This window comes from Ascidiella aspersa, chromosome 3 (genome assembly GCF_963924565.1).
Source record: "Ascidiella aspersa chromosome 3, kaAscAspe10.2, whole genome shotgun sequence".
NCBI classification, from domain to species: domain Eukaryota; kingdom Metazoa; phylum Chordata; class Ascidiacea; order Phlebobranchia; family Ascidiidae; genus Ascidiella; species Ascidiella aspersa.
The window spans coordinates 25,903,980-26,025,942 of record NC_139449.1 but is presented as its reverse complement, the minus strand read 5'-3'; the positions used below and the strand labels follow the sequence as shown (position 1 = coordinate 26,025,942).

The following is a 121,963-nucleotide window of genomic DNA, read 5'->3' as shown; positions in this document are numbered from 1 at the left end:
TTGATATAGGTTTTCTATATATTTTTTTTTGTTTAAACAACAATATTTAAAACAAAATACCTTGGGTGCTAGCCCCTATTGTATTCCAATCCTCTTTTGCCAATAAAATTTGGCCCTGAAAGCTGACTCAAAGGCAGCCAATGGCACCACTTGGCGTAGCCAATATTTATAGAAATTTCTAAGACTTTAGGCGTAGTGGCCCACGAACATTTCGTACAACGGCTTTGTGGCGTATATACCGCAGACGGCAGAACTTACGTTAGATTTCTAGTGGAATTTTTTTTGGCAGTCAAAACGTGTAGAATGGAAATGACTTTCAGGACCAGGCGTGTGTGAAAAAATCCTTTCACATTTGGGACTTTTTATTGTTTTGATTCGCTTCAGTAATTAAGAACTATTTTACTTTCAACATGAACTTACTGTAACAATGATACTATAAATATAATATTATAGGATCATTGCTGTAAATGAATGAAACACATAAAATATTTGAAGGTAACAAAAAAATAAGATTTTCAAGCATAAATGCATAAATACATTTATAAAAAGTGGAAATGTTACTACGAACACTAAACAGTTATTTGCAAAACAGAAGACACGTTGAAAACACTCTGTTAATGACTATTCTAGAATTACGGCAACTTCTACCTTGAGCACTGCCCTACGAAGTTTAAATCGCAGATACACTACAAAATTTTGTGCGTTGTGGTGAATAACATTAGCTTTATGCTAAATAATTGGCGCTGGTCCAGCATCCTACCACTTTTTTAGAGTAACGAAACTAGTAGTCAAAATTGAAATTGCAAGTAAGAAATAAATATTGGAGAATGAATATAGTAATAATACTTAACCCACCGGAACACAAACGCTTACTCGCAACCTAACCCAAATAATGTTAGCTTTAACCCCCGAGTGAAAGTGCTGTAGGATTCCAGACCAGCGCTAAATGTTCTTTGATTTTTTACTTTTTTAAATTGTGGCTATTAACTCGATGAATTAAAATATTTGATTTCTTGTACATGTCATATATATTGTAAAATTGCAGTAGAAATAAAAAGTTAAGAATTAAATTTAAAAGCAATTGACAAATATTTTTTATAAAATGAAAAAAAAAATTTTTATAAAAAAATAATTTAGTTTTAAATTTTTAAATTGATCATGCCATAATTGCAGGAATTTTAGTACTACACAAGGTTTAATGAAATAACAATTATGGTTGATGAACCTTTTGTTTTTATCATCACTACATAACAGAAATGGGAGCACTCAGTTCTACATATCAAAAAGAGCAACAGTGTTTGGAGAACTTACCTGTTCATTGGAAAACATACTCTGTATACAATAAACTACCAGATCAAAAGCCAGTAGTGTACCATGGAAGCAATCATTTTAAAACAATGTTTACCAAACTTAATGACATGAGAAAATCAGGTATTTAATATTTGTTTCTATCTAGATATATCACAAGGTATTTTTAAATCTATTTTATACTTACTGTAAACAGCTGTATAATTACATAAATGTGCAAAATTACAAAACCAAGTATAAATATTTAATCTGGCTTAGCAATAAATAAAATTTTGGCGCTCTTTCACTATTGTACGTGAAAAGTTATGCAAAAAAAAATAATAATAATACTGCATACCACAACGCATATTGTTTGGGTTAGGGTGCGGGTTAGCGTTTAGGTGAGGGTGGGTCAAGTAATATTATGTTTATTATTAATAATAACTTGACCCACCCTCAACCAAACGCTAACCCGCACCCTAACCCAAACAATATGTGTTGTGGTATGCGGAATTTGAAAAAAAAAATTTTTTATTAATTTTTACGTACAATCGTGAAAGAGCGCCTAAATTTTATAGGGCTTTTAATTTATGTATGAAAATATTGTCATAATTTAATTAAGTTTATATTTCAACCATAGGAGTGGACAACCTTCTTAAGAAAAGCGCCAAGTTTGCATTTAAAATATTTTTACTGGCCATAATTTAGCAACATACAATGATGGATGCAGCATTTTTGTTTTAGGGTCTATTAACATTTTAAGGGATGTCTTTATAAAGTTGTGGCAAAATGTAAAATCATTAAACAATTAATCTTAACACACCTGTTCTTAAGCAAAGTTGTGTGAAAATATGCAGAAAGCACGAAAAATAAATTTACTGTAATTAGTTTAAATTGGTAAAACTTACATTTCGAAAGATAAGTGATGCATAAAGCAAGATTTCCACCAGTTCAAAATACAACAATGATTTGGGGAATCCCCTTACCTGCAAGTTGAAAAACACAACTGATCTGACAGCATTACCTTCTTTATTATTTTCAAGAACCCCAAACCATTTTTTAAATATTCTTTTTAATTTCTGTTTAAAAAATGGATTATGGCCCTCAAATAATGAGGCAAATCTCAAAGATACAATTGAAGTATTAAAATAAAGTATTGTTAACTCCTATATAAAGAAAACAACATACTTAAGCAATACACAGTAAATAAAAACCCTCACTTAAACCCTGTGCCAAGTAATACAAATTACTATTTCTGATTGCCTAATACTTATAAATACACTTTTCTAGTTAAATGCTACTTATGGCAAAGTGTAAAAATATACTTGTTGTGTAAAATTATATTTATAAAGCTGAAAACTGCTACTCAATGTATCCTCAGACGCAATGACCATTATCTATCCTTTATGTTTGTTGTTGTCGGTATGGAAAGCCCTAACAATGTGCTTAGAACGCCATTGTGAATCAGCCTTAAAGCGCATAAAAGTGATTACATATTGCTTTTTGAAATTAAAAAAAATGTGTATACATTTTAATCGTTAGCAAAATATTAGTTTGGGGATTGTCATATTCCGGTGCCCAAACCCCTATTGTTTTGTTCATCAGATGTTACATTTTCCATATTGATGAATTTTACGAGTTTCTTGATAAATCCCACAGTTAAGCATAACCAATTAATTTCCAGCTTCTCTTGACTCATTTTGTGAAAAAAATATTTGAGTTGCATATATATAAATACAATGATGTGTGATCTGTTGTTTTGCCTGGAAAGTTTGCCTAAAAACTAATTTTAGAAACCGGATAGGTGTTGAAATAGCTCTAATTATATACTACTTTTGGTGGTGCCTTTTTAATGTATTTGTCATCGAAGGTGAATAAATACAATTTCCCATATAAAGCTCTTATTAATTGAAATCCTAACTCGTAGATGCATTATTTTTTTATTTTATTGCCATACTAAAGTAGTATCCACAATAGAACTTATTGAGTTGCTAAAAAGATTCTTGTTGGAAATCTAGTTAAAAATATCTAATGTCAAACAAGTCTCATTTCAGGCTTCAATTTTTTTTATATATTGATGTGCAAGTAGTTAAATAGTAATGTTTAAAATTATGCTCCTGCAACTCAAAAGCTACTTTGTTGAACATTAAAAGGAAATAAATTAGAGCAACTAAATTTAAAAGGCCATATTGGTGACAACTGCTTAAAAAATAATTTGTTTCAACATCTGTATTGTGTGATTAAATCAGAATAACAAGCATTTCAAGCATAAGGAAATAGTAAAACAAAACGCATAACAAGAAAAAAATTTGCTGTAGTCCTAACAATTTAGTATACAAATGGAACAAGTTTAGTAAAGTGGGCCACACTCCTGATGTAAACTATCAAATTGAGTTTCATAAAAGTATAACTAATTGAGTTTGAAATCAAATTAAGTTCTTTGTGCTTTCTGTAGTTGTTTTATATATATGATTGATACTCATTTGCAGGTACACTTACAGATGTTATAATCCGCTGCTCCAAACAAGATTTTCATTGTCATTCAATCGTTTTAGCTGTGAGATCTACATTTTTTCAAAATTACTTTGCATCACAGTCAAAAGGTTCAAAATGTGTAGTCTGGAACCATTAGTAATAAAATTATTTAAATTTAGATAGTATACCCTTTTCATTAACCGATGGACCAAGAATAAGTTTGTTATGCTATTATGCTAAGCTCTTTAAAAATAAGAAAGTCTTGAAGGTTTAAGCTGATTACTTTGATGTGTTTTGTTTGTTAGATCATGAATCTGCATTTACAACATTCCATGAAAATGAAATGAAATTGGATGTCCTGGAAAAATTATTGGAATATATTTATGTTGGATCAATCTCTATACCAAAACATCGAATAGAAGAGTAATAATCAGTTTTTTGTAGTCTACTAGATTCTTATTATTATTGAAAAAGTAAAGCTTAATAAAATACATTGTATAGAATTTGAGGTTTTGCAACTTTAGCAGATGGTAGAACTAATTCTTTTAAAGGTATTTAGATGGTGCAAAGAGATGGAATTTATATTGCATTTGTACCTCACCAACGATTGTTTTGAATCGTTATTCCAATCATAATGCACTAGTTGATACTCAAGCTTTTACAGATGAAGATTTTTATTCGCATTGCTTCAATAATAAACAGCCTGACTTTGAGAGCTCAATTGAATCAAAGTAAACACCCTTGAATGTCAATTTAAGTTGAGTTTTTCAATTTAAAATGTAACTTTTTAGGTTAAAAAAATATTTCTATTTTTGGTCGGATGGCATGGATGGTTGCAGCCCGGTTTGGAATATAACTCTCACCACTTCAGATAATAAAAAAATTATGTGCCACAGGTTAGTTTTCATTTTTGACAGTTTTTATTATTTTGTAAATAAACTTTTATAACCATGCCTAAATTATTAAAAATTAACTTTTGCCAATGAAGTTTTGTAGTTACATAATTTTTTGTTTTTGATCGGAGATGCGGCACTATTTTTCCTTTATTTATTTTATATTTCATTTAAACTGTTTAAAGTTCAAAGTCTTCCATAAAATATAATGTGTATATAATTATATATATGCATATTCCCTTCTGTCCAGAATCTGATATTTGAGTTTGTGATTAATTATTATTTTGGAGAAATCCAAATAGTTCAAGTTTGTTGTAAGATATTTACTTGGTTTTGTACCTCACAATAAAGTTACATTTAAAAAGTCTAATAGATTGTAGCCTGTGCAATTACTTAAAAAATGTTTTTTCCCCTTAGAAAGGCAATTGATTCTATGAAAAAAAAGTAGTTCAACACTATATTTTAAAATGGTTTAACACTGTTTTAACAGGTTATCAATATTTTGTAATACATTTATTTTACCTCGGCCGGTAGTGGAGCCTAAAATAAATATATATATTTTTATTAGTTAAGTACTTTTACTGTTTTTTTTATCTCAAGGGAACTGCTTGCAAGTTTTAGTGAATATTTTTATGCTATGTTTTGCTCTTCATCATTTTCTGAATCATTTCAACAAGATGTTTTTCTACAAGATGTTGATCAAACCACTTTAAGGTAGGACAACTCTTTTATATATTTATTCGTCATGTGTGCAATATCAAGACACTAGTTCGAAAATTATCTTTAAAGATAAATAGTTTGATCCTCTTGCTATTTATTTAATTTACTGCCAAAATTTTTTTCTGCAGTTGCATTCTCGAATATGTTTACGCTTCACAAATCACATTTGATTACAATAACTTGATTGCCATAACTGTTGCTACCAGATGGTTAATGGTAGAAGAAGAACTGCTCAATGCTGCTCAAAATAGACTAGTAAGTTTTATCAAAAGTATGACTAGCATATTTAGGTTTATGTACCCCAACACCTCTTTTCTATTTTCTTGTAGTGTTAAATGGATTTTAGCATTTATTCCTAACCTTTTTAAGGCGAAAACCATCACCTATAAGAACTGCATGGAAATGTACAACTTGAGTATTGCCCACTCTCTTCCACTTCTGCAAAAAGAAGCTATTGTTCCCTTGTTTGGACGCCTTCAATCTGTTATGTGGACAGATGAGTTTCAGCAACTGTCACTGAAAGATCTATGCGAATATTTATCGAGTGACAGTTTGACAGTTATGAGTGAAAAAATGGTATGTGATTAGGACTAGTTTTTTTTTTTATTTATTTTTTTCAGGTTTTCCTGTGTTGTAAAATAAAATTCTGCGTAGGTTTTTGAAGCTGTTCTTAGATGGTCCGAGCATCACAATCCAGAAGATTCTTGTGCTGCATTGACAAAGTGTGTCCGTCTTCCTTTGTTGTCTTGCAATGACTTGAAATCCTGTATCTGCAAGCTATCTTCCAAAGAAAAAACATACTATGGTTCATTGCTTTCTCAATTCCTAGAGGCCGAAAAGCGAGTGGATCGATTGCCGCTTGAGGTTGTTTTGCAAAATGCAGGAAGTCGTCTCAGAAATTGTTTTGAAAAGGTAAGTCAATTCTAGAAGATTTGCTAACTACATAGGAAGGATACTAGTGTGCTTCAGACATAATTTTAGGCTTGTGTGGTATGTAGGCATGCAACCTGTGTGTTTGAAGGATTTACATAATTTCACAAGTAACTGTGCGGGTTGGCATTTTTTATTTAATTTTTAGTTTTTTTTTTCTTCTTAAATGTTGTGCAATTTTTAAGTCATTTTTGGTGTGTGTCAACATAAAAATTGTTTTAAATTAAATTGTTATTTGATTACATGTTATTGTATATTAAAAGTAAAAATGTTATTTTATCAGGTCCATTTAACTGTGGTAACTTACAGAGACTGTTTAGATATGCCTGTTCTTCTTCTGGTAGTGCTCAGGTCAGTAAAGAAGGTGTCTTCTAACTGCTAAAAATATATAATAAAATGAGAATTTTATATGCACCTGTGAATTTTATCACAATTTCACACATGTCCATGCTACACCAGGGTCTAAGTAAATCTACTGAAAATCACCTGGTTTATAAAGATTCCATGAAGGCTGATGGACAATCTTTTAAATGCATTGTATAAACTTACTGCTGGCCTCTAAAGCTCTGGTGAAATATTTTATAACCTTTGTGATGATCTGATTTTTCATGATCTAAAGATCTATAAACAATTTTTATTCTTCATTTTTAAACGTTAACATACATGTAGGGTTAAACCCGCACGAGGGGAACAGAAGTATGACAGTCCCACAACTGAACCACAGTTTTGCTTGGAATATTTTTGCAAATTTATAACAGGTGAAGATTGAGGCAATAAATCATATCAACTATGCATGTTGCCTAGCGGTATAATTAATGGAAATTGTTATTTAGAATTTGATCTATTTCGGCAGTTCTGTGTGGCCACCTTCAACAACCAGTTGTACATAACAGGTACTGTACCAAATGGTGCTTTTATTTGCTGTATAAATATTATGGTGAACACCGGGCGGCTTACAGTGAATAGACATAAATTCCATCTAACTTCTTTACTTAAGTTGTTTAATATCCTATGTTTATTGTGATTTAAAAACTCAGGTGGAATATACAAGCTGGCTCATTCGCCTCTTTACAACCCTACGAGACCTTCTGCCACCACTTTGATTTTTAATCCGAGAGTTCCTCACAAGTGGTCTCAGGGTGGTGACCTCCAGGTTGCAAGGTACATGCATCATATGGTGTTAGTGGGGGACAGTCTTTATGTTTTGGGTAAGTTGTGCCTATTGTATCTTAACATAAGATAACAAGTTTGTTAGTAGTTGAAACTGTGCAATTATCATTTATTGATCATTTTTAGCAAAAGTTATGTAAACGTATTGGCATTTCGTTATAATCACTGCATTTATGTTGTTTGCCTTAAACACTTTTGCAGTTGTTTGCTGTTCTTGTTAAAAGTGTATTTTCCTTGTTCCGTGCAAACTACGTTTTCTAACTAATAAGGAACACGTTAAATGTGTACTTCAATACCTATCAATGACAAACTTATCAGGTTAACAAAACATATATGACAGGTGGCAAAAATCAAAAGCACGAGTTCGAGTGTCAGGTGGAAAAACTTCAACTCAGTGGCAACAAATGGATGAAGGAAACAATGATACCAAACGCAGGTAATGCAAAAAAGTGTGCTAAACTTTCATTTTGCATTGCTGGAAAGATGAGTGCTTTCAAACTATCAATTTTTCCTTTGAACCATACTGGATTATATACAACTGATTTGAAAAGTAGGGTGCCGTTCGATGCATTAAGGAAAATGTGACCCTTCGATTGTCCAATGACGTCATTTTGTGTTGCATTGTCCTGAAAATAGTCAACCGAGCAAAAAGCAGATCGGCAACTTCCAAAAGTTTAGTAAGGTTGACCGTCGGTTTCCTAAGCGTACGGCGCCCATATATTTATACAATGCATGTTTTTTCTAATATAGGCAGATACGATTAAAACAAAAATTCTGCTCTGCAGAAGAAAACATGGTTTGCTGCGCTTGGAAAGAGCAGATCTGCGTGGTGTCCCGCGTGGAGGGCAACAACGCGTTGGTATTGCGCCGCTACTCGACTACTCGCCGCCACTGGCTACCCGCACTTGCGCTTTCCACTTCCGAAATCGCGCTGGGAACTTTCTACACGGAGCTCTGGGACCTGGTAAGACGTTTTTAGCTTTGCTTGCCAAACGGTCAGGTCTCTACGTTGGGTGCCCACATTGACAATTTTTGTTTAGAAACGGACATCTGGATTTTTGATTGTCTATTTGCATGTTTGAGGTCGAGTTGAAACCTCAGGGTATTAAAGTGTCAAAGTTATTTTTAGGCGGAAATCTACTATGTCTGAGCAGCTTAACAACTCTGTGTCATACTTAATACTTTTCTTTGTATTTATTTCTAGATCGTCATTAAGGAAAAGATATACCTCTTTGAAACATCCTGTTGGAAATATACGATGGTGAGTTAACAACGGACGTTAGCTAAGGAAACGAAAATATTTTTCTGGCAAAATGCCGCATTGGTTCAATAGCTTTTTATTCGGACGCTTCAACAACAATTGTGCGACAAAAACAATTTGCATCAGTTCCTACACACACTTTCACAATAGGAGTTAAAAAATTGCCAGAATTAACTTCTTCTTATTTTTTCACTCCCCAGGTCTCGGTATTCGACCCTTTAACTGAGCGCTGGCAATCAAACATCCAAAACGACGCCCCTCTCTCCTACGTTAAACCCTTTCTGCAAGATGACGTCACGCTGGTTGCCCTTGGCAACTTTGCGCTCAAGTCGTACTTCCTCTGGTCGCTCCGCAAGTGCACCACACCGTGTCAGGGCACCTGTTTGTGGACTCCTACAGCAAACACCGAGGTGGTAAAATTATATAAATGTGATGCTGTTTCCGTCCGACGTAGTGTAAATCAAATAAGAATTGCAACTCTTTTTTACGATATATATGTTCCCTAGCCGAGATTTTTGCAAAGAAAAGAATCACCTATCGCATTTTCAGGTCTATTGCAAAATATATTCCATTTAGCAAAATTTGTTTTTTGGCCTAATAATTCTCAGGGCTTCGCGTGAGGAAAATATTTTCCCTAAACTATCATGATATTATTGAAAGTTGCATAATATACATAAGGAACAAACGTTAGGTTCAAAAGATTATTGTCGGTAAATTAGTATCCTGTTTTAAAAATCTAAGTTATCTTGTTTAAAGTAACAGCTGCAAATTAATTTTAACCCAATGATTTCAGCTTTTTGAAGACATTTTTTTGTTTTCTTTGATAATGAGCGCAGTAACGAAACCTTTAAATATAGACCTTGTTTGTTTCCAACAGACAAGACGACATTGGAATCGGTTATCCTCGAGTGCCACAAACTGCAAGTACACCAGCACAAAGAAGCCAATTCAGGTCCGCCACCCCATGTGCCCGGTGTATATCTACAGCGACCAGTATGCGACAGACGATGAGTGAAACCCGTCGGCATTTTTGCGAAGTCTTATATGACATTAAATTTTGCTGTTCCTTCGTGTTGGTGACTGAAGGACTTTTGTAATAAAGTTTTCTTTTATGGCGACGACCATAACGGCTAAGAAGCTTAGTCTCTCTGTTTAAAGTTCCTATTAAAGTGCATCTGGTGTCTTGTCGTAAAAAATGCGATTTAAGTATTAAAAAAGAATTAAACAAATAAAAAAAAAATCCAAATTAATAAAGACGCCTTACGTAACCTGCAATATTACTTCAATTCGTCAATTCATTATTTATCCACCGTAAAATCAATGTTTTACTATGGAATGGCACATTTTCATCACGTTTTTTTGGAAATTGATGCCCTGACTTGTATCTCGACTAATCGTAGCGACTAATGCGTCACTGCAAACATATCAATGTTAGTTACGATCATCAATTCATTTAAAACAAAAATCCTTCGTGTTTACTGTTTTGTTTTTTATTTGTAACACTAATCTATATTTTTACAGTTTTATTTTATTTTATATACATTACGAGCGCTTATGTCTGTACCATATATTGCAATCATTGTTTGTTTTTGCAAAGTTCTTGCCTTGCATGGTACCGTTGTATACTTTTAAATTTGTATTACAAACACATGCTTGCATATTGTGCACAACTTGAAACTTAATGAATTATTGTACTTTAGAAACCTTGCTTTGCACTGGAACTTTTATGGTTTTGAGATTGGTGGCGTTTGAATCGGTTGTAATGACTGAAGTCAATAACTTGCGATTTGCCTTGACTCTAAGTTGTTTGGCCAAATGACCTCGACTGACTAATATTTTCATTGGATATTTTTTGTAAAATTTAATTACACCCAATTTCCGCTTATTGAACAGTTTGCTCGCTACATGTTGCGTTTTTTGTTGTTCGCTGATCGAAATAACACTCAAGGTAGGACGAGTTATCAATTTTAGTAATTCAACATTTTCACAATTAACTTGATTTGCTATGCTGAAATTATCCTGTACCTAATGAGCACCTTTTAAAACAAACTTGAAAAGGCTTTTCAACTGTTCCAGGAATATATTTTTATATTAATTTACAAAAAAATACCTGCTGAACCTTTTAAAATAACATTCCTAACATAAAACCTACAAAAAAACGTAAAAAACTCATGGTTTCTAGCAAAAAGCATCTTCAGACACGCTAAAAAAGTAGTGCACGCGCTATCTCGCTAAAAACGCGTTTAGTCATGTCTGTCTGCTGTGCGTAAGATTTGCGTCAAGTCTGGTCGGTGGGGACGCGACAACAAAAGAAATAGCGTTCCACTTGATTAGACGCGATCAGACTGCTTTAAAGCGTTTTTGTCTAACCGGTGGGGATTCAGCCTAAGAAAACAAAAAAATAGACATTAATTTTGAAATGTATTAATCGAAGGCTTCTATTGTGTAAAGTAAAAATGTTGCATATACAGAATAAAATTCTGGCAATATACCATTTTGACTTGTTAGAACGGTTTTTGTGAATTGTGTCAAAGTAGTAAGTACTCACAATTTCTATAATCTAAGCTTCTAGGTTACAAAAATTGCTTCGCACTTTAGGGTTATTTATGTATTTGTTTTGATTCGCATCAGAGAACAAGGTGGCGCAGATCTAAGATTTTAGTTTGGGGTTTTTTAAACAAGTGCTTCTTTCATGACACTTATCTCAATTTTTAAGTTACTGCAATTGTTTTTTGCCAAATAAGGTTGCTGAAATGCGCAAAACTCTATGCAGAGTTAATCCTAACATTGGATAGGTTATTAAAATCCTTACACAGGGTCGGCAACCTTTTTGTAGTCGCGGGCCAAAATCAAACTCAGAAAGGTCTCTGCGGGCTGCACAACATATGATAAATGAAATTTTATGTTATTACAACTTTAGAAGAACTGGAAATCAGGTGGGCCTCGGATATTTTTTGCACTTTAAAAACGTGTTTATAATTACTTAAGTCTTGGCGCAAAGCGCTAAACAAAGGATTTACTTGGTTTAGAATTCGAGTCCACATGTCGTCATCCATACTTCTATTAAAAAGTGTAATAAAACTACCTTGAGGAAAAATGATAAGTTTAATAGTTTTTTTTTTTGGTAAACCGGTATTTCTTTTAAATTTCTTACGAGTTTTTGTTACATTTAAAAAAAAAAGGTTGAAAAATATTTCTCTTCAATATTTTTGAATACGTTTTCCGTTTGTCTGCGACGCACTTGGCAGCCTTCACGGCGCAATGGTAAAGAAGTGCTGATCTAGTTCAAAAAGAGCATGAAAATGTAAACACACTGGATGTAGAAAGATGATTCGCGCGAAGCTCAAAAATTTTTCGCACATTTACACACTTTAAATAGTTAAAATAGTACGGTATTTGAAATGGACTCGTGTCTAATTTGTAAGAGGCGGCGGGCCGGATGAATTATATTGGCTTGCTGGTTCTGATACAGATTTGCATTAACACCAAAAATGATATAGTCGAGATCAGCTTAGGGCCACATATGTCGTCGCTGCAAAATGTGAAAAACACCGCTTTGTGCGAGTTCGCGAAACAAATTTTACAATTTTTTTGAAATATTTACTTAGTGGCGCTATGGGGCCCGTACACCACTACAAAGCTTAAAAATACATCCTATATTGGCGAAAATAGGCCATATTACCTGGGGAAGCGTGAAATAAGCCGCTTTTAAGTTAAAAAATGTTCATTTGTTTTAGTTTGGAGGGGGCATGGTCATATCGCCTCCCCTCTAGATCCGCCCCTGGTCCTGGCGATGAAATAGCCAAACATTTATGGATAGATTGAGTTAGGGTGCAGATTAGCGTTTGGTTTTGTGTAGGATAAGCAATGTTATTGAATAATATTACTTGACCCATCAACATCCAAATGAAAACTCGTACCCTAGCCCAAATATTGCATTGATTTAATAAATGTTTCAACGCCTTCTTGGCTAATAATTTTTTTTTTCTCAACTTGTTTCGTTACTGTAAAGTGTAAACATAGTGGTAGGATTCTAGACCTGCGCCCTTGAATGAACTATAAAAGGGATGGCGAACCACTGTCCCGCGAAATTGGCAAATAATTAAATATATGACCCACTTGGGCTTTTTGCAAGAATTAAGAGTGTTTGTTACTCGCGCGATGAAAAGGTTTGCCATCCCTGAACTATAATGTTAGTAAGTTTTGCCGCTAATAAAGTTAAGTTTTTCCTTATATTGCCTTTAGCAATACAGCAAACAAACTTTTAGCGAAAAATTTAAAAATATTTATATTCATTTTATGAATACTAATATTGAGTCATTTTAACACCCAATGTCAAGCTTTTTCTCTGATTTTTTCATGATATAAACTATGTGGCATACTCTTCAAAAAAGCTGTAGCTTGTTGATATTAATCAGGCTATTCTTTCATATGCAATCAAAAACTCGTAACTGCCTAAGTTTAACATATGGCCTTTAAATTCCGGAGTCCCCAAAGAGTTCCTGTAAAAAATCTAAAATTTTTTACACACACCTTTTGTTGGCTTGGCAATATAGACATACTTGAAAATTAGTATTCAGCCACATTAACATGTATGAATTTTTGATTGAAAATTGAAAGCATAGCCTGACTGACATTGACTAAGCGATAGTTATTTTTTGGAAGGGTGTGACATTGCGCAACCTTAAAATTTGGTGCTGAACAGCCGACGTCTAGGCATGAAGTGCCATTAAATGTAAACTGGGCCAGGACCAGATCTGCTATGAGTGGTATTTCATAGAACAGAAATAACACTACATACACTTTTTGGTTTATACAAACTTTTGTTGGAATAACAGAATGGGTTCCCGCTTAAATATCTCTGTATAAAAGTAATAAAGTTGATTCATTGGTATCACATTTTAAAAATGGGAGGATACAGTTCAACACATCAAAAAGTGCAACAGTGTCGGGAGTATTTTCCAAAACACCTCGAAAAGCATAACGCATACAACCAACCCAGTCAAAAGGCAGTAGTGTATACTGGAAATAACCATTTTTTGAAAATGTTTAGAAAACTCAATGAAATGAGGAAATCAGGTACCTAAATTTCATATTTTATGCAGTTTTTATAATGTGTGAATATGCACTTCCAGTTATAAATACGTATTAATAAAATTCAGCCTAGAAATTACAGGAATACTGAATCTAACATGTCAAAATGATACAAAATTAATATTGATGGTGTCTTTGCATTTTTACTTTATTTTTAGGTGTTGACAAGGAAATAAGTCATATGACTATTCAGTGTTTTCTTGGTTTTAATGTGCTCAAAATGTCAGATAGGTGTTTTTTTATTTAATCGATATAAGTGTTGCTTGTTTGCAGGTACACTTACTGATGTTGTAATACACTGCAGCAAACAAGATTTTCAATGCCACTCAATCATTTTAGCTGTTAGATCAACCTTTTTTCAAGATTTCTTCACTAAAGCATCAAAAGGTTTAAACTGTTTAAGTGTAGCAGCAATTAATTATTTTTGGACAAATTATAATCTTGTTGTCTGTCGTGTAAATTAACGTCATAATCAGTGCAACAATGATTCAAATGGCTCAAATATTTTATTTAGATGATTCATCTGAATTCATAACATTCCATGAAAACAAAATCAACTTGGATGTTTTAGAAAGTCTTTTGGAATACATATATGTTGGATCAATCTCGATACCAAAAGATCGATTAGAAGAGTAATGATATAATGTTTTAATTACATTGTCATTCATCATGAATATTTCCTTTTTCATCATGAATATTTTTTTCGTTTTTTATTTGAATAAATAGATCTATATGAATACTTCTAAATAACTGCAAGTTAAAATTCTACAAAGCATGTGTGGCTATGAAATTGTTCTTTAAAGGTATTTAGAGGGTGCAAAAATGTGGAATTTGAATTGTATAATTGCCGCTCAAGTCTATACTGATGAAGACGTTTTGTCACCAAACGTAGAAATAAAGCAGCTTGACTTTGAGAGTACCATTGCGTCAAAGTAAGCATACCTAAAGGTTGATTTGGTTTGATATTAATATTTTAATTCTTATTTTTTTAAATAACTGTTTCTTAGGTTAAAAGAATATTTGTTTACTGGTGAAGATAAACTAGGTTGTTGCAGCCCATCTTGGAACATAACTATAACCACTGCAAACAAGGAAAAAATTATGTGTCATAAGTAAGTACGCATTTTTGTTATTTGTACTTGTTTTTTAATAAAAAGCATTAAAATGTATTGCCGCCCACCTTGCCAGACAACACCATAAAAACGAAATATTAAATATTTTCAATCTTTGTTAATGCCCTGATTTGAAAAGTAGTACATTTAAAACTGTTCATCTTCTAGTTGAGTTGATTTTATTTCAAGGGAACTTCTAGCAAGTTTCAGTGAATATTTCCAAGCTATGTTTGGTTCTTCTTCCTTTTGTGAATCATATCAAGAAGATGTTTTTCTGCGGGACATGGATCATTCAACTTTATGGTGACACTATTTTAAGAAGTTGTGCTGCTAAGTTTCTATCCTGTGTCTATTATTTTTCTAACTCAATTTTTAGTTGCATTATTACTTACATTTATACTTCACAAATCAACTTTGACTATAATATATTGATTTCTATTCTGGCTACCAGATGGATGCTGGTAGATGAAGATCTACTTACTGCTGCTGAGCATAGACTAGTAAGTTCAATAAGGACCTCAGAGTAAAGTATTCATATGATTGTCATTACCTTTTCATTTTTAGGTAAATATGATTACCTATGAAAACTGCATTGATATGTACATAGTAAGTGTTGCCAACTGCTTTCCACTTCTTGAAAGAGAATCTAGTGTTCCTGTTTTTGATGGCCTTCAGCATGTTATGCAGACAGTTGGATTTAAGCAATTATCATTGGATTCTTTATGTGAATATTTGTCAAGTGACAAATTGTCGGTTTTAAATGAAAAAATGGTTTGTGATTGTGACTGGTTTAACCTTTTTAAAATTAGGTGTTTTTTTCATTTTATTGTTTTAAATTTTTGTAGGTTTTTGAAGCTGTCTTAAGTTGGTCGAAAAAGCACAGCCCAGAAAATACTTGCCATGCCTTTGCTAGTTGTGTTCGTTTTTCTTTGTTGTCTTATGATGACTTGACATATTGCATAGACATGTTATCTTCCTTAGAGCAAAGTTGCTATTCAGCTTTGCTTTCTGAACTATTGGAAGCCAAGCATAGAATAAATCACTCTCCAGCTATGGTTGATTTTCAAAGCGCAGGTATTCAACTGCGAGACTGTTTTAAAAAGGTAAATAATTTAAAATCATGACCATAATGAATCCCATTGTGTGTTAGAGTTCGATTTTGACTTTTAGTTTAGTTGCAGTAATTTTCAAAACATACCTTTCAGTTGTAATTAATATTATTTTTGCTTTCCCTTTTTAAATAGTGTAAATATTAGTTTTTGTTTATTGTGTTTTTTAGGTGCATTTAACTGTGATTGCTTGCAAGCCTGGTGGAATATATTCATCTTTGGTGGTGCTCAGGTCAAAAAAATATTTTTTTTCACAGTTCAAATTTGTGTTAGCAATATTGAAGTCTTTTAAAGGAGTAGTGAAAAAGTGCCTTTTAATTTAATAATTTTAATGTGTAGGGTGAAATCTGAAAGCCGTGGATTAAACTATGGAGGGCAGACAACTGGACAAAATTTCTGTTTTGAATATTTTTGCAAATTTGACACAGGTAAACATTTTTTCTTTTTCTGGTGTTTTTAAGTTAATTGGCTAGTAGCCAATACTTTAAAATACATTGTTGTTCAGAATTTGGTTCTACTTTAAAATACATTGTTGTTCAGAATTTGGTTCATTTCGGAATTTCTGTGTGGCTGCATTCAACAATCAATTATACATAACAGGTACTGAACCACAGAACACAATTATATATTTAAAACATCTAAACCGATATATCTTTAAACTAAAAAAACACTCCCAAAAATTATATATGTTGAATTAAAGAGTTATATTACCTTCCTTGTTATATTGTTTATGTACACATTTTATTATGATTCAACAGAAAATTAAATTTAACTATAATTTAAAAAATATTTATAAAAGGCCAATAATTAGTTTATCCCTTTTTCAACTTTTTTATATACATTTATTTGACAGTACAATATAGCAAGACATAAAGCACCATAAAGGTGTCTCTAAATTAAAAAAAAATGTGTTAATGTGATACTACACATTGCACTTTATATCAGGGGTCGGCAACCTTTTGCTAGTGGCGGCCCAAAACCAACCTCAGAAAGGTCTTTGCGGGCCGTGATAAGTTTTAACTGACAATTTATGCATTCAGATACAATGAGTTGGCGAAACTTTGATTGCTTTTGTTAATAATTGCATTCCAGGGTGAGCATTACGCCTTTAAGCTGAAACATTTCACATTTACCTAGTTGAAAAAGCCAAATAATACGAGAAATGGCCTCTTATCTATTTTGTAAAAACGCTGTTGGGCCGGATGATATTCATTGGGCCATAGGTTGCCCACCCCTACTTATATCATTTACATGAGCCTTTAAACGTCCAATGTTTATTCTAAATATAAAACCCAGGTGGATTGTACAAGTTAGTTCATTTGGGTCTTTACAATCCTTCAAGACCTTGTCCCACCACTTTAATTTTTAATCCGAGAGTTCCTCACAAGTGGTCTCAGGGGGGTGACCTCCAGGTTGCAAGGTATATGCATCATATGGTGTTAGTGGGGGGCAGTCTTTATGTTTTGGGTAAGTTTTTGTTGTGTTTTTTTGTTAGCATTATCTTTATTATTTGTACAAAAGTAATGGTCAGATAACCTGTCATACCTATTAAACAATCATTTTAATATTGATTTGAATGCATTTTGGTGCATGTGCCTTATTTTTTTCAGTTTTTTGCCTATGTTAATTAAACTAATTTTTTTTTTCGAACCATTTTCCAGGGGGTAAAAATAGAAGTCATGAGTTTGAGTGCCAAGTTGAAAAACTTTGTGAAAACAAATGGATCAAGGAAACAGTTCTGCCACATGCAGGTAACAAACAAAAGTCAAGGTTTGCCCTACCCCATAACATATATATTTTGTACTACTGGAAGAATCGTTTCTTGGCTTTATTGTCATTGGTCAAATTATGGTATCCAGTAAGATTTCTAAGTTTGCGAACAATATAATTTTGTACACCGAAAAGCCATCGCAGACTCGCCGAATCTGTCGATCTATGATGCAAGCAGAGCAAGCCAGAAAAACAACTGGCCTGCAGTGAGGTTCGAACTCACGACCTCCGGTCAAGCCGGGACCGTCGCTCTACCAACTGAGCTATGCAGGCTCAGAGAGGAGCGAGTCGAGAAACAACCATGCGCCAATACTTGCACATTTTGTTAGTACAAGCAACTTCACACTGGGGGATCATCAGTCCGTATCAATCAATGAAAGACACACACAAACATATGTGTTTAATAACATCTGTGATCTAGCCCCTCGGAAGTTGCTTTATGACCAACGATTACGGCTTCCGTATCAATAGTACACCGAAAAGCCATCGCAGACTCGCCGAATCTGTCGATCTATGATGCAAGCAGAGCAAGCCAGAAAAACAACTGGCCTGCAGTGAGGTTCGAACTCACGACCTCCGGTCAAGCCGGGACCGTCGCTCTACCAACTGAGCTATGCAGGCTCAGAGAGGAGCGAGTCGAGAAACAACCATGCGCCAATACTTGCACATTTTGTTAGTACAAGCAACTTCACACTGGGGGATCATCAGTCCGTATCAATCAATGAAAGACACACACAAACATATGTGTTTAATAACATCTGTGATCTAGCCCCTCGGAAGTTGCTTTATGACCAACGATTACGGCTTCCGTATCAATAGTACACCGAAAAGCCATCGCAGACTCGCCGAATCTGTCGATCTATGATGCAAGCAGAGCAAGCCAGAAAAACAACTGGCCTGCAGTGAGGTTCGAACTCACGACCTCCGGTCAAGCCGGGACCGTCGCTCTACCAACTGAGCTATGCAGGCTCAGAGAGGAGCGAGTCGAGAAACAACCATGCGCCAATACTTGCACATTCAATATAATTTTGTCAGTTTTTCAAAATGCTTGACTTTTATTTGGACTGTTATTATTACTGGATGGACAGAAATAACCACATATAATAAATCACTGAGACGAAACAGTTTACCCGATTCAATAGGTTTTGCTTGTATCAGTATTTTAATGGTTCCTCGATAAAGGCCGGTCTTATTTTATGCCACTGCTGAAAAGCTTTCTGTGGTGCAGAAGAAAACATGGTCTGCTGCGCATGGGAAGCGCTAATCTTTGTGTTGGCCAAAGCGCCTGGTTCATCGTTGGTATTGCGCCGCTACTCGACTACTCGCCGCCACTGGCTACCCGCACTTGTGCTTTCCACTCCCGAACCCGTGCTGGGAAGCTACTACGCGCAGCTCTGGGACTTGGTATGTCGTTTTTTGAGAGACAGAGATTTGCCGTCGATTTCGCCTGGTACGCCATTTCACAAATTTTGCACGTCGGTATTAGCCCTGACGCGGACGCCCACTAGGCTACTTGTTTCAATTTTGTGTACGTGTAAACCAAACGATTGTAAATGCAGTGAACACTTATTTAAAAAAATTAGTAGGGCCGTGTTGGTTTTGCGCTTGGCTTAGTAAAACACTTTTTGTTTTTGGTTGAAAAAAACATAAAAAAGCTAAGTAGCATTGTGTTATAGGTTGGTTTAAGTTTTAAAGTAAGATTTGAGTTTAGAATGAAAGTAGAGTTTAAAATCAATCCCATTTCACTATCTTATCCCCCCCCCCCAAGGGGTTATTGCTGAAACATAAAGTTATTTTCCCCATATTTTTGTCTATTTCATATTCCAGTTGACCTTTAGTCTTATTCCATCTGTTTGTAGATCGTCATCAAGGAAAAAATATATTTGTTTGAAAAATCTGGGCGGGATTATAAGATGGTAAGTAAAGAACTTAAGTAACCTAGAAAATATATAGGTCGAAAAATTGAAATCTTGGTGACGAATTACATCTCGTGCAATGTAACAAGCAGTTAAATAAGTAACTCGTGATCATGCTTCCAAACAGTTTCCTTTCTTGTGTATTCTTACTAAATTAATTGGCGAATACATGAAAAAAACAGCTAAATGTTTTTGAATGTCTGTTTTGTTTTTCAAATCCAATCTAAAACTGCAAATCAGCAGTAGGACCAAAATGCGCGGTTTTAGGCCAAATATTGAGCGTTCGACTCAGTGGCCAGCGCTTCATGGTCGAGTCAGGCCAGCATCCTTCTTAACTAAACAATTTTGTCGGACTGCATTATTTTTTCCAAATCCCAGGTCTCGGTGTTCGACCCTGTCACTGAGCGCTGGCAACCCCACATCCAAGACGACGCCCCTCTTTCCCACTTCGAGCCCTTTCTTCAAGATGACGTCACGCTGGTTGCCCTGGGCGACTTCTCACTCAAATCCATCCCGTTTGGGCCGTACAAGTCAACTCCGCCCATCTACGGCACCTGCTTGTGGGCTCCGACAGAAAATAGCCAGGTAAACAAGTGTGTTGAATCATAGTTATTATGAAGCTAATTTTTGAAGCCACTTGTTGATTTTTGCAGGTTATTTAGCAAATCGTAAGCGTTGCTAACTTAGCCTTGGCTACGTTGTTCGAATGCAGTTAGTTGAAGAAAATTTTACAACTATTAATTAACGTATGATGCGCCAACGTGAAAAATAGAAAACAATTTCAACTGTTTTTAGACCAAAGTTCAATTTTGCTAAATTACCTCTATTCAAAAAGTTTCTGTAGGCCTATCCCTATAAAATTTAAACAAATTTCAAAATGGAGCACAAGTTAAAAAATTTTTTAAGCAAAATAGTTCTTGAGAATATTTGTCAATTTTTTATGTTTATAAAATGACAGACAGCAGTAAATAGGACTTTTTTACGTTGAACTGTCGTTGTTTGGTTTGTTTAATAGATCCGTGTGCGTTTATTACAGACAATAAGAAATTTGAACCGGTATAAGCCAAGTGCCCAAAAATGCAGACACGCCACCAAATTGAAATCAATCCCGAACCGCTACTCAACCTGTCCGGTGTACGTCTACATAGCACCTAATAGCTGACTTGCCAGTATAGACAGATTTGATGTTTTTTTGTTATGGGTATCTTTTTGTAAGGACAATAAGGATTTTTCAGGCCTTTGACGCTTTGCATGTTAGGTTTTCCAGGAATACGTTTTTAGGCCGATTTTATATAATATAAAGAAACCCGCCTTTAAAACTTCAAATATTGCCATGAGTAGTGCACTTGCGTTATATCCTTCATTATTGATTTACTGTGAATATCGAATCCTTGCGGTCAAACCGTTCATGTTCTATCGGTGTAAACATTTTATTAAAATAGGTGATTCGTATGTATATTTGTGTTTGTAAACTGTTTAAAAAATATTTTTAGGCACCGTTTTCTTTTAATACATGTCGTACAAGTAAATGTTACTGAAAAGTGCGATTACTGCAAACGATTTATTTCATATTTTGTTGGTGTTATTATATTGTGAATATGGGTGCCGCGATTTGTATTTTTACTTATTAATTAATTTAAAAACTATTTGTTATAGACTTATGTTATGTAGGTCGTTGCAAGTAAAATACGATTAGTGTTATGCTTTACCAATTTTTTTTTTTAATTTTTAATGTTTTAAACATTTTTTTCGTAGTGTAAATATCCTTTCCATCGCTTAAACCTTGTAAAAATGGCCTATACTACGTTACAATCATTGCGCTTTTACTATTTTAGAATAAATTATATGTAAGTTCTTCCTTCATCTGTATTTCTTGCCATGTCGTTATACTAGTCTTAAGTTCGTTTTATTTCAAATATACATTGCTGCGTAGTGGACACAACAGAATACATTTTTACTTATTTTATTTTAAACAACCTTGCTTTGCACATTCGCGCTAATCATTTGCGTTTAGTTTCTTGTTTCGTGGCGTTTTAAAAGAAAGTTTTTGGAACTATTTTGTCAGTTTTAGAACGATATTGTTACAGTGACCACTTGCCAAATAATTGTTTGATATTAATGAGTCGAGCAAAATATATTTTGTAAATTAATTACCACCACTATTCGATTTATTAAGAGTTGATTTGTCGAAAAGTTCATCAAACCCAGATTTAACTGTGCGAAGTTGTCTACTTTATCAAACACGGTGCTAAAAATGTGAGCATTTCTATACGGCGTTGGCATATTTTTGCAAATTTTGACTTCTACCCATTGTTGCTAATATTGTGTAACTTAAGTAAAAAAGTATAAACTTGCGAAATATGTTTTGTCTATGTTGTTACACGAGCAGAGATAAGACGTGAAGTTTCATTCTGTTTGACAATAAAAATATTAAAAAGGAACAGTGTCGATCTGATTCTTCAGATTTACAAAGAAATAATTCAGAAACGAGTGGAAATAATGGCTGACACAGTTAAAATAGGAATAATTCAAATCTATTGGAAAAAATGTTGCACTGAATATGTGAATAATAGAAATCACCATGACCCTTGCAAGATAAATGTCGACCTTAATTCACATTCATTCGAATTAAGATATACTGACGATGCCTTAGTTGGCGAAATATATATATATCTTTTAAGATCTGGTTAATGTGTCTGACCTGAATTGCTAGCTTTGCTAGATTATTTTGCTGCTATTGGAAAAAACTGTTGAATGTTGATATATTTTGCCCGGTCGCTTTTTTGTTTTATTTGACTTTCCTACAATAAACTGAAAAAATGGGAACAAACAATATGACCTAAAAGCAATAATACCCAATGCAGAAAAATCTAGAAAGCCAAATATCCACGACAGGATTTTTTAGCCTCGTTAGGTGTTAGTCCTTATGTGAGGAAAACGACAAATTTATCTGAAACAAGATAGGAGCATTTTATTTCCATGATTGAAAACATTTTTTTAGCCTCGTTAGGTGTTAGTCCTTGAGTGAGGAAAACGACAAATTTATCTGAAACAAGATAGGAGCATTTTATTTCCATGATTGAAAACATTTTTTTAGCCTCGTTAGGTGTTAGTCCTTGAGTGAGGAAAACGACAAATTTATCTGAAACAAGATAGGAGCATTTTATTTCCATGATTGAAAACAGCGAATCTAAATTATGATTCAAAATTAATACCGAAGATCTAACGGCTTTGCTTCAGCCTTTCGGCCAGCGTCATAAAGACCGGGCTGTCGGGCGCCGGTGCGGGTCTCATCGTTGCAGTTCGACTGCAGGGCGAATCGGGTTCGCATTTTAAAACGCTGACTGCGTTTTCTTTGTCCTCTTGCGGGCGAACACTCAACGGGGATTCCTCGCGTTTCGAAGCGTTCACGACTTTCCGAAACGGCGTATTTTCGGCTCGTTGAGGCGTGTGTAGCAGACTCGCACCCAGCGAAAAGTTCAGATCGAATGAAACGTCGACCAGCGCCGTTCGACCGGGGGATCTTTGTGTTGTCCCTTGCTGGCAATTCAGACTGACCGAGCCTAGCGCAGCCATCAGGTCGTCCAACTCGTCGTCTGTAAGTGCAGGGAAGCGCATATTGCAAAATTAAAAGTACAGCGGGACAAGCACATATTGGGCTTGGAATAAGAAAGCAATACACTAATTAGTAAAACCAATGCACGAGTAAAACATAAAAAACATAAGCGCGTAAATGCAATAAAACAAGTATGAAGATCACGGCGATGTATATAGAATATAGACAAATTAAACTTAAGAAAGCCTTTTTGCTTGCTTTGTGGATGCAAATGTGGATATTGAACAAGTAACAATTAAAATAGCCTTTTTCTGATATCGGAAGTTTCACGCGGTGACATTTTTTTCTGTTTAACCGGGCTACTGTCGCTCGCAACGAAAATAACGTCGTCTTCTGTGGATGAGGTACCTCGTTTGACGGGGCTTTTCTCCGCCACGAAAATCACTTCGTCTGTTTCGGATTCCGGACTTGACTTGAGCTTGAGCGCGGCTTTAGTTGTACAGTTGGTCGACTGTTCAGCTGATGGAACAACGTTTTTCTTCTTTGCGAAGAAGTCGGTCACTTTCATAGAAGGCTTTGTAGAGACGGCTGGTAAAAAAATAAATAATGCATATTTTATAGGCTAATCGTGTTGACTAAACACGTTTTATTTGATAAAAGAGCGTATCTTAATGGAATCCAAAACAATGGCAGTCGGTTTCTGCTTGTCGATCACTGTTTCGCTGACGCGTATATTACCAATAATACTGAAAGGTTAAAAACACGTAATTAACCAGGATAGACATTTTTTAATGAATTCGAATTGAGGAACTAACGATGCCAGTATAGGCAAAATGTATATTCCTTGTCTAAACCGGGTTTTAATTTTGAGTTTTACTGTTTTCTTTAATATCATTGCGAAATAATTTAAACATATTTACTTAGTCAAATACAGCTTCCAAACTTTACCAATTAATAAACGCAACAAACCTTTACGGCCTTTCTTTAGTTTCTGAGATGCTTCTTTTGCGTCCGCGAACGCTTTCGCCAAATGGGGAAAAGCCGATTTGAACAACTCCTGACTTTCCAGGGTGGTGACCGGGCCCTGGACTTCAATCAGGTGTAAGCGCCACTCGACCTCGTACACTGCAACTCCGTCGCGTTTGCGTTCCTTGAGAATACTGCAAGGCAAATTTTGAAAGAGCTTATTGTAAATAACTTAGAATTTGTTAATTTTCTGTTAAGTATAACGTCAGGAAAATGTTGGTAAAACTAAAAAAAACTTGCTTTACCTGAAATAAAAAATCGATCGTAGTTAACGAATTACTTCGGTGTCTACAGTCACAAAAATCATAATCTAAAATTATGAATATAAACGTTGACCTAATTTAATCTAGAGGAATATAACAAAACTGAATACTTTATTAAATCACTATGACGCAAGTTAGGTAGTTCCAAAAACATTGCAAAAACACATTTCTCTTTTTATTTGATTTCTGGAAGTTGCTCAATGGTGGGAATAAATGCCCAACATTTCATGTTGGTACAAGATATCATGAAAATTTACCTGATTGGATTTGCTTGAGCTAGTTCTTTTGGGTGAACCATAATCCACTTAGTCAGTATCGGGACTGCCTTTTCCACGCTCTTTTCTATGGTCCATTCCAGTTTTTCACAAAGAAAGTCAACAATTCCTTTCAGTCTGGGGCATTTTGCGTTGTAGCTCTTGTGTTCTGGTAGCGTTCGTTCCTTCAGGAATTCGTCAACAACTGCTTGTCTGGGAAAGTTTTTAACCTGCATGAAACAAATATATAGTGGCATAAAGGTCGATCATTTAAAACAATAATGTCATGAACAAAAATGGGCAATAACAAAACTTACTCATCGCAATTGTTTGATATGCAGTATTTTAACTGTAAAGTAAAAAGTTAGGGTTTTACTTGCCTGTTTAGCCTTTTCTCTGATTGATTGTTTTAAACTGTTTTGTTTTCTCCGTAACTCATGTAAATGCCAATCACAAGTGCATTTCATAGGATCAACAGTTTCCTCTCTACATTTTGGCCCACACACATTGCAACTAGTTTTTGAGTGCTCTTTCTTAGTACCTTAAGCAAATCATAATTAGTAGAATTGCAGTCAGCATGCAAAACGTCCAAGGCACCATTTCAACCTTACCAACATGTTTGCAAAAGCCACAGTGAGAAGGTTTTTTGGCTTCAGGAAACATTGTTTCTCTTGTATTCACTAGATCTTTTAGATATTCAATTGGGTTTCCACTGCACTGCTTCAAAAACTCTGTAGCTTGTACCTAAACACATTTGAAAACTGTTTTTGCACTGCCAATTTCATTCTAAATTAATTTTAAGGAAGAAATATTGTACAAAAATAGCATATTATTGAAATCATTTACCTTTCCAATTCCGTGAAGACCATCATCATAATCACACCCCAGCATCAGGGCTAGGGCAACTAGAGAGAGACGCTCCAAATTGAGCTCAGATTTTATCTTTTCAATTTCATAGCAAAGAATAGTGTCATTCTAAAAAAAAACAATTTTTCAATGACACATAAGAAACACTCTTTTCCATTTATTGATGCAAACCTTTTTAAATACACAAGATTAAGTTTTACATAAAATGTTTTTTTGGCTGAACTTCTTTTTTAAAAATGAGGAAAATTGATTACCACAAACCTCACGAAATTTGGAGTTAAGTTGATTTCTGGATCCCCTGAAGACCCCAAATTCATTTCCTTGTCTATAGAATAAAAGTTTATGTTAGATAAACAATATAGTCAGTCTGTCATATCAAACAACAATCAAATTAGAATAAAAATTGTTTTCACTTTGTTACATATCAGAACAAGTTAGTAATTGCCCGCTGGATCATTTCAATAGAGTTTTGTATAACATTTTTACAATTCATAGTTTATATCACATTTAATTTCAATAACAATTAATCAATTATTCAGTTATAACACTATTAAACATGTTTGTTTAATAATTAAGAGTTTTTAACATGTTAGCTATAAATTACTTTTTCTATTTTGTTAATAAGGTACTTTTTACCTTTTAGCAATTGTTGCATGCTTAAGATTTGGGGGTCGTCCATCAATAACAAAAATCATTTTGATGTTTTTTGATAGTAGAATATTGACACGAAAGAACAAGTTTCTGCATTTCAAAAATAAGAGAACCAATCAGTAAATAATAATCTCAAGTCCATCATTACAAAAGTTATTATTTCGATAAATACTAACATAATAACATTAGGTATGTCATAAAACTTGGGAAAATTTTTAAAACTTATTACCGGTACTACACAAATAAATTCAAAATGACAAAAAATATTATAGTTATTCTTAGATTCATACAGTTCATTGCCAGCAACATTACATACTAACAAACAATAATTTGTTTAACGCTATTGTTTATAGGCTTCGACCTTGGCTAGAATCCTTCCGATTATTTTACAGTAACGAAACAAATTCTTAAAATTGAAATTGCAAGGGGGAAATAAATATGGGTGATTAAATATAATAATAATACTTGACCCACCCAAAACCAACCACTAACTCGCACCATAACCCACCTAGCAATAAAAACATCATGACGAAAATGTGGTAGGATTGTAAACCAGCGTCTTAGGATTTTTCTATTTCACACAGCATGTAGTTATTAAAACAAATTAAGCAAACCTGAGATACGGACAGCGTACATTGTCTTGCAAATGACGTACGCTCTCGGCCTCACAAATCCAGGCTGCAAGATCGATAGCTAAGGTTTCGCCTTGCAAATCAGAAAGGGCTTTGGTTGTCTTAACATCTTGTAGGATTTCCCATAAGTGCAATACACCCATAACGGTGTGAGCGGTCTTATTCGTTAAAAAATTATCTCAAAACCCCAATAACTATTTTAGCCTTTTAGGTTGCACAGTAGCACGAAAGCTGAATGCATAAAAACAATAGAACGAAAATTTGTATTGTCACGTGACTAAGTTGCACTGATGCGTAACAAAAATAGTTTTACTCAAAGAGTTTTAATAAATACTTATTGGTTTTATCCTTCAACTCAACCCAAAGAGAGTATAACCAATCGTTTGCACAATAGCAAATCGACGAATCTTATTACCCCAAAAGATGAAATACTAAAAAAGCTCAAAACATCAATCAGCATACACTTTTTAGAACAGAAAGAAATTTTACTTGCAGCTGTGCTACAACCCTGCAAAGCAGTTGGCCTCGCTAGCAGCTGGCCATTGTTTGAGGCGGTCATTCAAGAAATCCCTCAAGGCTGGAGGTGTTTACATACGACGAATCTTATTACCCAAAAACAGGGAATAATAAAAAAGCTCAAAATATCAATGAGCATACAACTTTTTAAAACAGAAAGACATTTTACCTGCAGTTGTCCTACAACCCTGCAAAGCAGTTGGCTCGCCAGCAGCTGACCATGGTTTGAGGCGGTCATTTAAGAAATCCCTCAATGCTGGCGTATTTTCTATTGCGATACAGCAATAAAAAATTGCGATGCATTTTATTTCGATACAGTAATTTTACTAGATGGTAGGCCTACGCCCTACGAGCCAAATTTTGACAGTTTATAAAATGCACATTTCTCACCTAAAACAAGCATAGGCCTACTCTTATTGGTGGTCTGCCACCAAGCAATTTGTCGTGTATATGCCACCTCTAATCTTTTCCCGACTGAATTAACGGGTCTAGCTAATCTAGTGGCAGAGGTCTTGACCATCTAATGTCTAACTTGGTCGACTTTTCCCAATATCATTTATTTCACATTTCGAAAACTTTATGATAATTTACGGTCCGCGGATAGTTGCCATAATTTATAGCACACCAGTTAATAAATGTCGCTTCTAATTTAAATGCCAGAGTCGAACCTATTATCTAACTCGAACTTTATATAGGTACCTGTTGTGTGCCAGTTTCTTCTGGACCGTAGCCGAACCTGAACCGTTTTTTGTAAGATTTCAAGGATCGACCGGAACTCAACTGATTATTTTAAAATAACCTGAACCTTGTGGATTTGAAATTACAATGGTCAAAACGGTCCAGAACCGGAAGTCTATAAAATTGCTCGGACCCGAAACAAAACCGGGTTAAAAAAACAATCAAACAGAATCAAAACAGCATAAGGATGACCAGCCTTTGTGTTTTACCATGGAGGTCATGATTTTCGAATCGAAACCACATATATTTACCGAACATGTAGCGCGTAGTAGGCCTAGGAAACGAAAATCCTAAAAAGACGGAAATAGAATAAAGTTTGAGAATAATTGAATCGAACAATGCTTCACGGACCAAAAAAAAAAGATTTCGCGAATTATATCATTCAAAGAAATTGTGTTCAAATGTGCACTTGGTATACACATAGTTTGCATGCATGTGCACTGATGTATACTTAAAAGGCGCGGATGTGTGTTTTATGGTGTGCAGCAGGGCTGTAGAGTGGAAGTCGGAACTCGAGGAGTCGGTTTGTTTTGCTGGAGTTGGACTCGTGACTTGAGTAAGACCACGTAAATCTACCCGAGGCCGACGTACGCATGCTCAGTATTTTAAAACTGATATGAAATTGTAAAGGTGGAATAGCATATGGTGGAATATTTGCCAAACATGTATTGTGAGCGAATGAATTATGCGACACTCCTACAAGTAGATTGATGAATATCCACCTTATTTTAGTTACGTAATTTGACGGACTACAGGCTGTATGGTCAGGACCAGACTCGGGACTCGCATTTTTTTTTTTGCAATTTTGACTGGAGTCAAGCTCGGGTTTATTTTTTTGGTCGGAGTCATACTCGGGTTATTTTTAACCAACTATGCACCCCTGGCTTGCTTTACAAACAGTAATAACTCGAATATGAGGGAATTCCCTTTATCATATTTTTATAGCAATTTTACTTTTTAACAGGCAGGGCTTTTTAGGATTGAGGTCGTTATAACACACCAACTTTAAACTGGTATGGTGAAACATATTAGAACCATGCAAATTTTTGGCAGTAGCCTTTCAAACATTACTAATCTTAAAACCTACAAAAATTTTGGGCCGATTTATTATTTTTTCTCGATCTGGCAGGCTTAAAAACGGGTGTGACTTTTTTGCATGAAGGCGGTTCAATCAAAAAAATTAGAGCTAAAGTTTAGTTACTTTTAACTTGCAGGGTTTACTTAACTGTAAACAATTCTATGTAATTTAATGATGGGTTATATCAAAATTAAAACGTTTAGGTTGTCAGTGAAATTAAAAAAGCACATTATCATACTTGGTGAAAATAAGTTAACATATTTATAATAGCTTTAAAACACTCTTTCTGGTGTGTATTGTTAAATTGTTTATAACATAATTACAATAACGCTACTAGAGTCATAAAAACTTTTTGACATTTATTTTTCTGCAATTCATTCATTTGCACACAAACCCACAACTTTGATAGCACGCAACTATAGAAAAGAAACAAGGCGGTTAGAGGTGGAATAATGGCATTAACTTTTTCTTGGCAAACCCAAAGTCCCACCACTTTCAATAACAAAAAACTCTGCAACACATATTTCATTTTTGAGGTTACCGGCAAAATCAAAGTGTCATATCTTACTATGGTATTAACTTAAAAAATTCCTTAATCTTTTATTGAAGTTTGCCAGCAAACCCAAATTTTCAACCTTAGCACTGTGCGAAATAAATGTCTTCATATAAATTAATTTCATAGTTCAACAGTGCACTATGTGACATAGTAAGGTTAAAAGCAAAAGCACTATTTTTCCCCTACCATAAAACTTTAAACTGAAACACACAATTATACTTCATGGTCAAGTAAAAGTAAAACAAAAATCACTTTGGCCATATTTCGAAAAAAAAATGAAGGTAAAATTTTAGTCTTGTAATCGCAAAATATTAATGAAGTTTAGTTTAAATTTTAGCAATTGAAAGTTTATCCTTTGTCCGTTTTGGAAGCATATTTACATTTTTCTGTAGTTATTGCACAACCTTAATTCCATTGAAATATATGGAGAGCAACAGGAGTTCACCAAGGAACAGCAGTGAAACAAAATTACTTTCCAAGCGGATTACCACCTTGTTGAAATTGTCGCATCATGTTTTGCAAACCGTTCATTCCACCCATTTGCTGCAAAACTCTCGGATCCATAAGTTTTGCCATTTGTCCATTTAAACGAGCCATTTGGGCAGGGTTTACATTTTTGTCCATGCCACCTGGCTTGAACAGGCCTTTCATGCCACCCATTTTCTTAACCATTTGAGCGAATTTTCCATGCTGCATGAGAAGTTCGTTTACTTCTTTTGGAAGGCATCCAGAACCACGTGCAACTCTTGCAATACGCCCTGGGTTTTTGGAAAACAGTTTTGCCCCATCCTTGTGATCCAGTTCTTCATCTGTCATGCTATCCATAATTGTCATAAGCCTTTTCAGTCTATCCATTGAATCTTTTTCGTGTCCTTTTGTCATAAAGTCATTAAAGCCAGGAATCATACTCATTATTTGGCTGAAAGGACCCATTTTCATAATGTTTTGGAATTGTTCATACATATCTCTTAGTGTAAATTGTCCATGTTTTAATTTATCTAACAGTTCCTCATTTTCATCAAGCTTAAGTTCATTAACTTTATCAATTAAACCTTCAATATCACCCATGTTTAAAAGCTTCTTGATAAACGGTTGGGTTTTGAACATTTCAAAATCGTCAATATGTTCACCAGTACCAATGAAAATAATTGGAGATTTTGTAGCTGCCACTGCAGATAGAGCTCCTCCACCCTTAGCATGGCCATCAAGTTTGGTTACGATAACTGAAGCAACATCAACCTTTTCCTTAAAAGCTTTAGCTTGAACCTCACATGCTTGTCCAATTGAGGCATCCATAACAAAAATGACATTATCTGGGTTTATAGTATTGTAAACTTGCAACATTTCTTCGAAAAGTGAATCTTCTTGTTTATGTCTTCCACTTGTATCAACAATAATAATCTCAAAATTTTCATCTTTGAACTTTTCGACACCTTCAGCAGCAATTACAACTGGATCTGCTTCAGTATAGCTTCCATAAAAGGGAATTCTGGCTTTGGTCGCATTTTGCTTTAATTGATCGAAGGCTCCAGCACGAAAAGTATCTGCACATATCAGACAGGTCTTCCAATTTTTTCTTTGATAATAGTAGGCAAGCTTTGTGCACGTTGTCGTTTTTCCACTTCCCTGAAGTCCAACAAACATAATAACATTGGCCTTTCCCTTGCTTGGCTGCCATGCTTTAACACCTGGATCAACAAGCTTTACCAATTCACGAAAAACGGAAGATTGGATCATTTTTCTTTTATTTAAACCTGATGCCATTTCATCAAAATCTATAGCGGACCTCACATTTTCGCGAAGCTTTTTTACCAATCTGATGTTAACATCTGCTTCGAGTAAGGCTCTGCAAATTTCGCTGAGCATAGATTGCAAAACCTCTTCATTTATGATAGTTGCGTTACTTAACGAACGAAGAGCATTGTTTATCTTCCGACCCAAATCTGCTAAAACCATTTTGACAAAACTACTGTTTTTCTGTCAATAGGTATTCAATTGTGGCAAGCGAATGACGTGTTTTTCTGCCTGCTGTGTTAAAGTTCTCGTCGAACAACAAACAACTGCGACACCTATCGGCTTTGTCGGACAGCGACACCTTTCGGTCAGTTTTACAAGTTTTTTATGTTTTTACATTCAGTCTATAGTCTGCCATATATCACATAATTGAAAACACGCTATGCACCAATCTTCTAGACAAAATAATAGAGAAAATTGGCAACATTTCCGCATTATGCTTGAGTTTAAATCAGGGAGTCGAACCGTAACCGAACCGGAACTTTATGAACCGGTTTTGGGTCAATTTTTTCCGAATCGTAACCGAACCTGAACTGTTTTTTATAAGATTTTAAGGAGCCGAACCGGAACTGAACCGAACAATTTAAAAGTGCCTAAACCTGAACCGAACCCGAACCTGTACATTAAAGCGGTTCGCTCCTGCATGACGCCACAACTTCTATTTTACAGAGTCAAGTTACGCCATGTTCGAAATTTTATGAAAAACATATGATTATTGAATAAAAAAATCGTTCATTTTTTATTTTTTAGACATTTCAATATTGAGTTGCTGTTTTTTTAATAAGTCACGTAACTTCTATTAAATGACTTACAGTTCAAAGACTATTCTCTACATTTATCGACCCACATTTTGAGATTTAACGCAAATTATTGTATCTGAACCGGAACTTTATGAACCGGTTTTGAAATAACGATGGTTGAACTGGAGCTGAACCGGAACTTTTAAATTCCTCCGAACCGAAACCGGAACTGAACCAAATTCCGAAAAAATCCTTGAACCCGAACCGAACCTGAACCGGAAAAGTCAAACGGTTCGACTCCCTGGTTTAAATTGGAAAAATGTTGTTAGTATTCCAGTGCCGCGCAGCACGTTTGGACTGAAAAGTGTTTTCAGTTCGGGTAAACATAAACTGTCGTATAAGACTTCATGTAGGATAATATTTTGCATGTGGCATGGCCGCGTGCCCCTGGACCCGCCTTTGTTTTGATAAAGCAATATAGTAAAATGTTTTTTGAAACAACCCAACGTTATTATAGGCTACCTATTTTGTGACGATAAACTATATAACGGGGTAAACCCGATTTAAAGACAAATCACTTATATATCAGCACACCAAATACAACAATGTAAAAGGCTTAAGTAAAATAATACAGCGCACAAAACTTGTCCACGATAATTGCTTCGTCGGTACAAATATTGCTTTTTTCACAATATTTACGAGACTCTTAGGTCCTAAAAAAGCAAAGCACATGGAGTTAAAAAGCGACTCAAGTTGAATTGTATAAAAAACATGTTTTATGACGTTACGACAATACGTAATTTATCAGCGTAATCAAAACTAGGTTAAGTCCTAACAAATTAATGGAAATAATGAACGAAGTATTTGCCTTTTTTTTTTAATAACCGACACTTATTAGGATCATGGTGAAGACTAGGGCGATTATTTTTTGACTTCTTAAAAAAGTCAAAATTTTGTCAAAATTTACACGGTAGGTCAAAATTTGTTAAAATTATTTCAAATCAAAATTGATTAAAAATGCACATACATCGTTCACAATATTTAAAAAACTATAGTTAGCTTTTTTAATTGTCTTTCAATTAAATTTTCACAAAAAAAAATTAGTTTTCAATTAAATTCAACGACTTTTTAACTGTATTATATATTTATTAGAGCAATATACGGTAGACACGAGCCGGCATAATCAACCACCCAGGCCGAGTTTACCGCATTATGTACAGCTCGAGCTTCGTTTTTGCTTTATATAGTAGTTGTCCATCTCTGATTTGGACACATGTGTTAAACAGTAATTGCTGTTTTTTTTCGATTGTGAATTCCAATTATCCCATTTCTTGTTTTGACATTATTCTAGGCCTTTCTCCATTTTCTGCAATTATATTGACGTTGTAGTTCAGCTGTGTACACAATTTTTTTCTAAAATAACCATCGTCTTGTTTTTCTTTAACATTTTAATAGTTGTTTGCCTTTTTAAATGACAAAGATATCAACTTAGTTTTGGCAAGACAGACAGGTCTTCGGAAAAAAAAATCCGAAAAAATAACTGATTTGTGTTCGACCGGTAGTCAGTAAAACATAAAACCGTGTGTTTGTCGACGCCAAGACACTAATGCGGTATTTCAAATAACAAGTGAAAGTTTAAATCAATGTATTTGTTCTAGGCCAAAATTTTAATTTTTAGGTTAAAATTTCTCATTTTAGGTAAAAAATAATCGCTCTAGTGATGACAGGTCAGATGCTATAGTATTCGGCAGATCCAGTAAATTTTCGAATCAGTCCATTATAGTATAAGGCAGTGTTGCCTAATCTTTTTTACCTCAAGTCGCACCTAGACCTCTAAAAACGCGGTGCTGCATTTGGTGAGCGCGAAAGTTTTAGGGTATACCTGTATTTCTCTTCGCACCTGGGAACTTCAATTTGGTTTCACAAACAGCCTACTGCTCTGCAAATAACCACGAGCTGTTTTGAAAGTTTCACTTTTATACCGGGTCGAAGGTTTTGGAAGAAAGGTTGCACCATGCGTAAAACACTTTTGAAACTTGTTTCTTAAAAGCGAAGACTGTCAGAAATAAACGAAGAAGTGGAGAAGAAAAAAAAACAGGGAAAGAAATGGAAAGAACGAAAGCCAAGGTATGGGACCAAAATTCCGAAATAAGATTTTCGTGCAAATTAGTGGTTTCACCAACGAAAGGTCACAGAACGGAAAAAAACGAAAGTGTTTGGAGAATGTAAATAAAAGAGAGTTCAAAGAGCCGGTTATAGAGACTGGTAAAAACTGTTCTGGCCGTTGTCGTTGTTAGTTTCGGCACGTTGTGAGTATGGACCGGAGTTCCAGATGCTCTTCAATCCGAGTGGGTCAGCCTGAATGAAACGCTTCGAGTTAAAAACGATTATTTGGCACGTCAGTATAGCTCTTGACTACACTTTTTGTAGCTTTAAAGTAGCTTTTAAGTCTTAAGTAAGAGCTGGAAATTCTAAAGCTGCACTCACGTTTTCAGAATAGATTTTAACTTTTTTGCAAAAAATTACAAGTCAGGCCCAGTAAAGTCATTATGAGAGCAAGTCAACTTGTCTAGTCATTGACATAAAAAAACATAAAACTAATAAAATTGGTAAACTCGCCAACTCAACAAAAAATTATAACAGCGTGTAAAAACCTAATTGTTTTGCGTGAAACTTAACTAAGTAAATCCAATTTTAACTAAAAATATTTAATGAAAACAGTTCATATTTACTTAAGTCAAAGTCAAGTCAATTTCCAAAAAGAATCGAGTCAAATCAGTTTAAATCACCAAGTCATTTACAAACATTGACGTCAGGTCATTGATTTTTAAGTCATTACAACTATGTATTTATCTGTTTAGAAACGCCTATGAATCGAGATAGCGAATTAAGACTTACGAAAGATAAATGTGCAAACAATATTGCCGGAAAACACCTAGCAATGACACAAATTGCAAACAAAGTTACACTAATAGGCAACATTACAAAGCGACAAAAAAAATTACGATGTTCTTAACAACCTCTTTTGGTAAAGCCTTTTTATCAAAACACGCCCGTTTGAAATTAACAAACAAAGTATTTAAAAGCTATCGGAGTCCTAATAAACAGCAACAAAGTATTCAGTTCGTATTCAACTGTTGAAAGCTTTTCCTTTCAAAATTCGAAAACCTCACCTCTCCAGTGTTCCTGTCCTCGTCCATGGTCACAGCATTGCTCACCGACCAGATCTCGTGGGTGCTGCGCGGCGCCGGCCACGCTCCGTTCAGGCTGGTCTGGGGCGCCGTGGCGGACAGGGGCGATGGGGGTCCCCCCGGCCCCCGCATTAGGCCACCCCCGGCGCCGGTCCAGTTGGGCGGCGACGACGACGATGTGTTAGGCGAGCTGAACACCGACGATGCGACCTCCCATTGCAGCGATGGCGCTGGCGAGCTGATTGGAGGAAGCGGTGACGTCACGTGTGGCATCAGGCCTGAAAAATAAAAAAATGATAATACATTATCGGGGGTCGGCCGGCGAGTGCACTTTTCTTCAGCCCAAATACGTTAAAGGAAGGCTGGAGTTTTCGGACGGTCTAATGCAATGGTTCTCAACCGCCGGCCCGCGTCAACTTTTATGCCGGTCCGCCAAATATATTACAATTTTATATCTCAATTGCAAAATGCAAGATGTTGAAAGCTTATTCACCAAACTAAGAACTTCGCCAGTTCTGTAATTTGCAGCATTGTGACGTAACATAAAGTTAATTGTCTACTTTGAACTTACCGTACATTACAATGCGCAGTGTTGTGCCCAACTGTTTATAAGTAGGCTACACGTCGTTGAAGTCTTCTACTTTAAGATAGTTGTATGTGAAAAACTTTCGATAACCACGTATGATATAAGAAAGACAGCTTTTAAAGTTGCATACTTTTGTCGTAATTACATTTTGGGATGATTTTGGTTTTTGAAGGTCCACCTGTCCGCAAAATTTGTTTTTGAAATTTTACCGGTCCGTAAGCTAAAAAAGGTTGAGAACCACTGGTCTAATGCACGAGTAAGCACTGGACGGTGGTGCGTGGATGGTAGTGCCCTGTTGCGGTTTTATATATTGGCTATAGCAGTGATTTTAAACCTTTTAAGGCTTATGGCATCCCTAAAAAATAATGTAGATTTCGGGCGCCCCGGCTAGAATTTTCGTTGAGTATTTCACTTTAAATGTCACTATAAATGGAACTGGAATAACACAAATCAACCTAAATCATGTAGGAAAATGTCAAATTAGCAAATACCTATCGGCACCCTTGAGTGTTAGAAATGGTACACCAGGCCGCCGCGGCACCGTTGGAAACCACTTGGTTATAGGGAACTTTTACTGAGATCAGACTTTGGAGGAAAACCGTAGACGCCGTAGAAATAAAGTGCGTGGCAAATTGATAGCGTGTGAAAAAACAGCACGGCTGAGCTAGTTTCGGGTTTTCAGATAAGAAATACAATCGCTTTTGCTTTGGCTATGTTTAGCGTAAGTTGCAACATAAAATATATGATTGTAAACCATGAAAAAAAGCTTTTTTGGCTTCCGGTAAAAAAATTAGTTATTTTATTAAAAACAATAATCAAAATATCAGAGACAGAGTAAACTGGAAAGTAGAATTACTTACGATTGTGACCAATAACCTATTGCGCATTATTACCAACTTTTAACGAGTTATGAAAGCCGCCTTTACATGTTTAAAATATTTTTCATTTTTATGTTTAAACTATTACAAACTTTGCGAATTTGTCCACAAAACAACAATATAGCGTCACTGTGGAATGTGGATATCATTGATTGCGCGTTAGTGTTACAAAATTAACAGGAAGAATGGTTTCGAGGAACAAACCAGTTATGTCGAATGAGTTTTGTCCGAAGTTGTTCCAGCTGGGCATTCCAGTAACAGCAGCTTCTGGTCTAGGAGCAGCATTAGAAGTTCCTGTAACACATCAAACCAATCAGGTAAAACGACGCTCAAATATCGGGGCGGTCAAAATTATATGCAAGCTGGTGAAGCTACTAAAGAAATCAAGAACAACGAAAATTTAAAAAATGTTCGGAACCAATCGGGTAAAACTAAGCGCTTAGTATTTGATCGGTCAAAATTATGCAAGCTCGTGAGCTACTTAACAAATCAAGAACAACAAAAATATAAAAATGTCTGTTTACCGACGCATTGAAGATAAAAAGTAAGAGGGTAAATAAACAACATTTTTTTGCGTTAACTATGTAAATATAAAATTCGCCTGAGTTCCAAATAGACGCGCGAATAACTTAGTTATGACAAAAGCAAGTTTTTTAAAGACTTTCCTACCTGGTGTTGAGAACATTGAGAAAGTGTTTACGGGCGAGGCTTGTCGGTTGTTGTCCTGGTGCGGGGGAATGGGCGGGGGTGAAGGTTGGGACACAGTTGGGAGGGGGAAGGGGTCTGGGGCACTGTTGGCCTTCATCAGGGTCGCTTTGCTTCTTCGTTGTTGGCCAGACGATGACTTTGAATGTGCTGGAAATCAAGATCGGTCATTACTACAACGGATTCAATCGAATTTGAAGTATGTGTTATACCAATATTTTGTTTAAAACTTTAATGGCTTTCAATAAATCCGTTATTTAAAACGCCAAACGACTCAATTCATTGCACTATATACCTTCTAATAAACAAGAATAATTATATCGTGCTGACTAGATAACTGACTTGGCATGTAATATAGCCTAATTTACCAACGGGGTTATTATTTCGCAACAACATAAACTTTGGGTTATCATGCCACTCGATTTGATGGACTTATGCGAAACGCTAATTGCAGATTAGCGACTTTGATAAATAGACGATTGAATACTTCCATGTAACAGATATCGACTTACCGGCATTCTCCTTGTTTTCGTTGTGGTGGGGCGAATGTTGTCCTCGGTCGTTTCCAGACGCCTGGGCAGCTAACCTCTGTCGAGAAAGGTCATTTTGTCATGTAACATGTTCAGGCACGGACAAGCAAAACATAATGTACTCAGTTAGCGAAACAAATCAAAATACATTACGACAGGCTTAAGTAACCTCCTTAGCCCTGGACTGCGTACTGCATGAATTATTTCGGACGGGACAAAAAGTATATTCACTTATTTAGTTGAGTTTTTTCTCTGATAAGGAATACGCAACTTTATGTGGCCTGTGCACCTTCTCTTGTAACGTTAAGCAAGTCGTCCAAAAGATCCTCATCCCCTACTTTACTAGACATAACGAAATAATGCGCCATCATAAAGCAGCAAAAACTAACCTGCGGTTTCTTTGTTGCGTTCTTTCCTCTCATCCGCCCGTCGGCACGTTGTGTGTTTTCGGCCAGTGCTCGCATTCGTTCGTCAACTTCTGCATGGAATAGTATAACAAGATGTTAACATACATAAAAATAGGCACAGTCGACACGCAAGTGTTCAGAGCTTAATGCAGTAGTGTGGATTTTTTAGAACAGGTGGAGGTGAAACAATTTCTCATGGTATTATATGAAATGCCGTGACATTTTTTGTTCACAAATAAGCGAAAAGTTGCACAGAGATGGTGGACAGTTTGGCAATACAATAATAATAATGGTAAATAAATTAAGGTGGGTTAATTTCTAAAATATATTTTTACGTTATTCATGCCCGATAATAATTTAGCAAAGTACAAAAGGCGCACCTTTGCTGGTAAAGTTCAATTTCGTGTCTTCCCAGTAAATCGGTTCGTCAGTGCTGCTTGTGTCGTAGTAGGTAGGGGTGAAGTTCGGTTTCTAAATGTAAAAGTTGAAGCCTTTTAAAAAGTTCACTATATGGAGCTGTAATGAATTTGTTTCAAATTCTTAGACGATTGCATTATAACAGGTACTTTCATTTCGATTCCAAACTCAAGGTATCGGTTAGCAACATTTCTCTATGGGAAAATTAGATATAACAATTTTTAAATACTTCTCGAAAGATGTTATTTAATTGTCGAGAAAACATTGTAAATGTTATTTGAAAGACATTCCAACATGTATAAGTTTTACTGATTTTTTAATTCTTTTATAGCATACAATAAACCTGATTAATCTTTTTTAGTTCTGGGGTAAAATATTGAAAAAACATCAAATTTTCCTACCTTAAGTAGTTTAGTAGGGGTCGATTTGTTTGGTTTCACTGAGCTGGTTGAGTTTGGTCTGTTGTGACGTCGTCTCACGCCCTTGCTCTCATCCGCTGTACTGTAAGCTGGAGTTTCGCTGAATGGGAAATTCACTGGACATTACTAAACCAGTATGCTTGGTACCAATCTTATTGCTTAGCTTATTTCTCATTTTTATAGTCAGCAAAAAATGAAACATTCGCAGATAAATGAGGCTTATACAATAATCAAATAGATAACATTGTTTCATCTTAAGCAAAAGCCAAGTGGGTTAACCATACAGAATGATAAGCTCGACGTTTTCTAAAATGGATTCTGACGTTTCTTTTGTAAATGGATCCCCTATTACTCGGATTGAACTAAATTAAAAAGTTTAGAAATAAAAATGAAGAATGTCAAAGCGGCACTGTGATAAAAAAGAGAAAAGCGATAACTGTTATAGGTTTGACAATACCAATAAACAGGGGAATCAGAGCCGAAAAGACTTGCGAATTAAACAAATGAAGAAATATAGGCAAGGAAGAGTTAGGTACCTGACAACGGGCTGAGCACGTTCCCGAGGTTTGGCCTTGTTTCCTTTCTCAGGTGTTTTGTGCTGCTTTCGAACCGGGGATTCAGACGAACAAGAAATCTTGAGGAGAAAAATTAAATAGGTTTAATCTGAACACATATTGCTAAAAGGATATTCGTATGCGTTTAAGCATAACGCGTTGAGGTTGTAGTTAGATGTGGTAATAATATCAAAGCCCATACAGAAGTAGGTAGCATTTTGAAGGTTTCGAACAAATCTTTATTCATTAATGATTAATGAAAAATCATAACCAAAACGTTTAAAATGCTACCTACTTCTGTATGGGCTTTGGTATTCCTACTGCGGATATATATATATGGTTTTGCGCATCAAACGGCCAAGGCTGCCAATAATAAATAAAACTTTTTAAGCTATAATTTTGATAATAGATTTTTAAATCATTGCGTTCGCTATCTGGCTTCAACTAAAAAAAAAAAAACTCCGGCCAAGTTACGTAAATATTCTAATCATTCTATCACATTCGTTAGGTAGAATTTACCTTGTCGCTGCAGTCGAGATCTTCGTTTGACTTGTCGGTGGTGGTCGATGACGTGTCGTCGTTTTCTTGATTTGCCTGCTGCCGAACCAACTTGTTGCTACGGCGGCGTTTCACTGTCAAAATGCAAAAAAAAAACTTGAAAAAGCTAGTTTTAATCGGATTGCCAACGAGGCGAGCACAGTGTTTCACTATGTTTTACAATGTTTTTATTATCACTAAGGGTTCGTAATAAAATGTTTGGACAAAGCACGATTGTTGCTTTATTCTAACATTTGATTATATTAAGTAACTGTTCAAATAACGTCTGAATATTAAACACAGTAAACACTGTTCGGCACGTCTAATTTTTAAAGTGTGATCGTTAAGATTTTAATAATCTGTCAACAAGCCAAAGAAAAACTGTGCAACATTTATAGCTTTCCAATCACTGTGAAAATTTATCAGAGTTAAAAAAGCACCAATGGCTAAAAAATAAAAAAAATATTGTAAAATTATTTTCGTGGAGTAACTGCGTTACTGGCAGCGATACTATAGCAATTTAAACCAAAAGCTAAAAAAACTCCCAAAATAAGTTAAATAAAGCTGCATCGATATCCAACAAAACTGCAAGCACCTTCGTGTTTGCGCTGTTCGTGTCCGTTCGTGTACACATTGGCGTTGTGCTCGCCCGCCGTGCTGCTCATGCTGCTGCCCCTGCTTCGAGAACTTTCGATGCTTGGGCTACTCGACGCGCTGCTGTGGCTTCGCACGCTCGACGACGATTTCTTGCTCTCGGAGACCGGAGGAGAAGGAGCAACGGCGGGAGGAGGAGTGGGAGGCGGTGTGGGAGGAGGAGGGGCGCGGCGAGTGGGCGTGGCCGGTTTCTTCTTCTCGTAGTCGAGGTTCTCGGGCGGCGACCATGGAACCTCCTCTTTTTCTTTCGGCTTGCTGGCGGCTTCTGAAGCGCGAGGAGGCTTCGTTCTCGACGCACGCCAATTGTTGTTATTCTGGCGCGACTTGCGCCCTCCGCCGGCCGTGTTTCGGTGTTTTGCCTTACCGCTGGAGGCCGCCGCGCTCGACACCGAAGCCACGCTCAGATGCCGAAGGAGATCTTCGCTCACCGGAGGCGGGGTTGTGTCCTCTTCGACGAAGCGATTTTCGGGGTCGTCCGCTGAAGTTTCGCCGTTGGTTTTCGCCTCGCCGTCCGTCCGGCGCCAGGAGCGAACCAGGGCGAACAGGTCGAGGCCGGACGCCCACTGGTAGGCCGCCCGAAAACGCCCGACTTCTACGTTCTCGTCGCTGGCCGCTTTTGGGTTCGAATGCGAGGATAATGAGCGACGCCGTTTTGACCTGAAGAAGAAATGTAATGGTATTCAACTAACGTTAAAATGGCGGGTACGAAAACAAATTAAAAATACCCTTTTTTATTTGTTTTTACGGGAAAATACCGAATTATAGGGTTGTTAATGTAAAATTGCTGCGTGGATCAAAGAGCATTGCAAAGAGATGGATTAAGGTAAATACAGTGGGTCAGGTGTGCTCACGTTTTCATCAAGACTTCGTTCAGCTATGAAGGGCGTCTCAGCAAGTAGTTACTTGTTTTACAGAGAACGACTGCAGAGTTAAAAGACGCGCAAAACGGCCTATGCCTTATTTTGGTCAATGTCGAAAACAAATAAAAAGTAGAAAGAGGATACATTTTTATTTGGGTATACTATGCAGTATGCACGGATCTGTAATGTAGCTTTATAATTAATTACAAATCTTCAGTTAATGACTTTAACTGTAGATTACATAAGCTGTTTCGAAAAGCCTTAATCGAGATGATGTCTACGACCTTTTTTGCTCTGCAATTCATTATCATAAACTTTCATGATCAAATAAAGATACATTAAGGATCACTAGGGTTGTTCAAAAGAACACTTTTTTGTCAAATTTCAGCGGAGACCTCTTGGAATTGTGAGGTTGCGTATGAAAACCCCACAAACCAAATCTAAGCACTTTCGGTTCAGTATTAACCGTGCTACGTCAATTCAAAAATTCAGATTTAGGCTAAAATTTTTGAAAAAAATAAATTATCCTCCGCCTGAAAAAAAATTTTTTTCTACTTTTTTTGCATTGCTTTGCAATTGAATAGCTATAAATAAACCTGATTTACAGTAAAAAAAAGAGTAGTCATGGACGGTACAAATGTCACATTTCAACAACATTTGTTAGGCTGTTTTGTACGAAAAATGGCTTAAAAATTTAAAATAAAGTAAATGCAGCACACATGACTTGCATTTAGTCTTAACACAATTATATCAATTACTTAACAGCCTAACAAATGTTGTTGAAATGTGACATTTGTACCATGACTACTCACAAATTTTTAGCCTGAATCGGAATTTTCAAATTGACTTAGGACGGTCAATACTGAACCAAACGTGCTCAGATTTGTTTTGTGGGGTTTTTAGTGGCAACCTAACAATTCCAGGGGTTCCCCACTAAAATTTGACAAAAAAGCTGTTTTTTGAACAACCCTAAGGATCATGCCCGTAATAAGATCGGCTCAAAAACATGTTTTTACATCATGCAAACTACAAGCGCTGTCGTACCCTTTCGGCTGATCGCGCCCGTGCACGTTGCTAATGTAGTTGATCTGTTGCAAGTTGAACGGCTTCATTTTGCCGCTGGATGACGCCTCGGAGCCATTTGCCGTGACGTCACTTGAAGCTTTTTTGTCCAGCTCGTAAAGTCGCACGAATGGCTCCCAAATGTTTAACGCCTGAACGTAATAAAAATATGTTGATCGTTAACAAATAAAAGCAAATTTAAAGTTAATTTTGACTTCTTTACATTTGGTTAAGAAATTAAAATAAATCGTCAAGTCCTTCAAATGTATTTCCTATCTGTAAAACAAAACCGGAAAAGTCCCCTATTTCATTCGATGAAATCTAAGGAGACTGTCTCTGAAAGAATCGCTAAAAGTTATTTTGTTTCTACAGCAATTTAAGCTTATTGCCAATTGTTTGTTTGAAGCATGGTTTTCGGCAAATTCGTTAGCTACAATGAGATTTATACATTTAGTATTACCCCGACACGCAGATTTGAATGCAGTTTCCGTGTCCTAATTGCAGTTTCCCTGTCAACTGCAGCAGTTTGCACGGTAGAAAAGGTAATTAAATGGGCTCATAACCCATGTTAAGCGGCAACAGGTGGAAACCACATTTACGTAATCGTGTCATGAAGCAGAGCTACATTGACCGCAAGTTTTCGAGCAGCCAATCAGATTCGGCTTTTCGACCAAAGGTTATAAGTGCCTCAAAGTATTGCACTGTAGCAATTTCAAGGGTTTTTTTACTGTTAACTTGCACGCCTGTCTGTTTCTAGAATAAATCTGTCGGTTCAAGGAAACTTATAAATAGTCTCCTTGTCATTCATGCGTGGTTAAGTGGAATTGTTAATCACAACTGGCTTTCCAAGCGCATAACAACTGAAAACAAGATTTGTTCGTGTATTGACGTCATCGTCCAGCTATTTCTTTACTAAGCCATGTAAAAATTCAAAAAGGTGTGGTTAGGACTAAAATTAAAAACAAAAAATGCAAAGCCATTACCAACAGTTGTTTTTTGGCAGCATCTACTTTGATTGGTAAATCCAAGATTACATCAACCGCGGCAAAACGTAATCCACCAGATTAAAAATTAATAGTTAAAACTAACACGACATTAATAACCTTATACCTTAAATTTGTTGTCGTTAAAGTCTTTTTTGAAGTTAGACCGACAGACGTACCGAAATTTCCACATTGGTGAACTACCCTTGAAGTTAAAAGAAGTTGTTTGCAATTTCATGCAAAAATCGACGCCAGTATGACTTTTTAAAATGTGTTACAAGGCAAAATGTTATTGTCATACCGAAACAGCACCTAAAATTACTAAAAAAAATACAAAACATTTTCAAGTATTCTGTTAATTGCAACAATAATTTTAGCAGTAAAGGTCTGAAATAGTTTTTTTCTGAAGGACTTGTAGCATATAATTAACCTTATCATAGATTGGAAGGACATTACTAAATTACAAGATACGATAACTAAAGTATGGTTTCTAGTTAAAGGAAGCTAATAAATTACCCAGTGTTCCACTCTCGAACACGTGTTTTGCACAACTACCGAGTCGTCCGCTTAATGCAATCAGTTTAACCCTTGCGCCTGAGTAGTCGGATTAGCATTTAACATTCAACGAAGAACAATGGTTCCACGTACAAACTACAAAACAGCGGCCAAATTAAAACAATTCCTCCAACCTCTAAATAGGCGGCGTAACACAGTCATTACCAAATTACAAAATACGAACAATGGTTTCTCTAGTTAGAAACTAACAAATGGTCCAGTATTCGACTTTTTATCACGTTTTTTGCACACCTACTTAAATGTGCGATTTGCGCTGTTTGATGATTTTGCCCGGATACTTGGATTAGCATAAACGTGGAACTACACCTTTTTCACGGACAAACTACAAAATAATGCCGCTCACCTCCAAATAGGCGGCGAGTATCGTGCCGACGAAGAGCGCCACCATCGAGATGGTGATGACGTAATAGAGCGGTTTCTCCCACGTGGGTCGCGGAATGGCCTCCTGGCAGGCAGGCAGCATGCGGTGCGGCAGGGTCACGTTGAGGTTAAAGGTCAGCACGTTGGCCTGCGCGGTGACGATGCGCAGTGTGCGGTGAACTTGTGACGTCGTGAAGTCGGGCGTGAACCTGAAAGCGGAAAACCAATTTTTTATACGCTCGAACGCATAGTTTTGTAGATTTTCCAAGCGTTGTGTCACCTTGTACGTTTTACCTTCGTTCTCTTCGTGAAAATACGCCAGCCATTTATTAGTTACCCTATAATTGGGTTAACACAAAATCATCTTTCTTTTATTGACTTTTTAGTTTTCTAAGTGTGTAGCGGTGAAGCAAAAGTCGCATTGCTACTATTTTAACGTATTGAAGTACTTCTTTATCTCAAGATAAACTTTTTTTACAAAGGATAAATACGACGTCACTAACTGCCCGCTGAAAAGTTTATATGTGAAGTAAGATATATTTAACTTTTGGTATTTAATACTTTCATTTCATAGTGATCACATTTTAGGAAATGCCTCTTAATGGTTCAATCAGTTTCGTTTTAACGAACAACGTTCTTTATGATATTAAGAGGGCCAAGAGCCCCATGTTGCTGCTAGGGGTGTGTGGAGAACCCTGAGCACACCGAACTCGGCGTCCACGATCTTAAGGCACAAACACGTCGTTTGTAAAATAAAGGTGTTACTAGAAATTAAACTATTATACATCCATGTTAAAAGTGCCAACTCTTAATCGGGTTTTAGTCTAGTCATTGTCAGAAAAACACTTCTAATAACATTGACTTAACTTGTGTAGTTCTAACTCATGCAAACCTATATTGCAATAATGCTCAGTCGTCACTTAATACCACTTCCAAGTAATCAGTTAAAACTGTTCGGAAACCAATCCTATACTTTACCAATCACATATCACATAATTTCCAAAATTTTATCAACAAAATCACCCCAGACCCTTCATTCCGCCGCGTGAAAAAAAAAAACAGAAAGTAAACTTACGCAATAATTATGTCGCGCGTCGCGTTCGGCTGGAGCAGGTAGCGTTCGCACTCGAGCACACGAAAGCCGTATCCCTCGCACGGAAAGTTATCCACCATTGTGTAAACCACCTGCAGCGGCAGCAAGCCGAGGTTCTTGGCCGTGAACGACTTCCGTACCGTGAACGTGGGCGCCTCCTTGCGGTTTTCGGCTGTTAAAGGGTGAAGAGCAGATTTTAAGCTATATCTTTTTATGACTGTTTGTTATGCGAATAGCGCCAAGGTACAGCCTATCTTAGATAGACCAGGGATCGGGAACCTATCGCTGGCGAGCCATATATGGCTCTTTTTGTGACGCCATATGACTCTTTTGATAAAGGAATATCATCTTGCTGGCAGATAAATCTAAGCTATTATTTCTCAGCATGATCTGAATGAAACTGCATGCGGCCACGACCGCTTTCCTAACCTATTTTTTCCCTTTTTTTAACACGCATAGAAGCAAATTTTTCGGCGATTTGCGCGAATCGTATTTGTTTTTTCGCGACTGTTATCTCGTTTGAGGCCATCTCTTTACATCCCAAAAGGCCCTGTTGTTTCCAACGAAACTCCGTAATATCAATTTATTTATTCGTGCTAAGTATGTTTTGTCCTTTAAATGTGAACAAAGTTAACGACCCTGCCCAATTTACTATTTTTTTTATTTGATTTTTATTTTTTCAACCTCCTACTAAGATATTAAAAACGTGTTATGTGGCTCTCATGAAAATACAACTAAGAATATTTTATATATTTATGGCTTCCGTAGCTGAAAAGGTTCCCGACCCTTGGATTAAACTAAATTAAAAATTACACTTGTCTTAGGGAAATTGAAACCTCTCCACGTACAGAGATGCAAGCATTTGATCAACCGTAGAAAAGACTGCAATGCAGTTTGAATTCGTGGCCTCGGCCATGTTGGGGACAGGGGTATAAATTATCTAAAACTAATCGTAATTCACGAGTAAAAAGTAGCGCCGGTTGGGTGTTATACTTGATCTATATATCTCTGAACAAAAACGAAACAACTTAGGGTTTTGAACATCCCTTAATAGGAAATATGTCCATTTCAAATCCAACCAGAAAATTCAGTTAAAATATTTAAATCAAACAAACACTGAGAAAAATATGTAATGGTGCATGGTATTTTTGGTGTGCACGTTTATGGGTTGGGTGCTATTACTTACTACTCTGCTAGTGCCAGTGAATCAACTTGCCAATAATTTCTGTCAAACAGAAAAAGGGCGACACACATAAAAAAAAGCCAGACTTACGCAAACAGTCCCGCAGTAGGCTTTCGGTGAGCTTGAAGCGGAGCGATTCCCTCTTGTTGGAGAGCTTTCCTCCCAGCTTGAGTTCTTCTTTAACGCCAGTGCCTTGCACCAAAAGTGCTTCGAGCACAGTAAGGTTGTTTCTGTAAGCAATGTAGACGTTTGACCACGCCGGTAATGTATTAAACTATTTTTTTTGAGAACGGAAGCTGATCAAAATGATACGCGCTCAGGTAGTTGTTGGAAGCAGGTTGAAGTCCAGTCTGTTGCGCAAAAATGTTAATTGCGGTCCGCTATTTTCCATAAAGTCCCAAAACCCAATATAAGCTAATCATTTTTAAAAATAAAAGTTCACCTCAAAAGTTACTCGTATCGTATATTTGTTATTTCACATAACATGAACCCAAAGCAAACAAAAAACAGTGGAAAGGACTTATTTCTCATAAAAGGTAAGGTAAAATCGCAATTTAATAAAAATTACCTTAGCTTAGTGGTCAACTATTTCAACCATAATGGTAACGCACAACCTATTTCTGGTGAAGAACGTTTAACTACGAATGGTTCGACGAGCGAAAAATAATGCTTATGAGCGTAATAGCCCTTTTGATAACGTACGAGGATATTTTGTTTTATCTTAATGTGATAATAAACGACGCGCCAGCTTTCACGGACCGCTAGGCTCACCGGAGTAAAATCACAGTGGACGAGTGTGCGTCTTCTTGCGGTGAAAAGGTGATGGCGATATTTTGGCTTTGGCCAGGGTTGAGGAAGAAGTTGACGCAGCTGCGGTTCGCCTTGCCGTTCAGTGTGTAGTCCAGCCAAACCATCTGCGAGGCGGTGTCGTGCGTTGACTGCGAGCAGAAAGGCACTGGATTAATTAGTGGGAATTGTGCCAAATGTCAGTGGCGGCAGCTCCCCCATACACGCGACTAGGGATGTCCGATACTATCGATCGGAGCCGATACACAATGCCATGTGGGAGTATTGCTACTCGTCCGATACCAGGGTGTTATCAACTGATACCAAATTAATACATAAATTTCAGCCATGATTTGCGATTCAACGCAATAATTTTGTAAAAGTAGTAGATTGACAACTGCTGGTAACAGAACTTCTTAACGCTAAAGCAAAGTTTGGTCTAATAATATGGAAAATATTGCTTCGAACTTTTCAATGATATCTATTGCGCTTATTTGAACATACTACTAATGACATCATTTGGTATCGGATCGGGCGATACGTCAAAAATATTGAGTATTGGAATAAATGCTAAGTATCAGACATACCTATTGCGCGACTATCCCGACTCTAGCTGTGGTATCACTAACGGATTGCATGCAAATCGCAGTCTAATGAAGGCACGATTGCCATTGTTTGGAGCAACAAATACACACGCTGTGGTCCTAGTCAATTATACGTAGCAGTACTACAGTATATTTTAATTTATTTTAGCTATCAACCGTGACCAAAAAACATTTAAGGTCGCATCTCATACGGAGATACCGTGATCCATTTTTTTAATAGCAATCGTGTATCATTTAAAAATTTGCAATTTAACTTTTCGAATTTAGGAGACAGTCGTGACCGTGAAACGTAAAGTACAGATTACAGCAGTTTCCATACCATCAGGAGTGTTTATTCAATAACTCTTTAAGGGCTTTATCGTTTCATTATTTATAATACTAAATTAAACGAAATGAATTGTTTTAAACAGAAAGAAAAGTCAAAACAGTGACTTAGGAATGGAGTCTTGTCTCGAGACATTATATCAGGTTCATTACATACGCAACATCTATTGACGCGTAAAAATGATCGTCTAAAAATTAACTACTACAGTGTGATTTAAGTTCAGCGCTATCAAACTTTTTAAACCCTGCGTTGTAATTCAATCAAACGTAAGCAGAGGCAAAAGTTTAAATATTTCTTAACGAAAAAGTTCAGTACAAGTCACGTCCTTGACCTATGTTACTATACAAAGCACATTCACGAAAAAAGGCGTGTCTGACAAAGGTCATGGCGCAACGCTGCTACAATTGGATTTCGAAAACAAGTTTAACGAGATTCGTCGCAAAATTTATCTGTGATTAACATAATCTAAAAAGAACTAAAATCTGAATTTACCAAATAAAAAAGGTTGCCCGCACTAACTAGATGTAACAAGTTTTACCAGAATTTTACAGAATATTTGAAAAAAAAACTAATCTAATTGAATTTGATTAAACACATTTGAAATCAAAATTAACGGTAAGCTGCAAGCAATGCGCTCCTAAAAAATAAATCATAACGTCCAAAAAACCCTCATTATTGAAAAAAATTAAAACCACAAGCGCGGAATTACACAAAACAGTTTGAAAGCGAGTCTACAAACGGATTTATCAAAAAAAACGAGAATTACTTACAGAATTCGGCGGCGCTGCGATGCTGAAAGTCTTCTGGTTGCTTATGGTGAAGCCCTCCCGCTCTAGCAAATGGTCGAGGCCCAGCGCCTTAAGCACGGCCTGGGGTTGGGGGTAGATGGAGAGGGGGAGGATCTGCAGGATGATGGGTGAGTCGGAGGGGTTGTGCAGGGTGATTTCGTTGACCTGCGGTGGACGAGAAATAGGGGCGTTAAAGATTTACGGGTAAACTCTGTTATGGCAATTCATGGGTTATATGGTTTAAATTAAAATGTACGTTGTTTAAAAACCGAAATACTGGAATAACGCGCACCGTTTCGTCTAATCTGATAAAATGTAAAAAAAAAATTTAATTTTAATCTGATAAAATGTTTTTTCAATAATCCACTAAATTAAACGATTAAACAGGTAGCGCGCCATAGAACAATGCATATAACTTTAATCCCATTTAAACAATTAAAACTTTGGACACCACTCAGTTAATTGTTGGGCGGGTTTCTCACACTATGTTGGGCAAACTGATGTTTGGCGGCCCTGTATTGCTAATTCGTTAAAGTCGGGAGACAAAAACTACTAAAAAGTATGATAAATAGTTGGAAACTTGGAATACAATTGAATGTATTTGAAAAAACGCTTCCTTCTTGTAGGTCATACCAATTTTATTGTTAAACAAATTAACTTAAAATTAGCATATTTCTATTTTTAATTATACACGTATGTCGTTAGTTTTTTAATGATGGTACTAAACAGCTGTGGTCTAAAAATAACCTAAGCATGCTGGTATACGTTTACGCGATACCCTAACACATTTTGAAGAATTAAGGTCGACATTTATCTTGCAAGGGTCAAGGTGATTTCCATTATTCACATATTCAGTGCAACACTTTTTGAAGTAGACCCTTTTGCACTCACCGCCTGTTTGCCCACATGGGTGAGTGGAAACTTGTACTCTGGCTCGTCAAGGTTAACCAAGGTCGGCCAGTAGAGGGAGGCCAGAGCAAAAAACTCGTAGTCGCGGATCAGACTCGTGCTTAGCTGGAAGGTGGCGTTAAAACTGGGGAAATAGGGTTAGGTCAAGTTTTCGTGATGGAAAATCCAATCAAGTTGAACAGAAGGACAACATTTCTGATTAGAAGCCAACAAATTATGGTTTAAAGGACGACTGACTTGGGTTAGGCCTCCAAAGGCTTTGATATGCGTGCCGTTTTTCATGGGACAATACAACTTGGGGCAGATCACAGTCATAAGTACAACAACAAATGATTCAAATTGTTCAACATTTGTACATTATCAGGTTCATTAGCATTTAAATTGTTGCACAGACAGCCAGATGGCTTTAGTAAGAAACCAAACAGCTTGTTTGACACGAGGTGGTTTAACCTCGAATCTGTGATTCTGTTTTGGACACGTGTTTTTGCGTGTAAATCTAAAAGTGGAGCCGACAGCTGTTTTTTCGAAACGTCACGACACGTTTTGTCCAATATATATCCTCGATGCGTCGCACAGGTCGCAGCGTCGATTTGCACCAATTATACTAAATCGGACGCCGGTGTGTTGCTGGCATCACTACGATTAAGGCGTGATCGATCGTCCATTGGCCGGCTGTGTATAAGGTAAACTAGAAACCATCGTCCGTAAATCTTAACTATGCTTCCCATAAAATCAGTCAGCGAATACGCCGGTCTGTTTGCGTTAGTTAACGCAAGATATAAGTTATGTATGTTTGTCGTTGGGTAAGACAGCAATGAGCATGGTCGCGCTCTGCTAACCAGTTTGGTTTTCCTATCTCGTTTTCTGAGTAAACCCTGTTTGTTCATGGCTTTGTAGGAATACTTGGATAACGCCGGGGTACTAATGACGTTACGCTGACCCGGTAAACTTAGCAAGGGAAAAAAAAGTGCGACAAAACATATAAAAAAATATGTGACTTTGCTTATACTTAGTACGCGTATTTAAATTTTAGGTCAAATTTAGTTGGTTAGGAATTAAAAAGTATATTAATCAAAACTCCAAACATGAAAGCCCGACCAGAGTCAAGCGCCCCGTTTTTTTAGGGTTTTCTGCCGTAGCCAAGCAAAAGTGAAAAGACGAAAAAGACAATTGCGTCATCAAATAGACATATGTTGAAAAAAGCGTGACCAACGTTGCGCCATTGTCTGCTCGGGATTAGTGTCGCAACAACATGTAAATAAAAAAATATTATCGATTCGGAATTAGGCTTTCAGTCGCGCGTTGTAATTCGCACCAAGGTTCGGTCGCATTTACATCGTTGTTTTGGACCAATGCGGTCTTTTATTTGCTTCGACAACGCACTTGTGCAATGTCCCATTTTAATTCATTTGCAATCGTCGCGACGCCAGAATTTTTTTAGGACAAAACTAAAAAAATACATATGTAAACACACTCGTTGAACTAACGATGAGATCATTTTAAACGGGTGCCGTAAATGATCCTATTCGTATTGTAAAAAACGAATGGAAACAAGCAAGCATGCTGGAATGCAAATTAGCATTTACCTAATGCCATGAAACAAGCACACACATATGTGTGTTTACAACTGTGATCTGGCCCTTCTGACGCTGCTTTTTGATCAACGATTAGGGCTTACGTATAATTAGTACACTGCGATGGCTTTCAGTAACCAATTTGCTTCTTTTTTTACTGTGATAAAGGCACAAGATAAAGAAGTTGAACCAACACTATTTTAAACGTGAAAAAAGCACGGAGCGTATTCTCACCTTGTTGCGTTTTCTTTCTGTAAACTCTTCCATCGTTCCTGTAGCGTTTTGTAGAGCTTCAAGTCGACGTCGGGCGCCTCCTTGCCCAGGCTCAGGGTGGTCAGCCAGTGATGTCCCACTATAAGGTTGATACGAGTTTGCGCGCATCAGAAGCTATCAAGTTCTACGTGGTGCGACGCGTATTGTGACGAGAACCGATGATGGCGGTTAGAAATTGACGAGAGGCATGTTTTCAGTTGTTGGGCATATATTATACACTCTATACGTAGATCGTGTATGCAGAACGCAATGGCTATCAACGGGTTGTCGGCGCATTGCTTAGCATGTAAATAGCGTATTTGGGTTTCATAGCAGTTACATTACGAAAAAAACGATCGTCCATTTACAAGCAGTGTTTTAATTACATAATCGTCATAATGTGTTGACTTGTCTTGTTGCAGTTTTCGTGGTAAATTAATTATTTTACACAGATTTGAAATAAACTCATTAAAGGCAAATTTAAATCACTTTACCTAGAATTTTACCTTTTTGTAAGACGTAATAACGTTTTCAGTCAATTTATTTAAATTTAAAAAATATTGCTTGAAACCTAAAGCGACAGAAAATTCATCGGACAAGAATACTCAGCAATTTAATTGGTATAATTATTTACAAAACAAAAAACAGGAATTAAACATACACGGCGAACATACACTTTTAAAATCAGAACATACCACATTTGTTACCCGACCGAAGTTTATTTAATAAAGATAGGGAACTTACCTGTAGTGGACGTGGGTAGTCCTGCATAGCAGCGGTCGGGTTTGCAGTCTTGTCTGGGGTCGAAGTAGATCTTGCCCACCCGCACCTCTTTGTTTGGTTCCAGCTCGCCAACCACGTTCTTCAGTTTTCTGCAACAAATCCAGATTTGGATTACTATCAGTTTTGTCACACGGTCAAAAATTGTGTTTTGTTATCAAACCTACTGGACTGTTTTTCGTTGATCTGCGACAATTATCTTGGAGCAAAATATCGACGGCAAATAATTGCGAAAAATGCTGCAAAAACAAATCAAACAAGGAAATAACGCATTTTAAAAAGTCCTCCGCATTAAATAGTCCGGTAAATTATCGAAACCGACCTTTCGAGAAATGTGTACTATTTAAAGGCAACGAAGTAGCAAATCTTGTTCGGCATTGGTGTATAAAAGTTACGGAAATTCGAAAGAAACCATGTAGACAGTTAGGACAAGCGTTATTTCGTTCTGGTAAATGTTGACTTGTAGACACTTGCCCGACAAAATATTAATGTAATATGAACACTGCCAAAGCAAAGCGAGCTAACTGCACTTAGGCCGTCAATTGTAAGCCGGCTTCTTTGAAGTCGTTGCGCTTAATTTTTTCGAGATAAGGTTGTGAATATTCGTCTCTGCCATAAAAAGTATAAAAATAAAAAGACTATAGATTAAAAATAATAAATCTAGACGTAGGTGAAGTATGTGATAAGCTGTGGCGCAACGGGGTCATCCGGAGCAGATCGCTACGTAAATTTCAGATCGAAACACCTTCTTGAGCACAAACCCTCGGTTGTGTACACCCTACTACACCGAGCTGCAAAACTTTGCACTAGCAATACGGACGAAGCTAACGAAAAATGTGAAAAGGGCCATGACGAAAAAAAGATAAAAACGAATACCCTGATTGGTTGTTCAAGCCACAAAAACAAACTAACCATAACATAACAGCTAAACCGAAACCGAAAGGTCTGGCTATTATTCGTTATATTCCAGGTCTGGCTGACAAACTAAAGCGAATTTTGAAAAGTCGCTTTGATTCAACAGCATTGAAATCGATAGGAAAATTGGAAACCTTTTACCATCAAGATCCAGTTTAACCGGAAAAATGCCAAGGAGCTGTTTATGAGATTCCCTGTGGAGGTTGTTCGGCAACATACATAGGGGAAACTAAACGTTCCTTTCATACCAGGAAACTTGAACATAAAAAAAGCGTGATGTCCGCCTTGAAAGGGCTTCCCGGTGAGCTCTGGCAGAGCATGTGGTTGAACTTTGACACAGAATGTTTTGGGATGAATGTAAATTTCTAGACTGGGAACTGAACTATTACAAAAGACGATTGAATCAGTCGGGATCAACCAATGTCGTAACACAATGAACAAAAAATATATGTGGTTTCCGACAATCTACTCGTCGTTGTATGGCTGTTAGAACGTTTGTTGTTCGACGGTGCAAAACAGCGACGTCTATCGATTTATTAATTTTAATCTATGTAGGATTTTTATTTTCATACTGTTTAGTTAGCTGGCTAACGCATTCTCGTTTTAATTATTAACCCTGATGAGGCCAGCTTGTATCTGCTGCCAAAACGTCGGTTTATATCTTTGTTTACACCAGAAGAGCGATTTATATCTATTGAAATGTTGCCTAGTGCAGCTAACTCTGGTTTTAGTGATTGGTTTGGTCGCAAGCTTACTGTTTTTTTGCCAAAATTTAGGTTGAAAACGCCATAAGTCCTTGACCCCATTTTTATTACAGGCGTGTGCTGTGTACATCTGCCTGGGGCGTTAACATAGGCATTATTGTGTTTCAGAACGTTTCATGCTTATCGGTGTATTACGCGTGATGCGTATAAACTAAATTTTCAATAAATCACTTGCGAAGACAAAACACCGAGTGAAAGGAAATTTTTGGTGGCAGCAATAACTTTGCTCAAGGCTCAGACTCGGTATAATATCGACGATGGGATTCAATTGGCACAATATCGCAATCAAATCGGACGAGTACCGTTTGTTTTAACTGGAATCTAGTATGTTATAGAATCCGATCCGAATTTCAAACGCCCTATCCCAATTTGTAGTAAAGGAGAAAACACAATTATATTTGGTTGTCATTTTTTGTAAATACAGAAAAAATGCACTACAGTTAACGTAGCGTAAATGACGAAAAGCGGAGCATAATATAGCGACATGGGTTACATACATACGTAGTGTAACTTACAAGTGTCGCTATGAGCATCATAGCATGTACAAAGACATTGTACATTCATCAACACACTGACAAACGCAGAAAAATAGAGCGGTAAACATTTTACTGCGCAAAAGAGCGACGTCTTGTCGGCTAAATTACAATGAATTCGACTCACCTGTAATAAAACCTCTTATCTGGCGACGCCAAGGCTTCTATTTTCGCGCTTTGCGAAAAGGAACTCGTAATGGATATCGAATGGTGAACTGTCATGCCCTGCGCAATACACCGTCAGCTTTAGGAGTAAAATACGTTACACGAACAGCTGTGTGAATACATTAGTGGTGGGTTGTTTAAATCACATATGATGACCATATGTATATTGTATATAATCTGTTTGAGACAAGCCGTTGTCGTCAGCCAATACAGAGGAAGAGTCGAGTGCCACAAAACAACTACAACATGCGCCTTGCGCTAGGCCAGGGGTTCGCAACCTCTTTTACAACGAGGCCATCTTTGAAAATTTTGAGAAATCAATGGCCCCCAATTTTTTTCAACCATTTAAAAAATTAGGAAACGTCATTTTAATTCAAAAAACGGTTTATTATTAAAAAAACTGGTTTTATTGTACAGTAACCGGTAGTTGAAATAATAAAATGATATAAATAAAACACACAATAAACATGATAGTACATAAATTTGTTATTACAAATCCACTTAATGTGATAGTTGAGGTTGTTTTTGCTCTGACAATGTCCTAATTTTGCTGGTTTAGTGGTGGAAAGAGAAAAAGCCAGCCGCATGTCATATTAAATAACCAAGACAATGCGCTACTTTGTCTTCAGTAACATCATTGTTGAAAACCCACATTCACAACGATATGTTGATGAGAAAGGCAACAGCAATGGCATGACAATTTCATTAAGCTTATAGGGTATAAATTGCTTAGTTTTGCCCAAAATGTGGTCAAACTATCTTTCTCAAAGCAAAATCGGGTTGCCGTCTCTTCTTGCGGCTTCAAGGGTTCAATAATTTTTATTTCTTTCTTTTGGTATAGTGGAGTAGACTTATCAACTAAAAAAATAGAATTAACAGGTTGAGAACCCCTGCGCTAGACGAAATCACTAATGGGACGCGATGCGTTTTACCATTTGGTATTCAATCTGTACGCGAAAGATTATATTGCCTAAAGTAACATACGATTAATAGAAAGTGATTACGTACTATTCCTGAAAAAAATAAGCGACGTGTCGTGTGTGTGCATGTGTAATTGCACGAGTGTTGGTCAAACCACGTGCGCCTTTGACTATCACCGAAAGTACATTCATACAAGAATAAATTTCACGACCAACAGCGCATTACGTCACGAAACAAGTTGAATTAACGATTTCGTAACGCCTTTCGAAACACAACGCTTTTAGGGAAATGCGTTTCCAAGTAAAGCTATATATTTACCATTATCACCCGAAATTCAATGGCGCTTTGAAAAGGGCTGTAATTGCATTTTGCAGCAGTGATTTTGATTACAATTATACTTACACTGATTTAATACTGTAACGCACGGTAAATATTAGTAATGATAACACGCAGTTGGCTGCTTATAGTTACGAGCGCGGCTATGGCTATTGTGTTTACGCTAGAGGAAGGTCAAATCTAATTATGAAATAAGATTGCATGCAAATAGAAATTAATATGTCGCAACTCACAACCGATATTTAAATAACCCATTGAATTGCAGGGATAACAATAGCACAGCACTTCGTTTTTAGAAAGAGGTAGATAACAAGGTTGGTTTTAACCGATGACAATATTGTTCGCTGAGTAATAGAGTAAAGCGTTCTGTAGTATTATGTCACTCTGAAATGATATAAGAGGTGTACACTTATTTGTGATATATATGAGGAACTGAAATATAAAAAACATATATATAATATCTATATTTAAAAAGATACTTCGCTGTCTGTATTAAAGCATATACAGACATTTAACAAACACCGCAATTTAGCCATATACTACTACGCTATTCAGGAATAAAATATTTACAGGGGGGAGCTTTAAACTTGCGGCGCTATATATCTATAGATGCTACGAACAGTAGAAAAAATAAGAAATGGAATCTTTCCCCTTAAGCGCCCAAACGAACCCATTTGTTTACGCGGAACTCGAAAAGTGCTTTGTTAACTGAAAATCACAACCCATTTTAATGTAAAAAGATTTCTTACTGGAAAGGCCGGGGCGAACTTTATGCGGCTTGGTTTGATGGTCAAAGCGCCAATGGCGATCTTCGCGTGAATCGCTATCTTCAAAACCTGCGAGTCGGTAAAATCGATTAAAAGGGACACAGAACATCCGCAGCACACAACTGATTATTTTGTGGACTCTCAGGAATCTAGATTTTTATAATTAGATTAAGTTTACAAGACGATTAACGCAGTACTAAAACACGTATACTGTCAAATAAGCCTGTGTTAAAGAATAGGCTTGTTAAAATAGGATTGGCTATTTGGCTCTTTCGTTTGTTGTAAGAGTTGATTGGAAAATGACGAGAGATTGGGTCGACACAATCTCAGTGGAATATTAAAAAGCAAAGCGACACTGTAGAGTCGGAAACTTTTAACAGCAAAACGCGGGTCAACGCATACGTAAATTCATAAGCATGGTAGCTTTAAAATAGTTTATAAGGGAAGAGAATCACCACTTTTATCTTTATCTTGCTGGTATCGGGGAATTGTCAGGTGTGTTACTTTTTAATTTACCGGCATAAATGTTTTTTTATTATTATTTTTTACAACAAAAGGATTTGTCGAAGTGACTTGACGATTGATGCACTAACCGAAAAAGTTAAGTTTTGTTTAAAAGGCGCCCGGTAATATTTTTCGACCTTAAAATATATTTTAAGATTAGTATGGTCACCACACCGCGCTTCTTTTTAACATGTTATTGCGTATAACGACGGTTTAGTGTTTGAAGAGCATATCAATGTGCAAGGCAACGGCGCTTGACTTTGTAGTCTCACCTCGAACTTCGTGTAGAGATTGAGGGTTCCGTTGAGCAACGTCTCAACGCCGGGAGCCTCCAGTTCGACTTGGAACGACACGCACGAATCGGGAGGCAAGACGAACTGCGAGAAAAGGAACGTATTTTTACGAGTTGAAGGAAACCAAAAGCGGTGAAGCGATCAGGCGTCTATTAAAATGGTCGCTTCAGCAGATGGTGTAAAAAAATGTTAACCACTGGTGAAGTTAAATAAGAGAAAGTAAGAAAAGTAAAGAAAACAGTTAAGGGTTGTGGCTCGATTCTTCCCATTGGCCAAGAAGAGGCCGGGAATTTTTGAACAAGTCAGTAGTGGTGTGAGCCCAGTCCTCTTGAAAACCGGTCTCCACAAGGAAGCAGGTGCTGCCACGGAGGTAGGGTCCGAGTTACAAACTGCGCAAGGCAGAAGGTAAGCATTTTAACCTTTTGTTGTGGCGGTAATACAGGTAAACATAGGTAAATATAATATAGTATAGGGTAAATGCTGAGTTATTTTAAATTTTAGTTATGCTGCTCAAAAAACCCTAAAAAATGGTAGGATTGCTGAATCAGGCAAGAACACACAGGGAGCAACTTGTAAATGAATGCGATAGAAAGCTAGAAGGCTAAATTTCTTTTTTCGGTTAAAGTTTTTTTTTTTTTTCGGTTAAAGATATCATAACAAGGGTTTTTAAAGACCCATTTGTTTTCATTTTAGCAACTGTTAAGAACTTTTGTGGTAATTTACTAATGACTATAGATACACATTTTGGATTTCATTTAGATACAGCACGTGTTTACAGAACAATCCGTTTATAACGAACCGGGTTGCTTGTGTCAACATGAAACCAGGATTTTACAAGCGCAAAAATGCAGTTTCTTTCTCGCTATTTTCCCATAGCTATTTGGGGTATCCAAGGGGTATCTGAAGGTTCTCTACCACAAAAAGCGACTTACTTTCGGAAAATGCGCGTTGAGTTGAGTGGGTTCAATCTCTTCCCCTGTGCCCGTGCTGAGCGAGAGAAGCCGTACGCTGACCCCTTTCACAGTGCTGTTGATGTTCAGCAGCGATATCTGTAGTGTGTATAAATATATAAAGGGTAATCAAGGGGCACTATATAGACAAATTGTATAGAATTATTGAAAATCTTTTGGACAACCTTGCTTAATCAGGTCAAAGTAAAAATGCATATATAACATATTATATATACACACGTCGAAGTAACAATGGAGGGAAGCTTGCTACTAAGCATTGTTGTAAAGTTCCAGCCCAAGGGACGCGCGGGTAGAATGGTGCAATTTTTTAGAGGTCACAATAAGGTCGATATTCGTGCTTTGCATTTAACTATTATGAACGATTTTCTTTCATAGGCGGTTTACCCAAGAATCCAGAGATATTAACTTGCTAGGGGTTTACAGTCTAGCCAAGATAATTGCTTGTTTTATAGGAATTTTATTCAATTTCTAAACAGTTTTTTACTTCAAGGCGAAATATTTCAAATGAACCTTTGATAGGAGATTAGGAGACCAAACTGTTTTCATAAAGGGCCGGAAAACTTTGCTGCCTGACGAACGGGACCGGATGGATAATTGCATGGATTGACGATCCCGGGCCGGATATGAAGTTTTGTGTCAAGTTGTATTATTAATAAATCTATTATTGTTAAACGAAGGATGTATAAATAACTATGCAACTAAAAAATGTAGCAAGTCCTAATAAAGTGTAGTGTAGTTCAAAATGTCATTAATGTTCAGTTTAGAATTACATCTGACAACATTTTTAAAATCTGACCCTCGGGCCATAACTTTGCGACCGCTGCTCTAGGCAGTGTGAGCATATCAATAAAAAAAACAGAAAAAACCTTATCATCTTTAAAAATTAACAAGTATTTTTTGCTTTAGCGCCGGGGCGGACGTTTAAACTTTTAGTTACGAATCACTCATTTTACTGTTAGCTTCCAAACGACGGGAAAATTTACGTACAAGCTTTTCAAAGCAACCGAAGGATTTCGATAAAGAAATATTCAAAGTGCGGCAAACGGACAGTAATTTTCAGCATCGTAATGTCAACATCATAGGAAACAGCGCTTTTTAAAAACCGGGAAAAGATTGCGACTGTGCGTTTCTGCGTGACGTGTCTTCTTCCAAGTATACAGTGCTTGCTTTGCACGTCGTTGACGGAAGTCGGCGTGACGCGCTAACAAAATATCCGGCAATATACACGCGCGTGTACAATAATAAACTGGGCCCATACATTTGACTGCGCTTAATTATACAACGCTCTAAATAGACTGCGCGCATAAAAATAACGCGGTCATTTAGTATTTTTTGTTTCATTCATAACAAAAGTTTTGGCAAACTTGGCGGCAAAGCCGAAATTACACCCATTAGGCAGGTTTTTTAGAATATAAAACGAAACTGACAACGCCACAGTTTAAAACAATTCGTTACATGTATGCTGGGAAATGTGGTGAAATATTTCGCTTATTAAGTAGTTATATATAGGAACTGAATTCGTTCGTTTTCCTGCTTATTAGACCATGGTGTTTTGCTTAAACGACATTTTAAACGTTTTGATATTTGCTAAGTGCTTACAACATCTTTGGGGGGGAATCCAGTAAAGCGCGTTGCTTTTTAAACTACACTGCGCCACGCTAGCTTCCCTTTAAAACTAGCCATGACTTTTCCAAGCAATATACGAAGTATTGGTGTGCACCGGCAGCAGTATAACTCTTGCTGATGGTACATCACCATAGAAGCGCTTTCTTCGCGAGTGGAGAGGTTTGAAAAGCGATTGAAAACCGCAAAAAGGCGGTGGAGCGCCGGGGGCTGCGCAGTCGGGCAGTGCGCACGGGTTGCTTACCGACAGAGGGTTATGGTTGAAGACCTGAAGCAGCACTTCGCGTCGGTCCTGTGTGCTCATGATGCCGAAGTCGAGGTCCTGCACGTTTCCCGACGCCACCTTGAACTGAAAAGAGCCAAATGTTAAAAAAAATCAGCAAATAGTTAGGAAGCATAGACTATAATGGCATCAAAAGTCAATAATTAAATAACCGAAAACAAACTCAATGATCCGTGCTATTTACGTAAAACAAAAAAAAAACAGCGACAAGATTACTTAACCTACGTATAGCAATTGCCTTAAATCATTTGACAAAGACATTAGTTTTATGTGGAACTAATGTTAAAACAACCAGAACTTAACTGAAAATGTATATAACTGTGCAAACGAGAGTCAACCATGATGTTAAATACCATTAACCGATAGCCATGCAAAAAACTGATGTTTGACGCCTTTTACAAACCTTAAAACCAAAGCGCACTGAAAAGCGCCAAGCGCACTGAAGCAAAACTACCGTATATCATTGTCAAAAATATTGGTCAAGGCCCAGGGCTTCGGCTAAAACCTTTAATGGAAATTTCCACTTTCGCTTTGTGTGCAAAAAGACCCCGCTTACATTTGCCGAGAAAACATAGCCCTTAAAATAAGGCGACAGAGCTAACAAGACAAGCAAACAAAGAGGAGCGGTCTCGCAGAGCGAATCATATCGTCGCGAAGCAAGCAGCATATACGGGATCGGCTACAATTTGCGGCGTCGGTGGCCGGGTTTCGGTACAGCGCTCTTTGTGTTTGCACTATTGTGCGCGATTTTCGTACAAGAGAGTACGCCTTGCTGATCTGGACCAAGCTTCCAACAGATGTATTTCCGGGTTCAATGCTGGTGTTGGTTGCTGTGTGTGACTAACATGCCTTGAACGTTTTAGAAACGACAAGAGGTGGCAACGGTGACACATACGCAAACAATATGCGATGTTAAAAAGTAAGCGCTGTTTTTACAAATTTTTCGGGTACTCCCGAGCAAAAACACGTTTAAATTCGTATAATGCGAGCATCAAGAATGATCGCATTAGCTAGAAATTTACAAGAACCAAATCGTGTTAACTGCAAAGTTTAGCAAATGACAACATCAAATACCCTAAATGAACACAACACCGATTAACGATCATTTTTACAAACAATCAGAAGAACAGTTTGTATGGGGGAAGATATCTTGAAACGGTAAACGATAAAAGAATTACTGGCAAAAACCGAGGATCCAGGAAGCTATCCTCAAAACGAGTCCAACAATCGCAAATCGCAATGATAGAAGTATTAAAAAAATATTTAGAGTTTTATTTATAAACTAATCTTACGCGGCAAATTAGTTAACACTTAAATTTTTAAACACTTTTTTACAAACAAAAATAGGTTCGATAAACTTTACATTCTTACGAACAATCGAGAGGAACAGTCTGTATGAGGGACGATAGCTTAAATCGGTAAACCACGACAGAATTACTGGCAAAGACAGAGGAACTTGCCTCAAAACGAGTCCAACATTCGCAAAGATAGAAGTATTAAAAAAATGTTTTGATTTAAATTTTCAAACTAACCTTACGCGACAAATCACACTTTTTTAGAGAAAAAAAATAGGTCCGGTAACATTTAGATTTTTACGAATGATCAGAGGAATAACAGTCATGTCAACAATGACAGAATTACTGGCAAGACCGACCTTCAGGAATCCAGTGAAGATCTGCAGCGGGAGGGAGAAGGTGGACACGTTTGTGTGGAGGACCAGCTCGTGGAGGATACTGATGTGCTCGTCGCCATGGTGACCGTGCGCGCGCACCGCGTCGGCGTCGCACTTGAGCGTGAAGCAAGCGGCTGTCTCCTGGCTCCCGATCGTCACAGGAGAATCGAAGTCGCTGATCTGGATTTTGGCATATGATGTTTAGCTGGTGGAGTTGGTGCTAGTTTTGGGGTGAGTTTTAAATGTAAAAAAACAGCCTGTGACCGATTCCCGAGCTGGATTCCCACCGAAAAAAACAAACTCTAGTCCGGCCGTGAATATACAAGCTTGTATTCCACCTATTTACGTAACTTAAATAGAGTGGATACTATACACCCAACAACGGTGTCACCTAACGCATCAAAACGTGGTTGGAAAATATTCAACCACATGATATCCCCCCTTAACAGTTACAGTTTGTGGCCTTACATATTATGAATTTGCTACTGCGCATGCGCACATCGGATTCGGGTTTCGGGATTCGGGTAGTCTTATTCGAGCACCGATCCTACTTCCACAAAAAAATGACTTCGTCGAGTCCAGAGACCGATTTTGACATCGACTACGATTCAGAACCCCTTATTTTTTATAAGTAATACATATGTTTTATAACGTGGCCATTTTAAAACCGCAGTTTCTATTTATCCTGAATACAAATTTTGATAGGTTACATTCTGACAGAAGTTATTCAATAGAATTTCAGTCATCTTAAAACGTCTTGCTTACAACATTGGTAGGTATGGTAAGTAGTATACTTTTGAGCCGAAAATTTTACTATGGAGGCTTTTAACTGACGAAATATTTCACTAGGAGTTCAAAGCGATAAAGAATCGCCTACAATGCGTGAAACTGTGAGAGGGAAGTCGGGAGAAAACGGCGGCTGTTGCTTCAACTCGCTTCCAAATCCGAAGTGTGCCGCAGGAATGTTACCCTTTGCTTTCGATAAAGAATACCATCCTCGCCCCAAAACCAATCGAGCGGCGCAGTACACTACACACTTTAACAATTCCACAAGGCGATCGCGTGATTTCACCTTACGCGCCAAGCATAACGTTACAAGCGCAGAACCGCGGGTTTTTGACGGACGGATGCAGGCGTAGACTCTTCGAACTAAAGGAGTGTCGATATCTTCGTATTTTATTCGAAACCAATACGTATCGGATGAGTGCCGATACTTTAACTTGGTATCGGGTATCGTATCCGATCCGATATTTACATCCCTAATGGCGGGTAACGATTGTACGACTTTGCATTGGACATTTTCACCAAAGAAACACTATCGGACACCACCAATGCTGACCTGATAGAAGGACGTTGCGTCGTCCGGCAGCTCGAGTCTGTGCAAAATCACCGGGAAATCGAACGTGTTGGTGAGCGCAATGTGACGAACTAAGCCCGACGGTGGCGTCTTCGACTTGGTCGGAATGTGGAAGAAGGTGTCACTTTCGTTGTAGCCTATTGTACTGCGCAAAAATCGGGACTTTGTGATGTTTTGCCGTTTAAATACAGTTTTCAATCCTCTCGGTATAAAAAAGGAACGATTGACACAAATTCCAAGTTCGAAAATTCGTAGCACACTCGCTTTCGTTTCTATAAAAAGTGTAAAACGATGCCAGGGTTATCATTACTGGCAAAATCTATTCTGTGATCTTGTCTACCTAAGCGTTACAGGCAACTTGAATTTTTTTTTAGAAAGATACTAAAGTCAAAAACAATACTATATTTAGAATTTTTATTAAATATGCAAATTTTTCTACCAAAAAATCGATGTTGGAACGAGGTACCTCTGACCTCTGTTAAGTCGAAGTCTAATTTTAGCCATATTGTATTTCTAATCGTTAAAAAAAGAAAGTGCACGACAGTGTTTGTGCTGGTAAACATAAAATCGCTAAAACACGAGCGTACCCGTTTAAAATGTTGGCTTGGTATGGAATTGAGATCTTTGCATAGCTCTTTTCTTTCGTTCGGATGATGATTTTTCCACTCCACTGTGATTCGCTCGTCACAGGTCGAACTGTGAAAATTCAAGGTTACATTTACCAACAATAATCCTTTTATGCAAAGTGATAGTGTTTTCAACATATATTTTGGTGTGTCCGAGGTCGAGTGTAATCATTTTTACTAAAGCCTTCCTGAAAAAATGTAAACTTTAAAGGCAGATTTGAAATCCAGTTTCTGCGTATTGGGATATCACTTCGAACCCATCAAATCTTTTACGTGGTAAAAACAACACATTTGTTATACGCATAAATCAAATTTCAGTCCAAATAAACAATTGTACTAGCAATTGAGACAAAAAAACACTATTTATAGAAATCCTTTGTAAGCATACTTGTACAAGTATTTACGATTTTAAGTTTGTTTTAAGGCAGCAATTTAAAAACAAATATTGGTTGTTTTACTACGCAATTGCCCAGCGGGGACTTTGGCTAGTTTCTACCACTTGGAATTCACCAGAAGCCTTGTAAAATAACCCGGCGCTTGAGGGAGACCGAAACTCGAAACTCTGATAAACCTTCTGCTAAACGCATAGAGGCAAACATTTTACGATGTGAACGGCACATTTTTTAAATTATGCAAAAGGTGGTTAAGTAAGCATAAAACCCGTGGGCGTATTAGGAGAAACAGGTAAGAATCCTTATATTAATCAACAAAATGTACACTTTGTACAACAAAAGCGCGCTACTGGTCAGTCAAGCGTGGCTGTTTGCAGAAAAGCTTGCGGTCGCTATAGTGTGTGCTTTTTTCAGGTTGTATTCTGTTAATAAATTACCTTGACTAACAGCCTAAAAACATGGGGATTTACTACGCACCGCGGCAGGGCTGACAGTTTACTCTTGAACGTCGGTGAAAAAAACAGGTTTGCAAAAATTCTTGACCGATTTATAAACAACGAAATTTTGAGCAAATCGATTTCAATATAGGAGAAAGATCGCGGATTAAAACACTCATTGTCCGTTTCTCGTGGGTTTACCATTTACAACCGGAGAAAAACAGCCTAATTTTAGAATGAAGCAACTTCTTGAAAACCCTGGGCACCCATTTCCTGTTTTAAAAGGATTATTATTATAAACGAATTCACAACCAAAACAAAGCAAAACTCGTTTCAATTGATACTGTGATTGGTCGCAAGACAAATCCTTATAGTTAGTCTCTAGTGATAACCGATAAGATAACAGTAGAGGTACGAGATTCGTAACATTTACACCTGGAGAAAAAACAGCCTAATATTAGAATGGAACAACTTCTTGAAAACCTTGGGCACATATTTTCTGTTTTATTGGGGATTAATTTATAGTTTTATAGGGGAATTAAGGCTTTCACAACCCAAACAAAGAAAAACTTGTTATAATAGATACTGTGACAAATCCTTAGTAACTAACACAACTCTTTAGTTAGTTAACTCAGGGGTCCGCAAATACTTTTGGGCGCGACCCTAAATTACTACTACCAAGGTCTCGCGACACAAATACTTTTCGAGATGTTTTTATAATAAAAAGCACCACAGTAACTTATTGTGTCTCTATTTATTAGGACAAGTCTGTGTTATGCGTTTTTTTTTATATGAAAGGGTTCTGTAACACCACTGAATAAAAGCCTTACGTGTGATGTCTCATTCGTATGACAAATATATTTTAACAATCAATATGTGTTCCTTAGGTTGCAGCCCCATTAACTCCCCGCCATAACCCCTTCAAACCACATCCGCTACATAGCTTAGTGCAATAATTACTGGCAAGGTGTGTTATGCTTTTTGGCGTGACTCACTAAAAATGCCCGGCAATTCTTTTAGGAAACTTAACATTATAAGCTGAAACACGACATCTTAGCACAAGAACGTCAAATAACCCTGCTTTGTCCGGCCTAACTCAATGCACGTCAAGCGTGACCAAATAGCCTGCATTTAGTTAGCAAAACTTTTCATTTAGAAAGATGGTCGCCGCTTCACAAAAAATAATATATTTTCGCATCACGTTAGTGTCCCACAGATGTATATAGAAAACGCATTAACCATAAAGATTCGCGTAAAGCGTCTTATAATAGCTTGTTTATATCGTAAAAGTTTGTGAAAACTACATAACCTGGTTAAGCAGTTTGTGTTTGCAAAATAATTAATATTATTAGAGACAATAGTGCTTATTAGCTATTGCGTTAAGCAAAAAAATATTTATCTGGTTCAGGTTTGCAGGTTTTAATTTTTACAGAGTAACGTTCTTACGACGCTTTGGTTAACGAAAACGGGCTAAAAAGTAAAAGAAAGTTTTTTAAGAAAAACATACTAGGAAGTAAACCCAGATTCCGGCTAAGCAGATTAGTTTGATGTTGCAGTAATGACCAAAAATAGTGTTAGATTGCCAGCGCTCTTTTCCCACACCTGGATCGAACGAAAGTCTCACGACATTTCACTGGACTTGGTGTATATATTTCGCGTGACGATGCTAGCCGCGCTCAGAGTAAGACGTCTCTTTTGTATATAATTTAGTTTCCTAAATAAAACAATTAAAAACTTACGAAATACAGCCCGCTATTAAAATATATTAAGGCATTCGCGACCCAAACTTAATGGTCCCGCGACCTAAATTTGGGTCGCGACCCCGTATTTGCCGTCCCCTGAGTTAACTAGTTGGTGACACGGAACCTCGGCAAACTTTTAGTGATAAAATAACATTCGAGGAATAAGATTCGTTGCCACGCCCATTTTGGATAAAACAGAACGCTTGACTAGAACGCTAAGAACGCTCCACGGCTTTAAACAAACGGCAAACGGTCAGGCCGCCTCGCAAACAGAGAGGGCGGGTTTGTGTGATTGTGTTTGTTCCAACGCTTCTGATCACGCCACATAGCGCACATGATGACGTAATAGAGCTGCCGGCGTGGCCTTTATAGAAAGATAACAACAATACACAATGTGGGCGGCCTGGCGGCCGGCAGGCGAAACTCGAATCAAGGAAGTTGCATCAGCAGAAGACCAACAGTGATGCGCGGTTCACGTTTTAAAAACTAAGGCTATCGGTGCATTCCTATTTTGCATACACGGTTAAGGAAGAAACGATGCTTAACACTTATCACACTATCCATCGTAGGGGTGTCTATCGCTCTTAGCCATCGGGTGGAACTAATTTCCGCCTATTCGAACCAAAACAGGAACTCGTCGGCTTACAATGCAGGGGAAGCCATACACGCCGATTATTTGTTTTCTCGCCCTGTAACAAACATGCCAGACAACACGAACTGCTTCGCAAGCAAGGAAAGCAAATTCCACCATAGTTTTAAGGATTACCAGTTCGGTCAACCATGGAAATCTGCCGCCAACAGCTAAAATATATTTCTCAGGCTTTAAAAGCTATAGTTAGTAAACAAAAACAAGGCAAAACTACTTTCTTTTTGGCGTGCGCGCATTCAACACTTTAGTAAGGCAAACAAGCTTAACACACAACACGGGTATTTAGCGCAGACATCGGTATACTACGCACAATCCTATGTCCTAATTACGCATTATTATTCGTTATTTCCAAAGTGATTGACTTTAATTTTTGAACAAAGTCAAGGATTGACATTATTGGTAAAACAAATTTTAAACTTCTTCTCGGCAATTGGTTTCTTGCACTAAAACAGCACACCAAAAAAAACAAAGCATACACCGCTTAGGGTCAATGTAATAAGCCATATGGTGCCACTGTAGCCCGTCTATATGAAAACACCAAAACTAGCTACCAAAAAACAAACGAAGTACTGGCTGCAACTCTAAACCACGAAAAGAACGTTAAACTCCGAAACACACAAGTACAGGTGGTCAACTTACCGTCGAACGAGATATTGGCCACCCTCGTGTAGACCGCCTCGGACGGCTTAAGCTTGATCGGTCTGAAGTCGACCTTGAGCGCCGGGTTTTCGGGCTGCGCTTGTATCGAAGAAACCTGCACTTCCTTCTTTCCCGAGTTGAGTAGGAACAGGTTGAGCACTTTCGCTTCGTCTGTCCAACATTTGAGTTTGTTTTAAAGGTTATAATTAGGGGTGCTCTCAGTGTCGGTACTTGTCCGATAATTAGTATAGAATTTTAGCAATGAGTTCTGATTTAAATCAGCGATTTCTGCCTTCGAAGGAAAAAATAATGTAGCAAACAACAACAGGAGATTTTATCTATTTTGCTTGTTTTACCATGGTAATGACATCATTAGGTATCGGATCGGATCGCGATCTTTTTTGTCCAAAATATCGGGTATCGGTATCGGAATGCCAAGTATCGGACATCCCTAATTTATTCAGGGTAAATTTGAAATCTACAAAGTCCCGCTTTTATCCGTAAAACAGCCGATTTTAACCGATTGGAAAAAGCCAGTTTAAAAAGAGGATAGCAAAGAAGTTACGACTGAAGCAGTATGGTGTGAATCCTGACAGTCCAAGTGGGTGCGATAAATCGCAATATTTTCAACCATGGCGACCTCCGGATGCGTTTTCATCCTTTCTGAGAGACATATTGTAACATGGCAAGGCAAAAACGCCCTTCAGAACACTGCATAAGGGCTATTAGCACGAGATCCAACAAATCTTGACACACAAACGACGTGCTGGTGTGCCTTAAAGTGGGTCAAACAGCGTACAGCAGGCCGCCGAGTCCGGGCAGTTGAAAATCGATAAAACGGTGAGGAACTGCCCTTAGCCGCTTTCCGGGGCCAGCGGACCGCAAGCGACTGTTGCATTATTCAGTCGTAAAGCCGCCAACCGGAGGGCAAACCGCAGTTGGAGATGTTCATTGCGCCGGCTGCACAGCATAGAGCCGGCCCTTAATTGCGAATTAGTTCAGGCGACAAAGGCTTACCTTTGGTTCGAAGCGTTCCGAAGTCGAGTACATCGAGCGACGAGTAAATCCCAGGCGCTGCAGAAAAAACGGAAGGATTTTCGGGGGGATTTAAGTTTTGACGGGGCTTTCGGATTTAGCTCGTAATTTGTGTTTTGTGCTTAAAGCTTGTGTGAAAAAGTAACGCTATAGCTTCAAATATTTCGATAATACAAATGCAGCAAAGCAAGGGCATTTGGCAACAAATATTAAAGCATCTTTGAACATTCAAAAACAAATCCACATTGGGGTAATCGCGCTTGCGCAACAAAAATAGTTTAATCGATCGGCCTACGCCGGGTCGTTTCCAATGGTGATCTGCTTAGTAAGTGATACGCAATGCTGAAAACTACACAAAAAAATACACGGGTAAGTATGACCCGGTATACTTGAGGGTATTACAGAGTCGGATTGAAGAGATTCCACGAATGATAAACGCAGGAGAGTCTATCAGTTTAAATGAATTAAGCATAGAGCGCGTGGAATCGGTTTTCGCGTACCCCTATTACCCAAAATTTGGCATAAAATGACTATTAAGAGCATAGGAAACCCACTTGACGAAACCTCGACCTCCACGGGCAGTATCAAGTACTGAGTGGCGTCGGTGTGATTGGTTCGAATGCGAATGTACGCAGTGTGGTTGTCGGCCACCTGGCCTAGAAAGCTGGCGCGCATCAGCAGTTTTGTCTCGTAGGGCGGGATCTCCTGCAAACAAAATGAGGAGAGGAGAGTTGAGTTGTATTTCTTGCGTTTTGTTGGCGAGCCACCAGACATGTCATAAAACGCGCCACAAGCAAACCAAATACAAAAAAGGAGTAAGATCTATCATGGATCTGGAAACAATTTTCGCATTTTTAGATCTGGAAACAATTTTGGCACTTAGGTGATGCGGAAAACTAGGTGTTTTGGTAATCACAGAGGTCTTGAAATTGTCGCTGCCAAAAGTTAGTTTTCCGTGAAATATTGAAAAACAATTTTGGGAAACTGCAATGGGGTAAGCATGTTACAATATTTATAAAACACTGTCCGACAAAAACGGGTGCCGTAGGCGGCTTAAACGCCATAGTGGTACGCCGACATGAAAACTAATCCGTGAAACAATGATCTTTAAATTCAAAACACACTTTAATTCATATTAATTTTATCTTATTTGTTAGATTGCACTTATCGTCCTCCTGATTACAGAAAGTCAACTAATGACTTGCGCTACCGCTATCCTGAAGGGTAGTTTAACTAAAATAGTAATTATTACTAAAAATTAAATATAAGGAAAACAGGAAATTAAAATCATTCCTCCAGATTTGTGAGAGACCATGCAAATCGATCTATTAATTCCTTAGATACCCATTGTAATTTTAATGCAAACTGCTCAAGAAGGGAATGGGAGCAATAAATTTTAATATTGCAGAAGAAGTTAACCACAACAAGGTCGGTAATACACGGAGCCGATACCTATAAAAAATATGTAATGCCTGTGCGGCGGTCTATCAAAGACTACTCCTTTTTCGTTGAGTCTAAACACTAAAATGTCGTTGGCGTCTAAACACTAAAATGTCTGCACTTCGTTTAAAAGCTAATGGTGGTAGTATTTGAATGGGTTCTGAAAGCCACACACGTATTTTTTCCTGACTCGAATAGTTTAAAACAAGTGTTATTAATATACTTGCAATACACATTTAAAAGGAATAGACAAAATATTTAGGATGTAATAAAAAGTGGTTGTGAACATAGCACGTAATTATCCCGACCAAATAAAAGGTACTATATCGTCACAGTGGCAATTATTTTGACAAATTAAATTACAGGGTAATGTTTAACAAGTTTAGGCTTCAGCAGCCGAACCAATTCTCTCCACTGAACTTTAGACTTAAGCATTAACATTAAGTTCGAATTAAATGAATAGGAACCGTGTCTTTGTATAACCTAAATACCAATTTTCATAAGTTTTGAATAAATCTTGGCCAGAGCCCATCTCAACAAATATAAGCATGAGAACTTGGCCAAAGAGGTCCATTGAAAGAGGTCCATTCTAGAATGGCACACGCGTGTCTCTTGGCAAATCAGATAGGACTGAACAACCGTACAATCTACTTTAACAAATCCTTCTTTGAACTAAAACAATCTTAATAATTATAATGTATTATCGTTTTTTTGGTGGTTTAGTTTGACTATTTTTTTTTTGCCATACCTAGAAGGGCGAGCTAATTTCAAGGGCGAGCTAATTTCAACCACACTTAAAACTGGGCATGAATGTGTCAAAACCAAATCCTCCACAAAACTGATTTAAAGCGCTTCCATTCGTCAACCAAGCACAACAACATTTCCAGGAAAAGCGCCATGCCCGTACAGCGGCATTCATCAATAGATTAAGCGAGATTGGGAAAGCGTGAGCGAAGCAACTGGTCACTATGATCAGGTGCGCCCCTGGCATTGTTTTGCTAGGCTAATTGCAGCGCATACCAATGCGTGAATGCTTGCAATCATGGTAATCTACAAGAATTTTAAACCTTCAAACCAAGGAAACATTTCAGGTGCAAGCTCATACACAAGGCTGCACCAAATTTGTTTAAAAGATGGGCCACACTGAGCTTTTTGGTTCGAATTAGGGTTGGAATTAGCTTTGAACTTGAAGTTGTATTCTTGCACCTAATTAGGTTCATTATTTGTGGTTAAACCAAATTATTAGTATTTCTAAAATTGCATTCATGATGCAATACAAAAACATTGCTGGTGGAAGTAAATTTAGTTCAAAATTGGATTGCTCTCGAAAAGTGCTTCAGAATCTGTGGCATTAACATTTTTTGCTACACTGTAAATGGTCAGAAAATCTCAACAAAATCTTAATTGCAGCTCTTACCCAAGCTTTTTTTGTAGCCTCGTGCTGCCCTGTGGGCAGTTGTAAGTGGAGATAGCCACTTGAAGTGTAAATCTCTGTGATCTGGAAAGAAATCATAACATAACGCTACATAGTAAACAAATGTACCATATATGAATGTATTTATTGCATTGCTTCTCTTCTAACTTAAAAAGCCATGCTAAAAGAAATCAAGTTGATTTATTATGCATAAATATTTTAATTCATCAGAAATTTTCTAAAAAAAAGGTAATCGAATTTCCAACAAACCTGTAGTGACGTCCCTGTCGGATTGTGCATGCTTATTAAAGGTGAAAATGAGCTATTGAGAGACACTTTCGCACCCAAATAGGGTCGTAACCGATATGGGTTGGGCGTCCCAATTCCAAACACCTAAAAAAGTGAACAGCATTCAATATTTTACCTAAGAAAGAGCAATGGTTGATAAACAAGATTTCCACACTAAGTTGCAACTTAAACAACATTTCCACACTGAGTTGCAATTTAACATTATAACTAAAGATTAACAAAGACCAATTTTCGAAAGTGAAAGGAAATAATAGTGCTAAAGGTGCAACTATTAGTCACGGCACAGAATTAGGACAGTCAATGTAACACGAGAAGGACGCTCTTTGTTCAAGAAAATTTGGCTCCGAAATAGTGGAAACCTAATATATTAAGTCTAAAGCAAATAATAAGGTATAGAGCAAGCAAGAGAATTAGTGACTTACTTGATATGAAAATGTGCCGATCGCTGTGTTAATAAATAACGTATTTTCAACATTTCCAACTGTTCGCGCTAAAAATACTACTTCAAATGATGTGTTGCATTTTGATAACACAGTCTGCAAAAAAATGGGAATCTGGTCCAACTTCAAAATAAAATCAATTAAAATGACTGTAAAACTTTCTAACTTCACTAACAAAAAGTGAAAGATATTGAAAATTAGAAAAACATAATTACCTAATTTTAAATGGTACTAAAACTTTATCTTAAAAAAGGCAAACACCCATACAACATGTCAGATCATATAGGTATATATTATAATCTTAAATTTTTATTCTTAAATCTTAAAAGCATTAACATCAATAGCTCATCTACCTTTTCGTCAAAAAATGAAGAATGAAAATGTGATGTTCTTGCAGATATTGAAACCAACTGTAATGGTTGCGTTTCACTTGGGTTGTATAAGTAAACCAGTTTGGTTACTGGTACCCCAACAGGTCTAAAGAAATCAAGCAAAAATTAAATAAATATTTATAATATCAAAACAATCTGTAAAATATAAACTTACTGTGAACCAAAGTCTAAAAATGGCGGATCGAACCTTATCCTATCTAACAATGACAAAACATTTCTGAAAAACAAAAGCATAAATATCTCGTTAGAGTTATGTTGACCTATACACAGATCTTTGCCTAAATGAACTTACATGTCACCAAACGGTAAATTTTGTGCATCAATCTTTTGCGTCTATAAATAAAAATAAACCCAATTTACCATTTATCGCATAGAAAAAGCTGTAGTAATAAACAAGTAAACATTTAAGTAAATAAAGAATAAGCATTAAAAGGTAGTACAACACTGAAAAAAAAAATATTGTACAAAACAGGACAAATGCTTCACTTTTACATGGAGTAGATTATTATAGTTTAAGAATCATGTCAAAATTAAATTAATGCCTATTTTGTACCTGTCTCGCAAACAGCGCTTCATTTGAATCATGGCCATTTGTATTTAAGTAATCTGCAAGACAAAGACAAAATTTCATAAAAAACAAAGGCAATATAATATATAGATATTGAAATAACATCACAAGACTCACACTTTAAAAAACAGTTTACAAATTTTGACAAACAAACAATTAATAAGAATATTTAATTTTCTTGAATATTAATAATTGTGTTATTGTACTTCATTGTAGTTCTCAATAATTGTACTTCAACAAATCTGAATACATATTTTCTGAATCACAACTCTACATTGCATTTATATATAAGCAATCCACCTTACAGTAGATGTTTATAGACTGTAAGTCAAACATATTTTATTGTGGGACCTGCTTTGCAATTTGTTTTTGAGTTCGATTATTTAATAAACATTCTTTGCAGCTACAGGTAATGTATTTAAAATTACGATTTACTTCTTAAGTTTATACAAGCAATCAAGTAATAATCACCAAAAAACTTTTGCATTAAGTGTTATTGGGCAATTTTAAAGACACACAACAAATAAAAAGGAAAATATCAACATCCACATAAAACTACTATTATAGGACTACTAAAAAACCTCTGTGTATAAAACAAAGGCATGTTTTAATACATCAACATTGTTCAACAGTCATTACTATAAAGATAGATACATAAATATATAATAACTTTAAATGTTGTTAGTTGCATAATAACTAATAGAAGGCTTTCTTTTATTAACTAATAAACAAAGAACACATTTCATAGTTTGACAAACTTATTTATAAAGTATTCAATCTATATGTGGATATGTAAAGTGTAGCAGTTTAATAAATTGATATGTTTTTTAATTGTTCTCGATGCCTATTAGTAGGTTAAACATGGATGTATATTAGCTTTTTTCAATTTTGATAAAATTGAAAACAATTCAAAAATCAACCCATAACCTATCCAATATCTTTAAAAATCATAGGTTATAACTATCATTTGATATTGGTGGTCAGTTTTCAGTAGTGTTGTTTAAACAGTTAAATATTTCATAAGAACAACAACAACAGATGCTGTTTAATGCACCAACAAAATATTCATAACACAATGAAGGACATAAGGTCAAACAACTGGTACAACAAGCTGGTATATATATTAGGTATGTTGACACAGTTTTTAATATTGCAGATTAACCAGTAAACTTGTAGCATGTTGATTGGCCATAGTTAACAACCCTGTCGAACTCACCTTGTGCGGCTATGTTGGAAACGTTTTGACAAAATGCGACGACTTGCAGCACAGTTACAACGCACCGGCAGTACTTTGTTTTATTTTGACGTTTCGTTTCATCTTTCCTATTTCTTGTCATCGCCATGCTTACCTTCTGAACAAGGACAAACGAAAACACACGTTATTATTGCGCGCTATCAACAAAGACGCAAGTAAGCCTCGCAACGCGGTCGCCGCTCGTTACCTTACCTAGCTAACGTATTGTAGTCGGCTGCCCGACGACGCGAAGCCAAACGCAAAGCGTGCTGATTGTCAAACAGGCGCTCGCTCCGCGGACCGCACACACACGCGCTCTCGCAAACGCAAGAGTCGATTCCGTCACTTGCGTACGCACGTGGTTGCCGACGCCCACAGGTTCTAAGTTCGGCGCCAAGCGCGAGCGGTATTACTTCCTTTCGGTTAAATTAGCGCCGACTTTTGATACTGCGTGTAAAGTTTTGGAATAATGCCCTTGAATTTAATGGAAATTGTCGAAAATTAAGGTGTTTTTTACTACAACTTGGTAAAAGTGATAGTTTCTTCAGGCATCAGTTAAGATTTTTCACCTTATATTTTTTGCATATTATTGTTCAGCAAATAAAGGATTACTACCTCTTAAAAAAACGCGATGAGCTTATGCGAGCAATTTGCTTGGGACTGCTGATTTCAGTACTTAAACCACGTGATACTACAACAACAAAGCCTCTTTGATATAAAAAATAATTGGGAGAGTAGGTTACAAATTGGGTATACATATTTAATAGTATAATTGTGCATATTTAGCAATTTAATTCAAAATCAAGTGAATTTCAAGCACAGTAATGCTATTTAGATTTTGCTATGCCATTGAATATCCTCAAATACTTTTATTGGCTGTCTATTTCTTCAAACTATCTTTTTGCAATTTGTCCAGCTTCTTAACCGGCATACAATATGCTTGTTGACCTAATATTTTGTATTTTGATTAACTAATTATTATTATCCATAATTACCCCCACACTGCTTGCCTGACAATGTATTCGTGATCGGCCAATCGACCCAATCGTGCAATCTACCAGTTGTAGCAATGCAATACAATGTATACAATGTTTAACTCTTTTCTGACATCGCGCGGCAAAGTTGTAAACAAAACAATATCTGCTATTAAATCACTGCACCTTTCGACAACATCTAAATTAACACTATTGTAAAGAAGTAATTTTGAAATAGTTAGGTCCAAGTCAGGTCAAAATATATATAACTTAAGAAAAACGACTTGGGTTTTAGACAATCCATGTCACTGTCTTAGAAAGTTCAGTCCAAATTAAGTCACTGACATTAATATAAAATATTAAATTCGTTACAACACAGTAAATAAACTAAAAACGCTCTAAATGAAATAAAAATATAGTATAAATGCCTACTTGTTTTATGAATTTTATCTTTAAAATGGAATAGTTCACAGTTCAGTACCTACTCGCTAACTTTTTGGCTTATGCTGCCTTATTGGAAATTTGCACATATATTTTTCTTCTTCAAAAAAGTTTAAAATAGCTGTCCTTGGCCCACAAATGTAAAAGTGATTATACTACAGTACGAAGAATATCATTACAAATTAAATTAAATTATTTAAAATGCTACAAGTTACTAGTTAATTATATCCAACTCCCCTTTGCCATACCCTACTTGTAATCACACATATTTGCTGCAATACAAGGACTAAACAACAAAAGGGCTTCTTCGCTTTATTCAAGTGGTCAAACAAATCACATAGTACAAGACGGTCACAAACAAATGTACAGCAAAATACGCTAAGAGCTGAACCAAGTATATACAGCCAGTAGTAGTAGGAGTGGTGGTAATAGTAAGAGAGGATCAAGGTATATGTACAGTAATCTTGATTGGTCAGGCGTAATGGCGTGGCTCTACACCACACAAGTTACATCATAAAAAGCAGCACAGACTTTAAGACAACGCAACGGTCGCATCGTTGAGAAGAGTTCAAACTACTACGCACAGCGGCAGTGGAACGAGCATCGTAAAAATATAGATAAAGACGTATTTGTTTAGTTTGTCGTACAAATTTGGCCATGGGTGAGAATACGTGACACTTGACGAAAGAAAGAGGTGAGTTTGAAAAACGCCAGACAGTCGAAACGAGTTATTTGGACGCCGCAATTTCCGGCAAGAGTTTTTCGAAACTAGATTAATAAAAATAAAAGTGCCCGAATATTTGTTTGATTTTGTTTTCATTCGAGAAGTCAGGCCTAACTTTAGTTTATTGTGTTTGCTCGAGTTTCTAATTTGGTATATGGCGATAAAGGTATAAAAAAATGGAAATGTATTCAGCTTGGAAAGCAACCACTTTGGGAAAGTTATGACGATTTGTGAGGTATTCGCAAACGACAGGTATACACAGGGGGATAATCACCGGTCATTGTCCTGCTTTAAGGTCCTTTCAGGGAGGGGGCAGGATGAAGTCACACAACAGTTGAAAATAGAAAAAATAGTTGGCCACCAATTAACTATGGTGCGGCACGAACGACGAAATACAAACACACAGCACACACGCACACGCGCGCGCGAGAAAGAACGAGGGCAAATTACTGCGCAAAACACATTGGCAAGCGTTTATTCGGCAAAGTTAGTGGTAAGACGCGGTTACGGAAAAAGTAACAAATAATGGGACAGGTTGTCGAAACGGCGGCAGCGGAATCGTACAACGACGTCGAACAAACGTCACGCGATGATGTAACACCGCGTGCAAGGAATTCGCGTTTCGAGGACGTTCACCGTTTAATTTATCTCCCAGAACAAAATGTGACGTATAAACGCCCACAGTCTTAAAAAAACACACACTGTACCAGCGAAACACTTTCAGTGCGCGACGAAATATACTCGGTGATTAGATTCGGATTCCTGCCGAAACAGGTATGTACGGCGTCATACTTTATCGGGGCAGTTAGCGATAATGCTCGATGCCGCTCGAATATCGAACGGCGGTCGTTACAACCATACTCAAATACAAACGACACTGTAGATGCTTGGAGCCACAATCAATGCGAGAGTCAATGGTAAGCGTCCTCGTTCAGTAAGGCGCCACAAGGTTGGCTAGGTGCCTTGTACATAATAAATAATTCGCTCGGAATCAAGTAGACCCGGGTCGAAAAGCGTCGCCCTCGCTTACTGGGAGGCCGATGGTTGAAAGAGCAACGAGTTCTTGAAATAGAGGCGTGCGTCTGCGTAACAAGACAAAAGGATCAATGTTACATCAAAACGAAAACATGTCCTATTCTGGTATCAAGTTTATATTTTCCAATTAACCCAACCAAGACAAGATCTGTTTTGGTGAAATCAAACTAAAAAAATCGCCCTTTAAATTAATTGTATTTTGCGAACCGCTCAATCCACTTTGGTAAAAATATTTCAAGGGTGCAAAGGTTTGCCTTCTCTGCTGTTAATGTTCACCCTTTTTGGAAAACTAAGTTATGTATAGATTCACCGTAAGAGTGCTTCGGTTAGAGATTTTAACACTTTGCGAAATTAAAGTAGGACAGTTTTGTTTGCATAGAACTCGTAAAAGCTGAAACACAACGTCTGTGTTATTTTTACCTTGCAGACCAAGATGTTCAGATCTTTCTTGTCTCGGAATTCCAAGGTCAATGGCAAGGTCTGGAGTTCGGCCATCTGCAAATACGCAAAAATAAAACGAATCAAACAAAGGACAGCCATTAAGGGTTGAAAACATAAAAGTATAGTAAAATGTTAGGCTTAAGTAAAGTGTTAGGGAAAAAGTTCTTACCAGGCATAATAGGACGCCTTCCGTAGTCGGGGCTCGACTGTTCGTCTGACGCGTAGTTGTTGCTGTTATTCACGTTGCTCGCATTGGACGAAGCGTTTAATTCGTTGGGGGACGACGGCGGAGAGGCTCTCTGGTTATCTAAAAAAACAAATTATATTATAAACTACTTTCTGGGTAATAACTATACAGAAAAAAATTTAAAACTCCACAAAACATCACTATTTCAAATGCTATGTTTGAAAAAGCCTACATCTTATAAAATACTATGTTAGTTGTTCCAAGACTATTTTATTCCGTGGCCTAATTCTTTTTATAAAACGGTTTGTGGCCCACCATGTGCCGTAACCTTTTCTGCATGCCTTGAGCCCATCATACAAATAAGATATATTAACCTTGTTGATATACATATAGCAAAATTGCCTGTCTGCAGTTTATGCCTACATAGTCCAGCTTGATTCTAACAACATCCAAATAATCCCCTTTAATTCTAGTTCATTTTTAGATTGAAATTAAAAATCTCTATGACAACAAACTGAATTAAAAGTAAACTGTCGTGCTAACTACGAAGCGAATAAAAAAACATAAGTCGTGAGATTTTGTCTTTACGTATATTATAGTTCACATATAGTCGAAAATAAGGAAAATGACCTCGTTCCTAAACCGTTTTAGATATGCTAACAATTATTTTAGTAAAACAATATTTTTAAAATAGCTCAATGGCCCATTGAAAATAGACCCGCAGTTTGGGTACCACTGGCTAAACTTAGACTATCAAATATGTTAAGCTACTGGTGTTTGCTGTAAATTTAAAATGATTAGTAGCTTGCAGATTGCATATTATAGTGCGTGCAAAACGCAAACTCACTGATGGCGTGGACGGCCGCAATGCGAGCGGAGAACACCGAGTCGAACGTTGGCGCCGCTTGCGGATAAATTACAATCGGCGAGCTGCCGCTAGTGGGCGGTGGCGTGCTTTCGCGCGCGTTGTCGTGTGAGAGTCGGGGCGAGGCAATGGAGCCGGCGCTTCGTGGAGACTGACGGTCAATTACTTCGCCTTCTCCTGCTGAAATAAAAAAAAAACATTTTCAGGGTTGGCAAAAAACAAACAAAAAATCGATAGGAAACAAAACCGCAATTAAAGTGCGACATATCCGAGGCAAGTTACAGTATAAGGCTTGACAAGAGTTTAAGATTTAGGCCGAGAGGCCATTTTCTCCACACCTGCCGCGGCGTAAATATTTGTAAATTATCGCGAACGTAAACCGAAAAAGGAACGCGTGCCTACCGTTGACGTCATGGCCCAGCATCCGTTGCATCGAGATTATTTTGGCGTGGAGTCGTTTATTTTCCTTGCGCTCTTGCTGTAGATCGCCTTCGGCCTCGACTGAAACACAACCGCGGATATTAAAGCACAATTACAGACTAAAGTTCGTGTGCGTTTCCTGTAATTTCGATTGGGGGGCATAAGGCCTTTTCTCAGTTTGGTTCAGGTTATCTTTGGCGTCTATTAAGCTCGTTAACACCTGGACAACTCTTTTAAGATCAACTCTTTGTACCACCATTTTATTTTAAGTTAAGTATAAAATAACAATTATAATAAAACATAGGGAATGAACACATGTACACATATATGTGTGTTAACAACTGTGATCTAGCCCTTCTGAAGTTGCTTCTTGACGAACGATTACGGCTTTTGTATCACTAGTACACCGAAAGCCATTGCAGACTCATCGATTTGAGTGACAGGTAAGTAACATAGGGGAATGCTACGATTTTTTTGTTTCGCTGGGTTGAATGTAACCCAGTACACTTTAAAGTTTTCGTTGGAAAAATATTATTTTAGAAAATTTATTACGCCAGGAACTAGAGTCCTGTGTTATCTTAAACCATGATGGTGTTAAATTATAGTATTTTAGTTGTATAAAAAACTTTTCTTAAAAACAAACTTAGGCAAAAATGCAATTATTGGGCGCTTCTGGCTACTTGAACAGTAAGTAAGTAACTTTGCGTTGGATCGAATTGGCGTTCTGTTTTCGCGCGGTTTAGTTGTTGCTTTGCCTGTTGGTGGCGCCGTAAATCCGATTTCCGAGAAGGCATCAGAGCAACATAAAAAAATATTTGTAATAATTCTATTCCTGCACTCCCTTTAACGGATTAACGTCGCGCCACATAAACGGTTCGTCACGTTTTCATTTGCTAGCGGCACCGGCGATGTATTTGTTTTATTGTGCTCGGAATTCCGCGTGTGTTTTTCTTGGAGTGCGCTAATCGATTTAAGGCGAAAACGCCGCCCATGTTCAATGCAAATCAAACCTTTGAAGAAAAATTTCCGACACCGAACGATTGCGGATTTTACATCAAAGCCAAATGGGAGCATCCGCGTGTTTTCCGTTTTCGCCAAATCACATCAAGCGAAGACGAAATCGGATTTTGTAGGTGGCCCGACTTCCAATAGCTATAGGTTTCGGCGTTTAAATAAACGTGAAGCGACGGTTCAAGCAGAGATAGCATGACAGTGAACTGGCCTGAATAAGTTCAGCTTGCGCCGCGGTCGCGCACTGCCAATATGTCACAGGATGATGTCAGTTAGGCCGCTGGGCGCGCGCGGCCAACCCCCAACTCGAAGAAACCCACTTTTCTAAAGCGTTTCGGCGAGGCAGGACAAATGCGGCCGTCAGTCGTTTGACAAATGCCCGGTGGGCCGGCGGCCAACTTGTTCTTCGCCGGGAATAGAGTTGGTTTTGATGTACGACTCCGTCGAAAATTAAATATGCATTGATTTGCGTACGGCCGTCGCTGCGAAACGCGACTAGTTTTTTGTTTCGGCCGATGTTGTCGAGGTTTTGCGCTCGGTTCAACTCGGCCGACTTTCTTCGCGGAAAGTCGCCGGGCCGCTTGTAAACCGTTCAATGTCGTTCGAATTCTCAACGCAGGTTTTTCGTTTTGACAGGAGGCCCAATAGGAAGTCACGTAGTTCAAACAGCAAGATGAGCTTTTCAAGTTGAAAAACACCTATAACTTGATCGCTTAGGTTGCCACAATTATGACCACGGGACCGCAAGATTGGTATGTTGCAAATATATTGGTCATGTGCATAATGATAATGAATTGAGATTAAAGTCCGCATTTCATGCTTTCGTAAGCGAATTAAGAATTCATCAATCACAAGCCACGAGACGTGTCCTATGCCCAGTGACGTGCATATCTTGTATACAATTGGCGCAATCACGGTCATCTGAGATTTCTAGTCGCGTGAAGCTTGTGGGCAAAACAAACTTTAATTCCCTTCGCATAAGCTTCGCGGGTTTACAACTGTAATCAAAGTTTCTATGAAAACGGCGAAACTATAGCCATATTTGCACTTCGTTTATGTGCGAAAAGGCGAGGCTTGCTTTACAATAGCTGTAAGGCCATAATCCAATTATTGAATTACGAAAAGATTTAAATCGGGCCCCACAATAGTCTTCATCGAGCGGCCTAAACCAGATGCACGTTTATCAAATAAAAATTAAAATCAAATTTAAGAAATTAGTGCCAAAATGGTATTTCTCGGTCGCTACGGAGCAAAGTTCATTATTTCCCGAATTTATTTTTACAGTTTTTTATACCGAAAAATCAATTTCATATTCTGGAGAATATATTGTTGAGCTGCAGGTATTTATTTACGTTTTGTCACATAAAAACAGATAATCAGAGAACATCAGCGTGTGAACCTAACAATTTATCTCCATATGATTTAGTAGATGAAGCACACTTTGCGGGTAAATAGTGGGATGACTTGTTGGTTTATAAGGGGAGTGGCCGGTCGGCAGCAAAAATGCGATCTGTATCGTTGGCATTGTCGTCCAAGCAAATACTACTCGGACCCTGATACGGAGGGGCGACTTTGGCGGGTCGTGATGTATTGCATTGTGACGTGACAAGGGGGCAGTGGCGTGGACCCTGTCGCAAACAGAACTCGCGCAAGCGGAAAGGTGCCCGGGCGCGGCATTGAAAGTCAGTTTGCGCAGCAGCGCGGCGATTTCAAAGCCGGACAAACAGCGAATGGTCGTCAAAAAAATCGCTGGGCGCTGCAGCAACAAGCGTCCTATCACTGGGGGAAGACAGCCGTGGCATTCCTCGGCTCTGTCAGAGTGAAAAAAGCAAATAATCTGCGGGCCGCTGGGCCTTGTGTGTGGGGAGGAGAGACAGAGACAGAGCGCCAGTCAATTAAGCCGCCTTAATAGTATTACAGTGGGGCCGATCCCCGCAAAAGAAGAGAGTCCTGTCGTCGGGCCAAATAGTGAGAATCAATAGAAAGTTTTTTTACCTTTGCCGCGTTCCGACTCCTCCGCTTTGCGTTCGGCGTTCTCCCTTAATTGCCGCTCCTGGGTGAGCTTCAATTTCAAGTCGGCTGCATAAACACAACAACAGTTGACGTTTGATGGTTTCTCCGACTGCTTACGCACTGACTGGCCAGCATCCCCTCCCCCTTCTCTTTGAAATCTTTGCACTGCCTCTTAAACCCCTTTGACGGATGCTACCGAACCGAGCAAATTAGCGTGTTTTTGCGGCCTTTTGACATTAAAAGCTGCAGACGCGAGCCGGTTTGGCCTCCGCCCGAAATAACTTTGTCGTCAGAGCGATGCTATAGTTATATTTACTTCGCATTTATACGTGGAGTTCTTATGTATTTTTAGCAAAATTACCAACTTAAGAACTGAAACATGTCTTTCAGTAAAAAATGAATGTCTGTTTTATGTTTTCGTTATATATATATATATTTTTTAAATCTTTACAAATCGGCCTTTCTACATCGGGCGTATGCCAAATTTAGGGCTGTGGCAATGTCCACGTTTTGCTTTATGTAAAGTTCACCCAAGTTTTTCGTCGAGTACAGTACGTCAAAAAAAAATTCCTAACAAAAACAGAGAGCCGTCGAAGATCTCACCGATCTCGAAGGAGGAGTGCTTCTCCTGTAGGTTGGCGTTGTCGGCGGCCACCTTCAGCAAACCCTGGATGTTGGTGAGCAGGTTGTGCATGGACGACATGCCGGCTACCGCGTTGCTGTCAGACTGTGCCTCTTCGTCGTTGCACAGCTCCGGTGCTCCTTTGGCCATCGGTCGCATAAGGGCGACGGCCGCAGCCGCAGCAGCTGCCGCCGTAGCCGGGTTGTCGTTGTTTTGCTTTTGGCCTGCGCCGAAAATGGACGTGTTAGGCGCTGGGCGGGCAAATCGCTTGTACTTTGTAGCACTAAGTGACGCGACGTTCGGCGGGATGGCATCGTCCTATATATATGGCGTGCCACGCGATGAGTAAATAATGCAGTCCACTGGCCACTAAAAGCTCGTGCCATCAGGAATAATAAACAAACCGGGCAGAATAATGTGGTCAATGACGTGTGATTTTTTTTAATATGCCTTCCAAATGTCGGTTCTTTATAGAAAGAAAGCATTTCGTCGATATCGCACTTAGTTTACCGCATTATTGAAGGCCATAAACATAAAATTAAATATATTATTAAATCGAAGCGAGACAACGGAGAAAGGGTAAAGGGCGAAAAGAAGCGGAATACCGACGTGTAGATTTCAATTTGACCGAACCCCAAAAATCCACGGAAACCAAAGCGTACTTTCCGGCCGCCATTACGGTTTGCTAAACGGCTTTGGGTCGAGAAATAATCACAAAGGCAAACAACAGGAAAACATGTGTTTTTCGCTTTCTCTAACGCGGGCCGGCTCCTGTCGGGCGTGACCGGGCACGTGATACAATTATTTACGCCAACCGATTAGCGTCGGGTAACATTGCCCACTCTGGCCAGATCGGCCCTGCCGTGATCTCGGGCCTTGTGATGATTGCTGGCCAAGATTGCCGAAACGCGACCGGCAAACCTTCGACAGCTACTTCAAAGACACCTGTAATGCGCCGCGGAATGATAATGGTCTCGCGTAATACTGTAGCGAATAAAACTGTAGCGAACTGGGATTATGTAATGGCGGTACCTAAACACATCGCACTGTAAATCCAAATTTTGCACAGTATTTTTGTTTATCGTTTGTCACAACTACTGGATGAAATAGTAATTAATGCGTTGAAATAAATTAGTAATTCAGACAACACAGCGATTGGAATCAGAAATGGCAGCGAAATGAGCTCATTGCTTTGGAACTGGGTGCTTTTGCAAAGACTGATGCATTTCGCTTACGTCCAGGAAGCTTTTAACAACTTTAAAAAGCAGGAAACAGTGCCATTAATTTCGAACAATTTTAGAACTAAATAAATCGAAAGGAAATTATTTTCCGCGTCGCAATTTCCCGAAAGTTCGGAGCGTTCGATCAAACAACGCCAAAGGGGCGGCTTCCGCGGTCGCAGTTTGCAGCAACGATGAGGTTAATCGGCGTCCGCCTAATTGTTCCAAGGTGAGTCGCGACCGCAATCACATCCATAACACATTCGCCCGGCCGCCCGACACCGCAAGGCAAACGAGGAAGTCCTGCAAATCGGTCTTGCCGGCGTGCTTGCGTCCAATGCGCGCTCCTTAAGAAGAGCGGTTCACGCGCGGGCCGTGTCATTTTCGTAAATAATATTGTCATGATTTTTTTTTAGATGACACAGACCAGGATTTAAAATTTGGAACGATTTTTCCTGTTTTTGTTAAGTTTTGCTAACACCCCTTCTCATCCTGCGTAAACTTTCACCAGCTACTTAACAGAAGGACGCTCAGTTTTCGACCCAGCCATTGATTATCCGCACACGCGAAGAAAGCTGCAGTAGGTGAACACGTAAGAAAAAACACACTTTTTCGAAAGCTTGGTGCGAGCAGCAGGCGGCCCATTAAGCGGCACCGAGCAACACGATCCGGGGAAGGAAGCACACACAGGGGAAATTCCTCGCACGTTTAGGCGAACTGTTATTGTTTGCAATCATTCTGACTACAATCCGACTGTGTGAGTTGCGCAAGTCGACGCGTGGGCGCATGCGTAGAGGTGCGCGCGCGTACACAACACCTCGACAGGCTGCTGATGCCGCATCCACTAAACTAAAGCTATAATACTGCTAAAGGTAATGACGACGCTTGAGCGTACATAGAGCGCCCAGAAGTTGCGCTGCATGTGCTTTGAGAGGACATTGCGGGTTTCCGCTTCGCTTAAACGTTACACCACCCGTGACAAATTCGACAATTCGAGGAATTAACAAGGCTTCGTTTTGGCGAATTGCGGGCACATATATAATTTACGTTCGCGCGGTGCGGTTTTGAGTACATTATTTAAAATGCACGGCATTTTTAACTTCAGACTTGGTTAATTTGCCACTTTGACTAATCGCCTTTCTCCTATGTGAAATGGAATTCAACCTAATGTCAATTAAATCGAACTTCGCGTGCCAAGCGAATGGTTACAGTCTGATTAAATCCCTTTTAAGGCAAACTGTTTTGAACCGGCACGTCTGCTTTTCAAAATATTCAGAAGCATTCCTGATGTAAAGCATGCCAAGCATTGAAAACGCGGTCGCTCGTTTGTCTTTCGGCGCCCAGTAGTTACACATAGCACACAAACACACGGAGGTTATTCGGTGATTTGGGTCGAAAAGATCACTCCCAGCTCTCGCGGTGCCTTTAAGCGTTGAGATAAAACATGGTCAGTGCGATGCGTCGCTCAACAAGTCGAATTCCGCGGATTGGCCGCATCATGGCCCCGGCGTTATAAACAGATAAGGGCATTTCAAAGCTGGAATTCTCACTTCTCGCCGGCATTACTCTGCGCCTGATGGAGTTTTTGATGTCCCGTCCGCATATATACGAACGGGTCGCTTTATAGTGGAAAAGGAGTCGTCTTTCAGCGCGTGAAAGCCGAACAGTCGTCGTTAAAGAAGCGTTTTCGCGCAGGCGGCATCAATGCCGAGTGCTGCGCCGCTGTTTCTGGCGATTTTTCATTACGGCTTTTACACTGAACAGACGCGCCCGGGTCCGACACATCTGAGAGGCCGCCTTTGACGTTCTCTGTCCAAACACAAGGGCGAACGCCCCCCGTGTCCTTCTAGTTGTAGAAATGGCCGTTTTTGATGTAAGTTTTCCATACGCGAGACCGCCAATTTTCAGACAAGTCGTCGGTCTGTCGCAACTGGTAACGCCTGTATTAAGTCCAGACAAACTAACTTCTTCAAAGCAATAAATTGGCGTTTGAAGTTTAAGTTTTTCGCACCAGTTTAAAGAGAGCGGTTTATTAGCCTTTTAACCTACTGTATGAGTCTTACACGATAAGGTTCTTACCCATTGGAGTGGTCTTTGGCGATCCTCTAACCCCGAAGGCAGCCCCAGCGATTCCGTCGCTTAATTCGCCCCCTCTGTTCTGATCCGGCCCAGATCCCACACTGCTGGAAGGCGAGGCCTGACCGTCGCTGCCCATTCCATTGCTCATGTCCGTATTGTTGTTGTTGTAACATCTGAGAAGGAACAAAGAAGTCAGTGCTGTCCTTTGGCTACTAAAGTGTTTTTTTACCTGGGACGCGTGTACCCTATTTTATGCTTTGCTCTTTTTGCGGTATGCATGGGCACAAAAAAGGAATGGAAGCGCCCGGGTTGAGGTATTGCCTAGTGCTTAACCCTTACAAATTTTATGGTATAGCAGAGAAAATAGTTTTGTCGAATTTTTAGAGATTGGTTTCGATACAGTTTTCGCCAGTTTTGTGTTTTAAATCGAATGAGGAACTGCGCGGCGAAAAGCGACGGCGCAGCGTCGCGGCACATCCATCATTGTCTTTGCGCCTAAAATTATCGTGACAACCGCACTGATACAAAGTTACGATCGGACGAATTCAGAATTCGCTGAATCGAAAAACAATGGAGCAAATCTCGTAGATGCGAAATTCTGCCATTGTTCCGTTGACGCGACTGGAATTGCCCGTTATATGAGATAAATGCAAGCGTGAATGGATGCCACTTTGGGGTCGCCTTCCGTTAGACGCAACAAGAAGGGACATTCACTGCCGCGAAACTTAACGTTTTCATTCAGATATCGTTTTACAGTTGTGCCTCTCTCCGCTCTGCTTTTTTATTGTATTGCATGTGTGCCCGGTCGACAGTTGCGGGAATTCCACTATCAAGAGTGCCGGGCATTGTCTATGGAACACCAAACTGAGCGGCACTGCAATGCGCGACTAAAACAATCTGCTTTTGCGCTTTTGATTCGAGAGAAGGTCGACTGGAATCGTGACTGGCCAAAGTTTCACAGACATTGATTTCATTGCTGCAAAAGCACCAACAACTGCAGCAGCAGCAGTTAACGACCTCTCGGCCCGTTGCACATGCAACAGCTCGAAATCGTGAAAGGAATCACGGAGCGGTGTCCTTATGGTCGCGTATGCGCGCGCCGACTAAGGCAAGAAACAAATGGAGGTCCACTGACTCACCTTTCCGTGACGTGACCGTCCTCGGCGTCTGAATCCTTGTCGTTTTCGCGCGCTGACAGTAGATGGCCGGCCGGGTTCTGCTCGGCGAACAACAGAAAAGATAGAAAACAATCCGTTAGATTACGACAATGCAAATCGATGTTAATGGTGTGATGACTGTGATTTAAATTTTGCAGTTCGAGTGTGGGTGGGTGTGTGTGTGTGTGTGTGTGTGCGTGTGTGTTTGTGTGTAAGTTGCGCAACGCTACAATGCGCTACACATGTTGTGTAAGACGTATAGTAGGCTACTTGCGGCCGTTTTTTTAAAATAGTCTTGACTATAATCGCATACAAACACATGTGCCGAAAATAGCACGAAATAAGGGTTAACTGGACAAACAAGTGCTTTTAAAATAAAAATACAAGCGAAGAGTGTTCTTAAGCAAGTAATATTAGGACATTTATCTAAATGGCGACTGGTAACCAATGGTAATTTGAACACTATCTATCTCAGCCAACTGAAATAGATCGGTTTAAGAAGGTAGCTCATTTCATATGCTTAATAAAATAATAGAGACTAATATATTCAAGGATAAAATATTTGAAGATTGCTAAGCTATCGCGCGACAGATTAAATCAGCAGTAAAGACAATTTTAGCATTAACCACTCCAACGTAAATTTAAAACAACTTATCTTTTTCACAGGGTTTCAGACTATAACCATGAAGGAAATGAATGGTAAAAAACACCAACAATGCGCACTACAAATATGGCTTCTACACAGTTGCTTATTGTTAGCGTAAAGAAAAGTCTCTCATAGTTTCAAGCCAGTGATCTCACCTGTGAGTTGTTAGCGTTCGAATGGAAAGAGCTCCCACTAGCGACAAGTTGTGCAGCGGCTGCGGCAGCTACCGACGACATCGCTCCGCCGGCGGCGTGTGACTGGGCAAGCTAAAACAAAATGACCATTAGCTTTTATGGTGACCCATTTTATCGTGTGCCCTATGCACATTGACCAGGCACTGGGCCGAAAAACCTGTTTCGTTTACAGTCGGCCGATTTTTGGCGGTGCCTTATCACCGCGTCCATACGTTCACAATCAATAGGAAATAATTTGTTGTTTAATTTGTTCGTGATTATCTAAATGGTATTTACATACGCGGCAACCACTTTCGCCCTCGATGTTAGCAATAGCGTTTTGATTGATTCCCGCTCGATAAGCATCTTACCTGGTTGATATGGTTGAGCATCGCCATCGAGGTGGGGGGGATTCCCGAGGCGAAGAGTGTCGGGTGTGACATCATCATAAAGGGGGCAAGGGCGGGATTTATTTGCTGCGAATCGAGTCCGTTGTGCAACCCGGAGGCGGCGGCCTGTTGATACTGGTGACGAAGTGCCTGGTGGAAAAGGTTCCCGTTAAATTCGCTTTTTTATTGAAAAAATGGCTGCAGCTTTTTTAACTTTTTTTGGATCTTAAAATTTGGGCAAATCTTAAATTGGGGAATTTCGATTCCCAGCCGAAATAGACAATGACACTTATAGAAAAGACGCAGCTGTTCAGTTTGTATTAAATTAACTTGCGTTTTTTAAGGAATAAGGTCTCGTTTTAAACTCGCGTTTTTAAATCTATAGCAATAGGATTACATTCAAGTTCGCATACCATGAGAATTTGAACTATTTTTTTAGGTAATTGGCACACGGCGAAACAATACGCAATTTGAATTATTTGAATTGTTTGCCAACATACACATACACAAATAGGGCATGCATTCGAAGCGTTTTAAGCCTAACGTTTCCCCGACACAATCCCTTACTTAATCCAAGATGTTGATGAGTAATATACCTGGAAGTAGGCTAAGTTGGCAGTGGCGTTGCTGTGAACATCGTTCGGCAGAACCGACATGCCTGGGTGGCTTTTGTCTTCGTCTTTGCTTGGACTCGTGCTCGCTGAATAAACAAATACTTTAATCGAATTATTTCAACTGCGTTTTTTACAAACAAACATAAAACAGCAAGAGTAACTGTGCCACACTGAGCGCTATCTTGCAGCACTCCACCGAGGTCTACTTAATTACATGCCTAATTTGTTTGGTTGAACATTTTAAAATTGCTTTGAAAGGTATAAGTGGCGTAGGCCATACATATCTTATGAATTCATGGTTTCACGCGCTACGCGGTTGACTGTGCGTACACTCTGTAATCTTGTAAAACGAGTTAAGAAACGGTAGCAAACTGTAATTAGGATCCAAATACAAATTGATCAGCAGAAGATTACAGCATCCTTTTTACCAATGCTACTGACACTGGAGGGGAAATTTCGAAATTCAAGTTGAGGCTGATTGTTACGTGGAAAAGCGAAGGACAGCGCGCGTAAAAAACGTCCATCAGCTTCACCGTTGTCGCTTCAGCAATTTCGCAAGAACTAGCGCAAGGGCAATAAGTGGCTCTGGGCATATAGCTCGATATTAATTACAGGAGCAGCCCGTATCCAGCGGTGGCCAGGAAGCAATGTAATACGATTACACGTGATCATACAACGGCGTCGCAGCCGCACTCTCCTTTTTTATTTAATAAGCAATATAACGCTGCCGTGTTTAATCGAAAGGCATGGGACCGGCGAAATCGCGAGTCCGGCTACATAGGCGCATATGGAGACGGCTCGTATGGCGTCGAACTGCGATTGTTCATATGTGGTATCACAAGACTTGGCTACTGTGTGTGCGCATAGCGGAGCAGTAACCCTGCGGAAAATGGCCGTCGTCCTTTACCATTTTGACCACGATCTGATGACAAAAGCTCGGTTGCGTTCGATTTCGCGCCTTAATGTAGTGGATTCTGCGCCCGGCCGACTGCCTGGGAACAAAAAACGAGCTTGAAGACATTGGAGGTAATCGACAAGAATGCGCCTGTCAAGTCCAAACGTGCTCATTTGGCAAGGTTTGCTTTCAAACGGCGCACGACCTTGCCAGTCAAAACATAGTATAACGTGATGGCGCTTTTATGATCTAATGGCAATGCTGCGGTTTCGGCTGGTTTAGATTGTTACACAGAACAAAGCTCTTTTTAAAGAATCTTTTTGATATTGGCCAATTTTTTTTAAATTGTTAACTCAATAACAATGCCTATATTTTATATGAACGCATATGAGGCAGAAAACAATTTTCGAACTGTTTTTGGTTCTCGGCGTGGTACGTGCTTCGTGTGCCTTCAGTTAGGTAAACCGCGTGTTTCCAGGCACTTTGCTTCCATCGAAATCTTGTCAGCGCATTGATCAAGTCAGTCGCCGCACAGACATAATGATACAGAGCAAACAGCTGCCAGCGGCAAATTGCCAAAGCAAACGTCTTAAAATAAACAGAGCAAATTTTTGTCGACTTCGTCCCGAATCACTCGAAATGTCAACGTAATTTGGCGGCATCGGGTGTTGCGCCATCGACGACTGGTGTTTCACCAAATATTCATCTGTCCTTACCAATATACGTCTGTAACGGATACGATAACAAATGCACTTGATACGGCAATTTCGACGATTGTGTCAAAATGATATTTAAATGGACCACATCGACCGACGCAAATCTTTTCACCGGGAATCCGTCTCATTTCTTTCGAGCGGGTCGCTGAGCAAATCTGGTTTTATTTTACCGAATTTATTGGGGTTTATCTCCACGATCGAAAATTCGCATTGCTGTGTTTCCAAGTTTGGCCGTCCGTTCAGACTGTCTGGTTATTACACTGTATTAGCGAATTGAAACTGTATCAGTTATCCGCATAAGCGTAGACAAACCAATATGCCGAAAACGTTTTCACAAGTCGAGTGAGACTATAATTACGTTCGCATTGCCAGACACAAATCGTTCCAGTTTTATTACACGCTTGGGAGAAGCGAGTGATGACACGCACTGTAAGGAAAAAGTGAGCTGGGCGCCAATGACCCTTTCCCGGCCTATTGGACACAAACAAAAGACAGCTCGATCGGGCGTAAACTTGAATGCGCGATCAACAACGCAGCGGGATTAGGCACTTGCCTCCGAACAACAGTTGTCCAAGGGGCGTGACCTCGGTTCGCACCCGCTGACGGCTTTATGACATCGGGGTGTCGGAAAAGAAAATGAACATGATGGCCATTTCGATCGCGCGCTCTCGCTGGCTTCTGTCAGTGCGGCCGTTTTGCGCCGCAAGCCTGTCATGTCCGTCGTTTCGCGTAAACGACAGCCCGCACCCCTCCGCTAACCCCCGTGATCGTTTCCGATCGAAATAAATTAAAAGAAAAAACATCTCCGAATTCGGCCGCGGCGACTTCATTAAGCGGCGGCCGCGCTGACATACGAGGACGGCAAACACGGCGCGCTCGTAAATCGGCCGCCGCGGCCCGACTTGTCCGATTCGGCGGGGCACGCATTTCTATCGACTGCTAAGCGCGGCGGCGTGACAGCCCGACAAATCTACGTGTTGGAAGCCGCACAACACAGCGCTCGTCCGATCCGTTCTTATTGGCCAAAGATAAATCCAATGACGTTTAACTCTAGGCATACGTGCGAGCGACAAGCGGAATGACAACGGATGAAAATCAACGACCGTGCGTCTTTTTGTCGCACACGTGTATGTAGCGTGTTTAAGAGGGTGCCCGGTGATTATTGACCGAAATCGTTTATCATTTCGGGCGCGCGCAAATAACTTTATCGGGGCGAAAATTTATCGCCGGGCAAATAGCGGCGGAATTAACGGCGCAGCGCTCGCAGGGTCGCCGGATCGGGCGGCAAGGAGAGGGGGAAGGGCGCCGTTAACGAGACGCGCCAATTGTAGTCGATATAAATTAAGACATTGTTATCGCTGCGCACTCCATATTTGCCCAAGTGCTCCAGCGCCCGTGCGATAAAACTTCGCTGGTTGATTACGACCAAACATGGGGCCGTGTGGGCCTGCGGTGCGTGCGTTTGTACATCGGGACGGGTGTGTGTGTGTGCGCGCGTGTGTAGTTTTGTTTGCGAGCTGAGAGCTATTGTGCAACGGTAAAAATACTCGCTCTTATGGATCTTAAAGATTAAGCTGGCAAGTCTCATGCACGCCGATTTTTTTTGCAAATCTTTTATATATAGTCAACTTAAATGCATTGTTTTCATTTTTAACCTTGTAGACCTTCATCACTTCAGCTAACACGGCCGACTAAAAAAGTTTCACACAAAAAAAGAGTTTGGCACCTTAAGTCGGGCGAAGAATAGCGGCCGGCTGCTTTAAGAGCTATATGCTGTAAATTGTAATTCGCTCACGATAGCTAAGCGAAGTAACAACTCGGAACGACTTGGTAAACACGCGTTTCTGAGAAGCGACTAAAAAGAGGCTTGAACTTGCAGTTTCCGATGCGGGTGCCTCGCTTCGACGCAGGTTCGCCGAAAATAAGTTTCGATGGATTTCCGGCGAAAACTCGCGACCTGCGAATTCGTGCAAACGAGCAGGCGCAAATATATGTAAAGGGCGCAAATATATACTGTTTTGTAAAGTGCTGTGCTGATACAGATTGCGGAATATAGGATTGTGGTTATTACTGGCAGTTTATTTTGGGCGGTTTTCTGGCCTTTTTTTTCGTTTGTTCGGGAGTGACTTGAAAGATCGTCAATCCTTGTAAATTGAGCTTTTTGACAATCTGCTTAAATACGTTTGCGCCCCTTTAGAAAAACAATACGATTCAAGTTTTTTAGTAATTGTTTTCTTTCAAAATGAAACGTTAAGCATCTAGTCCGCTTCGACAAATCAAAAAAATTTGCCGGTCAAAATTAGGTTTGATAAAGGAAAATTTGTCTTCTATGCAGTGCTATTTCATCATAAAAGATGTTTCAACTTTTATTAATTGCACGTTTCCACCGCCAACACATCATTCGTTAAGGTTTTTTAAGGCGTAAAGTAAGTAAGCGCGTGTTTAAACGGGCAATCCGCTTCCGGTCACTTCGCGGTAAAACATCGAGCGGTCGCCCTTCAGAAAGTCAAACCGCTTTCTTACCGCGAGCGCAAAACCGCCAATAACTAATTGTCGAAAGCGCGTCCGGAAATAACACTTAACTTCGTTATCTCTTGCTCGTTGCCTCGCTAACCAAACCGTACGCACGTAAGTGTATAGGAAGATATCGCGGCGCGTTATGCCAGCAGCCCTTGTCCTGTCTGATTAATGGCCCTTTCCGCGAAGGCCCCTGTTTTAATGGTAAAGCAATCATGGCAAGGTGGCCCGGGCGACGGACGCGCAAATACTACAGATAAAGTGAAGCGAATTGTGTCGCAACTTGTTTGCAGGTATATAGATACAGATGACGCGCCCAGAAGTATAAGCCCGGCAGTTGTGCGCACACACGGGGTACTTTTAGAGTGTCGCTTGCTCACGGCAGACAACAAACAGTATTGAGTATATTTAAACGCGCCGACCGAAACCCCGCCCGCTTTTCCCAGTAACGAGGAACAAACAGGCGATTTATTTGCAGTATAATGGTCACCTCTTCTGTCCAGCGAGTTGTCCATGCCGTGGTCCATACGCATGCGCTTGTGATAGGCCGAGTACTCGTTCTGGTTGATGAGACTCTGCAAGGAAAAAAAGACACACTCTGCAAATTGTGGGCTCAAGGGACGCTGATTATCGGACAATAACAGATATGCCTTAAAAAGGTCGTAATACAAACATAAAACAGTGGTGAAATATGTTGAATATACAGATACTAAGGTTAAAACAATATAAAAGTATTTAAACGTTTGATTTATTTTACGTTAAAATAAGTTTACCAACGATTCGCTTGTTATCATTTATCCGGAACTCTTTTCAATCCCACTAAATCCAATTTAAATCATTACCCAGAAATAAACTGCAATTTATGAATGAAATGGGGTGTGATGGAAAATCGGATTTTACAGAGAAAGTATTTGGGCGCCATAAATTTATCTCACATTGGCGATGACGTTGCTGTTCCTCATGTTGGCGTGGTGTGACATCGGATCGGCGGTCGGCGGCAGCATGGGGTACCTCTTCGGGGGGCGTCCCGGCCGACTGGGAAAGAAGGTGTCAGCGTTAGTGACAAAACGGCGGCGACGCGGCGCGTTAAATCCGACGCGAAATAAAATGCTCGCATGACAACTCTTGACACCCGCGCGTCGCATTCTCGCTTTAAATTCACGGCGAAGCGGCGACAAGGTTTGGCCGGAATTTAATGCGGCGTCCGCATTCGCGCAAGGCAGCCACACGGAAATCGATGAGTTTCATTTGTCCGGGATTGGGCAGGCGTTAACGTACAAGAGCGCCCGTTCGCCACATCGCGTCGCATTGTGACCTCACTATACACATATATGGGCACCTTTTCCTGCCCTTCCTTGCCGTGCACATGGAAATCGACCAATCCCGCGAGGTTCCACTGACAGTTGGCACGCGTCACGTGACGTTTTACGCTTCAGTGCGCGAGCAGGTTCGGGTCCCGCGAGGGCCGCACATTCGAAAAGCGTTCGGACCACGCGGCCGGAGTTGTAAGGATCGCGCGGCGAGTCCGACTTGGCTTACGTCACGCGCGACAGCGATCCGAGCAAATTAAATTATTTTCGGCTTCGGAACACAAACGGGTATTTCGCTCAATTATTAATGAAGCGCGCATTGCACCGTGCGACGCTTCTGTATAAACACGGCGCCCTGAAGCGCAACACGGAGCCGATCGACGGACGGCGTATTTTACCGCTTTCTGCTGTTTCTGATGTGCATTGTCGGAGGGGGGAGGGGTCCGCCGTCAAGATGCTATCGCGCTAAATTGCTGTCGTCGTTGTATTTGCGAGGCAGCGCGCACACATCGATGTCGCCTCGCTACGGTGACTGCGCGGCACGACGTAATGCGACAAACGCGGAATCGCGCGGCCAGTTCCAGCGATTTCACGCGCAGAAAAATCCGACAATATTCGACAGAGGATAAAACGATAATATAGGACCGGTGCCGATGCCAACGTACGTTTTGACAGAAGGAAAACGTTCCCCAACAATCATTGAATTAAAATATAAAAAAAAGTGTTTTTTGGTGACTTTTGTGTAAAAAATAAACAGGGCTTAAAAACTAAAAAATAAATTTGTGTGTTTAACTACTTTACCATGGCCATTTGCATTTCAGTATTGATTTCAACAATAAAAATGTTCCACTTTGTATGATATCGCACGAAAATCGTGTTGTGTGTTCAAGCAGAATTAACCTTTCGATTATGGCCACATAGACTTCGAGGTCCGCTATGTGCTGTTTGCAAGCAAATATCCCGGCGAGTCTCTTTCCATTTCGCCTTATCGCCTCGATACAGCGAAAGCGCTGAAATAAACAAGCAACAACCAAATCTACCCGCGCGATAAGGAAATACGGGCGCGGGAATCCGTTTCGATCATCATTACCCGAAATCTGAATGATTTATAAGTTAATTGTTTGTGGGGCAAACAGAAACAATGCGAGCATATGGCGGATTGCGAGGGGTCGGTGGGGGCCAGTGTTTGCCAAATGGAAGGCTGTTCCCAGATAAGGCAGGGGGACGAGGCACAGCGGGCGATCACGTCCGCAAAACGGGCAAGCTGTGACGTCCAATGCCGATTTCGGTCGCTCGGCAAATATTAAATGACCGAAACAGCGGGGCGGAACGACCGCCGCTTCAATCAATTGCAATTCGGGGGTCGACGAGTATTGCAATCGTTTAGGAAATAAAGGTCGGTGTGAGTCGGATGCAAACGGGACGGTTTCCCTGCTGCGCTCGGAATGAAATAAAATCCGCATAGATAGCGAATGATTGGCCACGTTCGGATTTGGGAAAACCAGCGTATCGCGGTCATATATGGCGGGCAGTGGCGGTTTATGGAAGGACGGACAATTTCCGCCCAGGCGCGCATCCTAATAGGGCGATGACTGTTGTGCAAAAACAACGACTGTTGTCTCGCATTGCTCGTCGTTGCGGTATAACCCTTCTCCTTAGTATATACTTTCGCGGCATGTTTTCGGCCCCGCTATGAGGCACAGGCGAACGGCGAGGAAGCGATCCTTCCTCATTCGTATATCAGGGAAGTTGTATCTGTGCGCGTGCGATGCCGCCACCTCGGTTTTCTGGCTTTGCGACGGAAGTTTTTCGCGGCGAGGGATTTTCGACCGATCAGAAAAGCGACATCGCTTATCATGCCGCGCGCGATAAAAGCGACAGTTTTAATTGGACTCCAATTTCCGACGCTCCGTATGCCGATAGATCAGCCGCGTCACAGGCAACACGTTGCTGAACTTTTCTCACAACCGCCCGTTAGGGGACTCAAGTTACCATAGGGGTGGATTGGCGGCGGTGAACAACACCCCCTTTGCACATTAGCATAACAAGAACTAAGGTATTTTTTAAATGCGCATTGCCCCTTTGCTGCCTCAACTTGATTCAGTAGGATGCTTCAATTATGAAATTTGGTCGAGTTATTTTGCCAGCTTAAAAACGGCTCGTCTTTAGCTGGTCATACAAATGTTTTGAGTCGACTCAGGTATGGTTAGGCCAGGTAATCTGTGCAAGAAATTTCCGGAGGCTCGCCTCTGTACGAGTGGCAAAAACATAACGGATCGCGCCGTTGGTGGTGGACACGTCGGTCCGCGCGAAGGTCGCCCGGAAATAAGGCGATAAGCGGCACAAATTGCCGCAATTTGAAACATCGTGTTCGAGACGCCGTGAATAATGCAGACGATCGGGACCGCGCATCATTAAGCGGGGCTTCGGGAATTTATTATGCAGGAGTGGCGCTCCCGTGCACAGGTACATATCGCCAAATTAGAGAGAGAGAAAAACGAAGAGAGAGACGAAATGCTCGCGGCTGTCTCGGGCGCCGAACGCGACACACAAATGCGGTCACGTGGCATTCGGGCCGTGTCACGCGGCAGCATGCGAATTGCCGAAGATAAAATAGCGTGTCGCAGATTAAGGCGACGCGACATCGGGCACCTTGAAACAAGGACACGGCTCTGCACTTAAGTTGCGACATCAGACCGCGCGCCAATCAGATTAATTAGCATCGTAATGTCGCCCGCGCACCCAACTGACGAGTGAGTGTTGCTTAGGGCCCGCCGCCGAAAAAAAGGAAAGCCGACGCAGTAAGAATACGACAGCTTAGCCTTAGAGCAACGTGGCGAATTGGAAGCTAGGTTTCTTGCCAAATTAAATCAGGTCCGTGACGCGGTCTCCGCAAAGCCCCAACTGCACGAGCATTTAGGTGTTCTTGCGCGCCCGTTTTTCAGGGAACATCAGAAAGAGAGTTAAAAGTAAACTTTCAGGCCACCGCGTGTTGCTTTTACGGCGACGCCCTGCCTCCATCGAGTATACGAAATGTGCATGCAAAGCGAAACCAAACGCATTCCGGATAAAATACATTTGCATGTAAAGCTGTCTTTCCAAAGGAACGCGACGCCGCCTAATCGTGATGCATCGATGTCGCGAAGAATTTTTATCGTCCGCAATTTGAAAAGTGACCCATCAACCATTCTCCGTTGTGGGAACAGGGCGATCCTAAACCCGACAGGATGTGAAATTCCACTTTTGACTGGCACCTTGAACAGCGTTTTTTCAACCGCTGTCTAGCCAAAACATGGCGTCCACTTTGTTTATATCAATGCGATTTGTTTAGCCCGCGCCCGCCAAAGAAGCAAACGCCCGACTCGCGCCCGTGAAAATCTAGCACAGAAGCAAGCCAAAATATTTACGACTCGGTGTTGATGTTTTTGCGACGCCGGCCTCTTGCGCGCCAGCACATACTTCCAAAGTAGGTCCCTCGCCCGCTGCAAAGCAGCCGTTCCTACGTTTTCGATCGCCGGGGCCCGAGAACGGTTAATCGCATTTCTATTACATCTAAACGGGAGCTCTTGCATCTGGATTTACAGAGGAAAGTGCCAATTTCCAGTCACAAAGAACAATGCGGCGTCAATCAAACCCGACGAATGCTGGGCGCTTTCGTCGCGCCAACAACACAATGGCAAGAACAGGCCCGACGCCGCCCCCTCGCCACCCCCTGAAAAGGTACCTCCGCTGCTTTCGCACGATTTTTTCCTGGATTTTGTTTATCGTTTTGGCAAGGTGAAACGCACGAGCCCGTGCAGTATTGCGGCGGCGGGAAGTTTCTACCAGGAATTCTGCCGAGAAATCGATTTCGAAAACAATTAAACTCGGTGCTGTGTGATGGCTCGGATTCCAAAGCCTTTCGGGCGGGAAAGTCGCGTTATCGCCATTAGGTTGGGCCTCGAAACAGAGTCAAGTTTCGCAGGTCGGGTTCACTATATGTATACAAAATTCACTATATGTATACCTAATGTATACAAAATTAAAAAATTTGGTCAAAAATCGTGTTGGAATGATACAGCCATTTCTAAAACATGATTGGTAAACTATAGAATTTGTAACAATTTTCCAGGAAATCCATGAATTATATAATTATACAACATAGCAAATGCAAACCTTTGCACGCCTAATTGTTTTGTTGTTTATTTTTAAAAAGAATTGATTTCTACTAAATTACTTTGATTAGCAGAACCCTTTCACCGCGCGGTAACACACGAATTGACCTCAAGAAGAAAAAAAAAAACTATACTTCATGGATGTTTTCGGCATCAGCGAAATTAAGTTATATATATACATTCACGCACTCCAAGAATCCTCAAACAGCGTATAAGCAGCGTTAAGAGGAGACTGAGCCGACAAAAATGCTAATACGCCGTGACGAGCTAATTCGCAATCCAGGTGCTTAGTGCGTAAGCGCTGGGGCCCAGTCTCTCGAGCCCGGGACGGGAAAGGGATTACGGGAGTTTGTTTGCGTCGGATTAGGCGCTACACTTGCTCGATACGCTAACTGAAGTTGAGGAATGGTTCGGCGTTTTTTTGTGGTCGAAATGGTCGTCAGTGGATAACCAACAAGTGGTTTTCTTTCTTTTTTTATGCACGTTTAGCTTGAAATGTGTTTATAAGAGTTTGGCTTTTCAATCGTGTTGGATATTTTGCTAAGTACGTCTAAATAAATTGACAAACTAAAAAAGTAAAGATAAAATTGCCGTTGTACTGATCGTAGTGCAGATTTAAAATGGCATAATCTTTTTTTGTCAAAATTCGTCTTTATATATTTCCAACGCTGGAAAGCGTTTCAATACGCGCCCATAAGAAGTATAATTTAAAGATTTTTGCTTTTTCTGTCTTTCTGAAAATTTTGAGACCAACATATTTTTCTACCGCAGCAGCAACAAGAAATACAACGTCAGTTTTTTTATTGCATGCACGATACGGGCAACAGGCGATGTGAACCGAACTCCGATCGAAGGCAAAATATTTGTGTCCTTGAGTTGCAAACAACATAATAACCGCCTTTTGAAATGCAAGAGTGTGCAAAATGCACAAGAAAATTTTGCCCTGAAACTTCCGCATGCCATATCGAGTTGCAGCTTGAAACAATAGATGATTATGACACGGCAAAGTAAAAGTGAGACGAACAATGAGACGGGAAATTGGCCCACCATCTGTTAGCGCCAGTGTTGATTGCTGAGCAGTTCCCGTCGGGCCGCTCAATAGGCCAAAGCAAAGCGCGAAAGCAACTCTGTGCGTGACGATACGAGGTAACATAATATCCCAAAACCCGGCTCATACGAGAAGCTCTTGGTGAGGCAAAACACGACCCGCGGCAACGAAACCAAGTCCGCTTGCTTCCCGCAAAAGGAGAGCTCATATAAAGGACGCATTTCGCAGCGGTGCGAGTTTTCTCGTCGCCCAAAGGGTTAGGCCAGGCGCCGTGATATAAAACGCGCGATAATCGCCTCTGAAAGTGACAAAATTCGAGCGGGCAACAAACAGGTCGTTTGCCGCTCTCGCCGGCAGCATTGCTCCTGGCCGTTTGTGTCGCCGCGCTTTCCCAGTGGCGGATTAAGCCTTGAGCCCTGCCTGGCGGCTACGGAATGCGGAATGCTAATAAGGTTGACAATCGGCGTCTCCAATCTCGGCAAATGTATATCACAACAGCCGTAGCACCCATAGCAGCTGTCACGGTCCCGGTTCGCCATCACTTGCTCGCTCAGGCGCGCGCGCGATTTTCGACTTTCCAAACAGTCAACAAATATTGGCGCCCGATCGCAATCAACTCGTGACATTTGTGCGTTTCCCCGGGCCCGGGCGTAAAATGCCGGCCATTGTGCCCGGCGCTCCCCTCCCCTGCGCCGAGCAAGGCGATATTGCGGGAGGGGAGAAGGGCCCGGTAATCCGGCAGATAGCATCGATCGAGCGAGCGCCTGTTTGTTAGTTTACACTAATCGCGATCTTTCGAGTTAGAGGCCCGTCGCGCAACAAAAACTTATTTTCGCCGCGCACGTATTGTCTTATTTTTCGTTTTCTTCTTCTTCTTCTGCTTCACATGACTCGGCGTTCGCGGCTTACGGCCAAATCTCAGGCGGATCTTTCGAATTGGTCAAGCACGACATCAGTCGAAATAACTGTTGCCGTTTGCGCTGTATACTTCAACTCGCGCAGAATTCGAAAATACCAACCGACGCTAACGCACAACTCCTTGCATTCCTCAAGTGTTATGATCCAAACTCAGCAAAGCGGCTTCTTTAAGCAAACATTTTACCAAGTAAAGTCGAAGTGTATTTAAGGTTAAAGTCCATATTTATTTCGATTTATGGCGATGAGTTTAAGGGCAAAATGGCAAGTAGTTATGGATTTTGTTAAACGTTACATGTGCCAAATAATTGAACAACGGCATCAGCTTAGATGTAATGACACCCTAAGTACAATCACAATAAACATCGATCAAGGACAATTTCCATCTTACTGCGTATATCCTCCGTTTTGAATGGCAATATGTCATGAAGGAAACGCACATTTTGCCATCCTGTACTATTATTTGAAATAGAACAAACTAAACTGAATAGCGGTGAACGCGAGCGCGCAATTAGTCGGTTTCGTTTTGCATTTACCGCTGAAACTTTTATCAACGTCTGTTTCGACGGAACAGAGTGATGACGCGTGTTTTTGTTACACTTTTTCACTCATATCCTTTTACGCCAACGCACAGTTCTGATAAATGTATTAATTCGATTGGTCGAACACTTTCGCAACTCATGGTATTATTTAACATAAGGTCAACTGACCAGAAGCAACTGCAGTTGCAATGTCAACAAAGTTGTGCGAATAAATTTGGAGATTTTTTATAGCAATAAACTCACCTAACAAAAGTGTTAGTAATTCTAATTCCTATTACCCTTTTCTTGGAAGATTTAATGCGATACGTTAGGGTGGCATACCTACGGCGGTAAACAAAATACCTTTCACCATTTGAGAATAGAGTGGAAACGTGATACAAATCCAAGCCAGTCAATGCGTCGCGGCGAAACAAATCACACAACATCATCAACAAACCGGAGGGAGACCGCCGTAACGATTATAGGTTCTTGTAATTATCACCGAAGATTATCGAGCGCCGACAGGAATTCTTCAGCGAAAAAACAGCCGCTCGCTTCGCCGGCAGAGTGGTGGTGTCAAACCCTTGTAAATAAGCCGATTCCCATAGGTCAGCTAACAAATAAAGCGCGTCACTTTGCGCATTTCAGTCTAATTGGCACATCGTCGAGCGAAAGCAGGTGGAGAAAGCCAGCATGTCATTTTACCCCCTTAACTTCCTTCAAGAACGAAAACGGTCTTGGGCGCATTTGAGCCCGAGAGTTGTTTCTTCAATGCTTCGGAACCGTTAATGACGGGATCTATTAACGGTTCGTTTTGAGCCGTAACAGCAGTTTTCGGGGCGCTTTGTCAGCAGCGGCCCGGTATTGATCAAAACGCAGAAGGGCCAAGCTTAACAACATACACGAGCTCAACAATAAAAGGGACATGAGTCTTCAATTGTGGAACGAGAAGTTTTAGAACGCGAAGCTAAACAGGCGGAATCGCGGCGGAATGCGAGGAAGACGAGACAACAACCCGCCGTAAACATCTCAGGTCCCGATCGCGGCCAGATCGAAGCTGTAGAGAATTGCACAGAAAAAAATATCGCCCGTCGCCCCGATGTTTATCGCGCGTGTTCCGGGTAAATTTCACAACAAACAATCTGCACGGCGCCCGGGGTATCGCAGAATTTGCGCGCCAAGGGCTGAGAGGGTGGTGATTTTTAAGCTGCAAAGCGCACCAGGGTCGGAAACAAACCGAGATCGCCATCTTCGAGTCGATTTCAGGCCGAAATCCTACCCGGTCGTTGCCGATTCGGCACGGGAGAACGTTAAGGCGATACAGTGTGGTGCGATGATATCGCGCTCGCACAACGATAAAATGGAACAAACCAACAAAAATAAGGCAGAGAAGCGGCACCCTGTCAACAGCATTTCAGTGAAACGGAATATTCCGCTCAACCTCGGTTCCAGGAAGACGAGCTTCATTCTGTTGATAAATAGTCACAGTTTGGCCTCGGTGAGTCGTCGAGACAAAATCCAGAGACTGATGCCGCTTTCGGAGGTTTTCATGCGTCACAGAATCCTGCGGCTTGTCGCGGAAAAGCGATTAACGTGCCACCTTTAGAGACCGCACTGGCCAGTAGATTCGTCAGATTGTGGCCCTTTAAACTATTTATGCAAATTGGTAGTTCATTACTTGAACCTCTGTGACGAATAAAAGGGGCATTGCAAAATCGCAAGATAGTAGCATTATCTGGGAAGTGAAAGGCCTTGGTTCACAGCTTCTGTGCTTTAAACCACAAATTTAATAATTTATGTCAATCAACTGAAATAGCCTTGACTACACGTGCAAGTCGTGCATAAATCCACAACATTTTTGTCAGCAAAGTATAGCAAATGCAAGAGGAAAAAACAAGAAAAAACTGTCAATGTGAAATCAACGAGCGCCGGCTGAATGCAATTCGGCTCGCGATAAAGATCGTAACAGCCGGCAGATTCACACCCCTCGCTTAGGCGAAGATGAGCTCAGGCGCGCTAATCAGACGAAATAACACCATAACAAACTTTTTCGGGAAAGGCAAATTAGTTGATCGTTCTGTGTGTGCTTTTCGCTGACCTCGCGCCCCGATCTCTAGCCGCGATAAGGGCGCCGAATTTGGAACTGGCAAAAAGTACTTGGGCACGGCGGAAGGCGGAATTGATAAGGTTCGGGGTCGCCGACGAAGTCACTTTTGACACAGCTTGCCGATCGCAGCCGATGCAGATTTCGAATTACACGATCGAGCGCGACTGGTGGATTAGCGCGCGCAACACCAAACGTCATAAGACCGTTAATTTCGAGATTTTCGTCTTTTGCGGTTGAAGAGTCGCTATAATGCAAATATACATTATCGTGTGTGAGCGGGCCGTGTGTATACCCAAACTGGCGGAAAGCAACACGCAGACGATTAAGGCTGCGGTCAACATCGTGATGTTTCATGTTTGCAAAACGAAATCCGATTGGTGACGAATAATACCAGAAAATGTTACGGCGACAGTGTTTTTTGGGCGTGCCGCTCTCACGTTTTATAGTTGGAACAAATTCCTACAGATTTCTGTCCGTGGATTGGCATTTGTCAAACTTGTGTCGCCAACGCCTTGTTTTGCTGTGCGAACCCTTATGTCTGAGGTATGCAGAAAGGGCACAACTCACCGACCAAATACTTGTACTGTATAAGGGCGTATAAACAAAACGGGTGACGCCCGAAAAGTTAGAAGGTCGCCCGACAAGCCACGGCGTCGAAATAGACTTAGAAGCCACAGCCAGAGCAACGCGCAGCAACAATGACAGATGCAGGGCGAACGAGTGATGGTCCGCGACCCCTCCATCCTGGCGCGCGCGCGCGAGCACGGAAACGCGGATTTGTAATACACTTTAGAGATGAATTACCAACAGGCCAGCTTTGGCTTGGCGGCAGAAAGCACCGTCGTCGTGCAATGTGTTAATCGCATTGTTGTGAAGGAGGGTCTACTTCGCTCAACTCGCCAACAGGCGCCAGGTTGTTGGACAATCGAGCGAGAGCAAAAACAGACAGAGGACAGACGAGGCGCGTCTTCTGCTGCTGATCTATTGGTCTTGTCGCCCTTCGTGACATGCATCGGCGCGCGGGACGGAACGAAAACAGGAAACACGCACGGATCTTTTCTGCAAACGAGACACCGGGCATCTATTAGCTGATATATCAATTGTGACGTTAAAGGGGTCGAGCGTGTGTGGGGCTCGCGCACAGCACCAGTCCTTCACTAACTTTACAAGCGTCGGACCCGAACGAGAACAGAACGAAGAAGCACGCGCGCGCTTGTGAAATGCAAGACAATGGCATCACAAGACGAAGGGAAGTCATCAGTTCTTAATTGTGCAAGAGCTATGGTCTGTCGCCTTCGCAAAGGAAAGGCGCTCGACATGAGAATAAATCTGCGTCTATACACCGGTGTCGTCAGGCACGATCACATTTAAATTGTTTTTGCTTTGTGCCACTCCAGCCGATGCGTGGAACCGCTCATCTGCATATACTTCATCAGTTCGAACAGGCAACTCAATGCACGACCTTGTTATGCTCACTAATGTGTCGGTCGGGGCGCGCGAGGCAAAGCACAAGAGATGACTGTATGGTCGCGAAATAAATGCGCCCGGATTAATTTCCATCCAACGTCAAAGTGTGTAGGGTTGAGTGGTATGCGCAGATGCGGCGGCCACAGAAAGCATTAAAACGCGGCCCGGTGTCACGCAGGCGCCAAATGACGTTGCCACCTAATTAATGGTAACAACCTATTGATTGCGGCTTTTAATGGATTCGTCCTCACCAATTTGGACATGTGCTGCACTGGAGGTGTTAACAAAGTGCGAAGTTGGACGCACCGCACTCAACTGGTAATAGTCATATTGGCAGGCAGCCCTCGGCCCACACAAGGCAACTCCACACAGAAATACAACCAGGATCATACCGCAACCCCATTCGGTTGTTTGGCACTGGCTCAATAAGCCATCTACACCCCGCGCGGCCCTTTCAATTTTAAAAATAGACTCCACGGTTTAAAATCACGGCAGGTATGTTGTCCAGGCGCGTGAAGCTGACACGCACATTAATGTCCGAACCTGCTGCAGCAGACGGGAGTCGATTTAAAATTATTTTACAGCGAAAACCGAGTGCTGGCAGCGGGACCAAGATATAGAAACATCAAAACTCAGCAGCAAAAAATTACTCATCGGTCAGGCTGCACTTAACTTCTAACTTAATATCTCAGAGGAAATCGACCGCAGAACGAAGCTTGTGCGCGCTTGCAATCTGAAGTCGATTTGGCAGCGAAAGGGAGATTAATTCGATCATTTTCGAATCAGCGTCAGCGGAAGACACGCGCGCACAAATCACGGCAAGTCTCGCAAGACTTTAGCGGCAGGAACGCGCGGGCGTGCCCGCAAATCCTGTTTGCCGGATTTGCTCATCTGCCGCCAGTGCCCGAACCCGCCTAAGTCCGCGGCTGGAGGTGTGCGGGATTAAGCGACCCGTCGACTTTCCGCGGAAAAGCGGGAATATTATTTCTCTCCGCGGTTTGACGAATCAGAATTTATTAGACGAGTGTGTTTGTGACGATCTTGCATCACAGTCGCATCGCGCCCGAACAGCAGTTTCTTTGGATGTTTAGTAGATCATGTATAGTTTTGACAGCACACTTCTTACCAACTAATCACTCATAACTCAGGTGATAAAATAACACGTTTTTTCAACAACATTTTTTTATGCAATGTAACTCTAAATTATTTACCTCTCGGGGTAAAATTATTCTTTCGATTCTCTTTTTAACATTACAAAAATGTGTACGCTTCTTTCAACATGCCTATGAAAAATGGTATCTTTAAATAACAGCACTCCACCCTTACCTTGCCGTTGTGCAGTCCTGGTAAAGAACCTCGAAATCTTTTCTGGTGATCAGTTTACAGCGATTGACTCCTGGCTGGATCGCACCGAGTCCTCGCAGAATTCGAACCTGAAACAAATGAAAATAATTTTACGAAATTCCTGTAGCAAGTTGCTGTTGAATAGTTGGGCAATTTACAAATTGCCTGGCATGAGAAAAGTAGCTAAATGAGCAAACTGGCAAAATAAGACAAGCGCGCAAGGGCAGATATTAAGACCTTTTCTCCGATGTGAGTGTACCAGAATGGCCACCGGAATATCAAAAAACAGATCACTTGGATTGCACAGCTAATGAAAAAAAATCTTCTAAATCGCCTCATAAAGGTTAAAAACAAAATTGAAACATTAGGCAAAGAATTAAAATCGTTGCATTAAAATAGTAAAAACCCGCAAACCTTAGCATTAGCATATAGGTGAATTGTATCATTGTTCTGTGGTTTTAACTATGTAACGGTAAATATTTGTTAGCAAAATAAATAAATGGCATTAAAATAATAAAGCATCTTAAACAAATGTCGAAATATATTATCTCCAAAGTTTATGGCAAGAAAAGCCTCGTTAGAGTGTATATATGTGACAACGACGTTGTTACCGAGACAGGAACTACAATAAAGTGTCCCTCGTTAAACATGTTGACTTTTGTGGATGCCACAAAAAAAAAACGAAAAGGTTTGCTGAACAAACGTTGTTCAAACAGTGCCATCAGTCAGCGAGACAAACAAACACCAGTACTTTGACGAAGATAATTTTGAGCGCGAAAATACATGCCTGGCCATGCTAATTATAAAATATAAAAGACACCACACACGCAAAAGTTGGTAAATGTCACTAAAGGTTGAGGAAAATAAAAAAAAAACGTTTGACAGCCCATCATTTATGCAGAACAAATCTTTAGTAAAGAAACAACCCGAAGTCAAGTTATATTGGTCTGTGAACTGCGTTGGTGTTATTTATTTGTGCAAATGACCTAAGTGACGACCTTCCAATTAGGTGCTGTATACGTTTTGTTTCTTAGCACTTAAGTAATGCAGATGCAAAATGGAACCGGAATTTTCTATATACGCGGAACTGCCTTGAAGATCAATCAAACTGTAGCTTATCAACAGCCAGAATAGCAGCTTTAGCAGTTTCAAAGGCATTTAGCAAGTCGTTTGAAACGTGAATGGGCACTCCTACTTTCCATTGTCTCAGTTCCAACCAGCGCCACTACGAATAGCAAACTTTGATGCTAGATGAGAAATTATCACATCCAGAATGATTAATTATTTTTTTTATTGTTTCTTTATTTTTTTTTTAAATTAATATTACTCGTCTTTATTCATTTTTGTTTGTTTTTTCGCGTGTATGCGATTTTGCGCATCATTTTTAGAAACAGAAGAACATGATGGGAACGAAACAATCAATAACTCCAGGTTGACTGAACTGGCGAGTAAATCAAATAATCTTTAAACGTAATTTTGCAATTTGGTTGTTTTAAGAATGTTGCTATTCAGAATTTCTTAGAAAGTCGGTCCTTATAGCCTTATCGCATTTTTTCTTTTTTTTTAGTACGACATGTACCAAGCCGCGGAAAACCACAATTTTTCTTGAGTGTTGACTACAACATTTTTGGGTGTAACAATTTCGTCACAAAATATTTTTAATCTGATTACCTTTTTTCTGTAGTTTTATATTTTAAAACCAATATTGCTAATATTTGTTTTGACAAATATTTATATTTATTGTTCAGAATTTATTGCAAGGTTTATTGAAAATATTATTGGAGGTTCAGATATGTTCGTCGATAGAAACGCTTACTGTGGCCTTTTATCGTGTCTGCGGCTTAAACGTGGCCAACAGCGGCTGCGTTAATTCAGTCAACAAAGAATAAATACTTTAGGATAATCCACTTATTTTGTGTATTTCTAGTCATTTTAAAGGTCTCATAACGAACCAGGTGTAAAGCAATTACCAGTATTGAGTGAATATAGTTTGACTGCTCACGTGTAGTGCCAGCGAAATGGACGAAAATAAATGTTTTGACACGAAGCTATGCTGCTTGACAAATTATCATAATAAAAAAAGGTTATTTCGGAAAATAAATTAATTCACATTTTTCAAATTTACCCTATTACCTATTGTGTGTCATGAGATTAAAAATTACTTTCGAAAAATATTGTATTGTACATGTAATATTATTATTTTGCAAATACAAAAAAATGACCTTCACAATTGCAAAATATGTTTTAGTTTATTATAAACTAGTTTATTGTTTCATGGTCGTCATGTAACGGTTTGAAGAAAAAACTATTAAACAACTAACATGTTTTAGCCAAGAAAACAAGGGGTGAAAGGTTATGGAAATTTTTTTCCAAGCGGGATTTAAATGATTTACAACAGGTTTTGGGATGACACTGATACCCTTATCGCCAGTACAAGGATAACTTTAGTACACAGATAAATTAATTACAGCAAACATGGAAATGTAGGGAACACGACGGCATTTTTTTAAGAGAGTCTGTATAGCAACGTGCGCCTTAAGACAACTGGCATTCCAGCACCGCGAGAGGCAGGCAAATGCCATTTCGCCGAGCGGCCACAGCAGCGGAGTATAAAGTGCAAGAGATTCAACAACTAACAGTTATTAAACAGGTCTCACCTGCTCTACGTTGCACACGACTGGGTGGATGCTGAGCCTCTTCAGCTTGGTGTAGACAGTGTGAAGTCCACCCACCAAGTGTTTCAGGAAGAGTTCAAAGGCCTGCAAGAAATAAACAGTTTATTTTTGGGATAGAACCGCTGATTAGCATATTCATGCAACAGGACTCGATCAAAATAAAACGTGGGCGTTAGTGAACGAAAGCTGACTGGCTGCTACTCTTGGTTTCAGTCGTCTTTCCAAAAAACCTCGACCAATTTATTTAGGATTAAGATGTGTGACCACATATGGCGTGTTCAGTTGAGCTCAAATTTAAATCCGCAACTTTGGCATCTGCATTGTCGGCACAAGGAATTCGCAAATTAAATTTGACGTTCTTAACTTCGATCGCAAAATCGAAAACGCTCCTTGTTACAACAAAGGGCAAGTGCCACGATGCACGTTGGGGATCGCGACACGGCCGACTCATAAACGTATGTCAAGGATGGCCGCGATCTTTACAAATTTGTCTCAAGTTTCGCGACCGAAATCGATAACGCCGGATTAAATCGGAACGTCTCAATCGGCCGAGTTGGAAGCGGCGGTACTTTCGACGCTTTGTCACCCCCGAACGCGATATCGACTTTTGACCAAAGGAGAGGAATACGACAAATGTTCCGGCGCCTGCTTAATTACGCGTGTCAGACATTCTCTTATGTGCCCAGTTTGCTCATATGTCTCATGTCGCAAGAGAAACAATCAAGTGCAACTAAAGTGGGCCAAGTCGCCAAATATCGCCACAGCTGGCACCGCTAGGTGCATTATTCGGGGTTAACGGTTTAAGTTGGCTATCTAAACGCAACTGGCCTCCAAAGCCACTGTTTAATATAGAGGCGTCGAAGGCTGCGTTTAAACCGGCCAAAAGCCGCCTCACCGCGACTTTCCCGGAAAAGTAAAACTGGCAATAATGCATAAAACTGGCGCGCACGGGATTACGAGGGTAATCGTGAAAATAAACCAATCCACCAGAGGCGGGCGCTCTCCTGTCACGATCGGTAAAAGCAGCAGCGTGGCGCGTCAGAGATGGCGGAAATCAAAATGGTGGCCGGTAATATCCGCAAGGTGCGTTTATAAGCACGAGGTACGCGGGTGATTACATTGCACTTTGCTTTAGCGGAAAGTGCTTTGCTATAGCGCTCGTCGAAGGTGTGATGTCACACCGCCGCCACGGTATACTAAACACGTGACATCAAGCAAGCAAGCGGCGACTCGTGTTTAGTCTTTTAAAGCGAGGATGCGTCAGGAAGGGTGAAACCCTCGCACTTTCATTGGGCAACAACAAGTACATCAAGCAAATTTATTTACTATTATCACAAGAGTAAATGTTAAACGTGCATTCAATTATAGTAAGAGATAACTATGTGTGAAGTAATTTCGAATCCTTTAAACAAGTTTTTCAGGTTAACGTTTAATTAACGAAGACCAATCTACTCACTTGAGGCAGGCAGATGTACTCCTCGCGACCGAGGTGGAAGCTGGCGACCTTGGAACCACGGAGGTCCACCATCCGACATTCGTTGTTGGCCGGTGTGTTTTCAACTGGTGGTGGTGTGCTGTAAGCTGGGCGCTCGATCTGAAAACAAAGCATTATAGTATTGCAAAAATCCTCAATAATGGACATATAAGTTAGTCGGAGAACCTAATTAATTTAAATGAAAAAAGGGCGTGCATCATACAAAATAGCAAATAAACAACAAAGTATAGACGTTATGAACGGTAGACAATCGAACAACCTTAAGCAAGGCTTTTAGTGTGTTTGCCGCAGCCGTCTCAGCAAACCTGCATGTTTATTTCGCAAACAGCTTAGGCTGGCCCTCGTATGGGGCGCTTTAATAGTAGATGAGAAGCCAGCGCTGGGGTAGAGCGCTCATCAGTAAACGTCAGCACCGCTTGCGTGAGGTCCAAAAGTTGCGACGTTAATTAGCCAAAGCAATCAATGCGGTCGCACAAAGTTGTAATTTCCTCGGGTTGGCGACCGCACAGAAAATTGCGGTAACGGTTTGCGGTACAACGCTACCTTTAAAAAACCTGGTGCGGCATGTACGAGTATATCCCAGCTGGTAAAGGTATAGGCAGCAAACTACAGTAGGGAAAGGGGCGCCACACAGGGAGGGGTGGAACGCGAGAACGCGGAGGACATAAATCATAGCGCGGCGCGCCACGAGCACCGCGGCGTTGCCGGAAAGGCAGTGTATTTCCACAAAAAATCGCATCGGGCCCGACGCGCCGAATTAGGACGTTTATATTATTGGCAATGCCAACGCGCTGGGCTGCTTCCCGGCCTGCTGAACGCCCGCGCGCGTGCCTGTGCGAAAAAGCTGCCGTGCTGGCCCACGCGGGCAAGTTCGAAGCAGAGTTCGCGGAATCCATTTTCTCGCCGCATCCTTAAAAAAGCGCGCGACCCCGTCGTCGAAGCGCGTGTTTCGCGACGCTAATCGAGCCGCCGACGATGACTTATGTAACAACGACACGCGCATATATAATCATAATTACCCCTAAGCAGCAGAAGCATGGGCGACCGCGGCAGGTTACACCGTACGGATGACGAACGGCGTTCAATTATTACCCTTGGGCGCCGCTGGGGAAGGAAACAACGTTTTATTGGAACGCCGAAAAGAGAATGTGATGAATAGACGATTGTTTCCTAGCACAATCAGATATCGGCATTAATAATCCGCCAAGCACGGGACGGCCGCGCGCGTAGTCGGCTGCCTTCGGCGGCCTGGGAAACAGACGCAATTATTAACCTGGACTGGGGACATTTGCCGCCCAGCCTGATTGGCTCCATTTCCCCTTGTAGTGGGGAGCTGTTAATAGAGATTGATTTGATCATTGAACACCGTCGCTCGTTTGCAACGGCTAAGCAGAAAAAGCGTTTTCGACGAAAGGCCTAGTATATAGCGCCTAACCACAATCAGCAACCTTTGGCCTACAGCCATACGGTCCACTGGCGATGACCCCCCATATTGTAGAGTCTATTGAAGACCACGTGGACTAAGTTTGGAGACCAGTAACAACTCGCCACTGACAGCAGCGACAGCGTTTAGCAGAAAATGCCGGGCGCGCAGGCGTTCCAAGTCACGCACGCATCGGTTTCCTGGGCACATTTCGGCTAAAGCTCCGTCCCACATTCTGCATCTGGAGTATATATATAGATATATAAATTCATATTTATTTAAACCGCGTCCGCCATACGCAGGCGAAAACAAAGCGCCGCTGTCGCAGCAGCGGAGTGGAGCAGTGAGCAGCAGTAGAGTCGCATTCCACCGGAGATGTAACCAGAAACCGAGGCGTTACATATAAACTGCGTAGGCCGCGGCAGGCCCGATTTGTCATCTTTATATGGGCTCGCGCGGAAAACATCCAACGCCGTACAATATCCATCGGTCTGTTGCCGCTGCTGCTTTAGCTGTTGGTGGTGATTCTGCTCCGCATTTGATGGCGACGGGCGTTGTGCGAGTCGCCGCGCACGGAAACGCAAATGGCGCAAATTAATAATTCCATATGGAAGTGGCGCTTGGGTTGGGAGCTGGGCTCGCTCCCGAAGGGAAATAACACGCTGCCTCTGGAAAACTTTGGGATCTCGATCGGTCGCTTGTATGGCATGCTTTTAGATTGAGCGCGCTCGTTTCTTGAACGGATTTTTTCCTTCGAACACAACGCTTTTATTACGTCATACTCACAAACCAAACTCGCCAATATATCTTTCCGTTTTTAATATAAGTGACGCGGCGTATCGCGACATAGTCCCGAAGAAGCGTTGGCCAGAATTAAAGACACGAATGTTTAACGGCCAAAAAGTTTAACTAACGATTGGACTGCTTGTATAGCCTCGACAGCTATGTTCTATGACCAAAAACGCCAACCTTCTGCCGTTCGCGCTGGACAGCCGGGGCTATTTCGTTTCTTGAGCGACCAACTTACTGCTAAAAGTTCACCGCAATTCTTGCGCAGGTCAAGCGGGGTTGCACGGGCGTGGGAATGCCGCTGCGTAGATTTCCGAAGCAATAATTGCCGCCGCCGTTTAAGGACTGCGGTTCGTGCCGCGCGCCCCGACCGGTAGATTTCCACGATTTGAACCGAAGCGCCGAAATACAATGGCGGGCGGCGCGACATCGGTCAGTGCGTATAGTGGGCGTGTTACAAACATACATTCATATATTTGAGTTTAAAGCGGGGTTTCTACGACTTTGCGCGCCATTACAACGCCCTGGGTTTGGTTTCAGTGCTCGCTTGAATCTTAAAATAACTATTCGGTTCCATGTCATTTGACTTGAAAAACGCCTCCAACGTTGCGCGTTCGGGAATGATTCCTGATGGGAAGATCAGAAACGTGAAAGGACCAAGATTTTTTTCGTACTAAAATGATTTAGGGCGGAACAGTGTTAATGCTAAAACCTCCGCGGCAAATAATCCTGCAAACAACTACCTTAGCTACCCAAGCGGAGGTCGATAAAAGACGGCAAACACCAGCGTCAAACCGATCGGGTTTTACAGGAAAACGAGCAAATAGTCGTTTACGATTGCGCGCTCGTTTGAAGAGACGACATGCTATCGTCTCGTGGGGTCGGGTTTGCTCAAAAGTAAATCGCGGCGCAGCGCCCGATGTCCGTTTGCGACATAATTCAACTCGTAAACCTTGGCAGATGTATTTGCCGGGTCCTTTCGGAGGTCTCGGCTCTCTGGAAAAAGCAAAAAAAACGCGGCCCAGCCAGTAATTTATGACGTCACCAGTTGGGATTGTTGTCTCGCAGTGTGTAATCGCCACCCCACGAAGGCGTAAATCGTTGGCCGGCGCTACGGTGTGACACGATACGATTGCGATTTACTTGTCGCATTGTTTTAACAAAAAGAGGCTTTTGCGGCGCGGGTGGAGGCAACCACGCGGAACCGTTGGCGACATTACGCGAGAGAAGCGGCGCTCAAAATGGCGCGCGTCTTCGAAAACGCTTCACACACTAACCTCAGACGCGCGTCGAGCAATACAATGCGTGCGGGGCAAGGCAGCTAACGTGAACGACAAAGCGAGGCGCCATTTTAATGGATAACGTGCCGCGTCAAAGTAAAAGGACAGCTTGAAACAACTTGGGATCTTTTCGTTGTGTATTGTGCGGTATTGTACGAGGCGGGGTGATTTGCTGGCGGTAGCGACATGTAACACTGTAAGTTGTTTTTCGGGCCACGTGCTGTGTCGATGAACAGTGCATTTCTGTCACGTCTAAAGTTAACCATTGACCAGCAGCAACAGCAGTGGTGTGCAGAGCAGACGCACAGCGCACAACACACACCTATGCGCGCGTACGCACACGCACGCGAGTGGGTAGTAGCGATGATAATTCCGCTGTAATGTGTCAATTAGAGCGCTCTGGGGCCCCGTGACTCGACCGGAACCTGTAAACTTGCCGTGAGGGTAAATGCAGTTTGCGAATTTTGGAGGGCTTTATCGACGGCACAATTGACACAGCGTTATCAATTGGCGTTCTGGCCGCGCAAAGTCAAATAAAAACACGCCGGCGAAATGGCATTTGTGTCGATGAAACGGGGCACTCTCAAGATATCGCCACAGAGTTGGCATTGTTTGAAGGCCGCATTGTGTTTGTCGCGGCGAGGTGATCTATTTGCTTTGCAGTTCGTCGGGGTTCCAACCCGCCGTGCGTCGTCGCAGCGCCGAGTCTGGCTACTTATTATTATCACTGTCCCTTATCTGTCCACAAAAACTGTTACAAATTAACCAAGTAGCTTTCCGTCTATTGGGGCGAAACGTCAATCAAAGAAGAGAAAAGTTACGAAAAGCGGCACTGCGCTGCTTGAACAGCTTGGTTTTCGCACAGGGGATTAAAATTTTGGCCTCCGCGAAAGGCGTGGAAAGAAAAACAACGACTCCCCAAACCCAATAAGTGGACACCCAACTTTAGATAGCTTTGTACGCGGCCACTTTCAATGAGCCATGTAAGCACGACGGCAATAGAGAGAGATAAAAAAAAGGAGAAGAGGCAAGGCGACCGTCTTTCGCTTTGTTTATGCGCAACCTGTCACGGGTGATTTGTTATTCAACTATTCGACAAGTGCACCGCCCCTTGAGCACGCTTTAGCCCCTCCCCCTCCCCCCACACGCAGCCGCCGTGCAGCACAGCGGTTTCCAAACAGGCGGGTTTATTTTCTTTCAACCCAATTTCGACTTGTGTACCCGAGATTGCGTTCGAGCGTCGCGGCCCACTTCCCTTGGCTGGATCTTTCGCTTATAAACGATCAGTCTTTTGCGAGTTCGAGCAACATGTGCGCGTTTACCGCTATCGAAGTCCTAGTAAATTTCCTAATTACATTTTCATTGCGGAGGAAATGCTGCATTTAGCACACTTAGAAAAGAAAAAAAAGCTATCGACACAACAAAATGTGGATTTCGGATGCACGGCCCCTGTCGTGGGTATGCCAACCCGAAAAGTTTAGTCTGCGGGAAATTGAAGCCCCATTTACCGCCGAATTAAATTTACGGCATATTGTTAAAGCTGCCGCTTTGCGATCGAACATGTACAAAACGGAGACACGAAAGCATAACAACTTGTGCAGGTTAAAAACATTTTTCTTACCTTGTAGGGCAGCTGCGGAGGGGTCATACTCGCGCCTTCCCATTTGCCGTGCATTGCGGTACCGGTGGGCATAACCAACATTTAAATTCTTTCTAGAGCAATTGTCCTGCAAAAAACAAATTGAGTAAAGAACTTATGTAGACGTAAACAGAACGGGCGCTGGAAAAGTAGCAAGGGAATAAAAAGATCACCGAAAAATGCAAAAAATTCTCAAGTCCACCGGTGCACTTTTGCACACAACAAATAGGCAAAAATAACATATGTCAAACCTAAACGTTGTGTGGTTTGCTAAAGAAATCGCCAATTTCGCCACTGGCTGACCCTACAAAAACACATCTCATTTGTTTTACTAATTTTAAGTTATTATTCCACGATTCTAGAAATTATGTGTCGTATACTCGAAACATTCGTAGTAGCCTCCTACTGGTCATTCAACCGCCCCTGGAAAACAAAATTAAGTTTTCTCAATTGTTAATTAAATACCTCACACGTATAATAATCGGGTGCTGACCCGCATCTAAACTAAATATTTTTGTTGATTGCACGCAACTTTTAAAACACGGTGTCGCCCTAAACTAATAACAAAATAAATCAAAAAGTCTTAAAGAACGACAAGTACAATTTCCCTGACTAAAAACTACCACTCGGGAGCGAAAAACAAAAATCGCTAAACAATAATAACTTCAAGAGCGACGCACAAACGCTACCCAGTCGCTCCTCGGGCAACTGAAGGCCCCAACTTTTTCAGCTGACCTGCTCGCCCGGCCAGCGACCGTTGACCAGCGCGACGAAGTGCGACGAGCGAGCGAACGCTTCGCTTTCGAAACCAACGCGACACGCGCCTATTCTCTCGCGACTTGGCCGCTGCATGCGCGATTTCATTCCAATCCGCCAGGCGCAGTTGCGTTTTCCGCATTGCTCGTTTCGATGCAGCAACGCCGCTCGGCCGCTACCTTTTTTTCGCCCCCGTCGCCTGCACATGTACCCGCTCGTAAATCTCGCCGCGGTTTTTTCTTCTTTTCTTGTGCGATTTTCCGACTCGATTGCTTTTCGGACTTGGGCGCGCTGGCCGCTTTCATAGAAAGCGATCGTTCAATAGCCGCTGTTGCTGCGCCCTGACGATCCGGCGAAGCCCGAAATTGATTTTGCGGCAATTACTCGCTTATATAGGGTCGTCGACTTGAACATGACGCGAACGCACGCTCCGCAGCTTTCTTGGCTTCGGCTCGAGGAAACCTCTGCGATTCTTAGCGAAGCGAGCGCGACACGGCGACCGCTCTTATCCGAACTAATTCTTGTCAAGGTCGCAGCGCGCGCCATATTCTTTTACGGCAACGTGAGCAATTAAACAGAACGTCTGTTGTACGCCTGCGACTGTTGCTGTTCTTAGGCGGCGAACTTAAAGTTCGCTAATCTTCCCGCGCATTCACATAATTTTTGTTCAGTCGAACAAAATCTTAACTAAACCTTGACCAAGCAAAAGTTGCGTTTTCCCTGATGTATATACGCCCCGTTGCCACAAATACACTCCAATCGCACTTCCACTCACAAACGCAAACTGTCGACTGAATTGGTTTCGGTGCAGACTGTGTGCTGTGGGTGCGCCAATAATCTTCAATTAAAGCGGGCGGTGGTATTATAGACAGCAGAGAGATTACACTCGAAGATCAAGAAAAGGCAGCGCGTCTGCTGGCCAACTTAGATCTTCTTCTCAACTTCCGCCGTATTAAATTGCATCAGTCAGCAGCAGCAGTGGTAAAGCAGCGATATCGGCTTTAATAACCTATTCAGTTTTGTTAACGCGTGCACTTTTAAATAGATACGCTCCATGCAAGAGTGTTTGATTGTTCTTGCTCGTTAGCAAAACCCAAATTAGTGTCACGGACAACAGGACACAGTTGCAAAGCACACACAGAGTCACAGGCAGACACACACACGCAGAACACTACACCACTTATCAAAAAGCACCTGATTCTGTAGCTTGGCCTACGCTGATTCGCGACAAGTTAATTGTAAAAGTGTGAAGCGTAGCCCATCATTAGCGCATTACGGCTTCCTATAGTGGCGCAGCATGTAACGAGTTGGACACTATAACGCTTATTAAATACATTTGTTGTTTTGTAACTTTTCTCAAAGCTTTTGTTGCTGCAGCCATTCGCGCGTCAGTCAACCGACAAAAGTCGTTGCGTATTCCAGCCTATAGCAGGAATGCCGCATTACCCCTAATGTCATATGTTCATTGTTTCCCCCTAAATCATGACTAAACGACAATAACGTTTTGCGACGCCCACAATGGAAAGAGAAACAAAGAGAGACAGAAAGAGAGCAAAGGGAGAAATGCTAAATGTATACTGCGCTTCCCAATCGCCGCTTACTCTCTTCGCTTTTCCTTATCAGATTCACTCTGCAAACTCTTTCTCTGTCTCTCTCCGGGTTGACCCAAAGCTCCTGCTGTAGTAAATGTATCCGTCAAAAGCCGCGGCGATGCGCTGCGACTGTTACAGCAGCGGGGAGCGCACTGGCAACGACAAACACGTTTGTTTATATTGGATATGGCAGCGATATTGCTTGAAATCGGGGCAGGCCCGTTGTTGATATTAAGCGCATTACGCGCTGGAAGCGGCAAGGTAAATAGTTCGCAATAACACTGTGTTTACGTTTCGGTCGCGCTCCCCCCGGTCCCAGCGGTCTCGGCCCCTGCGTCTGCGTTTCTTCGCTCGTGGCAACTTAATTGCATTCGAGAAAACAGCGAATGGAAGAAAAATCGTCTCGACTGAAGCGAACTACTCAACTTCGCGCCGAAAAGGGTTTTGCTGCAAATTGCTTCCTTCCTGGCCGCACCACCGCCCATCGGTTGAGAAATCGTTAAAGTTCACTCTCTTCGACCGGGTCGGAAAATTAAATTAACTGCGCAAAAAATCAAACACCGAGAATATGTTTTCGCTTCGTCACATATAGGTCGGCAGGTATTAACATAGTTCAAGGAATTTAGTTTGGTATGGAGTGCGATATCTTTGTTACTGACGTAATGGGAATATCAAAGCCCATACATAAGTAGATATCATTTTGAACGTTTCGAATAACTCTGTATTCATTTTCAACGTCTACTTCTGTATGGGCTTTGATATTCTTATTATAGACGTTTGACTACAGCCTCCTACCATTATGCTCCTAAGTTTGTTACTGAATTTATTAACAAAAAGCATATGGTCAAATGTAAGCTTAATAGTACTCGACAAATGATCCAAACACTTCTGACAATTCGCTTTCCACAGCGGCGACCGACAAATAAAAAATAGAAAATCGCTAGATTTAATTAAAACTGCGATTGAATGAAAATCGCAAATCGCGGTCGCAATAAACGGAGCGTCAAAAGTAAGTCGCGCGCGCGTGACCCCGTGACGAGTTCAAGGGACGACGCGACGCCTCACTCACGAAAACACAAAAAGCACAAACGACGCTTAGGCAACGAAGGGTGTCGCCCTCATTAGCGCCCGGCCTTAATCGGGGCGACTGAGCCGCGCCAATGTTCAGATCATGACCCAAGGCCTATGCAGTGTGATTTGAAAACAAACGCCGGCGCGGGCGCTTATCCGCGAAATGCGAAAGTTTTATCAGATCGGGAATCTGTCGTAACGATTTATTTGCGCTAATCACACGTTTCTCCCTTCCCAGGGCCAGCGACGCTATCTTCGGCACCGCAGCGCCTCGAATCGTATGTCACGACGCTTTCGGGCTTATGCCAAAATGCTCAGATCTTGGGGCGCGATACGGCGTCCAGGTCCCACTGCAACGGCCGCGGCCCAGGCGCGAAGCCCGATGCCAGATTAAATAGTTGCCGAGATGTTATCGCGGGCCGTTTGGACGACTGTCGATTCCTGAACGCCGTGGAGATCGCTGGGGAGGAAAAATACGGCGTTACCGTTGTTTGTTTACCGAATTTCGGGGCATTTGTTTATAATAGAGGCGCCTCTCACATTGTAAACCATATTACGCATATGGTATTTTCAGTGAGTAAAATGTAAAACGAGCATAACGTTTTTTAATGTATAACGAAACGTTTTGAACCTAAAGTGAATATGGTATGTCTCTTGGGTTTTCGCGTCAAAACTCGTGAGTCTCCACATTTGTCTTTCAAAAGCTGTGTGCTGGAAAGGATTTAAAGGCCCTACAAATTTGTAAAGCCCCGATTTAAAATATTCTTACCGTAAAAATGCAGGCAAGCTATAATCAAACTGATACTAAGCCAATTCGCATGTTTTATTATCGGAGAATGAAAACTAAAAAAAACACATGTTTTATGAGAACCCAAGGGGTCCACAAGCTTTTCACACGTATAATAAATGGAAAATGGTAAAAAAAAAAAAGTTTAGTAGACAAAATACGACATTCTTTAAAACTATTGATACCAGGTTAAAAAAGATCATATTTATTCACTTCAGAAGGATTATTATTAATTTGACTATTTTATTAAATAATTTATTAAGTGTCTTTTTATCCTAACTTTGTAAGTAAATGATGTAACGAATTTAATAGTTGCAGGATCCAAACCATGAAAAGCGTCCATCTCACTAAAAAGGTTGGTAACCAATGCCCTAAAAATAAAATACATTTGGTAAAAGAAAACAGCCAAATATGTACTTTATGTTTACCTGGATGCAACCAACTGTAGCGTATACGAAACCAAAAATGGCGACGCGCCGACAATGTAAAATTAAAAAAAAACTGGATAAACGTCGCGACGAAAGGGTCCCACCGGCGTTCCGGATGTTGAAATCTCATTTCGAGAACTGCCGACTGCAGGAGGCCTAATCAATAAAAGTCGCGAACCT

General features: G+C 40.0%; 6 protein-coding genes across 10 annotated transcripts; 2 read left to right on the top strand and 4 right to left on the bottom strand.

Moving 5' to 3' along the window:
- The first annotated feature begins 1,179 nt into the window (after positions 1 to 1,179).
- LOC146161161 (kelch-like protein 13) lies at positions 1,180 to 10,766 on the top strand. Of its 4 annotated transcripts, XM_083384519.1 has the most exons (18): positions 1,180 to 1,431; positions 3,777 to 3,890; positions 4,068 to 4,185; positions 4,314 to 4,493; positions 4,554 to 4,658; positions 5,256 to 5,369; positions 5,504 to 5,630; positions 5,745 to 5,951; positions 6,030 to 6,287; positions 6,589 to 6,656; positions 6,975 to 7,063; positions 7,139 to 7,198; positions 7,343 to 7,513; positions 7,816 to 7,911; positions 8,261 to 8,439; positions 8,680 to 8,736; positions 8,937 to 9,146; positions 9,614 to 10,766. In XM_083384519.1, the coding sequence occupies exons 1-18, from the start codon at positions 1,257 to 1,259 to the stop codon at positions 9,749 to 9,751; spliced, it is 2,466 nt and encodes an 821-aa protein (XP_083240645.1). In that variant the 5' UTR covers positions 1,180 to 1,256; the 3' UTR covers positions 9,752 to 10,766. The 4 variants fall into 4 exon arrangements, with proteins under 4 accessions (XP_083240645.1, XP_083240646.1, XP_083240647.1 ...); XM_083384520.1 differs by lacking the exon at positions 3,777 to 3,890; XM_083384521.1 differs by lacking the exon at positions 4,314 to 4,493.
- Positions 10,767 to 13,578: 2,812 nt separating this feature from the next.
- On the top strand, positions 13,579 to 21,058 carry LOC146161160 (kelch-like protein 23). 2 transcript variants are annotated; one of them, XM_083384525.1, is made up of 18 exons: positions 13,579 to 13,819; positions 14,108 to 14,217; positions 14,345 to 14,462; positions 14,634 to 14,762; positions 14,838 to 14,942; positions 15,132 to 15,245; positions 15,319 to 15,442; positions 15,507 to 15,713; positions 15,788 to 16,045; positions 16,222 to 16,283; positions 16,391 to 16,479; positions 16,592 to 16,651; positions 17,348 to 17,518; positions 17,713 to 17,802; positions 19,050 to 19,225; positions 19,681 to 19,737; positions 20,116 to 20,322; positions 20,774 to 21,058. In XM_083384525.1, exons 1-18 carry the CDS (start codon positions 13,644 to 13,646, stop codon positions 20,897 to 20,899), a joined length of 2,379 nt encoding a protein of 792 aa, XP_083240651.1. In that variant the 5' UTR covers positions 13,579 to 13,643; the 3' UTR covers positions 20,900 to 21,058. The 2 variants fall into 2 exon arrangements, with proteins under 2 accessions (XP_083240651.1, XP_083240652.1); XM_083384526.1 differs by lacking the exon at positions 16,592 to 16,651.
- Positions 21,059 to 22,851: 1,793 nt separating this feature from the next.
- Positions 22,852 to 27,196, bottom strand: LOC146161159 (flap endonuclease GEN homolog 1-like). The gene is given in 10 exon segments (XM_083385484.1): positions 22,852 to 22,879; positions 22,953 to 23,333; positions 23,702 to 23,881; positions 24,263 to 24,453; positions 24,840 to 25,066; positions 25,217 to 25,377; positions 25,448 to 25,580; positions 25,683 to 26,028; positions 26,340 to 26,444; positions 26,969 to 27,196. Coding segments are annotated over 9 exon segments (1,878 nt in total). The 5' UTR covers positions 27,130 to 27,196; the 3' UTR covers positions 22,852 to 22,879; positions 22,953 to 22,959.
- Positions 27,197 to 29,657: 2,461 nt separating this feature from the next.
- Positions 29,658 to 31,899, bottom strand: LOC146161158 (signal recognition particle subunit SRP54-like). The gene has a single exon (XM_083384083.1). The coding sequence runs from the start codon at positions 31,828 to 31,830 to the stop codon at positions 30,343 to 30,345; it is 1,488 nt and encodes a 495-aa protein (XP_083240209.1). The 5' UTR covers positions 31,831 to 31,899; the 3' UTR covers positions 29,658 to 30,342.
- A 2,612-nt stretch (positions 31,900 to 34,511) lies between these two features.
- Positions 34,512 to 76,030, bottom strand: LOC146161157 (transmembrane protein 131-like). Its single transcript, XM_083383453.1, has 39 exons — positions 75,826 to 76,030; positions 74,595 to 74,647; positions 74,334 to 74,374; positions 74,196 to 74,258; positions 74,003 to 74,126; positions 73,632 to 73,745; positions 73,171 to 73,293; positions 72,904 to 72,984; positions 70,601 to 70,751; positions 70,029 to 70,085; positions 69,012 to 69,182; positions 65,114 to 65,222; positions 64,509 to 64,671; positions 63,152 to 63,349; positions 61,459 to 61,563; positions 59,553 to 59,669; positions 58,600 to 58,704; positions 57,806 to 57,892; positions 55,762 to 55,859; positions 53,387 to 53,514; positions 52,625 to 52,742; positions 50,799 to 50,940; positions 49,890 to 50,072; positions 48,175 to 48,341; positions 47,494 to 47,633; positions 46,203 to 46,392; positions 45,111 to 45,336; positions 43,191 to 43,360; positions 41,228 to 41,943; positions 40,615 to 40,727; positions 40,078 to 40,175; positions 39,524 to 39,641; positions 39,086 to 39,176; positions 38,688 to 38,776; positions 38,281 to 38,356; positions 37,733 to 37,918; positions 37,268 to 37,357; positions 35,582 to 35,877; positions 34,512 to 34,766 (listed from the first exon to the last, which is right to left on the bottom strand). Exons 1-39 carry the CDS (start codon positions 75,950 to 75,952, stop codon positions 34,662 to 34,664), a joined length of 5,529 nt encoding a protein of 1,842 aa, XP_083239579.1. The 5' UTR covers positions 75,953 to 76,030; the 3' UTR covers positions 34,512 to 34,661.
- A 1,535-nt stretch (positions 76,031 to 77,565) lies between these two features.
- On the bottom strand, positions 77,566 to 117,235 carry LOC146161156 (dachshund homolog 1-like). The gene is made up of 18 exons (XM_083384294.1): positions 117,132 to 117,235; positions 111,980 to 112,117; positions 110,506 to 110,607; positions 107,831 to 107,937; positions 95,918 to 96,017; positions 95,473 to 95,557; positions 90,837 to 90,940; positions 90,223 to 90,390; positions 89,834 to 89,944; positions 89,015 to 89,091; positions 87,876 to 88,048; positions 84,558 to 84,800; positions 83,937 to 84,020; positions 80,913 to 81,011; positions 80,493 to 80,690; positions 79,628 to 79,765; positions 79,438 to 79,512; positions 77,566 to 79,064 (listed from the first exon to the last, which is right to left on the bottom strand). Exons 1-18 carry the CDS (start codon positions 117,210 to 117,212, stop codon positions 79,009 to 79,011), a joined length of 2,139 nt encoding a protein of 712 aa, XP_083240420.1. The 5' UTR covers positions 117,213 to 117,235; the 3' UTR covers positions 77,566 to 79,008.
- Between the last annotated feature and the right edge of the window lie 4,728 nt (positions 117,236 to 121,963).

What these genes read in the sequence shown, in the direction of transcription:
- LOC146161161 (XM_083384519.1), top strand. Translation starts at nt 1,257, where the DNA reads ATGGGAGCACTCAGTTCTACATATCAAAAAGAGCAACAGTGTTTGGAG. An exon ending in TAATGACATGAGAAAATCAG is followed by an intron (nt 1,432 to 3,776) that starts GTATTTAATATT and finishes ACTCATTTGCAG; the next exon opens with GTACACTTACAGATGTTATA. An exon ending in CTCCTACAGCAAACACCGAG is followed by an intron (nt 9,147 to 9,613) that starts GTGGTAAAATTA and finishes TGTTTCCAACAG; the next exon opens with ACAAGACGACATTGGAATCG.
- LOC146161160 (XM_083384525.1), top strand. Translation starts at nt 13,644, where the DNA reads ATGGGAGGATACAGTTCAACACATCAAAAAGTGCAACAGTGTCGGGAG. An exon ending in GAAATGAGGAAATCAGGTAC is followed by an intron (nt 13,820 to 14,107) that starts CTAAATTTCATA and finishes GTTTGCAGGTAC; the next exon opens with ACTTACTGATGTTGTAATAC. An exon ending in CTCCGACAGAAAATAGCCAG is followed by an intron (nt 20,323 to 20,773) that starts GTAAACAAGTGT and finishes CGTTTATTACAG; the next exon opens with ACAATAAGAAATTTGAACCG.
- LOC146161158 (XM_083384083.1), bottom strand. Translation starts at nt 31,830, where the DNA reads ATGGTTTTAGCAGATTTGGGTCGGAAGATAAACAATGCTCTTCGTTCG.
- LOC146161157 (XM_083383453.1), bottom strand. Translation starts at nt 75,952, where the DNA reads ATGGCGATGACAAGAAATAGGAAAGATGAAACGAAACGTCAAAATAAA. An exon ending in TACTCGCCGCCTATTTGGAG is followed by an intron (nt 43,361 to 45,110) that starts GTGAGCGGCATT and finishes TATTACGTTCAG; the next exon opens with GCGTTAAACATTTGGGAGCC. An exon ending in CTCAATGTTCTCAACACCAG is followed by an intron (nt 37,358 to 37,732) that starts GTAGGAAAGTCT and finishes GATGTGTTACAG; the next exon opens with GAACTTCTAATGCTGCTCCT.
- LOC146161156 (XM_083384294.1), bottom strand. Translation starts at nt 117,212, where the DNA reads ATGTTGGTTATGCCCACCGGTACCGCAATGCACGGCAAATGGGAAGGC. An exon ending in CAACTCGCTGGACAGAAGAG is followed by an intron (nt 90,941 to 95,472) that starts GTGACCATTATA and finishes TTGTTTATTCAG; the next exon opens with CGAGCACGAGTCCAAGCAAA. An exon ending in GGAGTCGGAACGCGGCAAAG is followed by an intron (nt 81,012 to 83,936) that starts GTAAAAAAACTT and finishes GTTGTGTTTCAG; the next exon opens with TCGAGGCCGAAGGCGATCTA.